Source organism: Molothrus aeneus, chromosome 6 (assembly GCF_037042795.1).
Source record: "Molothrus aeneus isolate 106 chromosome 6, BPBGC_Maene_1.0, whole genome shotgun sequence".
NCBI lineage: Eukaryota > Metazoa > Chordata > Aves > Passeriformes > Icteridae > Molothrus > Molothrus aeneus.
In genome coordinates, this window is record NC_089651.1 from 56928919 (window position 1) to 57073097 (window position 144179).

General features: G+C 44.5%; 2 protein-coding genes across 3 annotated transcripts; both read right to left on the minus strand.

Annotated features, from left to right (window-relative positions):
- Positions 1-57794: 57794 nt before the first annotated feature.
- Positions 57795-68182, minus strand: SNAPC1 (small nuclear RNA activating complex polypeptide 1). Its single transcript, XM_066551692.1, has 10 exons — positions 68020-68182; positions 67121-67280; positions 65963-66103; positions 65396-65500; positions 64314-64472; positions 63841-63915; positions 63160-63222; positions 62092-62230; positions 61329-61409; positions 57795-59874 (listed from the first exon to the last, which is right to left on the minus strand). Exons 1-10 carry the CDS (start codon positions 68145-68147, stop codon positions 59840-59842), a joined length of 1086 nt encoding a protein of 361 aa, XP_066407789.1. The 5' UTR covers positions 68148-68182; the 3' UTR covers positions 57795-59839.
- A 3695-nt stretch (positions 68183-71877) lies between these two features.
- HIF1A (hypoxia inducible factor 1 subunit alpha) lies at positions 71878-107273 on the minus strand. Of its 2 annotated transcripts, XM_066551262.1 has the most exons (15): positions 107122-107273; positions 91675-91865; positions 90581-90726; positions 90402-90486; positions 87048-87160; positions 85809-86011; positions 84067-84173; positions 83734-83881; positions 82624-82844; positions 82159-82439; positions 81514-81636; positions 80880-81292; positions 79960-80068; positions 77131-77257; positions 71878-76971 (listed from the first exon to the last, which is right to left on the minus strand). In XM_066551262.1, exons 1-15 carry the CDS (start codon positions 107154-107156, stop codon positions 76820-76822), a joined length of 2454 nt encoding a protein of 817 aa, XP_066407359.1. In that variant the 5' UTR covers positions 107157-107273; the 3' UTR covers positions 71878-76819. The 2 variants fall into 2 exon arrangements, 1 of the variants encoding a protein (XP_066407359.1); XR_010783768.1 differs by lacking the exon at positions 79960-80068 and having other exon boundaries at positions 76856-76971.
- Between the last annotated feature and the right edge of the window lie 36906 nt (positions 107274-144179).

A 144179-nucleotide genomic window follows, 5' to 3' on the forward strand; every position in this document is an offset into this window, starting at 1 on the left:
TGAATTCCAACACAGGAAAGACACCAGCTGATTTTAATAAACTTTTGAAGGAATGCAGAATTCCACCAGCTCCAAGAGAGACACTCTCCATCTGTACTGCAACAGGGATCCAGCCAAGAAAGGGTAGTTGGTCATTAAGGCCCCTACACCTCCTTTGCAATTTATGTATTTTCTTTAAAACAATCAGATTACACATAATGGTACTCACTAACTTCATTACATTGACTAAAAACCAGATTAATGTATAGCCTATGATCCTCATTCAACAGCTACTTCACCCTTGAGTAAGAAGTACATTACTGTTCCACATAATTACCATTATTTTCTGGGGGAAAAAAATAATCATCAGCCTCCAGCCCAGGTAATTCAGTTTAGCTCCTTGGGTGTCAGGTTTGGCCACAGGTGATGAGCACAGTGGTTTTGCACTAGCAGATGTCCCATCTCTGTACATCACCATCTCTATGTCAAACTGTAAAGAAACAGTCTGGATTCAATTTATCATGTTCTGCCTGTACCACTGGGTCTGCAACAAACCACAGGCGCCAGCAAAAAGCTTTTAAAGCCATTTCACCTCTCTCATACATATCAAAATGCCAAAACAAAGGACAAACACTACATACATCACTTGATGTGGATGGCAAGGGCACACATGTCAAAAACTTTCAGTGTCATTTGCAAAAAAAAAAATTGGTTTGTTATTCTGGTAATTACTTCACCAAGAAGGGGTGAAGTTCAGCTGCTCAATTCAAGTCAAAGACCCCATAAAAATGAAACATCAGCAGCATCAGTGGCACACCAGGGATGCCTGTGATTACAAAGCTGCAGCTCACAGATGAGCAGGATGAAAGGATGTAAACAGAGCACTGCCTGTGGAGCATCCAGCAGGGAATTTATAAGACTTGACTCAGCAAAAGACTTGGGCTAGAAGAGCTACACTGACCCCAGTTACAGCCTTGACAGTGCACTGTATGACTGCTATCAAGGAGATTTAAAAAACTTAAATTAATACAAGCCAGCATGTCTCAACTGGAAGCAAAACTCAGCAATGCATAGCAGCAGCCCACATGCAAAACAAACGAGTGGCTGGGAGTGAACCCAGAGAACACGTGATACACAGACTCTGGAGGTGGCTCTGACCCTCCTCATCCCAGCCTGAGGAAGGAGCAGAAATATTCACTGAATCACAGCAGCTCAAGGGACAACAAGGTGAAGTTTACACTTCCCTTGCTCTATCCTGCATGAGCACAGACAATTCACTGGATGGTTTGGGTTGGAAGGCACTTTAAAGATCTTCTAGTTCCAATCTTCCTGCTATGGACAGGGACACCTTCCTCTAGGATGCTCAGAGCCCCATCCAACCTCTCCTAGGGCCTGCCAGTATTTGGTGCCACAATTTCCCTAGATAATTTGGCCAGCACATTGTGACTGTGTTCACAGGGATCTGAGGATGAGGGAAGAGACGAGGATCTGACTCCATGTTTCAGAAGGCTTGATTTATTATTTTATGATATATATTATATTAAAACTATACTAAAAGAATAGAAGAAAGGATTTAATCAGAAGGCTGGCTAAGAATAGAAAAGGAAGGAATGATAACAAAGGCTTGTGTGTCTGACCAGAGAGTCCGAGCCAGCCGACTGTGATTGGCTATTAATTAGAAACAACCACATGAGACCAATCACAGATCCACCTGTTGCATTCCACAGTAGCAGAAAACCATTGTTTACATTTTGTTCCTGAGGCCTCTCAGCTTCTCAGGAGAAAAATCCTAAGGAAAGGATTTTTCAGAAAGTATCATGGCTACAGCACATCTCAGACCCATTTTCCCCTCACACTTCAACCCAGGGAGCAGGGCTGGGGAGGTGAGAGTGGCTGAGTGAGACATTGACTCTGGCTATTTTCAGCTGCTGAAGTCACCATTAAATGGCTGCTGGAGCCAAGGATAAATAAAAGGAGATGGGTATAAATCAAAGTAGCCATAACCCCAGAATATACATGAAAGCATGGCTGCATCCCATCACAGACTTGCCCTGTTCTTGAGCATAGAATAAGCAGGAAAAAGGATAATGCTCTACCTTATATATAAAACACATTGGATTCCCCCCCCCCCAGTACATACGAGGGCGTGTGCAGCAAGGACACCACTGTTACCATTTATTTTAGTTCATAAAAACCTCTGTGAGCCCAAGGAGACACCACAGTTTCCCCTTCTCAGACAGGGCACAAGCAAGCCACCAGTATTTTAAAATATAAATTATTCAATACATGCTCTGAAATGCTACACAAACCCCAGCTAGAGAAAATCCTCAAAGTGCCCCTTTTCCCCAACAGACCTTCAAGTACCTTGCAAAACCACAAAAGAAAAAGCAGATCTTTGACTAGACAAGCATCCTGAAGGAAAGCTTGGAGACAAATAATCACCTGCCATATATTTGCTCTGAAGTAACTCAGACTGGCACAACAGTGTTATTGCCCTTCTAATTCTTGCTTCCTGGTCAGATACAGAGGAACAAGAGAGTAGTAGCTCAGTGACACAGGACTTGGGACAACTCTTCTGGCTTCACCTACTGCTTGGGGCAAAAATATAAAAGGCACCACCTATCAGAGCTCACCAAAGGTCCAGCATCAACTTCCAGGAGGAAGTTTCCAATGTCAAGTACTAAAAACTGTCCACACAGAGGCAGAGTTTTTGGGAGCACAGGCAAGAAGGGACTGCACAGACTCTTCCTGCATGGAAAAGAGCAACAAGGCCTCAGATCCTTCACCTCCCTTCAACATGGGCCCCAAGCAGCTCTCCTATCCCTCCCAAAGTCAGTCTGTCCACATGCAAGGAGGTGACTGGGACTCCTACAGCACAAGGCAACACAGCTCATGTATCCTGTCCCACGGCTTTATGCACAAATTCCCTCTTTTCTCAGCCACAATATTCGTGCCAGATACCAGAAGTTTGTGTCACAATGTCTGTGAGGGAGGGCTGGGTTTGCACCTGAGCACTGCCTCACATACTGCAGCTGGCTCCAGCTGGAAGCTCAAATCCCTCTGGAGAGGGGGCACATGCTGGCAATTTGCTTCTCCATCATCAAGAGGAAAACACCCTGCACCTGCCTACAGTCCTGATGATACCTCCCAGCTCACCTCCCAGCCCTCAGCTGAGGGGCTTTCTCTGCAGATTTGAAATTCTCAACTAAAGCTGTTCCTGGGAAATGGCTGTAAAACTGATTTGGAGCAGAGCTTTGTTCTGGCTTGTGGTGCTGACTGGGCCTGAGTGGTGCTGACTGGGCCTGAGTGGTGCTGAGGAGGAAAAGCAGCAGAAATGCACACACATCCCTTGTGCTGCAATATTACTGGAATTTTCACAGGTAAAATGTCCATCCTCACACCAGTGCATGACAGACTGTGCCTGGAGTGACAAAATGTGACACAGTAAGGCATTCAGCTCTTGGTCCTAACCCTGGGAGGTGCTGACCACCACATGCTTTGGGACATGAACATTCAGCCAGGATCCTTCCCCATTTACCCATTTTTAAGCCAAGAAATTAATGCCATGGACACCTTCGTGCAGTGCCACAGTGGGTCCTCTCATTCTGCTGCTCTGGTTGAGAGCACAAGGCAAGAAATGGTGTTTGTGCTCCTGGCAGGTTGAGGCCACACACTCCTTGCCCACTGCTCTAGAACAAACCAGAGGTGCAGTGGGAATGGCCCCAAGGTAGAAAAGGGATCAGAAATGGAGGTGAGGTCAACAGAAGAAATCTGAGAGAGGACACAGGGAGCACAAGGCATCATAATGCTGTTCCTGCTCCAACCTTTCCTCAAAGCCACATCCACACTACAAGATGAATTCAGGGAGAGTCTGTCCAGAAGAACAAGAGAGAAGTGCTGGCCACAGCGTTACATCCTTTGAATCCAGCTGGGTTTTGGGCTTGTAGCTGGTTTCACAGCAGTCCTGCTACCAGCGCTGGCCTCTCCTGATGGACTAGGGCCAGGGGAATGAACACAAGAAGCTCTACAGTAGATTCATTTGGACCTGCAAATAGCAAGAACTTAATCCATTCTGCCATGCAAGGGTTAAATTCTGCATAAAAGACTATTCCAGACAATAGTTCTTTAATTTCATTTGATACCAAACTTCCTGAAAAAGGAATGTTTACTGCTACTTTTTAATTACAAAAAATAAAAGAAACCATAAATTGTCTGTTTTGCTGTCTGTACTAATTACATTTCATTATATATTTGGAGTAAGCTATGATTTTCCTGCTGGTTCCCATGACATTTTTCATTATCAGCCACTAATTGTCTAGCATGCACATTGCATTGTGAACCAAGTAGGCTGGTGGTGCGTGGGCAGAAGTTCCAGCAAAAGCTGCAAGGCAGTACAAGTGTACGTTATTATTATTACTATTATGATGTATGAGAGAGTTTCCACCTACTTGCATATCTACATATCCTCATCCCTATCAGCAGTGTCACAGCAAAGCCCAGGAGTCCATCCTTGTGCTTGGCAAGGCTCAGCAAATACTGAGGGGAAGTTATGTAGGATGGAGTGATGGTAGCAGCCCCACTGCAAGGACAAGTTCCCTGCTGGGTGCAATGGAAACACCAAGCAGCTTTCTCAGTCACTTCCTCTACTCTGTGCCCAAAGCACGTGGGGATCAGAATCTTGTCACTTTGCCCACCCACAAGCTGAGGTTATCAAGGAAAGCAGTGCCTTATGTGGATTCCTAAAGGAGCAGGATAACTTATGGGATCTTTCTGAGACAGCAGGGCAGAAAAAAAAAGTAAGAGGTTTTCAGAAGCCATGGCTAACACTGTGTCCATTATAGAAAAACCTCCAACAAATCCTCATATATGAAAACCCAGAAAGTGCCACAAATGGTGAAGCAACTCCTTGCATGCAGCATTTCATAAACTCGGGCTGAGGGAGGCTGTAGGTGCCAATTCTTCACACAGCAAACTGCAAGAACATGACCACTGCTTGTCCTTATCAGCCTTGGACAGGTGGCAATTCTATTCATGTGCACCACACACACAATACACAAACACTTCAGAAATAAATGTGTGCTTTCACAGGATTGCAGCTCTCTCCTGATATCTATTTCAAAGGAGACAAAGCCCGACCCTTTCCCACAGCACTGTGAGGGAACAGTTGTATAACTCCCCCTCTTCTCCTCAAGGTGATCCACAAATACATTATCAGAAATGCAATCAGACCACATTCCCTGCTGTAGCAGGAGTGAAATTCCCATCCAAGGCAGGAGGATTTGCCCTGCATAGAGGCTGGGTTTCACGCACTTTATTTTTATATGCTGATTTACAAGATAGCAAGAATGAGGAGGTTCAGCAGTCCTTTTATATAAGGAATATGAAGAACAGAAAGGCACTTGTGACCTGACTATGCCTCTCTCTACTTTCACTGCCAATTTTGTCTGCTCAAAGGGTGGAGGAATGGGCCCACTTGTAGCTGCTGCTGGTCTATTTGCAGGTCATCTTCAAAGATTTAAGCTGCCCTTATGGCTTCTGACATAGGCATGCAATTTCAGAGGTCTCAAAGACAGTAAATCAACTTCATTTCCCTCTCTTCTACCACCCCCAGAGCCATCCAAACACCTTGGACTTTTCAATGCATTTATCCCCCCAGCAGGTGTCTGAAGCAGGGAAACACCAACACAACTGCCCCACAGAACAGGAGCCATGGCACAGGCACAACCCCAAAGGGTGGAAGTCAAGGTCCAAAAGAACAATCAAGAAAAGTTACATCCATCTGTACAAGCATTTCAGTGCTTAGAATTACCTCATGTTTCACCCCAAAGCTCAGGCTTCATCTGGAGATGACACCATGGTGACAGTCACAGGACTCCAGGCATCTCTCCTCAGTCACACTGGGTCACACAAAAGCTGCAGAATTGGCTTTTTTTTCCCCCAAAACTGGGAGCTGCATCCTCTGATTCTCTAAGGGATGCAATCCAGTAGAAATGCTCAAAACCTTCAGGACAGACTGAATTGAAGGCACAGCAGGAGACACAGAGGCATTTAGCAAGTGCTCTCCCCTTAGAAATGGAAGGCCTGAGATGAATTCTGCCTTAAACTTACATTTTCCTTTTCCCAGTACCATGTCTAAGGTGCAGACTAGAGGAGCGCAGCCTCTGCCCTTCAGGCTCAGCTTAGTTCACTGTGCAGCCTGCACTGGGGCCAGAAGTAGCAGATTTGATTTTTCTCAGCCTGCTCATAAAAGCCAGGCTCAGACTTGAATCCTCAAGATGCAGTCTGGATTTCACTTAGAACCTGCTATAGATAAATGACCAAAACACAGACACTGGGAGGGCAAACCTCAAAGCACCCAGCAGCCAACCTGTGAGAGCCACAGGCCCAATTTCAAAAAGCCTTTCCCTGAGGCCAGATTTTCCACCTGACAGAGGCTGCTCTGTGTTTTGCTGTGTATGACCCTGTGGCAGCTCTCTTTTCCCAGCAGCAAAAAACCCATCCTGGCCTTGAGCGGTGCTCTTGATGACATTTGTAACTGAGCACACATGGTTCTGTGAAACATTCTGCCTTCAACAAAAGGCACTTTTCAACTAGAAAAGATGAAGTATTCGTTTTGCTGGGTGTGTTTCAAACGAGTGTGGTGCACTAGTTCAAGTCCACAGTCTCTGCAAACAATGGCACCTGAAATTCTGCATCCTGAAGAGCCCTGGCTCTCTCCTCATTCCTCCATCTGCGAGCAAACACACCACAAACACAGAGGGAACAAGGGAACAGAAATGTGTCCTGATGGACAGGGACAATTCACAGTGCCTGGTGAAGGTCCAGGGTGATCCAGAGGTTCCACCTTCAGTTTTAGTAATAACCATAAAAATGGCTCCAGTTCACCACAATAGTCAAATTCTTTGAAGTTAACAGGGCCAGGGTGAGAATTTGAGTAGCACAGAACTTGAATTGTCATTCATGAGCTGAAAGCTGGGCCCCTCCATGTTAGGGCTGGACAGATTTGATGGGAACACTGTGAGGAACTTTTGTATTTGCGGCGTTCCCCAGATGAAGGAAGGAATGATGAATCTGACTCCACATTCTTGAAGGCTAATCTATTATTTTATGATACTATATTATATTAAAGAATACTAAACTAAACTATACTAAAGAATACAGAAAGAATACTTACAGAAGGCTAAAAAGATAATAATGAAAATTTGTGACTCTTTCCAGAGCCTCGACACATCTTGGCCCTGATTGGCCAAACAATTCACATGAAACCAATGAACCAATCACTTGTGGATAAACAATCTCCAAACACATTCCAAAGCAGCAAAATACAGGAGAAGCAAATGAGATAATTATTGTTTTCCTTTTCCTCTGAGGCCTCTCAGCTTCCCAGGAGAAGAATCCTGGGCAAAGGGATTTTTCCAGTCCTTGTAGGACTGCCACAAGGAACCTCACACCCATCCAAGCCTTGGTCCTCCTGGCCCAAGTTCCCTGCCAGGATTGTTCCCCAGGGCTGGGCCCACAACTGAGGCCATCAAAGTGAAACCCGCAGCCTCACAACTGTTCATCTCAGTTCTTCTCCAGACAGGGGAAGAAAAACTAGAACCAGGTAGAAAATTACTTTCCCAGCCCCCAATCTATGGCCTCACACTCAAAAGTTTGCTCTGCCATTTCTTCTCCATCTCAATATTCACTCTGATCTCTGAGCTGTGCTAAAATTCTCAGTTTTGCACTCTGGAACTATTTTCCATTATAAGAGCAGCTATCACACAAAGCAGTGAGCTACCTTGGAGGTCAAAGCTTTCACCTAAGGCATAGAAAGGCAAGAAAATGGCTGTGGTGATAATGATAAATACAACTTGAATTAGAGCAAATGAAAGAATCTAGTCCCTAAAAGCCAAACTCCTGCTGCTCAGGGCTCTCATGTTAGAGATGAGACCTGTACTAAAATGCAAATAAATCAAACAGGACCGAGGTCTCAGCTTGCCCCTTCCAGATATCCTTTGACTTTCCAGCCCCTGGAAAAACTACACAGTAGCAGGGGACAGGCTGTTTTTTCCTCACAGGCTGCTCAGAGGAGAATTCCATCCTGAAAGAGGACACAACCTGAGTCTGAGAAAGTTTTTTCAAGATGATGCACTTCTTAGGAAAATTTATAATTTAAACAGAATTTAATTGTCCAACAGGAGCCCCTTTTCTCAGAAGGTTCTCAGCCTGCTCTTCCTGTAGGTTTGTCTTTGATGGTGTCCCAGGTTTGTTTTCAGTCACAGTGCAACACAGAGATCACAATCTGATACCTTTTGTCACAGCTGACACCAAGACTGCCTTGCTGGTAGAAAGGGAAGACTGGGGCTGTCAGTCTGCCACCTTTCTTGAACACTGAAGTCACGCCTTTTTTTTTTTTCCCCTTTTCTTAAAGACAACTTCTTTGTTGCCATGGTATCACTAATGCAGTATTTTGAGACGGGGAAAGAAGATAACTGTGCAGCATCACAGTGACACATCTATCAGCTGCCATCCTCTCAAAAAGGATAAATAAATAAGGATGCCAATGCAGACTTTTAAAGGCTCCTCCACCCTTTAAATTTTTCCCCTCTCACATACAAGTCACTGTCTATAAAGTTCATGCCTCAGTTTTACTATAGAGAAGGTCAGAACTTTTCTCACAGCAAGGAGTGTCTAGAGTTATTTTTCAATTCCTTCTCTTCTCCCTATGCTACATGACACCAGCTGAGGTCCACACTCAAGAGAGAACAGCACCTACTTGTTCAGAAAATGTCAGCCTGGCTCCCCATGTTAAACCATGCAGTGGCTCTTTGCAAATCTTGCTTGTACAATGATTTCTTCTTGAGCTAACAGTGTATCCACTGGTGAGAGCAACTCACATTCCTCTCAGCAGTGAGAGAAACAAAAAGGGGCACTCTGGTGGTTTCTCCTACACAACCACCTTTAGCTCCCTGTGATCCTGTTGTTCTTGTAGCCTTGGAGTCTTTCCTATCACTGCCAGAATTATTTCAAAACAGAAACCTTTACTAACTTAGCAAATTAAGGCCTGACACTCAGCACAATGGCACTTCCCTCCTTGGCTTGTGAGAACATTGAATCAGATCCTTTTCAAAACTTCAGAGGTGGCTGTGCCCACCACTGGCACAATTCTGCTGAGTGAGTAATTCCAGGGAACAGCCACAGGGAGAGATGCTCCTGTCCCCATGTACTCCCTGATTTGGGATCCAGATCAATTAACAGGCAACAGGAGACACAGTGACTTGATGAGATTTTCATCTCCCAGCTGATACAAAAGGAGGAGTAATGAAATGGAAACTGTCACAAGCTGAATTTACCAGGGCTTCTATAGCAGAGAAGGGAGCAGAGAGCAACAAGCAAAGCAGTGACAAAAGGTCAAACTGGAAGGACCTCTGATATGAGTCAAGAATTAAACAGTGAGCACAGAGTCCTCTAGAGAATAAAAATAAGTATTTTACATTTGGGAGAGAGAGGAAATGGGAGGAGAGGGGGGGAGAAAGGAGGATCTCTGTTGCTGTTTCACTTACTTGGGGGGATAAAAAAGAATAAGTTGTCTCCACTCAGAATTGAAGCGCTCTCACCTCTTCAAAGAGGAACCTAATTGGGACCTTTATGCTCTCATGTTCTTATTTCTCTCATCCACAAAACCTTTCTCTTAGTTTCACCAATTTGACCCAAGGCACAATGACTCATCACAGCAAAAGGCTGGACAGCAGCTTTGGGTTTTTTCCAAAGACCTAAATAAACCCTACTCCATCAATTGACCAAGGACAGCACCACAGTAAACCTCTCACTGAAGGCTGCGTGTTGCCTTGGCAACCTGTCTGATCTCCACTGCTCCAGGGACTGGAAATGTGCTGCCAACAGGAGAATTTAGCTAATCAAACCAAATCTCTTAATATTTATATGATTTCCCATCTGTGGAGAGTGGGCCAGGTGCCAATGGAAAGCAGGGCACCCTCTGGACACAGCCCTGGCTCCTCCTTGACCTGTTATTTGTTGGATCCCTGTAGGCCACAGACATCTCCTGGCAGGTACCAAAGGAGCAGAAAGATGGCAAGAGACCACAACCTCACACCTGCACTCAACACATCCAGGCAGGGTCCAGAACCCTCATTATATCCATGTCTCAACCCCTGACCTCGGGAATTAAAACAAATTTTCCAATATTGGCATCACACGCCCCCTTGGTGCTGCTTGTTTTGAGCCTTCTGAAGCTGCTCTGTCCCTTTTCCAGCTCCCATTAAATACATCCAGGCAGCAGCAGTGGCAAACTGCTGACCAAAAAGAAAAAGAGAGACAAGCATGTGCCTCTCAACCTTCCTTGATCAGGGGCTGCTGTCAAACTGCAGCACAGAACACCTACTTTTTTCTAAAACTTCTAATTGGCAGTGCTAAAGGGGCAACTTTGGTGGCTAATTTTGTCTTGAAAGCATGACCAGCCATTGTTTGGTTTTTTTTAAAGGAGTAGCCAGGTCAATCTTTATAAAGTTCCACTAAAGGTTTCTGGCCCCTGCATTTAAACCCAGCAACAAATCCAGATGATCAGTCTGGCATTTAGCAAACCAAAGGGACCCAAAAAGAGGCATGAGCAGCAGGGGGGAGAGAGGAGTGTTCCACAATCCTGCTGAGACAAGAAATTCTGTGTGGTGGTGATGGGATTCACACTCATGAACAACTAAACCAGTTTCCATCTAACAACCACCAGAGCTACATCACCAAAGATGGCCCTGACTGTGATCTTTCCATGCCATTCCCAAAAGAAATCAGGGTGTTTGAGCAGCAGATGTAGCTTTGGCATTCAGGTTCACCTTTCCTTCCTGGATCATTCTTTACAGCACCTCAGAGGACACAAATCCACAACTCTCCAAACCCAAAAGCCAAAGATTCTGTATAGCTGTGCTGAGAAACCCTGACAAAGGAGGAATGATGAGGAGGACTCCATTGATACCAGAAGGCTATTAAATATTTTATTATACTATATTATTCTATACATCTAAAACTGAACTTGCCAAGTACTCAACTCTGCACACACCCTGCTCTGAATCTCATGATTGTCAGCCAACAGTCCCAACACACACACACTCTTGGCCCTGATAGGCCAAGAAAACAAAACCCCATCACTTTGGGTAAACAATCTCCATATTGCATTCTACTTTTACACAAACACAAGCTCAGCAAATGATAAGAATTGTGTTTTCTTTCTCTGAGGTTCAGAGAATGTGAATCCCAGAAATATTATTGAGAAGAATTGTGCCTTGCTTTTCTCTGTGAAGAGAAATGTGGCTACAGTCCTGCATGGGGCTTCATTCCACACAGGTTATTTGCTGCCAAGTTAACTTCTGGTGTAGCTACAATTGGCATGAGGGATCCTCAGGTGGTATTTGAGCTGGTACAGAGGGTGTAGAGGATGTCTACACAGTAGAAGCTGCCCCACCACAGCTTCCTGGGACCTTCCTGGGATGTAGCCACCAGCCTCTGGCTCCTGAGGAGCAGGATGGAGGAATTGTTGGCATTTAACAGGGAGGCCTGAAGCAGAAGGCTGCTGCTCATAAAGCAGGGTGTGATTGCAAAGAGAGAGAGTGCTGTGGAAGACTTCTAGGCCTCTGGTATCAACCAAGTGACCCACACCCTGAGAAAATATGTTCCAACAATAACAAAAGGCATTAAACAAATGCTTGGGGGGGGGGGGGGGGGGGGGGAATGTCAGCAGTTTCTAGAGTCATGTATTTAATTGAGTGAAGAGCTGAGCAATGACACCTTCTACCATGGCCCTGGGAATATTTCTCATATTTTTCTCTCCACATGGGTATAAACCAGTTAACCAGTTACTAGGGCTGCATGGAGAAAGGGAGGAACTTAAATCATTGCTCAGCTAACCCAGGGCTCTGTGACAAAGGAGAGGCAATGAAATCCTGCAGGCATAAGGAAGAGGGAAGCAGAGCTCATTTTAAATGGCCAGGAGAACAGCTCATTCCCTATGTCTGCCTTCCCAGTTTATTCTTTCCTACATCACACCTCCTTCTAGTCCAGTCAGTTTTACTGAGCCTGAGTTCGGCCAAAAACTGGAAAGCTCAGCCAAACTGAATGGAAGATGAACCCTGGTACTTATGCCTGAAATATCTGTCCCTACAGGACATGGAAAATCAAAAGGAGAGTGGTCACTGATTAAATGGGGAGCAGGAATGACCTCAGAGAAAACAGCTGCTGTAAGTCACCCTCCATAATTCCCTTGTAAAAACATGCAGGGCAGGACCCCAGCACTTCAAAACCTGGGAAAGGGCCTTCTCCAGATGGAGGGGCCTTCTCTAGATGGAAGCAGCCACAAAGTTGTTTCAGAGGTTTCATTTACATCAACAGGTTTCAAAGCATCTACCCAGAGTTCCTTTCAAGCAAAAGTTGGGATGTCCAGCCATTCTCAGGGATAAATGGAGAGCTGTGCCTCTTCAGAGCCAGGAGAAGGGAAGAGGGGAGGCAGAGCAGCTCTTAGCCAGAAGAGATGCAATGGAGATGGACTAAAATAGATTCTGTGCGCTCCAAGGGCTTCTGCAGCACCAACACTCCAGCCTAGCCCATGTGAGCAAACATCCACACACACACTCTGCAGAACACTTGACATGAGGGACCACAAGAATAAAGTGCAGCCTGTACCTGGGATATTTTCAGCCACACTGAGCCAAGCTATGGAATCTATTTACTATTTTATTGGGATCCCTTCAGCTGTTTTCTCCCCAGCCACCATTAAGTTCCTTTTTTTTCTTTGAACCTGTCTCATTCACAAACACCTGCCAGCACCCATGGCTTCCCTTGCACAGCAATCAGGTGTGCCCTCTGCTTAACAGGAATGCAAATACTTTGCACTTTTGTTACTCATTATGGATCTAGAATTCCAGTCTACTACTGCCTTAAAATAAAGTCTGGAATGACAGCAGGAAACAGAACAATGTCAAAGTAGAAAACAGAAGAAAAGGCTTACTCCTATTCAATTCCTTGCAATTTCCAAGATCTTTGTATTTTAAGAAAACCAAAGCAGCATGAAAATCCAAAGTTAGAAGTGAGGGTAGCATAGGATTTTCTTTTCAAACTGCAATTGTCTCAAGAGTTACAAACTAGGGAAGCTATCTTCTCACCAAGAAATAGCCCCAAAGCACTCCAAACACGAGACTTACCTAATCACACTTACATAAAGCAGCAAGATGAGTCAAACCAGAAGTGGAATTTCCCAAGAAAGCTTTGAAATGTGTTGTTTATGAGAAAAGTCTTTCCTAGGGCAGTCTGCTAAATCCTTAGAATCTGTAGTACTCACATGAGCTGGGCAAAGCTGGAGAGGCACAGTCCTGAGTCTGAGAAACAGGAGTGGTGCTGGTGTTCTTGCCCTTTTCTCTGCATGTGCTTGTTGATTTAACATCCCAAGGAAGAAGGAACTCTGCTGGCTGGTAAACATGTGACAGCCACCAAAGGAATGTGAGCCAGGGAAACGAGATAAAGCAGCTTATGCCACTTCCTAAAGGGGATATTTAAGTGCTACTGCCTCACCTTTCCTACTGCTCTCACCTTATGAGTGCTAGGTCTTTATTCAAACAGTTATCTTGCTGACAAATTTGCCTAAAAGAATAAAAATTATTCATGTGTCAGGAAATCAGAAATTGTAAATTATTTTCTCTCCTGTACAGAGATATCATTTATTACTTGGCTTAAATTCACAGTCTGGTAATAAGTATTCTGGATCCACTTTGGAAATGTACCTTTCCCATCCTGGATTCCCTGGGATTTGCAGTAAAAGGGTAAAGTAAGGATCATTCATCCAAAGCAAAAGGAGCAGCCTGCCCCTGGCCCTTGCCATGCTCAGCCAGCCATTGCTTCCCTGAACCCTGCTCATCCTGGGGCCAGTCCCTGCTCCATCCATCTCTGGGGCATCCCAGGCTGGAAGGGCAAAGCTGTGCCAGCAGCTCTGTGCTTCCCAATGGGTTTTTTCACAGAGGTAAAAGCTGGTTTTGGAGCAAAAGGTGGAAGCACAGCACTGATCCCAATGCATCCCTTGGTAACCTTAATTTTGAGGAAGGCTCTGTGTAAGCCTCGTATACCATGAGGGCACATTATCTCTCTTCACTTTCCACACAACTGCTACTTTGGATGTGTATTTTGGATGTAGTTTTGAATCCCAGCATGAGAAGGGTCATTTTCCCCCAACATTCAGGGCAAATCTTCCTTCAGTCTCTGGTTGCAAAAGGTCTTTCTGTAGTGAAATTGAAGTTCTTCCCAACAATTCACTTATTGGCGTAAAAAAATTGTTTCCAGCTTCTGGAATACCTGATGTTCCTCAAAAACAGCATGGAAAAGCTATAAAATAAAACCACACATCTGAATCCAGCTGCTCACAATGCTCAAAACATGAGAAAGGGTGGGGAAGGTGGACAGAAAATGAGGGAAAGGAAGGGAGTACACAGAGGTGGCTGCTCACAGCCAAAAGGCTCCTGGCCTCACTGCCTGCAGCAATTTGTAAACTGGCTCTAATCTGCTCTCAGCAGTATCTTGCCTTTCTAAGGCAAAATGCTCCCTGAGGCAATTTTCTGCAGGTGTTCCTAATGCAGCTCTTTTTTTCCAAAAAAAAAAAAAAAAGAAAAAGGTGTTCTGATGATCTTGTGGCTAAAAGCTGCTGCCTGGCAGATCCCCCAAAAGCAGTCCAGACTGGCATCTTCAAAATAAAAGCTACTTAGAAAGAGCTCAAGAGGAGGAAGAAAAGTCCTTGTTGGGCAGACCTCAATCCCCTGGACTTACATGAGTCTGGCCATGGCAGAATCCCAATGGATCCCAGCTGGAGAGGGTGTCTGGCTCCCTGGGCTGAGCCACATGTGCCTCCATCAGGGCTGTGCCCAGAGTCTCAGGCTGTCCCCTGTCCCCGTGGTGACACTGTCAGGCCTGGCTGAGTGGCAGCGCTGATGAGCCAGAGCAGGAGGTGGTGGCCGTGGAGTTGTTATTGGTGATATAATGCCCAAGTCTGGGAAGAATAATTGGTATCTGACTCCATGATATCAGAAGGCTAATTAATTACTATATTATACTATAACTATATTACACTAACCAGAGCTATCACTAAATAACTAAAAAACTCATTACTTTCTGCCTGAGAGTCCCAACACACACACACGGATCAATTGGTCAATGAATCCAAAACACCATCACCAGAGTCCAACCAAGAAATGACCTTGGGTAAACAATCTCCAGAACACTTTCCACATGGGCTCAAACACAGGCACAGCAAACGAGATAAGAATTGTTCTGATCATTCTTTTCTCTGCTTCTCTCTGTTCAGAGGGCATGTGAATACCACAGGTTGGGGCTAAAAATATGCGGGAGACACCAAATCTGGTTATGTCAGACTCATCACTGGAGCCAGATGAGTGAGCCACTTCATCTATCCATTGCCCAGGAGGCAGCTGAGTGAGCTCCATCCATCCTTCCATTGCCTAGGAGCCTTGTCTCATCTGCTAAGCCAAGGGGAAATTTCCCTGCTGATTTAGAATGAACATGTGCAGAGCTAGGCTGCCTGCACAGCTGGGCACACAGGTCTGTGGGTGCCTCATTCTCTGTACTTCCAATGCTGCATGATTGAAAATAAGTGTCCACCTAGAAAGTCCAGAAGGGAGGCTGTGAAACGAGTTGCCAAAGAGAAAATAAGGTCTCAAGTTCAATCAGGTTTGCCCAGGTTTACTGCACCAAAGAAGTTGCTTACTCCAGACTTCTTCCCAATGATTGTTCTGTTATTCCCTTACTTTTGAACCCTTCCCTGTGCAACTTTCTATGGAGACCCTAACATGTTTTCTGTGGAAATAAGATGCTTATCCACTTCCATTCAAATATCTCCAGAATTCATCAGGAGTCATGAATACATCAGGTCACATTTATGGAAGAAAATGAGAGACCATACAAGACTCCCACTCTTGATTCCCATGTACTCAGCTGCCTTTCTCCATCTCCCACATCAAGTTCTTACTCTCCTTTATTCTTGAAACCATCCTTTACAAAGTTGCAATGGGTAAAAACCGTAATCCAGAAATAATAGCACAATGATGTTAAGAGAATAAACTCTCATCCTTGTCACCTCAACACTGCCCTTTCTGTGGTTGTTTTTTTCCAGAACTGTTGTGCTAAAAGAGCTAGAGCACAGTTGGCAGGAATTCAAATACATTTTCAGATGTAGTCAGTTTTTATTATTCTTTGTCAACCACCAGCTAAACTGTAGATATATTCCCTTTATGTCCCACTAAATGTCAAGCTGGTATTTTTAAAACCCAGGAAATGTATTTCACATAAACCTTTACACTATTATTCCAAAGATCAAGCATCCTCTCACCTGGGAGCCACTGGAATGGCTGTTCCTTCAGCAGCAGGATGTGTTTCTGGCTTGGCCAAGCAGTGAAATCCCTTTCAGGCATCTCCTGCCCTAGGCCTGGATGAGAGATCAACCCTGACATAGCCCAGTTATGCCAAGAAAAAGAGGTTTCATGCTGGTGTGGCTGATTTAATTCCCTCACAGAGCAGCAGCCATGGGATACCTGCCACCTGCCTGATATTTAGCAGGCACCACTCTCATTGTAATTCTTTGCAAAACAATTATTGCTGCAGCATTTACTGGAGGTAAACTTGGCTGAACAAAGCATGAATGTGCAGGGAAGGCAGGATGGCAATAAAACTGCACACAAGGAGCAGCAACTCACACTTCCACTTTGTTCAGTGTCGCAGATATCTTTTGTGAAAATCCATTTCTTTAGGATTTTTTCCCTTCTGAGGAGCTGAGGCCTCAGAAACAAAATGAAAACAATGGTTATCTGCTGCTGTGGAATGCAACAGGTGGATCCATGATTGGTCTCCTGTAGATGTTTGGAATTAGTGACCAGTCACAGCAGGGCTGGCTCTCACTCTCTGTCCGAGACACAGATCTTTGTTATTGATTCCATTCTATTCTTAGCTAGCCTTCTGAGGAAACCTTTCCTTCTATTTCTTTTTAGTATAGTTATAATGTAATATATATATATATATATCTCATAAAATAATAAATCAAGCCTTCTGAACATAGAGTCAACATTCCCCTGTGAACACTGTCACAATTCAGTACATTAAACCTTCCCCAACATTCTCTAGACTTGCAAAAAAATGAAATACATCTCCTACTGCTTGAACTTTATTCTCCCAGTTATTATAGTCCAGTTATTCTCCCTTCTCAGCCCCAAGTCTTATTCAAAAGAAATAAGAGTAAAGAGCAAACTGCATGCAACAGAGTCAGGTCTCTGAGTCAAGAGCCCCAAAACTACAAAAGCTTATGAAACAGAGCTCAGGGGAGTGAACTCCTCTTCCCAAGGCATGAATGTCTGAGTGAAACATCTCTGGCACACCTTGCTGAGGTCAGACAGGGTGTCCCAGTACTCCACTCCTCTGGGCCAGCTGGAAGGAATGTGCTGGATAGGTGTGGAGGCAGAAGTATTTGCACAGCACATTTCTGCCTAAAGTCACATTCACCTGCTGCCAGGTACAGGTGACAAGGCCCTGAACTCCAGAGGAGGAGGAAACTGCCTTAGCAGAAGCAGTGTTTCAATTAAACATTTGTATGGACACCACAGCATTTCCTCACTAAAATTTCCATGAAGCAGCACAGACCAAGTGCCTGAAACCACACTTGAAAATCAACTGAAATGAGGCTGTGAGCCATTAGCCAAAAATAAAAGGGCTAGCTTCACCTAGAGTTGAAAATATCCAAAAAATCCACATAGCCACTAAGCCTGTAGTAGAGAAATCTAACCTGGCTTGTGAAGTGTGCAAATAAAGAAGTTGTAGATTATCAAGCAGTGATTTGGTCAAATCATTTCCCTGTGGCTATTTCAGTAGGTGCTGCCTGATGGCCAGGCAGTCACTGTCCTGTGTTCCTGTACACTTCACAAATGGGTTTTTGGATCCAATTCTGACTTTCATGCCAGGTTTGGACCTCACAGCTCACTTATTCCAATCAAACAGCTTCCCACTAATTTAACAACCTCTGAAGTGGATCTGGGAGATCCAGTTCACAGGAACTTGGAGAAGTTTCAGGAGAACCCCAGGGTCTCTCTTGCAACCTGCATTTATTCTGCTGGTGGGAAGAAGGAAATCCTGGAGCAGCACTCAGTTTAGTGTGATGCCCAGGAATTACAAATTCCTGGCAAATCAGCCCCTAAAAACAAAGCAAACAGACAGGCCAATTCAAACTCCACATGAGGTGGATTTCCAAAAAAATGTCAGTGTACACAAGGATGGTTCAAGTCTACTTAGAGACATGAAAATCAGTGGCAAGGATTTTGACTTTCTAAGCAAAGCTGGGTGATTATTTTTTATATATATAAAATAAAAATCCAGCATTAAAAGAGATTGTTGACAGAAATGCAACCAAAACCATTACAGTTGCAAAGGAGATGAAGGAAAACTGGAATTCTCCAGGGAAATTGTAGGTTTTGATCAAAAATCAAGGAAGAAATGATCAGTGCTCTTCACCTTGCAGCTGAGCTCACAAACTGCTGTGTCAACATCAAGCTAAATAGAAACACTGTGGGTTACACCAGACCAGCTTGCAAGCAAGAGTATGGACAAGAGCAGACCTAAATGTCCAAAAATGCAAGCAAAGTCACAGGCAATGGCTGTATTTAGAGCAGGAACCCAACAGGAACACAAATACTGAGTCAGCACATGGGCTTAAGCAATGTAGCTTGAGCGATGTGACAAACAGAGCTGGAATACAGCAAAAGCCACCATGGAGAGTGATACAAGAGGGAAATACCCTCCTGACAGCTCTCTTGACAGAGATGAGGGAGACAGACCCAAATACCCCAGGAACTGAAAAACAAAAGGAGGAGCCAGCAAACAGCAACATGTGCACCGATTGGGAACATTACCAAATATGAGAAAAATGCCTCCAGAGTGACTTTAGCTAATTAGAACCCTTGCCTTGTACAAACACTGCAGCCTAATCCCAGCCACACTGATAAGCAGCAGTATCAGGCTGGAGGAAAAGGAGCAGCTGCTCCAATACACAGTGAAGCCATTTGGAGATGCAGGAGCAAGCACAGGCAGCCAAGAGGGAGCTCAAAGAACCAGGACTGTCATTGCAAAACCCTGACATGGCACAAGCACTGTCACCTGTCCATGCTCAGCATTCCTGGATGGCAGCCAGGGATCTGCCTGGGCACACCCTGGGTGCTGGAGCTCTGGATGCTGAGAATTTTACACTCTCTGTGCTGACAGACTCTGACTCCCAGGGGAGCACTGCATTTGACCTGAGGCTGTGGTGAAGGCTTCAAAAATTGAATGATAGCACTGGGATTGTGGGCGTGGAGTTGACTGGAAGTGTGTAATATCACAGGGTGGAAAACTTAGAGTTTGGGGTTTTAGAATATAGTAATATATATGGAGCAAGATGGAGGTTTTAGGGTAGTGGCTGGTCCTTCTTCTTCACGGGTTTGGGTGATTTTGTGGAATAGGACCGTGTAATAGAAAAGTCCAAATCCCAAAGTGGGACATAAGGGATTAGTTATTGGGTTAAAAGTGAAAATAATTTAGGTGTCATTTCTTAATTGGACAGTTTAGCCTTAAGAGACCTTGTAACAAGAGATAGCCATTTTGTGCCTTGTTAGTGAAAGACTGCAGAACTCACTGCTGTGAGACTGTAACATAGATAAGAAAAAATAAACATCTAAGCCTGAATGTGAACTATTGTCTCAAGTGCCTCCAATCCCAATCTCGACAGAGGCAGAAAAAAGAAGTGGAAAACTGGAACCTGGGGTGGCGGGGAAAGGAGGATGCCAACCCAGCCCAGCTCCAGCCTGCTCAGGAACAAGACAGGAAGAGAGTAGGGAAATAAATACCTTAACAATGGATTTTAGAAGAATGGTCCTTGAAAACTTTCAGGAATGCTGCAGAGAAACTCAGATGCATTGGGGAATGTTCACACCCCAGAAAAAGCAGGGAGTCCTTGTGGCATTCACATTTTCTGAAAAATCCCTTTGCCCAGGATTTTCTCCTGGGAAGCTGAGAAACCTCAGAGAAAAAGGAAAACAATTCTTATCTCATTTACTTCTCCTGTGTTTTGCTCACATGGAATGTGTTTGGAGATTTTTTACCCACAGGTGATTGTTTCATTGGTTTTCTGTGAATTGTTTTGAATCTTTGGCCAATCAGGGTCAAGCTGTGTTGGGACTCTGGAAAGAGTCACGAGTTTCCATAATTATCTTCTTAGCATTCTGTAAGTATCCTTCCTGAATTCTTTACTACAGTATAGTTCAGTATTTGTGCATATAATATAGTATCATAAAATAATAAATTAGCCTTCTGGGAACATGGAGTCAGATTCACCATTCCTTCCTTCATCTGGATGGAACCCAAATACAATAAGTCCTCACTTTAGAGAGACCAACTACTCTTCCAGAGCTGGTGCAATATTATTATCTAACAGCATTGAAAATAAAATAAAACAGTGAAAAGACAGCCACAAGACTAAGAGTGCAGGAAAGCATGCAGGGGGGATTCACCACCAGTTGAACAGGTAGTTCAGTTCAGGATTTGACTGGACAGCAAATAAAGGTTGTATTTTCAGTGCTAGCAACATGCTTTAGGTCATTGGAATGACAGAAAGGACACAAAAGTCTTTGAGAGGAAGCTAAGCAAAGCAGGCAGCTTCAACAATACAGGCAGCAAGGATCATAAACAACAAACACAGCAGACGTGAATGTGTCTGGGCTCCAAATACCCAAACAATATGGAAGCAATAGAAAAAGTCAGCAGATGATATCCAGGGTGGTGAGAAAAGGAACTAAAAGAAAGTTGGGGTACATTAAGAGACAGCCAACATTGCCCACAGCAATTTGGTTTATTTAATTGAGTGAACACTGGTAAATAAGAGGTTTGAACATTTGTTACAAGAAAGAGAACAGATGTGATGTTCTGGAGCATCAGAAAAACTCAGCATCAACCAAACAAGCAAAGTGCAGTTTGCTTACCTCCTTCCTGCAGAAAAATGAAGTCAGAATGAGGCTCAGAGGACCAGCAGAGAGCTCATAAATAGGCCTGGCTGGAGAAAAAGGAAAAAACAATCACCCCCATGTCACTCCTGACAGGATGAGAGCAGTGGCTTTGTTGCCCTTGGGACAGTGCCACAGTCTCCAGCTGCATCCCTGCACTGCCCTTTGCTTCAAAACATCCCAGCACAAAACACACTCACTTAAATGAGTTTGGCTATGCAGGAGGACTAAGTGCTTGCTGATGTTTATTCTGCTTTAATTTCATCTTATTTCACAGTGTATCTTCAATTTAAAGCTCTTAATAGATGTCAGTTTATCAACATCACTGAATGGCTGTTAACTGCTGCAGCTTGGCAAATGAGAACCTCAGCTCAAAAATCAGGTCCTACATTTCAGCAGTATCAAACTTCAGAAGTTATCTAGATCAAAATTAAGCGCTTTGAAAATAAAATACTTTTAAACACTGAAAAATAAGTTTAAACTCTCTTGTTTAGCCAATCAGTTTTCAAGGTATTTAAATCCAAGGAAAAACAGCAGATTTCAGCTAAATTTTAATACTATGGTCAAACTCCTAAGTGGAATTTGTTAAAGGAGCTACAAAACTTAGTTTTTAAATTATCATTTAATGTAGCTAAGTAAAGGAATTTTTATTATGTTTCTGAGTTTATAATAATTGAAGTTTACAGTAAATCCACAGAGTTCAATAGAATTAACTAGCTGTAAATCTCAGAGCCTAAAACTGGTTTGCAGAGTAGCATGTAAGTGATTCCCAGACTCTCTGCAAGGTGCCAGCCATGGAGAGAGCTGATTAGTCAGCCTTTGATTAATTGCCTGTTACATTAGAGCCAGGGTCAATCTACTCAATTAGGTGAATGTCTGGTGGAGATCAGAGATGCGAATCAGAACCTGCAGCAAAGGCTTCAGCACAAGAGGAGAATGTTCCAGCAGCTTTTCTTCCCTGCAAGGACCTGTATCCCCCAGGCAGCTGCTCTCCAGCCACAGCTGTGGATCATGGAATCCCAGGCTGGTTTGGGGTTGAAGGGGCATTAAAGATCATCCCATTCCAACCCCCTCCATGGGCAGGGACACCTTGACTAGACCAGGCTGCTCAAAGATCAATCCAGCCTTTAAAACTTCCAGGGGTGGGGTGTTGTCTTATACATCAAGAGTTTTATTATCATTATGGTGCAAGGGTTCCTATATCACCACAGTTTCATACCTCCTCAATGTTTCTCGTAGGCAGCTCCTCTAAGCACTGACTGTTCCTGTCCCTTGCAGCAGTCATCTGACTCCAGCTCCCACCAATCCACTCTTTTACACCACTTGTTCTTATTGGCTACAGGTGTGGCCTGTTATGATCAGGCCTGTTCCTAATCTTTAGTAATTGGTCCAGCTACAACTCATTGGGGGATAAGATTACATTCTATACTACCTTCACTTACCCATATTGTATCCCCTTACAATTCCCCCTTTTTATTTTAACCACAGAGTTGCAGCATTTCCAGAAGTACATATTAACATTATGACATATTCATATATTTTGTTTAGAACTAAGAGTTACACAAGTGTTCAAACAGCATATTATAGTACACATATATATATTTCTAAATGTTAGTTCAGTTCTATAGTTTACAAAGTGCTTATCTTCATATTTAACAAACGCTAATAGCTGTAATTGATATATTTTGCCAATAGCTTAGTATTCAAATCCTGTTTCCCCAAATCCACAGGGTTATATGGTCAAATCCTGTTTCCCTGAATCCACAGGGTTATATGGTCAAATCCTGTTTCCCTGAATCCACAGGGTTATGCAGTTTAGTCCCAAATCCACAGGGCAATATAGTTTAGTAGTCAAGTCTTTTATCCTCCCGAATCACATCGGGGGTCACCATTAGTTATCTTATATATCAAGAGTTTTATTATCATTATGGTGCAAGGGTTCCATACCACCAGAGTTTCATACCTCCTCGATGTTTCTCGCAGGCAGCTCCTCTAAGCACTGACTGTTCCTGTCCCTTGCAGCAGTCATCTGACTCCAGCTCCCACCAATCCACTCTTTTACACCACTTGTTCTTATTGGCTACAGGTGTGGCCTGCTAAGATCAGGCCTGCTCCTAATCTTTAGTAATTGGTCCAGCTGCAACTCGTTGCGGGGATAAGATTACATTCTATACTACCTTCACTTACCCATATTGTATCCCCCTACAGTGGGGCATCCACATCCTCTCTCAGCAACCTCTGCCAGGACCTCACCACCCTCACAGTCAAGAATTTCTTCCTAAACCTGCTTTCTGCCAGTTTGAAGTCATCCCCCTCCTGTCCTGTCACTACATCCAAGGCTACACCCACTGTGCTGCCACCTCCAAACAGGAGAGGCTGGAGCTGCTGTGGGATAGGAGAGAAAAAGGGGGGATGCAGCAAGAAGAGGCTAAGTGGAAGACAAAACCCAGTGGGAAGCTGTAAATCCCTGAATATGAGAAGCAATAGAATGTCAGAAATGGTGCAATGTGTTAAAAAACTCCACAGATTAAGATTAGTTTAAAACCTACCAGATTGTGACACTGTCCACAGGGTGACTGGGTATGGAGACAGAAATAAGGAATGATTTGGAACTAAAGTTATACCACAGAGACTGGGAAACTGTCTTGACAGGGTGCTGAAAACTCTGCATTTTTATACATTATAAATAACTAGTTAAAAACCTGTAATTGAAGAGCAACTCGTCCCCAGCAACACATGAGAATGGCTATTCTTCAACACCCTACGGAAAAAAAAAGAAGCCCACACAAATCTAAGTAATAAACCTGGATTTGAAAAAGGAGAACTACATAAAAATCAGTGTAGCGTTACGATGAAGTAGGTGGAAAGGCAGAAACACTTCAGGAGATCATGTACAGGTACTATAGGAAAGCATCAAGACACTTATTAATTCAAAATATTATAAAAGGACCAAAAAAATCAATTTGTTGATTGGGATTGAATGGTTACTTAAGGCAATTACTGGTAGTAATGCCAAAACCAGGGAAAAACTATCTTTCAGAATGTGAACATCATGTTCAGAGGAGGAAAAGAAAAACAGATGGTGAACTTCTGTCAAGTTCAATGTGGAATCATAGGAGGACAGACCAAAAAAACAACTGTGGTCAGCAACTTTCTAGTGGCGTAAAAAATTAATTACAGCTCCTTTTCAAGTGTAGCAGAAATTGGACTCTTTTCTGAAAGCTGGTGAGGTCACCAGTGATGTTGGACAAGGAACATTGAAGATGATAAGCCTGGAGTACCAATTTTTGCACCAGTGTTGCCTGCAGAGAAGCTGAAGGATGTAATTCAAGACTATTTTCACCCAGAAAAGGGATCTTGGTGACTGCCCAAATAGTTCCTTGAAAATAGCTCAGCGCTCAGGAACAAGGCAAATAAAGAAACATTATGAAAACTAGTAAGACCACAAAAAGCATTGCCATCACAAATTCACACTGCTCCCCTTTCTTCACTGGAGTGTAGAAGTCTTAAAAGACTTCCTAAAAGACTTAATAGTCACACCACATTATAGCACCATGCTGGTACAGGCAACTTGGGTAATGAGGGGTCTGCAACAGCTTCTGCTCAAGGAAAAAACTTATTTTTGTCAAATAAAGAGGTAATCATGGGATCAGAGCAGATGGAGGGGTAATAAAACAGGGGAAATAAGTGTTATGGAGGTGGCAAATAAGGAATGAATTGTAGCTACACCTTTCTAGAAAACAGCTAGAGGGCACACAAAATGAACAGGTATCAGGTACAAATCTCAATGCACAGAAATAATGTTTCATGCAACACAGGACTATGGAGCTCACTGCTGCAGGTGCTGCACAGCCTGGAAACAAAAGTATTTCAAAAACCAAACAGATAAATGGGTTCAACATAGGCCATCAAACATGACCTCTGGGTTAGAAAGTCCCAAGCTGCTGATTGGCAGAAACTGGGAGCACAAAGCCAGACTCTGCTCTTAAATATTCTCCCCAGGTACTTGCTACCAGCCAGCTCAGGGATCTCTGCTTGGACACAGCACAACCACTCTTCTGGCACTGCACCACAGATTGCTTTCTTGTTTCACTTTAAAAATTATTTTTAAATTTAAAAATAATCTCAACCCATAGGATTGCGAGCTGTTAACAAACTGTAAAAAATTAACTGCTTGGTTTGAAGCTTTCACTCAATAAATCAAAGAAAATAACTTTCTTCAGTAGCTTTACTTGGCCAATAAGCCTTTCTGATCATTTGCTTTAGGTTCAGGGGCAGTAGTCCCAGCAGGAATGGTATCTGAAAGTTAATTTCCACTGCTAATCACCCAGCAATAAACAGAGGACCACACCACCCAACTTCTGTGCAGTCAGTACCAGTCCCCTGGTCCTGCAACTCACTTTTACAAGTTTATCACGGATATTCCATTGTCACTGTTATATTTTATGAAAAATCCCTTCACCAGGATTTCTTCTCCTGGGAAGCTTCAACTTCTCCATGTTTTGCTCCTCTGGAATGTGATTTGGAGAATTGTTTACCCAACATGTGAATTGTTTTTAGTTAACGGCCAATCACAGCCAGCTGTGTCAGACTCTCTCACGTCAGAGTCTGTCACGAGTTTTTATTATTCATTCTTTCCTAACCTTCTGATGTCTCCTTTCTCTGTCTTTAGTATAGTTTTAGTATTTAATTTTCTTTTAATACAATAAAGTAAATCAGCCTTCAGAGAACTTGGAGTCAATTCTCCTCTCTCACCTCATCCTGGGACCCACAACAACACCACAACAATTGGCAACCACATTCCATAATTCCAGATCACCCCTAAACCAGGGTGAGGCATTAATCTGGGGCATTATCTTTATTCATGCTGGTTTTCCTGAGGTGCTCTCAGTTTCTGCCAGGCAGCACAGGGACAGGTCACCACCCTGGTCATGGATCCTCTGCCAGGAGGGCAGAGCCAGCTCTGGGCTCTTCAGCACAGGAGAGACAAGGAGCTGCTGGGGTGGTTACGGCTCCCAGGGAGCTCCTGGGGCTACAAGGATGATTAAGGGACTGGAGCTTCTCCCTTCTGAGGAAAGGCTGAGGGAGCTGGGCCTGCTCAGCCTCAAGAAGAGATGACTGAGAGGAGACCTCACCACTGTACTCAAATATCTTCAGGGTGGGTGCCAAGAGCATGGGCCAGGCTCTTCTCAGAGCTGAGCAACAGGACAGAGGCAACAGGCAGGAACTGATGCACTGGAGTTCCACCTGAACATGAGGAAGAACTTCTCTCCTGTGCAGTGACTGAGCACTGGAACAGGTTGCCCAGAGAGGGTGTGGAGATATTCCAGAACCATCTGGACACAATTCCATGCCCTGTGCTCTGGGATGGCCCTGCTGGAGCAGGAAAGTGGGACAAAATGACCCCCTGAGGTCCCTCCAACCTGACCCATCCTGTGCTCCCATCTACCAGGACACCAGAATCCTCTCCTCCAGTCTGGGTTTCCTCCATCCCAAGGATAAACACTTAATTTGGTTTTTCTTCTGGCCACGTAATTTCACTCCAGCTCTGGCAAAAAAACCTTCCTTCTTTCAGCCCTTCCATGTGCCTGTGAGCACTGGGACACTCAGGAGACACAGAGAGTTTCCTGGATGGGCTTTGCTGCCTGATGGAGAGGTCTGGGAACCAGTTCATGGAGCACCAGCCTGTCAGAACCCAGGACATTCCTCTGGCTGCCCTGGGGGACTCGAGACCCTGGCAAGGGGCTCAGAGACCTTGGCATGGAGTCAAAATCACCTGTGCCTTGGATTTTAGCCCATGGAAACAATTACCAACTTTGTGTGAAGATTTACAAGCCACAAGAGTTTGAGTAGAATGATAGTTAATTTGTCACAAGGTGAAAAAGTATAATTTTGGGGTTTTTAGAATGGGTTTCAGGAGGCAAGATGGAGGAATCTGGGGGAGTCCAGTCTTTCTCCTTCTTCTTCTTGTCCTCCATCTTCTGCTGTGATGGTGACACTTTTGGATTTGTTTAGAGTAGAGACAAACTGACTAACATAGGTGGCAGGTATTGGAAAATTATGGTAAATAAAGTACACTTAGTTCTTAGTATAAAAAGCCAACACCACCCCAAGGGCAGTCACTGTGCCACAACCCAACCTGCTGGGCAGATCTCAGCAGGTCAGAGAAAGAATGAAACAGATAAGAGAAAATAAACAACCCTGAAAAGCAGAACCGACAAATCTTGACTTCTTCTTCGGTCATGGGGCTGGGAAAAAGAGACTTTCTGACACCTTTGGGGTCATCTCGACACCAGAGACCTCATCACCAGCCCAGCCCTGCCCCACTGGCTGGTACTTGCCCTGATGGGCATGGAAACCACAGAAGCCTTGGTCCATCTTCACTGGTCCTTTGTGGGTCTCATCCATCTCGTGTCATTCTATGATTCTGAGGCAGAAACCAGCCCAAGAATAACCATTGGATTTGGGGGGAAGGGAAGCTGGAAAACCACTGATTATTTTTTGAATGAAAAACACTCAACTTGGAGAGAAAGACTTCGTGTCAGCCTAGATTCCTTTGACCTTTCTGGCACAAGTAGGGAAACGCAGCCAAGTAGGGGAAAAAGAGATGGGGAGGGGAATAAGGATGGAAGGAAAAAGGGTGAGAAGGTAAACTAGAAAAGGAAAAGCAATTGGCAATGTATTCCCCCTCAACTGGGTGACAACAGTTCAGCTTCCAGCTTTTAAAAGAGAATTTCTCCCAGAAAAAATGACAGTATATTTTATTTATCCTTTTCTTTGATGCTGCCAAGCTTGGCTGCCAGCAAAATAAGTTTTGAATAAAAATGTTTTGACCAGCTTTGCCTGAAACACTCAATTAGTGGTGAAGGGCAGAGCAGGAATTGGTGGGGGAAAGAAAAGAGGCCAGCAGCTGTGCAGCAAACAAAGCCAGGCTGACAGAGAGGCTGGCAGCACTCAGGCCACCAGGCACCTGACAAACCTGTGTTCAAGCTAAAAAATCACCCTTTATCTCAAGCAAGGTTTATCCTTTCAAGGATGTCCTGTACCATCTTCTCCAGGGTGCCAAGGTCCCTCAGACCCTGCTGGGTGCCCTGGTGAGGTCTGCAGGGCCTGGGTTTAGCAACAGGGATGGACAGCACTGAAAATAAATCAGGAGGCTCCTTAGGAACCAGTCATCACAATGACAGTCACCAGGCTGGCTTAATATGACTCCAGCCACGCTGCATGCACTCAAATAACGGCTCAGATACAGCAGTAGGTCAGTCTCTTTTCAGTCCTCAGATTCACCCTCTTTCTAATTCTCTCTTTTATTACATAGCACATCTTTCAGGCATCTCTAGCTCGATGCTCCGTTTGCTGGCTGCCTGACAGGTCTCAAAAAAGCACATCGTTCCACTTCCAGAGCAGTTCTGTTTAATCTTGGATGAAGAAGGTGTATCACTTAAGTAACTTTTCCCACCCCTCCTTTTCTGCAGGAAAAAGGGAAGAAGTTGGAAAGAAGAATGACAGAAATGTTTCAACCTAAACGGGAGCAATTTGCATGCAAATGAGGTTTTTCAGGTGCCACAAAAGATGTGGGTGCCCTGACAATCTGAAGGGAAGGAATAAAAGGAAGGGTGAATTTGACACAAACACTGTCAAGTGATGAACCTGAAACTTTTAGCTTCCTCACTGGGGCAAAGTGTCCTGGAGAGAGAGAGTTTCTTCTATTCCACCCACGTGTTTATTTTCATTCTCATTGGCACTACCGTTGTAAGAAGAAAAACCTATTTCTTCTCGTGTTTATGCACCTTCTCAAAGCTCCTTGCACGCAAGAGCTACAAACACAGTCAACATCAGAGCAGGGACAACTGGAGGTAAACCCAAGTGGGAAGTGGTTTAGTTGCAGAACTTGATGAGAAAATGAGTTATACAATCCATAAACGAGCACCAGGCTGTAGAGGAAGAGAGAATCTTGTGATGTACCAAACAGCAGCCAGGCATTATCAGCAATAAATCCCAAAACTGTGGGGGTTAGCAGGGGCACAACAGGGGTGCTGAAGATGCTGAACACAGAGGAGCTGCAGGACGGACAGCCACGAGCCCTTTAGCTCTGCCAGCTCCTCCCAAGGGGGTTTCTCCCCCAACAGGTAGCATTTGTTATCCATAAGGAAAAATCTTCATGCCCCAGAGCTGGCACTCCCTGCTCTAAGTGTGGTTATTTGTACTGCTCAGAGAGAAGCCCTTCAGAGACTGACTCCCATGGACATTTATATTCTCCTGGCAGCACTGAAGTAATCTTTTGGGGAACCTGAAGGCACAAACCCTGTGGCAAGGGATGCCATAGCACCCCACATTTGGGACCCCACATTTGCTGCTCAGCAGCAATGCAGTTATGCCATCAGAGATTGGGTTAGCTTGGAAGGGAACTTAGAGATCATCTTGTTCAACCCCCCCTTCCATGGGCAAGGAATCTTTCACTAGACCATCTCACTCAGAGCCCCACACAGCCTGGTCTTGAACATTTCCAGGGATGAGGAGTCCACCACTGCTCTGGGAAACCTGTGTCAGTGCCTCACCACACAGAGAGTAAAACTTTCCTAATTACATTTACTCTAAACCTACCCTCCTTCTCTTAAAATCCATTCCTCCTTGTCATGTCACCCATGCCTTTACGAAAATTCCCTCTCCAGCTCTCTTGGAGCCCCTTTAGGTACTGGAAGGGCCCCAAAGGTCTCCCTGGAGCCTTTTCTGCTCCAAACTGAACAGCCCCAACTCTCTCAGCCTGTCTTGATGTGCTCCAGCCCTGTGATCAACTTTGTGGCTTCCTCTGAGCTTATTCCAACAGGTCAGCACATTTCTTGTGCTGGGATCACTCAAACCAGGTCTGTAGCAGTGCCATACACAGGCAGACAACATTTTCACTGCAGCCTCAACATCACATTTAATAGTTTTAACTATACCTGAAAACACAGAGAGAGAGCAACAGAAGAAAACTCCCTGGCTTTGCCTTCCCATGGATTCTGCACAACAGACCTGCTGCACCAGGAGACCAGCAATCAGGTTAGCAAACATGCCACAGCTGCCCTTCGCTAAAAGAGACACACATCTGGTCTTGGAAAACTTTTACTGAGCACATGTTTTCACAAGCGTTCATTTTTCCAGGCTCTACTTCCACGTTCCCGGTATTCTAACGCAATTTACCATCACTGCTCTCACAAAAGAATTACACCCTTTCTAAAATAATACCAGGGCTGTGTGACAGATCAAAAACCAGCAAAATGCATCAGAGCAATTAGTGGTTCTGCTGCCTTTATGGCTCTGATTGGAATTCTGATCTCCGGTGAGGAAATAGGGTGGCTCTGCATGCGGGCTCCATCTGCCGGCACGCCGCTCTCCCGGCCCTGCTCGAACATAGTAAACTGAAACAAAAACCTACACAGCCATCAATTACATCTTCTTCCCTCAGCCTATGAATTTCAATAAATACACCATCTGTTCATCTTCTGTGTGGGAGTTCAGTCATCTTCTTGGCAGCAATATTATTCTAGAGCAATTACCTGTGTCTTTATCACCTATCATTGTGCTTCATCATCTTTTCATCATGTGTAAAAACCAACCACTTTATTACTACAATTTCTGTAGGCAGCCCGGTCCTGTTAGTTACCATGGAGATGATCTGTCAAAAGAAGTCTACATTTAAAAAAGTAAAAGCTGTGAAAAGGAGGAGGAGAGAAGCACAAAGAGCCTGAAATGAACTTGTTTCTCTAAGTCAGAGTTTAAACACAAAAGGCACATCTCAGGCAGCAAGGCTGAGATGCCACTAACAACCTAGTTAGGGATCCATCAACCTGCCAATAAAGAGGATGAGTCAATGGCTCACAAGCATTACAATATGCCCAGAGGTCGGAGACTTGGCTTTAATCCCTCAGCCCAGCCCCATGACCCGCTCTTAGCAAAACTGATTTCTTATTAAGATAAATCAAAAGATAAAGCCGGGGGAGGGAGGACAGGCTGGGACAGGCAGGCGGCAGTGGCAATTCCCCCCTCCCCACTGGCAGCCGCAGCACCACAGTGACTCTTACATCAGCTGCACTACACTTTATGCCCATTCCTGAAATCTCATGGAATTAATATCTTCCTTCCCCAACTTCACTCTGGTTTTGCCCCATTTCTCTCTTCCCTTCCACAGATTCCTGCTTAGCTCTGCTCTTTTGCTCCTTCCCTCACAGGCTGCACATTGCTCTCTTCTTTCCATAAACCATACACACACTTGCAGCTGTTCCACCTCTCTCTTTCCAGATTCCCACATATTTTTTAAAAGCAGCTGTCAGTGCCAACTATTTACAGATGCTTGCTCCCTCGCCCACCCACATACACTCCCTGCCTTCACTTCATGAAATCCTGCTCTTCCCTTTGAATTTTTTCATCTCCTCCAGCCTTCCAACTCCCCATCCTTCCAAGCTGTAATTGCTCTCGTGTTACTGCAGGAAAAATATTAGCAAAGTACAAAGGACTTGCTGATGCTCTGTGTTTCCAGGATGCGTCATTAGCAGCCTTGAGCTGAGACACGCCGGGCTGCAAAACTGCTTTGGCTCAATTCATCCTCCTAGCCCTGGAAGAAATAAGCAATCTCAGAGCTATCCAATTTGTTTAATATCAAGTACACATGCACTGAGTTTTAATGGTGGGGATTGTCATTCTGAATTGCAAGGGAACAAAAAGTGACCACCTCTATTCGCTGTGCCCACAGCTACCTCCTGTAATTGAATTTCCACAGTCTTGCAAATCACAGAGAGACAGCTAGGGAGGGAGATAACATTTTCTAGAAGTTTTCCAGATTTAAAAGCACTTTAATTTCTGTCTGCCCACCTTGAGATTCAAGTTTCTTAAGTTCTAAGTGCCCATACCTCCCATGGATTTCTACCTGCAGAAAGCTTTCTATGTTAGGTAGCTGAGTCTAAAGAGCCTCAAATTAGGGTGCTGCAAAATAAGAGGGGGGATTACAATAAAACATTAATCAGGAAAAGAGAGAGAGTCATGAAAATAAAAAAATGAATAAAAAAACCAAACCAAAATAAACCTCACCTAAGGCTGTATAAGGAATGTGTTCCCGGAGTTCAAAGCAGAAATCTCATGGACAAAACCAAAAATATCAAATCTGAAAAAAATCAGCATGTGGTGACGAAATAGGAACTAAACATTAAAAAAACACATTCTGATCTCATATCTCATCTCCCTTGAAAATTTATTACGGAGCAAAAAGTTCTTCCCAGCTGCCCCTTTAGCAGAAATGCTGCTGAACAGAGACTGAAACTACAGACAGATCAGACACTGCAACAGCTTCAGTTGCTGAGGAAATGGCACCCACACACACTCGTCTTTATCTCTAAAGATGTGGGCCTTGTGCTTCCTCTCTCTCTTCAGATACCTTTTGCAGGCAGGTTGAGCCATCAGCTCCCATATGGTGCTTTACCTTCTGCAAGACAGGTCCAGGGAAAGTCACATTCCTGCTCTTTAGCTGTGCTGCTGCACAGATTGGATGGAGATGGAGAAGTGCCCAGGCTAAAAAGTGGTTTCCAGCATCCTGGGCCAACTTGGGCCGTTGCTTGGTATGCAAGCTGTAGAAACTTCTGCTTCTGCTAACCTCATTTCCTCCAGCCAAGCCTTCCAGACAGGCTCAGTGGATGCTGCACAGGATCTCTGTGCCCTTCCAGAGCAGATGCCCTCCACCAGCAGCATCTGTGCTGCCTCTGCCCTTGGCAGGTGCTGGCAGGAAACCGGGACAGGCGCTGGCTGCGCTTTTCCTTCTGCTTCCCCCACAGGTCTGCAGGGACAGGCAGGGAATGCTGCCTGCCCTGCTGCTGCTGGGGCTGCTCTGCCTGGGGCAGTGGCACCCCAGAGCACCCCACACAGCCACCATGGGCCACTGAGAGCAAGGTCCTCATCTGCCTCTCCCATTCTCCCGAACCCTCGGCAGCTTTGCAAAAATTGCTGTTTCTGCTTTGCTTGAGCAGAAAAAAACTGCTCATTGACTGTCCCCAGTCAGGGCTGTGTGCTTGCACAGTGATTCTGCCTCTCTGGGGCTCATGCAAGGGCATGCAGGAGGAGACAAAGGAAAGTAATGTGGGGATTGTGGTCCCAGCCTGGCCACCCACGGTTTGTGAAAGACACATGGAGTGAGCAGCAGAGGATGACAGGCAAGAATGAAAACAGAGTATTGGATAAAGAAGAATTTCTTCTACTCTTTCCATTAAATCAAATGCACATGAGCCAACCCATTGCACACCTGACTTATTAAAATGGCCAAGACACCCACCAGCAATGGGCCTTGCAGCTCCCTTGGCAGGGCAGAAAAGGAGGAGCCAGTATGAGCCCTCTCCCTCCCCTGCAGAGAGCCAAAAGCACATTTCCCCAGTGACACCAGGAGCTGCTGCAGACACAGGCCAGGTCACTGCTCAGACCAGGCAGGAATTGCTCTGCTGGCCAGGGTGGCACAACTCAGGGTGGGGATCTTGCCAAGGGGATCACTGGGACCTACAGCAACCTCAATAACACCAGCAGCCCCTGCACCTTCCCCAGAGCAGCCTGCTAGAGCCTGGAGCACTGCAGAGCCCTCACCACTGCTACTGGCCAGGGTCTGTGGGCAGAAGTTATCAGTTCACCCCTCAGCAGCAGCACACATCTACACCCCCCCTGAGAGCCAGTGTGACCCTCCAGCTGCATGCACTGCCATCACCTCCCAGGCTGGCATGGCAGCAGACAGAACGTGGGCTTTGGCTGCCTTCAGGTGACACCTGCACCCCAAACCACTGCCATGTCCTGTAGGATCAGCCCTGGGCATGGGACCTGACACATGGGCTCAGCAAACATTCATGGTCTGGCCTTGGCAATCCCAGGGTAAAACAAGCAGTGGCTGCACAAAGGGATGGGATGTGGCATGCCAGGTGCTCATCCAGAACAAGGTCAATATTGCTTGATTTTTCTTCACCAGGACCACCTAAGCTGTGCTTTTGAACTGTCATAAATTTATTCCATCCAGTGACCCAGCATCACTCACTTCCAAACCAAAAGGTAGCAGGAGCACAGGAAGAGGCTACACACCAATGCTGATGGCAGGGACAGAAACCAGGACCTAATTTGCCAGTCTGGAGGATTAGGTTAATGAAGAGATGCCATTAACACCTTTCACTTTTTCCTTTAACTTTGTACAAAGCCAAAGACAAAGCAGTGCCTACTTGTGTGATCAAAGCTGTGTTAATTATTTCAGTTCACAGCATGTTTCTACCCTCAGTTCAGCAACAGCCTTGACTTGTTCCTTAAAATCTTTAACAATTCCTGGCCTCACCCTCGGGCAGCAATTTCCTGGCAGTGCTGGGCAGAGTGTACAGTCAGCACTACCCACAGCAGCCTGCCTGGCAGAGCAGCAGAGCTGGGCTGGACTCGATTCAAAGGCTGAGGAGATGGTGAGACAGAAACCATCAATTCTGCCAACAGCCAGGTGGAGAAACAGGAGTTCCCACAGAGATTTGGGGGTGAAAAGGTCAGAAGATTTCAGGTTATCACATCCCCTGTTGTTCTCATGTCACTTTGGGAGTGCACACGCTTTTTAAATGTTCCATACACATTGCTGATTTATTGGCTGTTCCACAGGGTTTTACAGCTTTTTCATTAAACAGCAATTAGAGCAGGCAGCCAAAGTCAAGTCAGACCTGTGCACTGAAGAGGCAGAAAGTCCTGAGCAAACAGTTTTTCCTTCCTCATTTTAGGCTTGGGGAAGAAAGTGACACTGGATCTAGCTGATGCTTCACCTTGTGTCTGCAGGTAGCTGCATGCAATCTTAGTGAAAATTCTTGAAAATATCATTGGCAATTCCCTTCATGTGGCTTCCTGCCCTTGTTACATACAGATATTTCAAGAACAGAGTGAAGCTCTGTGCTGACTTTTGCTGATATTGATGCACAGGGCCAGCAGAGCACCTCAGGGACACCTTGCTTTGTACCCCTCACAGAAATGCAAGCACACAGCACCTGAATTTCAGCCAAACACCCCAGCAATCCATTTGCACACTTCATCACATGGCCTCCTGCACCAGGCAGATCTGGAATCCTTCAGCCTTAATTTGTCATTTTTTTTTCCTTCTACTTTAAAGCCCAAACTCAAGTTGAGATTCCCAGACAAGAGGCTGCAAGTCCTTAGGAAGCTCAGAGGAATTATCCTCTCCAGGGAACAGCTCATCACACAAGTTGCTGCCAGCATTGAAAAGACAGTTAGGATTCTCCTGACTAATACAAAAGTACCAAAGTAGCACATAAATGCTTCCATCAAAAACCACTGTGTCTTATTTTCTAGACTGGGAGGAATCAAAGTATTGTGACTACATCTCATGTCTGGTAACTTAGTGGGGGTAAAAAAAGGGGCAATTTAAAGGCCTAGTAAAAAAAAAAAAAAGAAACAAAAACCAAAAAAATCACCAAAAAACCCCCCAAAAAACACCAAACCAAAAAAAAAAAAAAAGCCTGTAGAAAACATGTGACACAAAGAGATACAAAGAAAGGGGAAATAAAAAATCACTATGGATAGAATGGAGATTATCTGATCTCTGCGCTTAAATTGCAGCAAGAAAATCTGTCAGCAGTGAGCTCGATACAATTCATCTGGATGTGGGGCAAAGGGATGGATCTGTGGTCCTGCCCAGCTTTATTTTCTGTGATTATCTGTGCTCCCCAGCACTCATAATTCAGGACACACTCCTGGTGCTTAGTGTACAAAACCAGGCAAAACAGGACTTGTTTCCCATTTTGCTCAAGCTGTAGAGCTTCCTCATGAAAAAACCATGTCTCCATTTAGCCTGGGGTCCTAAACATCCAAACAAATAAGAGTAAAAAATAACCACAACTAAACAACAAAAAAAGAGAGCAATTCTACAAAAAGAAAGTCAGTATTAAAACCCATTAGGCAGAGGAACACAGCATCTATCAAATTTATTGCTTGATTTCAGGAGTTGGGAAGAGTCTCTTCATTTCCTGTACCTCTGGAGTATTTACTATGTCCCCTATGAGCTAAGTCTTCCAGAGTCATTTTAATGTCATGTTCTAAGCACTTCAGTGTTGTAAATCATCGATTTTTATCTTCTCCTCCCAATCAATGCAAAGATATTTATGCTGAACACATAAAAGCACTTGACACTATAGCGAAACCAATTACACCCTGCGAGACGTTTGCTTCTGGTCGTTGACATCATGGAATTATCCATTACACTTTGCACATGCCTGCCATTTACAGGAAAGCAGTGTGACCTTGCCTGCCTGCAGTTTGCATCCCTGCATCCTGGTGGAGCAGCAGGAGCTGGAAGCAGAGGTGTGTTGCCTTGATTTTTTTAAGTTTTTCTAAGCCTTCTGATGTTGACATTCTTGCAGCAAACTTTCTCGCACACTTTCCCTAAATAACTTATTGTTTTGCATTCTTTTATGGAGGAGGAGAAATTTGATGGACTGCTGGTTTGTCCAGTGTCATTGGAGAGGTGGCACTGTCACCCTCCAATCCACTGTCACTTTTGGAAAACTATAAATGTTGGAGTCAGAAAATAAACTTCCCTTTTTTCTTCACCTTGAGAGCAGCGGTGTGTGCGCTCGTGTTCTTTCGTGTCCTAGGGTGACAGAGGTGCTCATCCCTGCACTGCAGGCTGTGAAAGTTGGGTGAAATCAGGAAATTCCAGCAGTTCTCATGCCAGCCCTGCTCCTGTGCTCCTACCAGGCACTGCTTGCTGTCAGGGATGAGGTGCTGACCAGACTGTCACCATCATATTTTCTGAAAAATCCCTTTGCCAGGATTCCTTCTCCTGGGAAGCCTCAGAGAAAAATGAAAACAATAATTATCTCATTTGGTCCTCCTGTTTTTTGCTGCTTTGGAATGTGGTTTGGAGATTGTTTATCCAACAGGTGGTTGGTTGATTGGTTCCATGTGAGTTGTTTTGACTTAATGACCAATCACCATCAGCTGTGTTGGACTCTGGAGAGAGAGTCACAAGATTCATTAGTATCTTGTTAAGCCTTCTGTAAGTATCCTTTCTCTATTCTTTAGTATAGCATAATATAATATAATATAATATAATATAATATAATATAATATAATATAATATAATATAATATAATATAATATAATATAATATAATATAATATAATATAATATAATATAATATAATATAATATGCCTTCTAAGAACATGGAGTCAGATTCATTCCTTCTTGCCACCATGGACCCCAGAAAATACCACACCAGAGAGATTTACTTCTGGCTGCAGTCACCCTTCCCTCCACAGCCCCAGGGACAGTTTGGAAAACTTCATTATGGCTCTGTGTTTGCCAGTGCTTCAAGGATGGCTCCCGCATCCCCCTTCTGCTGAGTGCCAGGCAGGTCCTTCTGTCTGTCCCCACTCCCACACACCAGGCTGGCAATGACTGCATCAAACTGCAGGGCAGGCAGGCACTGAAGCACCTGCGAATTGTCTAGAGCACCCCAGGATCCCCTGTGGCTCCCCTACTCCCTGGCACTGGCAGACAGGTTCAGGGATGAGCCAGCAGCCAGCCCTTCTCTCTTGGCAAAGCTGCAAGAGACTTGTCAAGTCTCAGAGAGATTTGCATTCCTGACGCCCACCAGTGCCTGTCTTGCACTCTCCAAGGTAGCAGCAGCAATTCACACCATCCCAGCAGAGCACTGACAGGTCTGTGCTCCCTGGAAAAGGACCCAGCCCCAAGGGGTCTCCCAGCAGGTGCTGCTGTCCCATCCTCAGCATCAGATTCTCCCCCATGTCCCCTGCTCAGCAATGGGAAGGAGCTTTCCTGCCACGCTGTGACTGGCAGGGATGTGCCCTGCTGCCACACAGCTCACTGCTTGCTTTCTCACAAGCTGGACAGAAAAAAGTGTTTCCCTCAGCACTGACACAGCCAGCATTAGCTGAGGAATAAGTGTGCTGAGCGGGACCATGCAGGAGTGCTGTGCTTCCCCTAGCACTGATAACTTTGCTGTGCTTTCCCCAGGTACTGCTGCCAACTTTGCCTTTCCACCTCAGGTGCTTGCTCAGATTTTCTCTGAAGTTGGTACATGCCTGTAGCTCTAGCAGGTGAGGAGCAAGCCCTCACAACTTGCTCAAGTGAGCTGAAATTGGTTTTAAAACCTTGCTAAGATCTTCCAGTGTCAAAAGTAACGCCAGTAAAGTTGGGGAGCTGTGATGGTTACATCAGATCCAGACTGAAAGCCATGAGCACAGCTTTAATGAGAGCACATAAAGAAAGGGAGTATTAAACTCCAGATCGTTCTCTCTCCTTGCAAGTGCAAGAATTACAAAAGTAGCGACACCAGCAGAAGCTTTAGGGCCCAGAGTCATCATGTTTGCTTTTCTATACTCCCAACTGACCCAGCTGAGTGAGGCAGAATTATCTCTCATTAGTAGAACAATTAACTTTCTGTGTGCCCAGACACTGCTTACACTGAATCTATTTTAAGTTTCTGGACTTTTCCTTAGAGAGTGTTGAGGGCTTTACCTCTTGTTGTTAAAACAGGCAGAATTCAGCCAAGTTCTCTGCAGATCACCCCCATTAACAGGAGGCCAAATCACTGAGGGGGAAAAAGGGCAATAAAAAGCACCACTGTATTTAAAAGCCAACAACCATATTTTGACTCTCAGATTTTAGGAAGAACAAAATCCCTCCCCCCTATTATTTATCCACTTCTGAACACCTGGAGCATCAGGCAGGCAAAGGGATTGTGTGAGAACACCAAGCAGAAAAGATGTCCCTTATCTTAAAGGAGCTGCACACAAAAGAAATGCTAATGACAACAACTTGCAGCACATCCATTCAATGGCATTAAGCCCTTTGGCTATCTCCCTTCTCCAAAAAATCAAAGCAGTCTTAAATAATAACAGTATGAAATTAAGCTGATTTCTTGCTCTTTAATCTAAATGAAGACAGCACACATGGCTCAGTTTTAAACCATAGAGGAAATAACAAGCTTCATTCAGAAGGAGGCTGTGTAGACAGGAATTTGGCATCGTTCTGTTAATCTGCTTTACAGTCATACCTTATTTAATTAGGAAACACATAGGGAAATTAATTGGTACAAACAAAAATTAGCAGTAATCTCTACTACAGTAATAGCTATGCAGCATTCATCAGACAGTCTGATTCACAAAGTGTTACCAACAGGTCTCCTACTTGAAAATTCTACATTTTGGTGTCTGTAAACCAGGGTGGTCTGACAGGCAGCTTGCTCAATTCACCTGGACAAACAGCACCAGCAGCAGCTCTTCCAAAAACCATAGAGAAGGTGGATAGGTACTGCTGAAAAAGAGAATTAAGTCACAGTAGAACTGTGGCATTTGTAGGTCTCATGTACCTTCTCTTTAAAGGCAGAACTGGAGAAAATGAAGGAAGCAGAGAGAAAGGAGAGAGGAAACACTGCTTTCTTTGTTTGAAAAAGGATTCTTCTGGAAGTATGTATAAGCAATTTTCCTTCCCTCTGGTCCAAATGAGAGCATCTTATTTTTCACCTCAGTTATGTAAAGTTCTCTCTGTTACCCACAGCCCCTCCCTTCCTCTCATCATCTCTCATTTGCACAGATGAACAAGATGTTCTCTACTTAGAAAACAAACAAATAGGTATTTCAGAAGCATCAGTTACCTAATGCTGAGCCCACATACAAATCCTTTGCATTCACCCAGAGGAACTGCTTGGGGTAATCTTTTCTGTCACTGTGATATTTTCTGAAAAATGCCTTTGCCAGGATTTCTTCTCCTGGGAAGCTTCAGCTTCTCCCTGTTTTGCTGCTTTGGAATGTGGTTTGGAGACTGTTCATCCAGCATGTGAATTGTTTTCATTTAATGACCAATCGTGGTCCAGCTGTGTCGAGGCTCTGAGGCATCACAGGTTTTTATTATTCATTCCTGTTAAACCTTCTGGTGTATCCTTTCTCTTTCTTTAGTATAATTGTAGTACAGCATAATATAATATAATATAATATAATATAATATAATATAATATAATATAATATAATATAATATAATATAATATAATATAATATAATATAATATAATATAATATAATATAATATAATATAAGCCTTCTGAGAACATGGAGTCAAACTCTCATCTCTCACCTCATCCTGGGGACCCTCACAAACACCACACTCCTCTTTCCTGCTGTGAAAGGCAGTCGAGTTTAATTTGGAAGAAGTGTTGCTACCTTGAAAGTTGATAGAAATCCCTCCTGTGCTGCCTTACAGGGGGGTGCTGGTGGCACAGTCCTGGCTCAAACACCTCTCTGCAGGATTTCAGCCCTGATTCCTCCATGCCCAGCCCTGAAAGACCTCATCCACATGAGCAGTCCACACAGTCTGGAGACATGAACTCTCTCACAGAGCAAAAATCCCTGCCAAGTGCTCATTAAATAATCAGCCAGCCATATATGAGCTGTTTATGGGGTAGCAAGGAGCTCCTGAGCCCTTCTGACAGCAGGAGCAGGCTCCAGGCTGTGGTTCCACACCCTGAGGACCAGGCTGACACCCTCAGTCACCCCCCTGCCATCCTGGATGCTGCCCTGCAATATCATCAGCAGGCAGGTGTGTGTGTGTGTGTGTGTGTGTGTGTGTGTGTGTGGCACATCTGAGCTCCCACCTGAAGGGAATTCAAAACATTCCAGCACAAGGAAATGTTGCTTCAAGCTGTGCTCTGCTGGCACAATGATTTATTGATTTATCTCTCTACGAGGGAAACAGGAGCACATCCAGTCAAAGGATGTGTTGCATTATAAGGCTGTGCTGGAGAAGGGGAAAGACAATGTGAAAACAAATAGTTCTTATGTGGACTCTGCTAGGTGCACAGGAGGGGTGAGCTTTGGTGTGCTTGTTTCCTTAAATTGTACAAAAATATCATACTTTTTTTTTTAAAGAGAGTAAAACCTTTTCAAAATTAGTACAGCCTGTCTAATGTTCAAAGCTCCTCTAAAAAGAGGGCTGAGTCTTCTGGGTGCAAAAAAATTTTCATCAATCAAAACTCCCTGTGAAATAACAAAAACTAATGCTTAATTCTACCTTCTTTTTATCTGTTTTAAGCACCCATCCTGCAGAGTAGGATTCCTGTGAACGAATCCGGGAGGCTCTCCCTTCACAGGGATGCTGCACTGCCCTCTAGAGCCCCCTCTCACTTTCTCATTCCAGCATCGAGGCAAAAATTCTTACAAAATCGGCTCTAAAGACACCACAGAGGGGAGTGCTGTCTACCAGATATGAGGCACGGACAATAATTAAGACAAGAATTTAGGTTCAAACTCTTCAGGTGGCTGTCAGTGTATTTTGGACAATATTTCACCTGCTCCTGCCTCTATTTAGGAAGGCAACATCTATGAAATAAGGTATGGCCTTTTAGGAAGGACTTTCAATATCAAATAAAAATTTGATAATAAAATTTTTAAAAGAAATAGAAATAAATATTCTAACAAAGAAAAAATAAATATTGTATTTTTAATTACTTGCTCCTTTCCCCAAAGCCACAACTCTTCCTGTATCTTAGATCACAGGATGAAGAATCTACCTGGTCCTTTCAGGATGGAAAATTGCTGTGCTCAGACCTGCTGCATGCAGATTCTGTGTAGTGCTAGAGAAAAATGGATCTTGCTCCTACGAGTGCTTTGCTTTGATTTAAAATTAATTTTAGTTCCTTTCTCTCAGATTCATAATGAAAGATCCTCCAACACAGCTCACTACCATACCTACATACCTTCAAGCAGCTGAATGTAATAATTTTTTTCCATTCATAATCCAGCAAGGAGAGGATAAAACACACCTTAACCCTGACATATCAAACTACATCAAATGTCTCTGTCAATATCACATCCTAACAGCCACATGGACACATTTGCATCACCCTTGTAGCAGGAGGTGGGCTGGTACCTCATCCTTCTCCTCTGGCATTGGCAGAGCATCTTCTACACATCATTCCAGACCTCCTGCTTCACACCCACACGCTGTCCCCACAGGTGATGTCTGCCTTGATGTCCTGAAAGACACAATTTTGCCCACAAAAAGGTGTTGGTTTCTCTGGGCCTGGATTGAAGGCACTCCAGACGTAGTTCCTGTTCGGACTCAGGTGTTTATTATTTCTTATCAGCCTCACAACCATGAGTTCTGCAGCTTTTCATTACCAAGGCACAAAATAGCTAACTATCTCTTTGTTACAAAGTATTCTAAGACTAAACTATCCAATTAAGAAAGGACACACAGATTATTTTCCCTTTTAACCCAATAACTGATCCCTGGAAGCCTGCAATGTGGACTTTTCTGTCCAATTACAAAACATCACCCAAACCCATGGAGAAGCATGAAGAAAAAGGTAAAGAACAACCTGCCTGCACCCTGAAACTTCCATCTTGCTTCATATTTATTTCTATATTCTAAAATCCCAAACTCTAAATTTTCCACCATGTGATATTACACACTTCTAACCAACTACATACCCATAATCCCAGTACTATCAATCAATTTTGGAAGCCTGTTCCACGACCTCAGGTCAAATGCAGTGTTCTCTTGTGGGTCTGAGCCTTTAAGCAGAGAAAGTTTAAAATTCTCAGCAGCCAGGAGTCCAACAAAAAGGGGATGAAGTAAGGACAGGACCTTTTTGGTTTGGTTTGTCACTGCTCACATCAAACTGCACGAATGCTGTGGGAGAGGATTCATTTCAAGCACATGACAGGACGTGTCTGAAGGGACACAGGCACACAAAGTGCCCTTCAAAGGGCACAGAGATGTGGCTGAGCCACCCTCCTGCTGTCCTCTGCAGCACCTCAGCAACACCACTGAGATCGGGTCTGGAGAAGGAGGGCTCTGCTTCGTGAGCCACGCAGGGAAACGGGAGCGGGAATAAGGAGCACTGAGGAAAAGGCAAAAAAGAGAGAAGAATGGCTGCCCAGTTGCTAAAAGACATGCTGGGAATTACAAAGCCAGGGCTGCTGGGATGCTCTCAAAGAGGTTTGAGCTTATATTCAGACTTACAGAGCCACAGGAAATGCAGAGTCTCTAGAAGATGGTCCTGAATCCAGATCAAGTGCTGGATTACAGTGGGTGCATCAAGGACTGCATTTTGTGCATGCCATTTCTAGTCACAGAGGAAGGGAGCAGCACAGGACACATCTCTTAAGAGTTTTTCTGGCTACATGCCAGTGTCTGGAAGAGGACTGAGGTCTCAGGGAGGCATCACAATCCCCTAGTCTCTAGCAAACATCATAAAATATTCAGTAAGTCAGAGATTTAGGGTTATTCTCTGAAGTTTAGCTGTTTTGCTGAGCTCCACATCATCTCTGCTGCACCCTGTCCCACCAACCTTGAGCTTGCACAGAAACTACAGCACATTAAACTCACTCCATGGCCTAACCAAAGCACCTTGAGTGGCACTGAGCCTGCTCAGGAGATCCTCCATCTCCTTTTCTATTAAAGTCAGAAAAGATCACCTGTCTGCTAGAACACGCTCTCTCCTGGATGTCACAAACATGGCTCTGAAATCTTTAACTTATCAAGGCTCAGTGTAACCACATCCCTGCTCCCTCTCATGACACAGGGACTTCCCAAAGGCAAACTTACTCTGCAGCTCCTCTCCCTGCCCCTCTCCTGCAGGCTGGGTCCCCAGGAGCACCCTTGGTTCTCTCAGTTTGGGTCTGAGCTTGGCTCCTCTCAGGTGGAAACTGGAAGGAATTTGCTCTTGGCAAAGACCTCACTCTGAGGGACAAGATGTGAATGGACAACTGTGTCCTCATGTTTTAAATGCTTCCCAGTCCTCCCCAAAGTGTTACATCCCTTTGGCATATCCATCTTCACCTGCACTCCCTTCCCTGCTGCTCTGTCCTCAGAGCTATGCTGCAGTCTCTATCCAAGACAAAGTTGGAAAGATTTTAAGTTGGCCAAATGTACATCACACTGAGTCACACTCAATTAACCTAATCAAGAATTTCTCTAATCAAAACATACGTTTCTGGGCTGGCAGTTTCTGACTCAACCACAATTCATTCAATCTTAAGGAAAAATCATTAGAAAAACCATCTGTTCTCCTGAAATAGAGGAGCTATTTTTGTGTTCATAATGAGCCCAAGTAATTATAAAACAAGTGGAGTGGGTTTCAAAAAGAAAAATAAAAAGAGCGGGTAAGATAGCTGCTACTTTGTGATTATCATGGTGCTAACACATTTCCAGCCATGTGGAGTTCAGGCCTTACACTCCTCACCTTATTATGCAACATGTGACCCATTGTCATCCCATTAGCACAGTAAATGCTACAGGGAGGCACTGGGGGCAGAGTGCAGAAGAGTGAGATTTGGTGAATGAATATTTACATACTAGAACTGAACAGCAGCAGAATCCCAAAGTTAAAGTTCTCAGAGGAAATGGTGACAAGGTCCCACGCAACTGCTATTTTTATGTGCCAAATTCAAGACTTCATTCCTCAAAATCATCAGTCAGTTGACACCTAATCCTAGGGGATCTGACATTTTTTGCATTAAAATTCCCTGGGCACCCACCTGCTCACAGAAACCATGACAGCATGAACCAAAACAGCAGAACCCTTTCATACCTAATCCTCCCCATAACCCATAGCACAGAAACTTCTGCCTACGTTTCCTGCTGAGATCATCCATTACTGAAGAGATGAAGCACCATGTGAGATCATGTGGGCAGCACTTTTCCTTTCCAGCATGGCTACAAGGTGGGCCAGTGCAGCATTCATATTCTCTGAAAAAATCCCTTCACCTTGGATTTTTCTCCTGGGAAGCTGAGAAGCCTCAGGGAAAAGGAGAACAATTCTTATCTCATTTGCTTCTCCTCTGTTTTGCTCACATGTTTGTAGATTGTTTCCCCACAGGTGATTGTTTCAGTGGATTCTGGTGTGAGTTGTTTTGATTATTTGGCCAATCAGGGCCAAGTTGTGTTGAGGCTCTGAAAAGAGTCAGGAGTTTTCGTTATTAGCTTTTTAGCATTCTGGAAGTATCCTTTCTGTATTCTTTAGTATAGTTAGTATAATATTCTTTAATATATTATAGTATTATAAAGTAATAAATTAGCCTTCTGAGAACATGGATTCATATTCATCATCCCTGCCTTTATTGGGACATTTCCCTGCAAATACAACAGGCCAGCCCTGAGGGGAAGTCCTGGCTTTGCCTAGAAGGATCTGAACCCCACCATCCTCACTGCCCCGGCCTGCGGGACCCTCCTGAAGAATTCTCTCTCAGTAGACCCTGCTGGAGCTGCTCCTTTCAGAGGTTCAGTGGACCAAAGAGAAAGGCCAGAGGAGCAGAAGCCCATTGTGAGGGAGCCTCCTGACCCAAGGCAATCTTGACTTTTTGCTCATGCTGCAGTGGTTGCTGCTGCCAGGCACAGAGAACGTGGGCAGCAGCTCAGGAGTCTGAAGCTCCTTTTTCCAGCCCAAGAAAGGGGCACATTCTCCCTCTGTGCTGCTCTGCCTCTCACATTGATTGACTTAGAGCAGTCCACACAGGCTGCAGGGCTTCCCAATGTGGTGGTGTTCACAAGGGTCCCAGGATGAGGGAAGAGATGAGAATCTTGACTCCATGTTTCAGAAGGCTGATTTATTATTTTATTATATATATTATATTAAAAGAAAATGATATATTAAAACTACACTAAAAGAATAGAAGAAATGATTTCATCAGAAGGCTAGCAAGGAAAGGAGGGAATGAATAACAAAAGCTTGTGATGCTGAGAGTCTGAGCCAGCTGACTGTGATTGGCCATTAATTAAAAACAACCAACCTGGACCAATCAAAGATGCACCTGTTGCATTCCACAGCAGCAGATAATTATTGTTTTTCTTTTCCTCTGAGGCTTCTCAGCTTTCCAGGAGAAAAATCCTGGCAAAGGGATTTTTCAGAAAACATCATGGCAACATCCCATGGAGACACCTGGCAGCTCACTGGGTCTGTGGGACTGCTCTATTTCAGGTCTGACAGAAGTTCCTCGTGGACCTCACTGCAGTGTCTGGGAAGGAAACCTTCCCTCAGGGTCCCCAGCTCTTGAGTGAGTAAGCCAACACAACTCCCAATTTTCCATCCTCCTGGAGGGAGGTAGGGGAAGTGAAGAGGGTAAAGAACTAAACCAAAAAAGCAAGGAAGCAATGGGAAGGTAAATGGGGAGGAGAGCAGCTCTGGAGATCTGTCCTTGTGCCTTCAGCAGGCAAATAAATGACTGCACAGCCATTGCTGTGGAAGCACTGAAAACAAATGTGCCCACTACAATCACTCCTTCCCCACTTTGAGATTTCCTGTTGGGAATCCTTAAATCCATTCCTTTCCTCTAAAAGGGGGACCTGCAGCTCTGTTCCCAGTGTTGCTAGCCCATTAAAGTTATTTGCTGTTTTTCTTGACTCTGTAGCACTTGGACCCAAGTTAGCACAAAAGAGAAGGTCAGCTTTGTTTTACATTTCTGTTTCTAGCTCCTGGTTTTGCAGGAGAAATATCTGGAAACCAGAGGTGAGCAGAGTAAAGGTCAGTCATGGTGTGTATGCTTTTTGAGACTTAAAACTAGTGATTTTTCAACATTAGCTTGCAGAGTTGGGAGCAAGTGGCAACAATGTCACCTTGACATCTTCACAGAGCCTGAAGGATGTAATTCTTGATAGGACAAGGAGTAGTGGCTTCAAACTGAAAGAGAGAAGGTTTAGATTAGATATTAAGAAGAAATTCTTGTCTCTGAGGGTGTTGAGGCCCTGGCACAGGTTGTTCAGAGAAGCTGTGGCTGCCTCACCCATGGAAATGTTCCAGGCCAGGTTGGATGGGGCTTGGAACAGCCTGGCCTAGTGCAAGGGGATGGCAGGGGAGTTGGAACAAGATCATCTTTAAGGTCCCTTCCAACAGAAACCATTCTGTGACTCAGACATACCTAAACCAATTTTCAGAGTGGCAAGGAACAGCACATCCCCTCTGCCCCACCTGACCTCCACAGCACACAGCCCAGTGATAAAGAGAAAATCATGAGCAGCACCAGAGCAGGACACATTGAGTTCTGCCAGCATAGACAGGACAGTTTGAGGGCTCCTCCTGCAGGGACAACTTTCCATTTGTCTTTGCTAAATTATAGTAAACTTACTAAATATGTCTTTACAAAATTTTGTCGTTTTGGACAGATCAGGTCCTGTGGCCTGGGTTGCTGGGTAATGAGAAAGGTGAGGTTGCCAGAATTTGGGCTAAATTGAGAACATCATCAGATACAGTCAAGACTCTGTAACTGGGTGTGGGATGTCATGGACGTATTTTATGAAAAATTCTTTTGCTGGGATTTTTTCTCCTGAGAAGCTGAGAGGCCTCAGAAATGAAATGTAAACAATAATTATCTACTGCTGTGGAATGCAACAGGTGCATCTGTGATTGGTCTCATGTGGTTGTTTTTAATTAATGGCCAATCACAGCCCAGCTGTCTCGGACTGTCTGGTCAGACACAAGATTTTATTATCATTCCATTCCTTCCTTTCCTTGCTAGCCTTCTGATGAAATCCTTTCTTCTATTCTTTTAAGATAGTTTTAATATATAATTTTCTTTTAATATAATATATATAATAAAATAATAAATCAGCCTTCTGAAGCATGGAGTCAAGATTCTCATCTCTTCCCTCATCCTGGGACCCCTGCAAACACCACCACATTGGGATCACTGTTTTCCACCCCTGAAGTGTCCCTTACATATGAATAAATGTGTAATTAATGCACATCACATGGTTCAGCCCATGACAACAAACATTGGCTTGTGGCTCCTGGAGCCAGGCAGGACAACCACTCTGATACACAGCAGGAGCAGCACAGACAGAAAAACCTGCAGGTTCTCAGATCCCTCACTCTGAACTGCCCCAAAAAACACAGCAGAGCTTCCCAATAGCAAATCATGGCACCAGAAACACACTCCCATTTGTTTACAGGCTGTCTTCCAACTTCAGTACAAAATACATTCTGCTTCCACTGAAAAGTCTGTGGTACAACAATCATATAAAATCCAAGTAAAACTGGGTAAACAATTATTAATGTTATACTGAAATGCAGGGAGCAAACCAAGCAATTCAAACTGCAGAACAGAACCCAAAGCACTGCTGCAAAATGCTGTGAGCATTTGTACATCTCACCTCTTACAGCTTCAGTAAAAACTCAACAAGCTTTTACTCTGAAGTACAGCAACAGAACCTCCTGGGTTAATTTTTCAGCAGGGCTCCCAGCACAGTTGTGTCCCCCACATGATGACCAATGAATATAACTGCAGTGTTGATGCTATAGAAATTATTGAGTCATTTTTGCACCCAGAAAATTAAATAATTTGTAACTCTACCATGTTTCATGGAGCATACACATCTTTTTAAGACTTTAAAGGCAAGTATCACAACTTTACCAACTAAAATCTACACCTCCATCAAACAACAATAGGTATTTTACCTAAATGTGTAGGTCTGAAGTAAATAATGAGGCAAAAATATCAGCTGCTATAACAAATCTAGTCCTTGTGGCAATGAATAAAAAATGCCTTCTTTCCTTCTATCTGCTCCTCTGGAGAGAAACTCTGAAGATTTCAAGTGCTGCAAAACAAGAAAGAGGACAAAACCCACCCACACATGAAGCATTTTGTGTGATTTCTATGGTGATTGTGTTGTTCTTCAGGGTTGACTCAAAGGTTTTAAGCACAAAGCATAACCAAGGCATGTTATGCAAAATGGCTTTCAGACAACAAACCTTCTGAAGTATTTTCAACAAAAGTTATTGATGGAAAATGTTGGTTCCAAAGAGCCACTGGGAAACAAGAGAGAAGAAATACCCACTCTAGAACAGTGCTTCATGCCCCCCTGCCATTGTCTGAAAAATACATAACAAATTCTTTTCTGCAGACAACAACCTCAAGATGCCAATAACTGCCTTTTAAAAGTGGCCCAAATATTTACCTTGAGATCAAATTCACATTACCAGCAGGAATCAGCATTGTGTAGATGCCTTCTCTTTGCAGAATCCCTCTCCCCACACTGGTAGAAATAATGCCTGGGAAAGGAGAAAGTGCCACACCCAAGAGCAATAAATTCTTTTAGAAAGCTCTCTTCTTTCAATTGCAGTGAGACACCAAAAGGACCTGAGTAGAATTTGTTACAATTACTGGGTTTTTGTTCAGCCACCAAACACTTTTGTTCCAGCAGAGCAAGCCTTGGTTGTCAGGATAATGTGGTGGGAAACGTTTGGGGGAATTTTTTTTAAATTTATGTACATTATCTGAATATGCTCCCTAAACACTTCTGAGATGTAAACCACATTTTGATTTTCCACATTTTTATAAGAAGTGTTAAGTGTTTGAAAACTCTTGTTTTAACCCAAAATAAGTAGTTCTGGCTTCTGAAAACCTGTTGTTTTTGGTTTTTTTTCCTAGAGTAACAACAATCTTAAAAACACACCTGCCAGCTGTAGGAGTAAGCACTATCTGCTACTCAGGGTCCCTGCACTGCTCATTTCACCAGGGAGCACCACAGAGGTGATTCCAAGCCAGAAATGGGGACAGGGTTAATGAAGAGATGCCACCCAGCTGCCCCACACAGGCGTGCAGTGCAGTGCAGCTGTGACCCCACAAGCAGAGGGATCACCAGTGTCATTTTGTGGGTTTGTGTGCAGGGTGGGCTCTGGGATACCCTCCCAGTGCCCCTTCTTTGGCCAACACTGTGTCTGTCCTCCTCAGCCTGTCAGCTGATGCAATCAGAGACTTTGTTTGGGGTCTTGTCTCCTCTTGGCACTGCTCTTCTCAGGACTTCACAAATGGCATCTTGTCCCCTTCATTCCCACTGAGAAGGCTGCCACAAGGTCACTTTTCCTTGTTTTAACCAAGTCCTGCATGTGCTGATGTATAATTATATTCATTTGTGTAAAATAATTAGTGTTAATATAATTGGTAAAATTTTTATGAAAATTTAGTAAGGTATGTATACACATTTACTTATATATGTAGTGTAATTTATAAAAAAAATTCATGTATCTTTTCTAATCTGTTCCTGTACTAACAGCCTTGTCTTCTTCCTTGCTATAAATACACTCAAAAATAATCAATTATTATTTTTTCTATCAACTCAGCTTTACTTACAAACCAACTATCACACCCCTCAATTTTAACTGACTGTTTACCCACCCATTGTTCAACCCTCCAACACAAAGCCAATCTCTCTGAAACATAAAAAGAAAGTATCCAAGGAGTTCATTCCAGACAGCACAGATAACTTAGCACCCCTGATTGATTAAAGCATGCCTAATTGGATTTGATTACAGCCACTGTCACAGGCTGGGTGTATCTGGTTGATAACCATATTCTCCTCTGCTTGGGAATTCATCTCCCAAGACTGCACAAAGAACACTCTGAGCCAAGTCAGAGTGCCCAAATAAGAACCAGCCACACCAGTCTGTAGAGGCAGTGGCTTGCCAGCTCTGAGGCAGCTTAGACTCAGCCCTTGCTGAATAATTGATCAAACTTTCTGTGAGCCATCAACAGCAGATCACACAAAGGGGACACGAACACAAAATCTCCTTAGTGACTACTCAACCCCATCAGTCATGAGATCAACCTACCTAAGGCACATCTGAGGCTGCTTTTTCAAAACAAAGCTGCCTGGTGTTTTTAGAAATGTGCCCTGATAATTATGACTGCTCCTCTTTGTTTAAGAGATGTCTCTACAGCTGAGCAGCTCCGTGGAAGGATGTACCCAGATGGGACTCACTTGTTCCCCGCGTGCCCAGGAAGATAAAGAACACCCCAAGAAGGCAAATAAACATCCAGGCTCCTGCAGATGGCTCCCTGAGGAGGGGTGGCATCATTACCTGGAGCAAAGGCAAGGCTCAGTGCTGCACTTCCCAAAACCTGACACAGCTGGAAGAGCTCTGGCTGCTTCCAGCACACCCTCAGCCACCCCACAGCCACAGCACTTCCTCCATAATCACCCCTCTGCACTCAACAGGACCCATTTCATGGTGACAGGAGCAAATTAAACCAGGGCTACAGCCCTCAGTAATGAGGCTACAGGGATGCATTCAGCTTAAGGTGCCTTGCAACCTCAAAAGTATTTGGTTTAGCATGGAGGTGTTTGATAGTTGGTTTGTAAGTAAAGTTGAGTTGATAGAAGAAATAATAATTGATGATTTTTGAGTGTATTTATAGTAAGGAAGAAGACAAGGCTGTTAGTAGAGGAACAGATTAGAAAAGATACATGAAAATTTTTGTGAATTAGACTATGTATATAAGTAAATGTGTATATGTACCTAATTAAATGTCTATACAACTTTTACCAATTGTATTAACACTAATTACTTTAAACCAATGAATATAATAAGAACTCACTTTTGCCTTCAAACCTCTAAAAATGTTATTCTAAGCCTGGCTGTAGGATTCACAAGACCAGCAGCTCTTTGGCTTCTGAATGCTCTCTGCACCTTTGTAACTGCAGCCCAGTTCTTCAGTGAAGCCCTCTCCATCCTCTCCTCCAGGACATAGAAAGGTGCCTATCTTTGTGAAAAACAAACTCTTCTCAGAGAATATAGCATCTCAGCATCCCTGGAGAATATCCCCCCCACCCCTTGAATCAAAACAGGAAGGAAACAGATTTTGAATATTCTCCAATTTACTTTGAGGTCTGACTATGTGCCTAAATGTTCTCTCACAGGGACAGGTGCATGGGCACAAATGCAGGCTCTTTGTGGAAGCACCTGTGTTTCACATGTTTAGGAAAGAAGATGCAAGTGCAATCAATATTTTCCACAAAGCAGACATTTCTTAAGATTTGCTTTCAACACAGCCAGATGTGATGCAGGTCTATTATTAGCAACAATTTAGGCAATGTTGCATCAAAATGAAACAATAATCAAAACCAAAACCAAGATACAGTGATGTGAACTTTCAAATGGAAGTCAATATACTTCCAGTATTTAGAAACTACTTTGAAGAGTCACATGTATGTTTCCTCTTTTAAATATATTCTCTTGGGAGATCTTTGACTTTAAAATATACAGAATGGTCTTACTATTATGAGGAGACCGTCAAACAATGAAATCATTTAGGCTGGAAAAGACCTCTAAGATCACCAAGCCCAACCAGCACAGCCAAACCCATCACTAATCCGTGTCCCCTAGTGCCACATCCACACTTCCTTTAAATCCCTCCAGGGATGGTAACTCCACCACTGCCCTGGGCAGCCTGTTCTGATGCTTGACAACCTTTTCCACTATTTTTTTTCCCTAATATCTAATCTAAACCTCTTCTAGCACAGCTTGAGGCCATTTCCTCTTGTCCTATTGCTTGTTTCCCACACAGCCTGACCCCCACCTGGCTCAGGGAGTTGTAGAGAGTGAGAAGGTCCCCCTGAGCCTCCTTTTCTCCAGGCTGAGCCCCCCCCCCCCAGCTGCTTCTCATCAGATTTGTTCTCCAGACCCTTTCCCAGCTCTGCTCCCTTCTCTGCACATGCTCCAGCCCCTCAATGTCTCTCTTGACATGAGAGGCCCAAACCTGAGCTCAGGATTCGAGGTGCAGCCTCACCAGTGAGAGCACAGAGGGACAATCACTGCTCTGGTCTGGCTGGGCACACTGTTCCTGGCACAGCCCAGGTGCCTTTGGCCTTCTTGCCCACCTGGGCACACCTGGCTCGTGTTCACTGCTGCCAACACCCCCAGGGCCTCTTTCTCCAGGCAGCTTTCCAGCCACTCTGCCCCAGCCTGTGGTGGTACCTGGGTTCTTGTGATCCAGCTGTAGGACCTGGCACTTCACCTTGTGTCTCATAAAACTGGGCTTGATCCATCAATCCAGCCTTCCCCATCCCTCTGCAGAGCCTTCCTTCCCTCCCAGCAGATCAGCACTCCCACCCAACCTGATGCTGTCACCAACACACTCAATCCCTTCATGCTGATCATCAATAAAGGGCTGAACAGCACTGGCTCCCACAGCTTTAATTAAAACTGCATTAGAAATGGAGTCAAATGATCCACAGCTCCATTTGGCCCTGACCTGAACTGTGTCCAAGCTAAACTCATTTCCAGTTGAGCTGAAGCCATAGTGACTGGAAACCAAACTTCCCTCACTTCTGATCCTTGAGCCAGCAGGAACAATGAATTATTCAGCAATTAAACCAGAGCAGACAGCTGTAAAATGGATCTCTGATCACCTCAAGTCATCACTGCCACCTCTTCTGGCAGCCCAGAATCACAGAGGGAGAGAGAATTTCTGGCTCTTTCTGCCTTTCTCAGAGGAACAACTCTGACACAAGGACAGAAGTGGGCACTACCTGAGCCCTCAGGATGCCCTTGCTCTCCTCCCAGAGCTCCCCAGACAAGACAATCCCTGGTCCTGCTGATGGTGCCACTGCTCCATACAGGTACAGGAGAGGCTGGCATCTGCTGAGGTTGGATATAAAGCCAAACAGAACAATACAGATTTTCCCACTTCAATAAAAATCATAGTTTAAATCTAAGTGGAATTTAATACAAGTAAACCAAGTCCAAGGAATGCCAATTTATTCATTTTAACATCAGGCTTCCCTCCAGTCTTTTTCATTTCAGGTTATTATTTCTCAATCAAAACATTTAGCAATTTTCAAACAGGTGAGGAGTCAACTGTCAGACATGGATCCCTGCTGTAAAATCTAAATCATGGAAGGACAGATTCTGCAAAAGTGTACTAATACTACTCTAAACAAACCAGGTTAGTTCCTAATTCTGCTAAGGCCACGCTGAAGCACCAAATGGCTCCATGCTGTGGAAAATCCACAACTCCACCCGTCAGCCTGGGCCTTGCCTGGGATGACCCTTCCTGAGGGACACAGCCTTGAAAGAAAATGAGGAACAGCAAACACAAAGGAACATCACCAAATGGCAAAAGGGGGAGAGAAATTAGACTCCTGAATAAGTCCAATTATTTTAATAAAAAGCTCAAGCCTAGGATTTTTTTTCCTGAGAGCTTGCACACTGCTGTATGGCATCCTTAAAGGCTCATGTGATTATTTTCCCCAAAGCTGGCAAAAGATGTAGCAAAATCAACCCAGCAATCCTCAGGAAGCATTGGAGTTGTCATTTTTATAGTAAATCAGGAGGAGACTGCCAGGGCTGTGTCTAACAGCAGCAGTTCAGGTTCAGCAACTCACCAGGGATGTGATCTGAAATATTAAGGGAAATACCTGGCAGCAGCACCACTGTCACAACCATGAGCTGAGCCAGGGTGGGTCAACAACACCATCAATCAAAACAACACCCTCATCACTCAAAAATCCTCCCTCAAATCATTTCTATTATGCTGTGGTAAGAAAACCCAACAACTCCCAGGCTCCCAGACATAGACAAGTCCCCCGTGATTACAAGAACACCTGTTCTTCGTCATTAGCTCAAAAGCCAGCTTTCCTGTTCCTTTATTCTCCCTGGAATTGGTGTCTGTGCACAGGAACCCTTTCGGTAGGAAACACACGGGCGGCACAGCCCGGCCCCGCTCGCTGTGAGACCCGCACCGGGCAGCGGCCGAGGGGCACCGCCCGCAGCCGGCCCGGGGAGGGGACAGCGACCCCCGAACCTCCTCTGCCACCCCGCCGGGCCCCACGGCGGAGGCTCCTCACCGTCCCAGGGGCAGGGCCACTGGAGCTGGGCCCGGCTTCCCCCTCCCGGGTCCGTCAGCATCCCTCAGTGCCCCGCTTCCATCAGCATCCTGCATCCCGCAGCATCCCTCTCCCGTCAGCATCCCGCTCCCGTCAGCATCCCGCTTCCATCAGCATCCCGCATCCCGCAGGATCCCGCTTCCATCAGCATCCTCCTCCCCGCAGCATCCCCCTCCCCGCAGCATCCCACTCCCACTCCCGCAGCATCCCGCATCCCGCAGCGTCCTGCTCCCATCACCATCCCGCTCCCTCTCCCATCAGCATCGCGCTCCCCGCATCCCGGGCCAGCACCGGGCACCGCCCGCCCGCACTCACCGTCCGTGGCCATGGCCGGGCCCGGCTGGGCGCGGAGCGGAGCCCGCGGGAGGCAGCGCGGAGGGTGCGCGCCGGTTCGGCCCCGCTCGGTTCATCCCCGCCCGGCGCGGGCAGCGGGGGGAGCCGGGCGCGGCCGCGGGTCCCGCGGGGCTGCGGGAGGGAGCGGCGCTGCCTCTGCCGGGGCGGCACCGGGAAACGGGGCTCTGCCACATTTCACCCCGAAATGCGGCCGGGGGGCTTGGCTGCGCCTCCCAAAATGCCGTGCCATGGCTATTCATGGTGCTCAGGACTGGGCTGAGCGGCTGGCAGCACGTGTGGATACCAGCGGGATGGACAGTGACAACTCCAGCCCCGTGTCAGAATCACCTGCTCAGCAGGGTGCACCGAGCCTGTCTCTCGGGTTTAATTGCTACCTCACTTTTCAAAACCCATTTTTCTAATAACAAAATAGCAAGTTACTCCCCATCTCCAAGAAGCCTTAGCAGCTGAGGGTTATGTCCTCTTCTGTCCTGCCTCATTTCCCATATTTCCCAGATTTACATTGCTGTGACTAAAGAGGAAGCAGGTTGGTGTCTGTTGGCTGAAAGGTAATGTTCCTTTGATGGTTTCTCTTACAGCCAAACTGTGTCACAGCATAGAGATTGACCCGGGGCTATGATGATGGTGAAAGGCCCAGAGGTGAAACCACACAAGAGCAGCTGAAGTCACTTGGTCTGTTCAGCTTGGAGGAGACTGAGGGGAGAGTTTATCACAGTCTACAACTTCCCCTTGAGGGCAAGAGAGGGGCAGGCACTGATTCTTCTCTGGTGCCCAGTGACAGGACCTGAGGGAATGACCTGAGGCTGTGTCAGGGGAGGTTTAGGTTGGATATCAGGAAAAGGTTTTTCCTCCAAAGGGTGCTCAGGCACTGAACAGGCTCCCCAGGGCTCTGGTCACCAAGGCTGACAGAGTTCAGCATTTGGACGAGGCTTTCAGGCACAGGGTGTGACTCCTGGGATGGCCCAGGCTGGGCCAGGAGTTGGACTTCTATTTTTGTTGTAGATCTCATTCATCTCAAGGTCTCCTACAACTCTAAGTGCTAGGAGAAACACAGAGCTCAGCACATTTTAAAATTCCTTGTAGCTGATAAATTCCAGGAGTTCTATTTTCAAACGTTGGGCTGCACATGGAGGAGGGAAATATTCCATTATCTGGCTTAATCATGTGCCCAGATTTGAGGACCAAGATGAAAATGGGCTGAGGAAGCCACTTAGCAAGCTTTGTAAAATCTGAACAGGCAACTCCAGATGCAGAATGAGCTTCAAAATGAAACATTCCAGACAAGAAGGGATAAAATACCAGTGTCATTTGAAGAAACCTGCTCTGCAGGGCTCATGTGATGAGAGAATACAAACACTCTGCATAGAGTCCAGTTACATAAGATATTTAAGTAAAACATCAGAATAAACCTTGAAGTATCTTTTAGTCCTTTAGGATCAGGTCTACCTTTAGAATCCTAAAAAAAAAAAGAAAACAAAACCAACAACAAAAAGAAAACAGACTGCTTTTGATTTTAGTCTGAAAAAGAAAGGGTTTAGAATGAGTGGAACAGTCTCTCCAGCTTTGTAACTTGTCTTTATGCAGATGGTGATGAATTAATTTTTCTCTGTGCTCACTACAGTAGAGATGTGCATTTGGTAGCAACACAAATTCACTTAATAAGAGAATTTCACAGTAAACAATCTGGCCTTACAACAAACAGCAAAATCCCTTTTACTGTAGGATTCTCCAGTTATTCTGGAGGTGATACCATTGACACTAAGCTGTACCCACAGAGATCTCCACTGTCACCCATGGCATTTGGAATTTTTTCACATCACTCCCATATTGCTATTTCAACTTCAGTTTGAAGGCTGCAAAAACCTCCAGGTTGAGCACAGCTGCTTACAGGAGCATTCCTGAGCTGGTATTTGAGCTTCATTTGTCCAGTATTTTGCACTTACTTTGATTTAATTAGATCTTGTTGGTTGCTTTAATAATAAGAATAAAAAATATATTGTACACTTTCACTTAAACAGTTTCCAGGTATTCAATAAAAGACTGGACATTGTACTCAGGGCTATGCTCTGATCAGTCAAAAGTTGGACTCGGTGATGCCAGAGATTTTCTCCAAGAGAATTGATTCTGTGATTCTGTAAACTGATGTCACCTCCAGGTGTTTTAGTTGTGTTTTGTTTTTCATCACCCACATTATCCTTGCAATCACTGAGCACTGGCTCCAGCCTCCACTAAGAGGATCTTTCACCTTTGCCAAAGAAATTGTGATTTTTGGATGAACAGTTGGGCATCTACCGCAGAGAAGCTGCAGCCAAAACACATTTATTCAATTTATTTCTGAAAACTGTAACAACATCCAGATACACACTGTCATATGGCCTCACTCCTATCCACCAGCACAGCTGGAAGTTAGGCTGGCATCACAGAGATTGAATTTCCTTGCAGACTTTAACCACTGCATAGCTGAGACTACAACCAGGAGAGAATTTAGATCTCAGAAAGTCTACTACTACTATTACTATTTGGATTTCCAGAATTATCGTTGAAGGGTTTTTTTTTAATGACAGCTGCTTGCTTCAATGAAGCATTTTAGGAAGTCCCTGTCCTGTTTTTCAAAGCCTGTAATTGCCCATCAGACTGCAGCAAGGGATTTTTTCTTTTAAAGATTACACCACCATTGTGAATCTCTGCTTACAGCTGCCTCTAAATTCTCAGGATTACTGTTTTGAAACATCACCATGCATATAGTCAGCAGTTTATTCTAAGTTTATTCTTAATCATGACTTCCATTTTCCATCTATGTAATTTTATAAACAAATTACAGAACATTTGTTTTCATGATTACAATACGAAAACAATTTCTTGATAGTTGAATGCACCCATCCTTGTGCCTAGCCAAGCCTTTGCATGCTTTGTACATCATTTGCAGAGGAGTGCAGAGAGGACTCATATCACTGAGTATCAAAAATTGTGACAAATTCCACCCCTTACTCAGCTCTTGGGAGGGCTCAAAGGTATAAGGAGAGGCAAATTAGATGGTCATGTTATGAAAAAGTGCCACTGCAGGGAACAGTATTAAATATGTTCCTTAAACATGTTACTGAGCAAAGCTAGGCTGATTAAGCTTCCCTTTGAGGCCTCATCTGGTTTTTTTTTGTACCTGCTCATCAAAAAGTAGAAGTGCACAGAGGCAGGGTTTGTGCAGGTAACAGAAAAGCACAGGCATTGTCCCTGCCAGAAAACCCAAATAAAACCAAAGTGTGCAAACTTTACAGAAATGATAGCTCCAAAACTTTCATAGCCATAGATGAGTCCTTTTAAGACCACATTTGAGCCATCCACAGCCTTAGCCCAACCTCAGGCCAAAGAGGAAGAGTGAATGATAAACCAGAAAAAAAGAGTAGAAACTAAATGTATGTATGATTACTTTAACTGTGTTGTTACTGCTATAGGGGTTTATACTCTGTGTAGAAGTATTCTTTTTCTATAATAATTAGATCTGGGCTAATAATGACTTTTGGATTAGATTGTCAAGACTTTGGTTATTTAACTGAGTACTTCACTGTTCAGTTTACAGTACAGTAAGGTTTAGCTTTATTACAAAGTGTTTCCTCTTTTCTCATTAACAAGGTTGAGGGCACCTCTGGCACTTCATCATCAGCTTTTCCAGTGTCCAACCTCATTTTGGCCCATTCCTCCTTGCCAACCAACACATTTAATATGGAAACCTTTGATAGTAAAACCATTTGTATCTCCATTTAAATGTTTTTTCTTCTAGGTAAGAGCACTTCAATTCATCTGGCCTTTTGACAGTCATACTACCAAATGAATTAATTCAAATTAGGTTCTTTTTGTATTCAAAATCTTTCAAAATTCTAATTTATATTTCTTCTTGTAGAAAAGGACACTTAACTCCTTTGCCTTTCTTGAAAGAACAGCTGTGATCAACTGGAGAAATTCCAAGGAGAGTAACTCCACATTCCTCTTTAAACTGTTGTGGTCAGATGGGGATATTTAAGGCTACAGCCTTCCAAGGTTGAGTGACACAAATTCTACTGGTTTTAGTGTTTACAGAAACATTCCAGCTGATGATTCTCAGTCCATTTGCTTCATCTGCTGCACTGTTGCCAAGCAAATATTTCCCCATGCTGTGCTTGTTCTCGGTGCTCAGATCCATGTTTATTTCTGCACTCACTTCTTTCACTCCCCTCCAATTTATAAAGATCATTTTGAATTCCAGTCCTGCTCTTGTACAGTTTAGGGTTATCTGCAGAATTAATGAACACCCTTTACCTCCTTCCATTTTAATACACAGTAACTCCAGATCTACTGGAGACAGGGCACAACAAAAAGCTTATCAGCAAGTTCATTTCCACATGTGTGGCATCAAACCATGACAAGCAGTGAAGTTTACACACCATAAAATGAAGCAAGTCAAGCATGAAAAATAATTTATTGCACTAATTTTCAACAGTCAATAACCCTTATGTTCAGAGATAAAGGATTATAGACATGTCTTACATGGGTAAATATTCTCTGAGCCTTCTCTTTCCAGCTCAGTCAGGACACAGCAACTTCAGTCTCCCACAAAAAGCGTTCACCAGGTGAATAAAGGCTCCACAAGACAGCTGAAGTATCCCAGTCACTACCAGCATCCCTTCCAGCATCATCTGTGCTTCTGGTCCCAGACACTTCTTTTATGTTCAAAGGTACCCACACAAGCACTTGGTATTACCTCTGACATTTTCATTTTGCTATTAAAATTAAAATTAGTGCTTCTCCAGCTGGATCCTCTAACGTCGTTTTCTCCTCTTGGGGAGAGATACTTCTGAAAGAAAATAAAGAGAAAGGGTTTTTTAAAAGCTTTTAAATCCATCTTCCCACATGGGAGTTGTTCAAGTAGAATGAATTCTATCCAGCACAGGAGATTAACTAGATAAGCTCTTAAGATCCCCTCCCAGTCCCTCTCCACATGATTTTCAAATATGAAAAAAAATCTTTCTGGATTCTAGAGCACACTGTCATTCAAAGTATCAACTGAAATTCCATTGATGAATATTGTACTTCAAAACTTACTTCATCTTAAAAGCTTTCTGCTCCTCACCAACACCTTTCAGATTTTGTTGTGAATTTGACAAATGGAATACTCACAAAATATCTGAAGAGAATGCTTATGAGTATTTTTTATGCTTCAGAATTTACTGGAAAATTCTGAGAAATGGGAGAATATTCCTAATTTAGAAAGAAACTTTTTATCCACCACAAGTGGACAAGTGAAGGGAAAGTAAACAAAGTACAATATTAAATGCTCCATGGCACCTTCAATCTGACCATTTAAAACTGAATGAATTCCCACTGTCTACAAATAAAAGTGACCAGAGAATGTAATCTCATTTCAGTACTGTGGGATGCTCCTTTGCTTCTAAAAACAGCAAATATAAATATACAATGTCACTAAAAATATATTTTAATATATTTAAATGTATTAAAATATATTAAATATCCCTTGTATTACATATCCTTCCATTACATACAATTTTGGATAGTAATTTACTACAGAAGGTTTTTTATACTGTGCCATGTTCTCAAGCAGCTGAGAGCAGACCCTGAAGCTTCTGAGTTGCAGAGCAGCTCAGTATCATCCAACATTGATGCTTCTGCAGAGCAACTCCACTGTCAGCTTTGAGCATTCTGCTTTACTATTGCTTCCCAATTCAAATCACATTATTTCCAGAAACCTGAGTGACAGCAAAGCCATTCACTCCCCTGCTGCAGTTCCCAGAGTCCTCCCCTGACAATGTCAGATAGCTTCCAGCACAGCAGAGGATGCTACTGCTGTGCTGGAGCTCAGTCCATGAAACACTGCCCAGCTCAAAGTAAGGCTAGAGAGGAACCTTCTCTCCCCTCAGCAAAGGTGAGGGCAGCAAGGGCTCTTCTCTCCAAAGTTCACAGAGTTACCAGAACACTTCTGTAAGTGGGTGACTGACCAAAAAAATCACCTTTTCCCTACACCATGGAACTCCTCAAGACAAACTTGTATTACAGAAGAATGACACTCTTTTAAACTGGACCAGTTTTAACTTTGAATACATTATGATGAAATCTATGCAGAAAAAATTTACTCTGGGGACTTTGTGGTGGCACTTCAAGGTTTCAATTTTCATGCAACAATTTGCAGGCTAAAACCAAACCTGGCTTTTGCAAGGCAGCAAGACATGATCCAAATATTAAAGGGATATTCAAAAACAAGTTACTAGTTTGCTGGAATTGCAATCATTGTACCTCCTTCCTCTGAGTCCTCTTCTATGATTATTGGCATCCCGATATGCCGAGTTACAGTTTCCTCTGCCACTTGCATTTCACCTGCACACAGATTTTAAGGAAAAACTGTCAGCTTTTTTTTGCTTCTGCATCCCTCATCCAGCAGTTAAAACACTGTTCACTGCTGCTCTCCTAAGATGCTGTCAAATGCTGCAGACAAACCTACTTTTCACAGTACCTTCCATATGGCTCACTAAGAAACCTTCAATAACAAGTAATTAACACTATCAATTTAAAGCAAATTAATCACCAACTCAGTTCAATAACTCACAATGCCCTTACTGGTCCAAAACACTTCATTTACTTTTTTAAAGTCAAGCAAAGGCAACACTGCCTAATGCTCATCTCTGAAGAGGGATTCATTTCCTCAGTAACTTTTTTTCCCTAGCAGAGGCTAAGCAAGTCTGAAAACTGAGTTTGGAACTTTGAAATTAAATTCCCATCTTCAAAATAAAAACAATTCAAAGAGTCAGGAAAACTCGAAGAGTCGGGAAAACTCAAAACCATTTTGCTGTTTAGTTTCATTTAACCTGTAACAAATAAGGAGTGAAGAAAAGATTTAGACAGCAGAGCAACTTCTATCCACTGAAGAGTTGGATATCAGAAAGAGAATTTCCTCAGGAAAAGTAATTTCTCAGTGATAACAGCAAAATTTAACCCAGCTAGCAAAGCAATGAATAAATTTTGCAAGCTCCCCAGGTTCATGGATTCAATAGAGAAGTACCTCTAACTTCTGAAGAACTTCTCCTTGCTGGCTGTGGTGTCCTGCTGGCTTTTTTACTTCGACCTGGAGATTTCCCACAACTGGGCCCTGATTCAGAGGATTCCAACTGCACTTGCCGATGTCTCCTGGATCTGGAAACCTGAATGACACAAAGAAAGCTGAACTTGTACAGCCAGATCTTGCTGTGGGTCACTTGACAAACCAGCAGGGACCAAAGCATCAACTTGATGTCAGGGTGGAAAAGAGATAGAAGGGGAAAGAGGGAGGGAGGACCCTCACTAGTTGCTGTTCTTCAGTTTTAACAGGACAATGCCCTTCTATGATTTAACGGGTGCATAAATTAAAATGCAAATAATGAAACATTCATTAATTCCCAATCCATTCTCTGTTACTACCACGCCATGCCATGCTGCATCCCCCTACACAAAAGAAACACTTCCAAAATCTGCTGCTCTGTAAAGCCTCCTGACCATCATACTTTGCTTAAGTGCCTAGAAAACATCACTGCACATTCACAAGTCTGGACTGTTTGAAAATCCAGAGCTGTGTTTCATTCAATGACACATTTTTCGACATGAGATTTTAATAAATAGAGAAAGGTGAGAAGTTTCTCATAGGACTGCTAAGAAAAAGACAAATCAACAATACTCTTTTAAGGGAGAAGCTACTGAAATGATGTTTTCAAGAACTTGCAAGTGACTTTAAACTCCCAAGTCCCATTTTCACAGGCATGTTCCAAGATTCCAGTATCTAAGATATAAAGAATCTGACCAATTAAACTCTCATGTATTTTTATTCTTAAAATTCCAAACAGAGAGTAGATATTAAAAGATACCCTGTGAAGGAAAATCCCCCAAGCACAGGCCTTATCTGCATTGCTCCATAAATCTAACAAGAGTAAGAGCTTTGGGTTTCCCTATTGTGTTAGGAAAACTAAATCATTCAAAAACTGAATTACAGAGTGCAGTTTTAACTCATTCCTTTTTGACCCAACATTTACATTAAACTGGTACTTGAAACTGTTCTGGAAAAATAAAGACATTTCCCATTATCAATTTTCATACTCACCTCAACAACTGCAGAATAAGATTTGTATTTGATTCTTGCCAGGGCATTTGCTCTTTCAGAACCCTGTAAAGAAACAAGAGTCCAGTCAGAAAATATTCTTATTCTATTCTAGAAATACTGAAATATTGCATCAGGCAACCACGTGAGCAATAGCTCACTACAGCTGTAACTCTATCATTAGTTCTACAGAATTTCCATGCCACCAAAATGGTACTTCAAGGAAAAAAAAAAATCATTAAAAAGACAGAGCATAATTTTGGTTGCTTTCACTGTAACAAAGCCCAGGAGGAGAAAATTCAAATTTGAAACTTAACATCTTACCCAAATTCAAAGCAGATAAGTACAGCATAAGACAATTTTGTAGCATAAAAAAATGAATATTGCCTTGAGCTGAAACTCCAGGAGGAAGTGTAAAGGAGTTTGGCCAAGAAAACACAGTTCTTTTCCCTCCTCACCTGAGAGAGACTTTTTATGGTGATCATCTAAGCAGTCACAGCAGTGAATGCTCACAGCTCAACAGAAAACAATGAGAGTTAAAAACAAAACCAAGCAACCAGCACCACCAGCTGTCCTTGGACTTTATTCTGACACTATCAAACTTTGATGTGCACTGCTTAGCCTGAGATCTGAAGTCAAAAAATGAACAGATCTGGCCTGTGCAACGCAGCAAAGTTTCTTTACCTCTGATTTTAGCAAAGTCTCCTCTTTCTTTTTGTCTTCTGTTTCAGGAGCTACTTTAGCATTTTGGAGTAATTTCTGTGGGGAAGAAGAGTGTTTTTCTTTAAACATCTGTGATAAACAAGACAGCTAAAATCCAAGAACTGTAAAAAACAAGACAAGTATTTACACACGTGCCCACATCTCCCTTACACTGTGGCCTTTCTTTGATCCAGGAATGTGTTACAGAGGTATTTAATGAGGTCAGACCTTCAGGGCTTCCCTCTCAGCAGTCAGTTGTGGTATCCCAGAGGCAAGACCAGCCACAAGTCCTTTCTTCCATACCACATCCCTGCCTCAGGTTTCACACACTGAAAGCCTTCAGTGTCACAGTTCCTTCTCCTTCAGTCTGAGATGTAATCACACCAAGAAATGCAGCTCTTCTATGTTCACCCAACCTGCTAAGGCCCCACAGCACAGTGGTTGGTAGTACCTACCATTCTGTTCTGCTGCCATTCCTGATGTTCCAAGGTTATGTCTTTGAGATTAACCACAAAGTCATCTTTTATCAAGCTCAGGGCCTTGTCTGGCTGGGATTTGTCAGCTGAAATGACACACTTCATTTTCTGGTAGTGGTCGTGAATATTCATCAGTTCCTGAAATTAATTTTAAAAAAAGTGTCTTTCAGGAAAAAAAAAAAAAAGATTCCCGCAGGAAAGCAATATTGGTCCTCAATGTATAAACCCAGGGTTATAGAAACCATTTTAAGGAGACCATTGGACCAGGAGGAATGTTAGAAACTGTTTGTGGTTAGATTATTTGAGTTTTAGAGCCAAGGAATCATGCTAACCAGAACTGACCCATCAAATAAGCTAAAGAAGAAGAGTATCTTATACTATTTTAACTAAGAAGGTGATTCGGGACCACTGTGATTCTGATACTGTGGTGCATTTTCATCTCTTTGGAGGAAATATTTTACTTCACAGATTTCTGTACCACTGCAGTCAACCTTACTGATACACATTTGAATGAAAAAGCTGTAAAAAAAGTTCTACCACTGAGTGATATAAGAACCTTTACCTGCTTTATATAAGAACTTTTACCTCATTGAATTACTCAGGTTTTTATCAAATGCATCATATAATAAAAATCAAAAACATTTCCATATAATAAAAAACCCAATGTATGAAAGGAGAAATAAAGGTGGGAGAAGAAGTATTGCAGATAAGTAAATTCATATTATCACAAGTATCAATCCTCCAGCTGCAACCTGCAGATATATCAAAACAAACATCCTTCCCCCCTTTTCCATTTTTCTCTAAGTGACAATTAACCATTTACACCCTTTTACATCCTACTGAGGCAAAACCACAGAACATTAAAGCATATTTCAGTATTGAAAAAGGTACCACAATTCTTCCAAACTAAATGCCACAATTCTGAGTGTCTGGTAAAATTACCTGAGCCTGCATTCCACAAAAGGACAAGACTGCTGATTAAAGTTACAGCTCTTGGACAGCAGAGAAATTAAAACAAAGCAAACCCCATTGATTAATCTGTATTTTAGAGGTTACTGTACCTCCAATACATCATTAGTGATGAGGCTGTTTACTCGATTGCTTGGGTCCTTAAATTCTTCTTTAAAATAATTTTTCTCAATCTTCTTCTTAGTTCTGTAGGTCAGCTAAAACAAGAGGAAATGTTTGTAACATAAAAGAAAATTTTAAAAGGCACCTCCTCTTAAGAATTCCTACTGCATATCCATCAATCAGGAGATGGAAGATACTGAAAGGCATAAAACCACATAAAACAACAGCTTTGCTATCACATGCTCAGAGGCAGCACTTTTCACAAATTATTGTCTAGTTAAGAATTTAATCCAGCATTGACTAGTTGACTAATTTCCCCAACTGGTAAGACATCTCAAATCCATTAGGAACATCAGAGACTGAAAAACTAAACTATTTTCAGGTGAGAGGCATTCAAACATCCTCTAAGCTCTTCATCACCTACCTCTGTAAAGCCACAAATATTGCATTTTAACTGGCCTCAAGGCTGAGCTGACCATGAGAGCTGTTGAACTGTCAGGCACTGAAAGATGAGGGTATTTTGTTTAAAAATGTAAGTCATCAATGTAATAACTCACTAGCTTTGGCATTGCTGTGAAATGGAAGGCTCTGGCAAGTCGCAGTCTCCTGAAGATATAGACTGCATCATAGTGCTGGGCATCAAGCAGATCCAGCTGAAATTTCTGGATTTCAGGCCAATGCTTGAGTGCAATTCTGATCTGCAACACAAGAGTTACATACTGTTAAACCAAGATTTCAACCATAAAATTAACTGAGCTGACTACTGTGATCTACAGTCTACTGTGATCTCACTGCAGACAACACCTGCATGTCCAGAGCTGCAGAAAGGATCCCACTATAACATCTGTTACTGCTATCTTAATTTTATGCTCCTAAGATCATTATTATGTCACTTTCTTTGACAGTGACATGGAACACAAGTCCTTTCTGACATTTGAAAACATTCATTCTTCACATTCTGAAGTGTGTTTAAAATAGTCTGCACCTGGGACATTCCCCTTCACTAGTGATTAGGAAACAACACTCATACCAGGTTGTGCTGCCACTGAAATGCTCATAAATGTTCTCTTTCCCTTATTTCTTCCTTTCTCCACTCTGCCCACTTCACTTGCTCTCTGCTTAACTTTCTGGATAAGTCCTGTCCCCTCTTACAGCTGTATCCAGCAGTGGCTTTAAAATTGCCTAAATTCATCGTCATAAAAAGTTACTGATTCCTCTGAGGTCAAAATATGAGCCATTATGGCATCACTGCAGACTACTCCAAATTCAGTTATTTGAAGAATTTGGACTCAATTTTGCATTTGCACTCAACATATATCACAAAGTTCCTAAGCAAGCCACTTCTCCTTGCACTGAGTTCGTAATTCCTTCAGATATTGGTCTCCTACCCTAAAAGCAGCAAGGAGGGTGTCATTCACCCTCTCAACCTATTTATGAATTCCTTTTCTGGTTAACAGGAAGTGGAAATAATCCAGTCTCCATTCTCTTGGAATTCTGAAGAGTAACTCAGGCTGTAATGGGGTTCGCCCTGCAGCTGATGAACACATTCTCTGTCCCTGCATTTTCCAGTAGCTTCCAATCTGACTTTAAGTATATTTTTATTTTGAGAAAGCGAGAGGAAATGCCCTAACCACTTATGATGACAAAGCAGACAGCAGTGTACCACATATCTTATGCTTAGTATCTCCTCAGAATAAAACCTCAGGAACAATTACCTTTTGTTTTGGCTGACAAAGCTGGGCATTATAGAGCCCATACAGAAGGTACAGAGCACCAACTCGGATCTGGAAGGAGTAGGGGGGAAAGAAGTACTGCTGAGCCACATCTAGAGTCTTCTTTGTGATCTTATTCCTCTCCAAAGCTCTCATTCTACCACTGAAGCAAATAAACAAACAAACAAAAAAAAAGCAGCATGTTAAAACAGGTAAATATAAAACTACACGCTTTAGGAAAATTCATAATGCAGAAACAAGCTTTAGATGTTTTAAAAATAGAGAATCATTGAATGTCCTCAGCTACAAGGGACCCACAAGGATCACTGAGTCCAGCTACTGGCCCTGCAGACGACCCCAAGAATCACAACTGGCAGAGTTCAAGAAGAGTCTGGACAAGATTCTCAGCACAGGCTACGACCCTTGGGGTGACTTGTGCAGGGCACGGATCCATGATCCGTGTGGGCTCCTTCCAACTCAGGATATTCTATGGTTCAGTCAAACATGCACGCCCAGCGATCACACTTTTACATCTCCCGAGGATTGCACCAAGCTCCCTGTGGAGCCAGCGCTCAAACCACACACATTCCTAATGCACGAAATACCCTGAATTTAAAACTCTCTTCCATCATTACAGAGTGACCGATGCTCCACTTTCTTTAGAGGCCAGCCAGGCAACCCTCTCCCCGAGCCAGGCCTGAGGGGGCACACGGCTCACCCATACCTCCTTTAAGACTGGACTACCCCGGGGGGAAACAGCACTGGGGGCTGCAAGGCTGGTGAGGGGCAGGAGGGGAGAGGAGAAGGAGAGGAGCAGGAGAGGAGAAGGCGAGGGGCAGGCGCGGCTCGGCCTGAGGGGCGGCCGGGAGCCATCTCCGCCATCCCCTCCCTCCCTCACTCACTAGAAGATGGTGTGGAAGCGGCGCTCCCTCCACAGCTCGGCGAAGCGCTCGAAGCGGACGGTGTCTGCCTGCTGGAAGGCTCCGAGCAGCTCCTCGCAATCCTCCTTCAGCCCCGGCACGGCGCTCATCGCGCCGGCTCCGCGCTCACCCCGCGGCCGCTCCGCGCATGCGCTCCCGCACCACAGCAGCCGCGCGGCGCCTGCGCACGGCCCGTGCCGGGCGAGGCCGGGAGGAGCTGCCCGGGCTGTCCCTGAGGGAGTGGGGTTGTCCCATCCCCGGTACCGGGAGGAGCCGCCCCGGCTGCCCGTGTGGGAGTGGGGCTGTCCCGACCCTCTGCGCTCCCGCCGCGGTGCGGCCCCGGTAGCGAGAGGAGCTGCCTGTGCTGCCCGTGAGGGACCGGGGCTGTCCCATCCCCGGTACCGGGAGGAGCCGCCCGGGCTGCCCGTGAGGGAGCAGAGCTGTCCCGACCCGCTGCGCTCCCGCCGCGGTGCGGCCCCGGTGCCGCTGTGTGTGGCGAGACCCCGTCAGTGACGAGCGCTCGCTCTGCCCGCCCTGGGCGCTGTCCCGCTCTCCCTCGCCGTGGAAGGCGAACCCGGTCCACGGGCAAAATGCCTCTCCGAGCAGCACATCCCTGGGTGATCCCGGGGCGCAGCCCGCGGGGATGAGCGGCTTCGGGCGGGATGAGCAGCGGCGGGGCCGGCGCCGCTCTACCACAGCCCAGAGATCCCGGGGACGCTCTCGAGGCGCGGGGCTTCACATCCCCGCCCCAGTCCCCACAGGCGCGAACAGAGATGTGTCGTCCCTACGGCCGCGCGGCGCGGGCGCCCTTCCCGCGGGGGAACCGCTGCTCCCGAGCCCTCCGGGTCACGGCCCCCGAGCGTGCTGCCGTGGGGACGTGACACACCGCCACGCTCCGGTGAAGTGGCCGCTGCCGGCCCCCTGCGCCGGTCCCCGCTGCTCCCCCGACTGTCCGAAAACCCCGACGGCTGCGGGAGCCCCGTTGCCGCCTGGGCGAGCGCGGCACGCAGGGCTAAGCCGGCTGCCGCCCCCCCCGAGCGGCGGGATGCCCTGCCCTTCCCTGCCCTGCCGTGTCACATCGTGCCGTGCCGTGCCGCCCGCTCCCCGCATGCACGGCCACACGTAGGCGGCCGGGGCAGCGGGGCGGGCGGGGAGGGGGCCGCGGCTGCCGAGCCGCACGTAGGGTGGGTGGGTGCGGCCTCGCCGGCGGCGCGGAGCGGGCGGCGGGGGCTCCCCTGCCGCACGTACAGAGAGGGGCCAGCGGCCACCGAGGCGGCTGCCGGGACCAGCGCCGGCGTCGGAGAACCCCGCACCGCGGTGAGTACGGACCCGCGGCACCGGGCACCGCTCGGGGCAGGGCGGGCAGTGTCCTGGGGAAGCCGGTTCTGATGCCCGGGAGGCTCCGCAGCCCCCCGGGCGGGTCACCAGGGGGTTTGAGGACGGGGCTCAGGTTTCAAGGCGGTGTTGCGGTGATCGCCGCTGCGGTCGGGGCTTGGCTGCGGATTGTGGGAGCGCGGCTGGACAGCGGCACCTGCGCCGGGAGCGCTCCCGGGCCGGGCGGGAGAGCGGCCGGGTGCCTGCGCTCCCACGGGATGCGGCGCTCGGCAGGTGCGGGATCCCCCCTGCGCAGGGGAAGCCACGCTACCCCTACAGCGTGTAGGGGAAGTATGGGTTTGGGATGAAGCCTTGTGTGGTGTCTTTGGGATGTTTAAATCTGCAGGAGTTTTCCCAGCGACCGGGTAAAGAATTCACATTTTGCTTTCTCAAATAATCATGCACTGTGAAATGAGTGTTGAATTCTGCTGGCTACGGTATCGTGATGTTCTCCAGTTCACCAATAGCATCAACTAATTGATCCAAAGGTCGCTCCTTACAGCGAGGCGCATCAAGCTGTCAGCTCCTACAATGTCAGGAGCTCCCAAAGTGCTCCAGGCATGCAAGCATCTTTCTATATTTATTGTATTTCCCAAAAGGTTATTTCCCAACCTTTAGCAGCCTTCATTAGGAGGTGATTTACCATCGGCTGAACAGCAGTTGCCTTTGAGCACCACTGGTTGCCAATGTCATTGACTATAGGAACAGATGTTTGCAGAGCTGTTGCATATGAACTGTACAGGGTTTAGCAGGAGAGCTGCACCTGCCAGAGTTTGGTTTGCATTTTTTCTCTTTTTTTTTGAAAAGACACTTTCATCTATCATTTAGATTAATTTTTAGAGATGTAGAGCAGTGACCCTGTTCATCCAGTAGATGACCCTGACTTCAACAGATTGTACTGATTTTGGAACAGAATGCCAACTCTGTTAGGAAAACAGATATAATGTACTACCCCCCTGCAATGGATTTAAGGATTCAAAGCACAAGTAAGTCAAGAGTGACACATCATGGAGCAAGTTCACCGTTACATACAGCTCAAACCAAGCCCTGTTTAGTTACAGGAGTCATCCCTTAATTTAATAGGAGCAGAGGAGCCTGGCTCTGGAGTGATTCGTGAAGCTCAGAGTGTGTTTTCTGATTTTTGTTTTTTAAACATGCAGTGAGTGGGGTGATTTCTCAGGGATGATGTTTCAAGGAACACTATATGGATTTTTTTTTCCCCTAAGGCAGATGGGGCTGCATGATGCAAGATGTAGTGAGGATGAGGCTGTTGTGCCCATGTGAATGTGCCCTAAGTCCTCCCTTGCAGGAAGTTTGGGTACAATGTAAAGAATGAAAATGCAGAAGAATAAAACCAAGTAACAGGGCCTCTTCATACAATTTATCTGGTGTGGTATATAAAATTAAAAGCAGTATCAATTTTTAGACTAATTAATACTCTTCTTCATCACCTGTGTTTTCAATGCTCCTTCAAATTATTCATTAATACATTTTAGAACAATTAACGCCTTCAAACTAAAAAAAAATAATAAATAATTAGATGATGTAAGGAAGAGTGTGCTGGTTACTGCATCTTCTTTATATTCAACTGCTAAACAAAAGGATAAAATCCTATTTGCTCTATTAATTCCTAGTTTATAAGTTGCAATTTAAAAGCCATCCTGCACTGATATAAATAATGGGGTTTTCCAGATGCATGTGGCACAAAACAATTTTTTTACTACTTGATATGGTTGCATTAGAACACATGTTCAGGTTGAAAATATGAAAATAAATCATGAATATGTTTTATTAAATAGCTTATTCCACCTTCAGTATCTACAAACCTATTGCTAGTAACAGGATCATGTTCTACTGGTGCTTTCAGACTTCCCAGCAAGCACAGATTTTGCAAAAGCTTTTTAATCTGTGCAGAAGTGGCATTGATTTAAGGGGACAGCAGGAGTCACAGGTTCTTGAGCTATTTGTGTGTACTGACAGCAACTGAAATCACCTGGGGACATGGCCATGGATTCAAACGAGTTTGTGTTTTGTTACTAAGGACATTCCTGGTGTGATTAATCAAAGAGGCTCCATAAATGTCCTCTGTCCCTCTGGCTCTGTAGCTGTTGCTCTCTCTTTGGCTTCCTCCAGGAAAAGCTACTCCATCCCCGTATTTGACTTGTTAAATTGTATGTTTGACCTCTTTTGTTCACACTCTGCTTAACTCAGGTGGGATAACCACATGTGAATGGGATTCAGCTTATATATAAATATTATCTATTTATATTATATTTAGTAGAAAATGTATGTTTTTGGGGACTGTGACCATGTCTGCTTGATGCCCTAGTTACTGACAGCGGGCAGTAAAGTCTCAAACCTGCAAGGAGTTTGTAACTCTGCACAGTGGTTTAGTTCACTTTAAAGTCACCTCTGCCTATTACAAAGGGGAAAAGGGATGGACAGAAAGATCACAGATGTCACAAATTAGAAACAAACCCTCTCTTTTATTGAATTTTATACTGGTACACAATCAAAAAGAAATACAGTCACAAGTACGTCAAAATGTTTCAAGAGAAATATCAATTGCAATACGTTGTACTTGGTTCCAAAAAAGAATTCCATTAAAATATACCACTTCTTCATGAGAGAATACTGCTATTATTCACAAAATCTACTGTACTGTATAAATCCAGCAGCAAACTCTTGAACTTTTTGGTAACTTGCTCAAGGTAAACAGGGAAGCAGAAGGAAAATGATAATTCAATTCTAGAATTTGGATCAAAAATCACAGTCCTCCAGAATGGAGCTTTTCAGGGAGTTAAGTCATAATGGTATTTTTAATGAAGGCTGGATACCCAACTCATGTGGAATTCCTATGAAAATGGACTTCCTACAAAGTCCTGGTGGCCTGTTTCTTTTCATGCTGGACAGTTACAGTTTGAGCAACGTGCCTTAGTGCAGTGACATTGGAGTGAGATGTGTGCTCAGGTCAGGAGCAGGGCAGCAGGGGGAAGGGGACAGATGGCTGACCTGGGGCCTGGCCAGCCCGGCTGACAGGGGCAGGATGCTCCCAGATCCCACCACACTGCCAGGAAAGGTTCACTCAGCAGGGAACAGGGGAGAACACTTGCCAACAGACACTGCCTTTAGCTGCCAGTGCTTAGCTGTTTCATTAAACAGCTCTTTAAGTAATGAAACATTACTATTAAATATGCAGTAGTTTAACCTGTAATCATCAGAATTACCTGACCCAACAGTTGTATTTCATTGGAAGCAGAGCTGATCATTCCATCCAAACTAAGCTTTGAAGTCCTTAAAACCCTCATCAGTGTTAAGTGGAAATGGTTCTTTTGTGCCCTAATCTGTGATTCTTTAATTCAGTAATTTGGGAGAGTTGAATGTGTGAACACAGATACTATTAAGTGTTGTTTCTCAGGTAAGTTGTTTCCATTTCACCCAAAGGTTTTTAAAGGTCACCAAAGTCCAAGCCAGTCTCACTAGGTGGGAGGAAGGTATGTTAGCAAGAGGTACTTTGGACTTGAGGCTACTTTCATTTACTCATATCTTACACCCAAGATAAGTTACTGCACACCCTATTTAAGTGATTTCTGTGGAGTTACAGCTGTAGTTTATTTTAACTACTTTCAGGTAAAGGAAGGAATTATGTCATCATAAATACTACTTTAAAAATTCCTTTACCTTTTAACAAACCATCACTGTTGATGATTAAAACATCAATAAAATCTGTATGTAAGAACAGTAATTGTACTATGCCCTGAAGAAAGCCTGGCTTGACTACTGCTCTAGTCAGGAAAACTTGGAAAGTAGAAAGTAACTCTGTTCTTCTCCTCAGTTTACCATTTTCACATAATTAGCATGTTCTATATACAGGAGAAAATATTGTATTTACCCACAGTTTCTTCTTTACAACAAAGAATAAATCACAGAATTATTTGCGTGGGAAGGGACCTTAAAACCTGCCTAGTTCCAAACTCCTGCCATGGGCAGGGACACCTTTCACTATCCCAGGTTGCTCCAAGCCCCATCCAACCTGGCCTTGGACACTTCCATGGCTGGGTTCTCCACAGCTGCTCTGGGAAACCTGTGCCAGTGTCTCACCACCCTCACAGACATTAATTTCCTCATCATTTCTAATATGGTGTCTCAACGTTTTAAAAAGGCAGCAAGCTGTAAAAAAAGCGTGCAAGAAGAACACTAAGAAAACACTTAGAAAGCTATTTATTCTAGAAGCTTTTACTCCAAATTAGCTCCAGCATCAGACTCTGTGTTCCTGGAGTCTAGAGAGACCAAAAGCAAAAACTTTACCGGGGTGGGGGGGGGTGGGGGGAACCTTAGTAAAACAAATTTTTAAAAAAAGCAACTGAAAGGTGAACTAGGTTTTGCAAACTGTCATCTGCACTTAGCAAAGCTCTTACAAGGCCAGAGCAATTACTGCTCTTTTTCTGTGCCTTGTTCAGTGTCTTTAGGAGGCTTGGGGGGATTTTGTTAGGTTATTTTTCCCCTCCAGTAAACCAATACAGCTACAGCAGTTCATCATAGTAATCAAAATATTATTATTATGCATACTAAATGTTGTTATTATGCATAGTAAAAATGTTAGAATTGAGATTTTTAGATGAAACATGGCTCAGTTAAATCCACAGATGCTGTCACTAAGATCAGAGATGATCAAGGACAGGGTGGATGGGGCTCTGAGCAATCTGATCTCATGGAATGCCCATGACAGGGGTGTGGGAACAAGATGATCTTTAAAGTCCCTTCCAACCCAAGCCATTCTCTGACTCCAGTGGGCTCATGACCATAAATCATATGGGGCACTTCAGTCTTCCTTCTCTTTTTAACAGAGATTTTATTTTGAAAACTTTCTGCCCTCTTAGTGCACCGAAGAGGACCTGACAGATCCAAACAGGTCAGGCTCCTCCAAAACACAGCCAAGAGATCAGCATAACACCTCTGACCTGTCTCTTGGAAGTGCAAAGGGATAACCCACCCCAAGCCAGCTCAAAGTTTGGTGGGGCAGTTCAAAAGCAGAACCCAGCTGCACTTTTCACCTGCCTGCAAGACTCTCACAGAGGCACCACATCAATCCATGCAGGGCTAAAGCAGGAGGGATGCCCTGAACAGCAGGGGCTTAACCCAACTTCACTATTTAAACCTCCTAACTGCTGACAGAGGAAGAAAAGCCATAGAAAGAATGCCAGCCCAGACACAGCAGGCAGGGAGGAGCTCTGCTGCTTTTAGCCATTAAAAATGCATTTAAAATGTTCACTAGTGAAAATGTTCTCTGCATGAAGCTTCAGCTGCAGCTGACTGCCCCTACCTTCTCCTCTCTGTGCAGCCTCTACTCAAAACTTTATCAAGTGTGCAACTATCTTCTGCTGCCAGTGCCTTATCATCTTTTGTTAGTAGTGTCCTTTTAGTTTCATAGACTTGTGGCAGTTTGGAAAGTGCTCCTTTCAGTGGAACAGTAAGTTTAGAGAACAGGTTATGCTTATGTACGATGACATTGATTTCAAAACAGTGCAATGAAACCAAAAAGTTTACAATATAAAACCAAAATAACTCCTGTGACACTCCACAACTGATTACTTATATTGAGATAAGTTTTGTACAAATAGTTTGGAGAATGCACAGAATATCTTGACCAACACAGGGTTACCGGTAGCACTGTGCTTTATGATAGCAAAATGAGGAAAGTCACTGGGTCAACAGCACAAAAATGTGGAACAAGTTTCATCAAGTATCAGCTTAATTTTTTAATCATGGAATTTTGTGATAGAAATCCATCTCAGATCAATCACTGCTGTGAATTTTACCTTTTCCTGCTTTCCTGTGTTACCTTGATAAAGCTTCCAGAGACAAGCCTTTAAGCTGTTCATAAAGGTGAATTCTTTCTGCTCTAAAGTAAAACAAAGATGCTGCCTCCTTGCTGCCAGGTTTGCTCACTGCTGTGATTACAGGTTGAGAAGTGTAACGTCTTTGGCGAGTGGTACAACACTGTCTGGGAGACTTCAGGACTGAACAGGCTCAAAGAATTAATGCAGAGATGTTACAATCAAAATAAGGAAGCAGTAGTTTCCAATCAACTCTAAGTTAAAAAGGGAACACGGATGAACAATAACCACTAACAAAAATATAAATTATCTCATTTCTCTCAGATAACACACTCCCCAAGGGGGCCTGGTCCACAAATAGTTTATTGATGTAAGAAAACAATACAGTTAGTGTTAGATCCAACCACAAAGAGCAAAAAGAATGAGTGAATGAAGGTTTTGTACAGTACATATAGGAAAATAAGATGTTTGTGACAACTATATATTTCTAAATAAAAAGGCTTCTAAATATATTCAAGTTATTGAAATCTACATGAAAACATATGGATGTTAATAGCAACAAGGTGCATAAAACCAAAACATCAAAATATTGAGCAACTCAATGATGTACTAGATAAAAGTTTGCTAACAATGCAAGATGTTTTACAATCTGCTTGAAATATCACCTATACCACACAGGGTAAGCTGAACATTTAGATTTAAGATCATACACAATATTAGCATTAACTTCAACAACTACAGGCAGGGATTTTTTTTTTAAGCTGGCAAAGTGACTACTTTAAGAACATCAAACTTTCTCTAAATTGAGAACGTATCCAAAGAAAATGCTGCTAGCCCTTTCCAGATAAAGCCTTTCCTTTGACTAACCACACCCACTGAAGTCAAAAGCATAAGACAGCATTTGAGAACAATTTATATTACAACGTGACTAAAATAATGACATAATCCAGGTTTAAACATGTTTTCATAGGCAAACAAAAGATTCTTCTTAAAAACTAGTTTTTATAAATGCAGAATATATTGCATGAGGAACTGCTGGTATTTTTTAAGAAAATATATTGTGCGATTGTGGCTACAATGCACCGCTGCAAAGCATTGTTGTTTCTTATAAAAACTATTAACATAAAAAACTTACTTGAACATAAAGAGTAAGAGAGCACAAGTCTTCCAACTACCTATGAAAAGCAGGATGGAAGTATTGCCAGTTTTTCCTGTGTTGACATTTTACTAATGATAAGTTTTGGTGACCAACTCCCCAGCCAAAAAATAAATATTTTTTTTTTAATCAGGTGCATATTTCAAAGCTGCTATTGCAAGTGTGTTTTAAATGTAATGGACTTAAAAGTGTATGTACCAAAGAATTATAAAAATGCACTAGAGTTTGAGTTATTGTTACATAAAGAACATATTAAAAAGACTGTCAAAATAAGTAGAAAGGGGATCAAAACTGAACTAACTGAATTAGTGCAGTACTGTAGCCAGGCTTCTAAAATCAGATATAGAAAATATAAATAGACTGCTTTAGGTGATGATTCACCAGTGTCCAAAAAAGGAGCAAGTTTTGTGAAAGCTCAGTTAACTTGATCCAGAGCTCTGAGCAGTTCTTCCCCCTGTAGCAGGTTTCTGTTGCCCTGTATGGGAGCGTTTACTTCGCAGTCGTAACTCGTGAGTTGGGGGAGTCCACTCTCATCCATCGACTGCCCTAGAAGTTTACTTGCTATGTCTAAAGAGGGAGGGGAAGGAGAAAAAGTGCACTTTATTCACCATGCTTAACCTCTCCTAGAGCTGTTCACAAGGAGCTATGTCTGGATAGTTTTGGAGTCTCTGTTCTCTTTCACACAGCCCCCTCCACCCCCTCTGCCTAGGAAAGGAAGATACCAACCAGTTGATAGTAGAATGATTGTCTTTTGCTCCACTCCACTGTGACCATTTGTTTTGCATCCCTTTACACGTTTCCAAGCAAGTGATGCATTTCCTCCACGGTCACCTGTCTGCTGGAATAAAGACCCCTAGAAAGAAATAAAAATAATCTTCTTTAGTGAATACTGTAGCTTTATAACCCTTCATGTCCCTCTTCCAAATTAGCAATTCATGTCACTAAGTACTAATATGGTATTGTTACAATTTAAAGTGGATTTGGTTCAGAATTTGGGGAGAAATATATTTCCAAGTACACTAAATTGAAAATTATTTAACAGAAAACTGAATCAGGTTTCAAGACCTGACTTCCCTTAGAGAGAAAACAATTACAAAATCCTGGTTATCATCAGGTACCAGGCTCAAGATTAGCGTGTACAAGTACACAAACACACCCATTTAATTACCACTGCTCTGGGGTGAGTAAGCATCAGGTTTTCACTGCAGTCTCTAATGGCTTTCTGCAATGGAATTAACAGTGTAGGCAGGAGAGTCAGGAGCCTCAGTAGGTCGATTCTATCTACACATTTAGGATGTAAATTCTGCTTGCACTCCAGTTATTGCCACCAAGCCACCTGACCCAAGCCTTGTGAAAAATGCAGTCCTACACCAGTCTAGTGCAGATATGGCTCCTTAGCATATTGTTTTGACAGCAGAACAGAAGATATGGAGATTAGGAAGCTGTAAGGGCTTTGTATAATTGGGATAAGGAAGAAGAAGCTGCCACTGAAACAGATGGGATGGAAAGAAAAAGCACCATCTTAGTATCAAGTCTGCTGGCAAAAGTACTTGAATCTGCAAAGTTTGGTCTTGTTAGTGACACTGACTGCTGCAAAAAGAGGAGAAGGTGTTTCACAACACTGCCATTATCCTCAAAATAGTGAGGAACATATGTTTTCAGGTTATAAAGCACCTGTGTAAGTCAAGGGAGCAGCTGTATAGTAGAAGTTATAGTTAACTCAGAGCTGCAGTTCATAGTGAGATTAGTCACCTACAGTGCTGCTGCTTATTTTTTACCAAGAATGCATTCCAGCCCTACATGTTAAGAAAGATATGGCTTGTAACTGTTCCAGTGTAATGATTTATATCATTATTCTATAACTTCACTATAACACAATATTTTATAATCTTACTATATCTTGTCCTTGTCTAATTCTCCTGTTTTCTTAGGAAGCTAAAAGTAGTATTTTACTTTGGTCTTCATTTATTTTCACTCTTGCAAAATACATCCCACTTCCCTAGAGCTAAAAAGTTGTGGCAAGTGTTTGTACAGCCCTAGAACAGCATGTATTCTAGGCTTGGATTTAACATTATTTTTCTTCTGCTTGTGTGAAAGGCCTGTATATCCTCCCAGAAATCCACTGTGGAGAGAGAAGCCAAACAACAAAAGCACTTCTTAAAATAACTCCACTAAGACCCAGCTTCATGGAAATTCAACTTCTGGCTCTGAGAAACCATCACAATATTTGTAACACTTTTGTCAGATACAGACAAAAGAAAAAGTTTAGCAAAAGATGAAGTCTGAACCTGTAAGGATTAAACTGGCACTAAGCACAGAAGCCTGAACTCTATTCCAGCAGATAACACAAACTGCTTGTGTTCCGTGCATTTAATAACATTCCATGCTGTTTTGAATATTTTATCAACAACATTATGAGCTGTAGCACCTCTGCATGAGAAAAGGGCAGTGGAAAGCAATAACATTTCTTGTAGAGCTGTGAATTCTTGCTGAGCTTCTGGAAGCAGCAGAACAACGTGCATGGAAGTGCAAAGCATTTAACAAATGAAAACAACCACATAGAAAGGCATAGAAAAACTGATTTGTCTTATGCTCAGACTAGAATGCTAGAACAGGAATAAGGAGAGTTCAGAGGAAAAATAATCCTGCACTGTAAGATATGGTAGATGACTACAACTAGGAGGTGGCCCAGTAGAGAAACAAAGAAGCCCACAAAGAAGCTCAAAGGCTACATTGCAGTAGAGGAATTAAAACTAAGAGTTTTTAAAACTTGACAAGTGGGAATTTGCAATGAAGATGAGAGAGAAAAAACAGTGTGCAAAGGCAAAGCTCAAGGTTTCAAAATACTGAGAATTGACAATGAGACACAAAGATTATGAAGACAAGGTACCCTTGCAGAAAATAACAAGCTGGACAACCCCCAATCAAGTGACACAAATCTAGGACTATCTACAAAGTTTCTTTTGAACAGCTGGGACAGATGAGGATGAGCTACTCCCAAGTGCCCACACTAATACTAGAGAGAGCATGCATGAAAGGGAGTGGCAGTAATAGACATCAGCTAGGTTATTATAGGAGCTCTCTTCCCTCACAGTTCAGATGGTCTTATCTGATTAAGTAAAGGAATCTCAGACCCAATGGAAAAATAGAAGCATAGGAAGAAGCATAAGAACACTAATCTTCAGTGTTGACAAATATGAAAACTGAGTTTGAATTCAAAAGTTAAATCAATAGAGCAATTACACATTTAAATGTGATGTCTTACATTTGTGCATATTTTACTAAAGAAACACATATGTTCACAGAAGAGTATCTTCTACCTAATCAAGAAATGCACACGGGTGTAGAGGGCACTTTTGAAAAGGTGACAGTAAAAGAGAACTAAAAGTGGAGTATCTGCATATAAATATATAATTAAAATTTCACTATCAATTATCTCTCATCCCAAGATTCCACTGCTTACCAACAGCTTAACTCAGGAGTCTGCACTGATGCCTCATTTTAGAAATTGCAAGGTTAAAAGTGAACATTTTAAAATGGTAAAACAAAACTCACAATTCCAACTGCCTGAAAAAGTGAACCATCATGTTCCATTTTTCGTTTTCTCTGAGCATTATGCAAAGCTAGCATCTTTGGATTTAGTTCTTCATCCAGTGCAGTAGATCTAAGAAAAATTGATTCAGGCTGTTAAGACGTTTCTACTTTCCTCGAACCATTCTTCTTTCGTGGACACTTTTATAAACAACATCACAGAACTGAATTTATGAACTCCACTACTTTTCGTTCATAAATTTACTTATTTCAACAATCATTTTCTATGAGCACAGCAAATGTTAGCCTTTAATCTTGCTGTGAAGCTCAGAATGAGTTTTAACAAAAAATTTAAATCTGCAGAAAAAAAAGCATAAAAGTTCAGCAGCTCACTATCAACAGAAAAAAGGGAAGAAGGGTGAGGAAAAGTCTATTCGGAATATTTCAATGTACAGATAAATCTTTTACATATCACAAATCTCATGTTTGACTTAATATAGTTTTCTATTGTGATAAATATGTACTACAGGCACCACAGACCATCACAAAACACATTTAGTTTGAAAAGCAGTATCTATTGCTTGTAGATATCGGTACATCTGATATCTGCAGCACAGACTGTAGTTGCCTCTTACCTCTAACACAGTGGACAAGGATGAAAGCACCAGAAACATTGTGTGGGTGTAACTACCTGAATTGCCTGCATTTTTATAAAGGCTGCACATCAGGTACAAGAGCAGAACAGAATTTTTACATGAGGGGCTTAGGTAAAGGCCACCATGAAATTACCTTTAGGGGGGTTTACTATTAAAAAAGGACTCATTTGACATGTCCAAATTTAAATGTCTGTGAAGAACGCTGAGGATGAACACAGAACAGCTGGCAGAATTTATATCTAATTCCTCGAGCAGAACCAGAGCTTAAGCTGCATTTTTTTAAAATACCTTTCATTGAGAGTGACTGTCAGCAAGCTGGGTGCTCCTGGAGAAGGCTTTTCCACCTGCTCCACCGTTCCTTTCCCTGCCCTGATGGGTGAGGCAGTTCGACTCCTGCTCCCCCCGTAGGGCGAGGCGGGGGCGCTGCTGGGCTCGGGGCCCCCGCGCGGGGGCGAGGAAGGGACCACGATCGGCTTCACCTCGTCCCCGCGCTCCTGTGCCTTCAGCTTCACCTCCTCGGGGCTGCCCGTGCCTGCCTGGCCCTGCTGCTGCTGCTGCTGGAACAGGGGGACGCTGCCTGCACTCTGCGAGCTGGACGAGCTGCTGCTCTCCAGCGGGGACAGCTGATCGAAGGAGCGCAGCTGGAAGTCGTCATCCATCGGGATGTAAGGAGCCAACATCTCTAAATCTAAATCGGTTTCCTGGAATGGACAAGAGGGGGAACTTAGCAGTGTGGAAGAAAGCTCAGCTAGGACTTCATCAAGGTTTTTCCTGTTACCAAATCCTTACAAATTTTTTTAAATTTTATGTTTTAATCAAAATATTACATAAAAAGGGAAGGAGGTGCCTGAAAACATTCTAAAAAGGAAAAGAAGTACATTCAAAATTCTCTATCATCTTTTTCTAAGTTACTGTACATTACCTGAGTAGAGAATGGATTTTTTGCTTCTGTATCTATGGCAAAGAGTTTCTCCACTAATTCCAGTTTGAATTCACTGGCCATATCATTATCCACATCAAAGCAGTAGTCGTTGGGACTACTGGGCTGTGAAAACATTTTGAACACAGTTTTAGGTTTCTGTCACTGCATCACTTGCCATTGTTACCTACAGGTTCCCTGCAAAATGTTCTAATGTAGAAATTAATCCCAAATTGTAGCTGCACAAAATTAAAATGGGAAAGGAAAACTCTTACATTTACCTGTATACACTCAAATTTACCCCACCAGGGAAGCACTTGCTTAACTGAAACCTGGAAGTAGCCTCTACAGTAATTCACTGCAAATACTTTGCTGTTTAGGGAAGCTGTATCTGAACCAACTGAATGAAAAAGATCAATCCCAAGCTCTCTTTGTTTCTGTCAGATAGTATCGCAGACATTTGCAAGACTCACTTTAATGAAAAGATATGACAATTTATCAGTTTTCTCAGATCATAGTGTGAGCTTAAGTCATAAGGTAGAAATAATTTCCCATTCCTGTCCTGGCTGCATCCTTAACCAGATCTGCCCCACAAGACCCAACAGCACATCCATTTTAATGACAGCATATCCAAATGATGAAACTCACCTCAGGGGAACTTTGGCTGGTACTTGCATCAGAAGGGCTGGTTGGTTGTTCTTGCACCTGAGGCATGGTAAAAGAAAGTTCAAGTGGCTCTGTGTTTGGCTCCAGCTTTGATACAACTTCTCTATTGAGTGCAGGATCAGCATTGCTACGAAGTGGCTTTGTAGTTTCAGAGGCAGGTAGTGGGGACATTGCCATATTTATATTCTGCAATTTCTCACTGGATGAGGGGAGCATTACATCGTTATACAAAGGAACTTCATCACATTGTTGTTCATCAGACTCTATAAAAATTAAAAGAAACCATCAACCTAAGTAACAGTACCGTGTGTGTCTATGGACCTCATTAAATTGAAACAGCAGCTGAAATACCACTGGACAAGTGGTACTGGGAGGTTATTTTATGAAATCTACTATAAAAAGTAACTTTGCTAATTAACATGCTCTCCAATTTAAACACACACCCACCATTACTGCTGAAATCTAGAGAGATAATTGTGTCTCCAGCAGCTGGGGCTAGCACGGTTAAAGCATCTGGTTCCTGTTTAAGTTTTTCAAATAGGCTGTTGGTATCATCCAGGTCATCTTTACTGAATATTTTGGTCATTTTCATCTCAGGAGACTCCACTGGTTTCAGCATACACTCAGTTTGTCCAAGGGAAAAAATTAAGTCCTTCTGAACAATTCCACTGTCAGACAGAGAAGAAGATGACTGTTAAAGAACAGCTAAAAGGAATAAGTTCTGGCCTAATAGCTTTCTAGGTTGAAACTCACCCAGTCTCCCCCACCAAAAAACCCCAAACCAGAACAAACAAAAAACACCCCACCACACATTTCCCACAAAATTACCAGGATAAGAGCTTTAAGATTTTTTTTTGTTACTCATTCTTTCCTCAAAAGTAACAGACAAAGCAAGCACTAATTGTGGTGCAATCATAAAAAAGCAACAAACATAAACATGCTTTTCTGAAAGCATTGAAAAAGGAAAAGATGCTTAAAAAAGAGAAAAAAGTTACATATTTCCTAAACTGTTTTTCTTTGTTTTAAATGAATGGGAAATATCTTGATAGACATATTGGGACATTCACTGAAGTTTTGAAAAACTAATTTAGGACTATTAGACATTTGCAGAAGAATAGTCAACCAGTCTGCCCTCAACTGAAGCTTTCAACTAAAAAAGGAGTTCTAAGGAATAAAAAAGATAGATGGGATTGAGAATGACACCACTACTGCTGCTCTGACTCCATGACAAAGTTATTGGTGGAATTAACTGCTCCAGACTTGGGACAAAGATTAGAGAGTTGTTTAGAATGCAAATGCTCAAGTGCTTCCAATCATACAGAAGAGGCTGGTTCTACACTCACTTGCCCGCAGAGATCATCTACTGACATCACTAGACCAAAAAAGCATTTTGTTCTCAAATACAATTTCTAATCCTAGGACTGGCAGTATTCTAAGAAAAATTTCACTGGTAGGAAACAGCAGCATCATAACACACTCAGCAGGGGACCAGCGCCATCAGAATCTGACTTGGTCTTCACTAAAAATGATGACAACACTGAAGTCCACTCAACTTACCTCAACACATAGTTCACACACACTATGCACTGTGGCTGAGAATTCTTAGTGTTGTATATAACAGTTGCTTGAGTTTCAACCCAGACATAGCCACCTTGTTTGGCCAGCATTCTGTACTGTCCTGTTGTCACCTGCCCTTTTGTGAACACTAAAAGCAGAAAGAACACCAGCTTCAATTACAGGCAGAAAAACCCCAGCAGAACTGTTTGAGGTCAGTATTCATTGCAGATTCCTATCTGCAACTAAAAGAAAGCCCTTGTTCTTCTGCTGCTTTCCCCCAGGGCTGTTTCCATCTCCTGTAGTTTGAGGGCTTTAAATTCAGTTTTCACTTACTGTCATGGTGTGTTTTGGTCAGATGATCAGAATCCAGTGCGTGATAATACTCATAGATTGAGCGACCCAAGAGCTCCTCTGGCTCATACCCCATCAACTCTGTAATTCTTTAAAACAAGAGAAAAAATTGCTATGTGAAAGCAGACACTGGCCAGCACAAATACCAGAGCATTTGGATGCTTGCACATCTAGAAAAACCTTAAGAATCACTTCCACACATATCAGCAGCAAATTTGGTTTACTGGAACTTTTCATTTTGAAATAAATTGCTATTTTGATGTTTCTTTAAAAGAGAGATTTCAGCAGGCATAGGATTTTAAGTCTCACTGAGTATTTATAAATCACATAGTGGGGATAGGATTTAACAAATCCCCACTTTTTAGACATTTTTGTCTTTTTGCTTCAAGGTAGACCAGCTACTTACAGACCAGCTTAGGCAAACATGAGAATTTAACAAAATACTAAAGGTACACTTCAACAGTTTTAATCCTGCAACTAAGAGAAATTAGGAATCAGATTTACTCTTCCCACTCAAGCACTGCCTGCTTTTAAGGCAAGTGGGATTTCTTTAGTCTCTAGAGGGCAGTGCTAACCAGGGAAGTGCTTCTATTTTGCCCCATTCTAGATGTGGAAAGTGACCAAATAAGTACCTTCTGTGTGTACCATCAGTCCTAGAAAGGTTGTTACTGCAGAGGTCAGAAATTACCATGTATCAACCTCTTCCTGCATCTAACTGCAACAACTAACTAGAAATTCACTTTTGTTATAAAATAAACGGGTAGTAACAAATGACACCAAATTAAAAACAAACAAAAAAATTAAACAAACCAAACCCAAACAAAAAAAAACTTGAGCTATTTCCTTCATTTGCATTTATCAAATTTATCAAGCTAAGTTCCCAGAAGATAGGAAAATCAGTCTGATGTGTCTGACTACACCCCTGATTTGCACCAGAACACAGAATCTCATTTTTCAACAGCAGATGTATTACATTAAAAGTACAGCTGAACATCTGGGTATTTTTTGACAGAAGAAAGCAGACACTGATCCCCTGAGGAAGGGAGAGGAGAGGAAGCAGTAGCAATAAAATACATCTGACAAGTATTACACACATACTCTTTTCAGTCACCAGAATGCCCCATCTTTGACAAACCTAAAATTCTGCTTTTTCAGTGTCTGGAAGAATCCTCTCATTTCAATTTAAATCACTGCCACTATAGTAAAGACCAGTTTGAAGAGGGAGTTAACTGAAGGCAAAGGATTTATCCATAGAATCACAGAATGGCTTGGGTTGGAAAGCACCTTCAAGACCATCCTGTTCCAAACCTCTGCCATGGGCAGGGACAGCTCTCACTAGAGCAGGCTGCTCAGAGCTCCATCCAGCCTGGCCTGGAACACCTTCAGGGATGGGGTAGCCACAGCTCCTCATCAAGAATTTCTTCCTATTATCTAATCTAAACATGCCCTCTGTCAGTTTACAGCCATGGTCCTGTTACTGTCTGCCTGTATAAAAAGTCCTTTTCCCTTCTGTTATTCTAAAGTGATAAACCTGCATCCTCCTTAGATCTAGAAATCTGGCTTTTGAGTCATCCTGATCAGCTAGGAAAAGGCCAAACATGCCATCAATGATTGCATTGTCAAGATAAATCAAATTACTGAGAAGACAAACATTAGCCAACATGTACCAGCCCTGCAAATCTTTCAAATGAATGATTTTTTACAGTATAAATCGTATACATTACCTTTCATCACAGTAGGAAAATTTCATGTCAAGACTGTGACGACTGAGGAACGTTTTACTGTCCAGGGGGACCTCAATGTTTGATGGGTGAGGAATAGGTTCACAGATCAACACCAGGCAGGTCATGGGAGGCTTTTTGTAGCCACAGTGAGTCTGGTTCCCACACGTGTCATACACACGGATGTGGCCAGTGCAGTGCAGCACCTGCAGGGGAGGTGGGGTTTAGAAAGAGAAGATTTGGTCTGTCAGAAAACACAATCCTATTTCCATCAGCACACCCAGAGCCAAGTCCTTCCCCTCCCCACCCCTCAGGGATGGCTGGAGGAGAGCAGTGTCCTCCCTCCTCCTCCTCACCCCGCACATGCTGGGATGGGTTCACAGCCCAACTCCTTCCTCAGCAACAGCAGCCATTGCTGCATTTCTGTCAACTCTTCTCTCTAGTCACTGTAATGACACCTCTGATGAGCAGCTGCCTCAGCAAAAGGCATCCACAATTTAAATCTGAAAGTTATGGTAATAGTAGAAACCCCCATTTTAGATATTCTGCAGAACTGATGACAGAGATCAAATACATTCTTCAACAGATAGGAATTACTGCATTTTGTGGGGCTTTCTTTTAACCATTCTGAAGTAGAAATAGTTCACAGAAACCAGCAAAGAAGTTGTTTGATCCAGAATAATCAAATTCAAATCATAAAAGAGAACTGTGAGCCATAATCCACTGGATACAGTAAAAGGTTACTTTGTCCAGAGGAGAAAATGCATTCACTGCAGAAAGTTATCGGGCTGGCCTCTTTTTGTTCCAACTGTTACAAAAGGGAGAGCCAGCAGCTTCAAAAGAATGGCATTGAAGTCCTTCAGAGAGACCTCAACTACCACATTTTCAGTGACAAATCAAAAGAAATCAGGGATCAGCATAAGTGATGTCAAGTACTTTTTTCCCAGAGAAGGCTTTATACAATCATATTTGGTAATTATAATTGTTTGTAAGTAAATGACCTCTAATTTAAAAGGAAAATTCATTAAAAGAGTTTTGAAAAACTAATTTTAAAGCATTGTTTCAGTTACCTCTGTGATGTAGTCAGCATTAAAATTCAGCATAATGCAGCAGAATTAATTAATTATAAAGTACTTAGTGAAATTCAAGCTTGTTACATGAAGCAAAAATGTTGAAATACAGTGTTATGACATCTGAAGAGGAAGCTGCCAAACTATGCAAATATTTCTTTGCATTAGTTACCTTCCATGTAGCAGACTTTATATTCACTGTTCTTCCCCTGCTAGTCAGTGTACACTTCATTCTGAGAAAAAAGCTGCGCTCCGTGTTCTGCTCTTTGCCCTTTTTCACAGGACCTAGCAGAAGCAAAAGCAAACCAATTTTTAAAACACTTGGATCATCTTCCAAAGGCATTAAAAAACCTCCACAAACACCTTATAGAACTCTAAGACTAAGGGAAGACTCAAAAAATAAACTAAGAAGATTCATACACCTAATAGCACTTCTAATAATGGTATTTTTCAGAGCAAGTTTTACTATAAAGTAGATTAAAAAAACCTGAAGTTTCATAGAGTTTTAGAATGATTTGTGTTGGAAGTGACCTTAAAGAAACCATCTCATTCCAACCCTCCTGCCATGGCCAGGGACACCTTCCACTATCCCAGGTTGCTGCAAGCCCCATCCAGTCTGGCCTGGAACACTGCCAGGGATGGGGCACCCACAGCTCCTCTGGGCACCCTGTGCCAGGGCCTGAGCACCCTCAGTGGGAAGAATTCCTTCCCAAAAACCACCTAACCCTGCCCTCTGGCAGTGGGAAGCCATTCCCCCTGTCCTATCACTCCAGGCCCTTATCCAAAGTCTCTCTCCAGTTCTCCTTTTAGCCCTTTTAGGTACAGAAAGGGACTTAAAGGTCTCCACAGAGCCATTTCTTTTCCAGAGAGAACAAACCCAGCCCTCTCAGTCTGTCCTCACAGGAAAGGCTTTTGATGCAGCCCAGTTTCAATAATTTAAGATCAGGATTGTATTTGTAGCCAACTCCACACTCCCAGATTTCAGGAAAAAGGAGCGGGAAGAGAGAGAGACCAACTGGAAATTTAATAATTTTAAAATTGTGACAGAGGACAAGAAAAACATATGTAGAATAAGAAGCCTTGATGAGGTGGTTTCCACTGAAATGCATCAGTAATTCACTAAGAGGAGGTTCAAACCAAGCACCTTTTGGGCTCGTTGCTCTTCAGGACTGCAAGTTTTTCAATTCAAAACTAACAACTCAGCTGTTTATATGCATCCAAGTATTTCCACGGTGATTTACACTCCTGGAGTAAACAGGGACCAAGTTTTTAAACACATTATTAACATTCTTGGGAGGAAAAAAGTTGAGAAGCACTAATACAAATCAACATTGGCAGCACTTATTTTTTCCTTGCTACCAGCAGGCTTTAAGTTAAGCTTCTGCCTGTACAGAGGAGAACCTTGCAGAGTCAATTACTAGTTATGCTCTTGTGGGCAAAGAAAATGTAACTGATGCTATCAGGAGAGCTGCAAGCAGCTCACAATGTGTGCAAGGAGGAAATGCAGCAGCCAGGAGAAGGAGCAGTGGAAGAGCCAGTTTGCTGAGGCTTGCTGAAGAGCAAGGATCAAACCATGGCAGAGGGGGAAGTTTAGAACACATGAGCTCACTTCTGATACAAGTTTATACAATAATTTGTTCTCATCCTCAACAGACAAAAATAGCTATGAAATTCTTCATGGTGGCTTGCATTGCAGTTACTGGCTTGAAAAAATTAATTAGAAAAATGTTAAAGCCCCTATGCAAACTTGTTTATTGCTTCTAGCAGAGGCAAAGACTAAAGGGCTCAAGCATATTTTATGCTACTTTAAAACAATCTTTATAATGGAGGAAGTGGAGGAGAAACTAAAACAGAATTCACAGAAGCAGCAAAAACTTATTTAATTCAGTAAGTTTTAAGAGTTAAACCAATCTAGAAATTGATAGCTGAAGATGACATAACATTACTGTTACCAAGTCCTGATGCATGAGGTTCTGCTTCTAGAAGCAGCTGTAAAAGATGGAGCAACTTTCAAGTCTGATTCAGCACCAGACATTATTTTTTAAAATGGCCAGCTTTGAAAGTTTAAAAAGCAGCTTCATAAAATGAGAATGCAGTTCTGTTTCTGCCAATTGCATTTATATTCACTTGCACTTGTACAGTCCCAAAGGGGAATATTTAATACTCAATTCAAAACCAAAATAATTCCACTGATGTAAGAGCTGCTGTAGAAGGCAACCTGGGAATACCAATAAATATAAAAATGTACTATTACTACTGTAATTTAGACTTCTGTCTGCCAACATCATTTGCAAAACAGCTTTTGTAATAATGGTTTCCAGACATCTGATTCCAGGCTGGCCAATTTAGACATGCTTGAGATGGTTTGCATGAAACTCAGTGCTAGGACATTTTTAAGAATAAGCTTTTGCAACAAAAGCAGGTTTTTTACACTGCTTTAGGGAAATTGTTCCCCCACCCCCAAGATGTATTACTGTGTTCCAAAGGGGGAGGCAGGGGAGAAGTCTAATCTAGCCTTAGAAATATACTTCAATTCTAAGGGCAGACAAATTTACAAAATCCTTACAAAATCAAAGTCAGGCCCTTAATGCTATGGCATCTTATCAGGTCCTTTCCACTGAATTAAATAGGATGACAACATAAGACTTACACAAAATTTACAGTGCCACAAGAAAGCAGAGGTCAGGTTTATTAATTTATCACTATCTGAATTCAGAGTCCATATAAAACTCATTTCATGAAAGGGAAAGTAGAGGTCAGATTTTAGGCTTCTAACTACTGAGTAAAGCAGATTTGTTTGGAGACATGCAGGCTGCCAAGTCTTTATAGCCTTTATCAAATCTTTAGAAGACATAAAAGCTGTAATTCATGGGCGATTGTTAAATTTCAAAGCACACAGCACGTGTAAACACGGTGTTCTGCTCCCTCAGATGGAGAAAAGAAGAGCCAGAAATCTGTGAAAAGATACCAATTTCATGCACCAATTAAAAGGTGCAGAGAAGCGTCAACCCCAAAGCCCTTTTTTGGGCTGTTCAAGTATTCCCAGATCAGCATTTAAATACAGTATTTTTTTTTGTCTTGGGTATACCATCACAGATTGCTGGAAGAAAGCATTTGTTCTCAGCTGTCCTGTAAAGACAAGGCCAGACCAAGACAAATGCACCAACTGAGCTTCTCCATGTCCCTCTACAGCAATAGCTTAAAATCCTTCTCATTCAATCTACCTCTAATTTTATTCCTGTAGGCACTTATTCTTTCAACCCTCAAAAACTCCATTTTAGTAATTAATTTTGTTAGATTAAAGAATCCCAATGAAATCTCATTTCTTCTATAATTAGGATATAGCCAAAACATTTTGGTGATTCCTGTTGTTAGTGTCTCTCAACAAGGTTTCATTTGAGATTTAAGAAATAAAAATATATTAGCTTTTGAACTCAACACCATTTTCTGGCAGATATCCAACTGTATTAATGCCAACAGAAACTATCAATAAGTAAACTAAATTGATTTTTTTCTTTTTTCTCACCATTTCTGTGTGTAAGCATTTCTCTCAGCTCCTCGTGGTCACATGGATGAGTGAAATCAAATACACTGTGCCCCGTCAACTCAAACTGCAAAAATGAAGAGGTACATGGGTGTTTAACTTCACACACACAAAAATGGAACAGCTTTTTGAAACAGTCTTAGGAAGCGTCAGTATTTCACCTGAGTGAGTCCCATACACTTGTTCACGTTTTCAGACATGTAAATCATGTCCCCATCTTCAGACAGAACCATGACAAAGCCATCAAGAGCTTTCAAGTAGAAACAGTTCAGTTCCTTCTCCATTTTGGCTTCTGTCTCCAGCTCACCTGCAAGCAGCCACACATTTTTGTTTAAGCAAACACCAGCCATTCTTCACTTACCAGCAGGAATGACTTCTGGCACCAGTCTGCAAGGAGTCAATCTTGCAGGACCATTCAAAGCCAGTATAATTCATTTAGAGAAATGATCAGTTCAATTCTTCAAGCTCTAGTAAAGGTATCAGAAATCACAGAAAATCAGAGTGAGTTAACCCTCTGTGCTGTTATGTATTAACCAATAAACCTTCCACCTTAAGGAAAAGGTCTATGTGGCTAAAAATGTATTACCCATCTAAAAAAGGCATTCTAAACCTCTCAGGGGTTTTCTGGGAGAGCTTTCCAAGTCTGGCTACAAAGTTACTCCTCCACACAGTAGAGGCAGACAGACATGCATGAGCACAAATAACCAGTATACTGCCCATGGCAGGCTATCAGCTACAGGCTACAACCTGACTCAGATATTCCTGCAGTTGGAGCTGCAGACACAACACATCCTCAGCTGACTTCACCTCCAGAGGAGCACATCACACAAACACAATTTATAAAACTATTCCTTGCAGTTTATTTTAAGGGGACACAACTATAGTTAGCTCAGTCAACCTTGAACCAAGTACCTACAGCCAAGAAAGCACAGCTGGAACAAACAAGTTTAGAGGTAAAAGAGGTTTAAATAAAGGAATATAACTTTGGGAGAAGGGTCAATAAGACTGAAAAGGGCACTATAGCTGTGACGAGACAGCCAGGATTCACCAGAATAGAAAGGGAAAAAATGAAATCCATTGAAGAGTGGATTTTACTTGTGTCATTGCTAACAGCTGATTTCTCCTGTAAGGCCTCCCACCTTCCCAGAACAAGAACACATCTACTAACACATTCATTTATTTTACTGCTGACAGGCCTTACAAACACATTCCTCCTCAATTTCCCTCCCAGAGGGTGCCACATGCTGTCCCTTACCGGCATCCAGCAGCTTCCTCATGCGCAGGTAGCTGATGGTGAGCCTCATGATGGAGGCCTTGTCCAGGTGTGCACTGACAGTGTGGGGCAGGGGCAGCTGGTGGGCCAGCTCATAGAACACCTCCGACTCCTTGCTCCTCCTGCACCGCGCCGCATCCCGCGACTTCTCTTTCCTGCGTTCTGAGCTAATCCTAGAGAAACAAAGTTTTGAGTTAATACAGGGAACCGAGCTCTGCAGGATGGGTGTCTTTGAAACTAAGTTGCCCAGCAGCCAACTGGAACTTGAATAACGTTAAGATTCAGTTTAAAAGTGCAAGTGTAATTCTTTGTATCAACTTCTGCCCCGGTTGGGCGCTGCCAGACCTAAATTCAAACCCACAGTCTTCAACGAGATCAGTTCTTCAAAGAGACACTTCCATACCCAGAACTTGTGGATCTGTGCAAAAGTCCTTTTCAGTTAGCACACATCTTGTGAGAGGCACCACAAATTACAGAGCAAAACAATTCACAAGCTAATGATCCCTGGGACATAATGAACCAGATTCAAAGAACCAGAGAATGCTTTGGGTTGCAAGTGACCTTCAAGATCAACCAGTTTCAGCCCTCCTGCCATGAGCAGGGACAGCTTCCACCATCCCAGGTTGCTCAGAGCCCCATCCAACCCGCCTGGAACACTGGAATGGGGCAGCCACAGCTGCTCTGGGCAAGCTGTACCAGGGCCTCACCACCCTCAGAGTAAAGAGCTCCTTCCCTATACCTGACCTGTATCTCACCTCTTCAGTGTTACCAAATACATACCCAAAAAACACATTTTCAGTCCTTTACCTGCTGTGCTACTACCCACAGTGGCCAAAGCCTTGCTTAGTTTGTGCAGAAACACAGGTGTGACAATACTGTGTTGGATGTTGGATGTGTTAGAGAATCTCTTCTCCCAGCCCGGCAACCAAAGGAGTCAGGATTCTCCTGTTCTGGTTTTCAAGGCTGTTTGTTTTCTGTTATCTATCACATTCTTTCCCTGACCTGCTGAGGTCTGTTCAGCAGGCCAGTCAAGAGGCACACCGCCCACTTTCAGGGCAGTGCTGTCTTTTTGTACTAAAAACTACGTGTACTTTCTTTACAATTATTTTCCAATACCTATGTTAGACAGTCTGTCTCTACCTTAAACCAACCCAAAAGTGCCACCATCACCCAGAAGATGGAGGCTAGGAAGGAGGAGAAAGAAGAACAAAGCATGCCCAGATTCCTCCATCTTGGGACCCTGAGCGCCCATTCTAAAAACCCCAAAATTCTACTTTTCACCCTGTGACAAACTAACTATCACTCTACTTAAACTTTCATGGCTTGTAAATCCTCATATAAAGTTGGCAATTTTTTCCATGGGTCAAAATCAAAGGCACAGGGGTCTTGGGCTCTGTGCCAAGGTCTCTGAGCCCCCTGGCAAGGGCTTGAGCCATCCAGGACAGCCAGAGGGATGTCCTGGGTTCTGACAAGAACCCTTCCAGCTTGTCTCATACCTTGAGTGCTGCCTCTTCAGCCTCCAAATCCTGACCCTTCAAGCCCATTCAACAAATTACACCGTAGGTAATTTCCCTCTCCATGCTCCAGCATGATGGATCATGTACATTCTCCAAGTTCTTTCTTTTTTACCATCCTTACAAAGCCCACCTAACAGGTCAGACAAGCAAGGGTGCTCATTTTACATGAGATATGCTGCTTTTCAAGCAATCCAAAAAGTCCCTTCCCCAAAACTATTCTATGATGATTCCATGATTCACTCTTTCTCCAGAAAAGCCCCTTCCAGAGTCTCCCCTTCACTGGAAAACAATACCTCATTCTCCTTCCAAGCCTCTGTAGACCTGCCTCATCCAGAACATGAGGTAAAGAGCAGCTCACTGGGGGAAAGCACTGAAACAGTTAAGACTGAGTAACAGGGAGAATTCCCCCTTTTCCCAACACCCACACCAGGTCACTTCTGCCTCATGCATTCGGTCAGATGAGTTTTGAACTAAACATTTTCACATAGGAGCTCCAAATTTTTCACACATGTAAAGAACTCAGAGGTGCTGTGATCCCTGAGGAAATAAATGTGCTTTTATTTTTAAATTAACAATACAAAACCACACACTATTATTGTATTAAAGTTTTCTTTTTATGCATTTAAATCTTCTGAAGGCACCCTGTCTTCATTTTGTATTCACCTGAGATATAAAAGGCAGTTCCAGTTTGGGAATTACCTTTTTTAAGATTTCACAAGACTTAAAAGCCATCTACTACCGCTGCCAAATTCACATTGCTAAGTCTGTGGATCTGTGCAAAAGTCCTTTTCAGTTAGCACACATCTTGTGAGAGGCACCACAAATTACAGAGCAAAACAATTCACAAGCTAATGATCCCTGGGACATAATGAACCAGATTCAAAGAACCAGAGAATGCTTTGGGTTGCAAGTGACCTTCAAGATCAACCAGTTTCAGCCCTCCTGCCATGAGCAGGGACAGCTTCCACCATCCCAGGTTGCTCAGAGCCCCATCCAACCCGCCTGGAACACTGGAATGGGGCAGCCACAGCTGCTCTGGGCAAGCTGTACCAGGGCCTCACCACCCTCAGAGTAAAGAGCTCCTTCCCTATATCTGACCTGTATCTCACCTCTTCAGTGTTACCAAATACATACCCAAAAAACACATTTTCAGTCCTTTACCTGCTGTGCTACCCACAGTGGCCAAAACCTTGCTTAGTTTGTGCAGAAACACAGGTGTGACAATACTGTGTTGGATGTTGGAAGCACAAATGCCTTGACACATGGAAGAAGTTTCATAATCCATGAAAAAGACAGAATAAGCTATCAGAATCTCTTTTACAATTACCTTCCTTTCTATCAACTTGATAAAACTGTATGCCATGCCCACCATCCTCTCCTCCTCCTCCTGCCACTGCCAGCAGAGAAAAACTATTTCTGTGGAATGAGAAACATTAATGGATTGACATAACAGTAATAAAGACCTGTGGAAAACAAACTTGTGGGACTTATAGTTGTAAAAAACTGTGGACATACAATAGTCCTATTGATTCCTATGAATATAAGCCCACGTCCCTCAGAATGGCAGCCTAAAATATCTGGTAATATTTCCCTATATTGCAACATTGAATTTCCCTGTGACAACAAATGTTCCTGTTGTAGTGATGGATATCTTAGTCTGAGAAGCTTGATGCTCCTGACATACAGGTATATCTGGAAACAACCATTACGAAAAGTCTGACCTTTAACAATACTGCAAAAATATTTTAGCTATGTAACCTGACTGATTAAATATTTATTACTGAAGACAGGCCTCAAGTACCTTTTCTCTTGGTGGAAAACCAAGGGTGGAGGGGAAAAAAGCATCAGGATTCTCTTTGTCCTCTTCCTTGGACCACAGATTTCACTGGAACTCTATTTTGTCAAAGGTATTTCAAGGTAACTGTCGTGGTTTAACCCCAGCCCACAACTAAGCACCACAAAGCTGTTTGCTCACTACCTGTCCCACCCTCGTGGGATGGGGAGGAAAACTGCAATGAAGGTAAAACCCATGGGTCAACTTAAAAACCGTTTAAAAATTGAAACAAAATAATAATCGCAACGACAAGGGAGACAATAAAGAAAGAAACAAGACTCAAGACAGACAAGTGATGCTCGATGCAATTGCTTACCCACCCTCTGACTGATGTCCAGCCTGTCCCAGAACAAGGACCAGCACTCCCAGCCAGCTCCCCCAGTTTACCCTGTGCTTTGGAATGTCTCTGTGGTCAGTCCAGGTCAGCTGTCCTGGCTGTGTCCCCTCCTGCCTTCCTGTGCACCTCCTCACTGGCACAGCAAGGGGAATGAGGAGTCCTTAACTCAGGGGAAGCACTGTGCAACTACAACTAAAACCTCAGCGTGCTGTCAGCATTATTCTCCAAAACACAGCCCTGCACCAACTACTAGGAAGAAAATTAACTCTGTCCCAGCTGAAACTGTAACAGCAGCACAAGAAATTCTGTTGCCTTAGACAGATTCACCTTTATAATTCTGATTTTTGTTAGCCACTCATTCAAGATCCCTTCAAAGGCAAAATGTTCATCCTACAATAAAAACTGAAGAGAGAATTACTGGGAGTAAATGGCTGCTACCCACCCAGATTGCTGCAGTTTTGTCACTGCTTCCTTTTCAACTGCAGACACTTTTAACTTAAAAACTCCCCTGCTTTGGCAATCAAGCTGAGCACTTCAAGTCCACAGGTTTGTCAGGCTTGTGTGAATCACACAGGGCACTCAAGAGATGAAAATAGACAATAACCTCACAAGCTGGGATTTCAGCCCTTGTATTTTCTTTCTGACAGCCTAATGTTCTTGAAAATATTTTGGGTAGTTTCCAGATTTTTGCCAGGTTTTAGCACCCTTGGCAGCAGCCTTCAGCAGGAACAGTCAAAACTTCTCCCAGCCATTGAATTATTAATTATCAACTGAAATGCTGCTCAAACCCAGCCCATAGTGCTTTCTGTTAAAAATTAATCCCAGAGTAAGATCATCAAGTGCTGCCAGCTGGAGCTGATGGGCAAAACCCAAGGAAAAGGGGATGTTGGAATCAACCAGTGCTGCCTGAGTGGCAGCATCTCCTCTCCCTTTTACTACATGTTTCCTTTCTAGAAAGGCTGCTACTATAGATAAATGTTTAAACTGTACAGCACAACAGTTGGCTATTTTTAGCTGCTATTTAAACCTAAGCTGTAACCAATCTGAGTAAAACCCAGCCATTTAAATAGGAAGATTAACTACCAGCTTCAAAGAGCGTTTCTTTAATGGATCAAATTAATAGGGAAAAGGTCTTTCACAAATGAGGTTTAATTACCAAGTGAAGTCATTGTTGCCTCAACATTGAAATGCCACCAAACTAAAAAAAAAAAAATTCTTTGCTATTGCAACTACTCTAAGCTTTGTTACAATTGCATAAAGTAAAATAAAAAACACACATCAGCATGTATAGCTGCTCACAATTTTCTGTGTAGTCAATTAAATGAGACTGAATTCCTGTAAAGAAAACCTATTTCCAAAGTGAGCATTCTCCTCACCAGAGGGAAAGGGAAGGGGGTTTTAAACAGTGAGATGTGAAGTGCCACAAAACCAGTTTAAACATATCATATCACTTCTCTTATCTGTTCTATTGGAGCTGCCCCTGTGTAAAGCTCATGATCTTCTCAACAGAAAGAGCATTCTGCAGAACAGGAGACAGAAAAAGCTCCATTTAACACAAACACCAAACTTCAGAGCTGTATTGCAGCCTTCTGCTCTCAGTCTGGCAGGAAACAAAAACACCTCAAGAGCCTGAAGAAAACCTCAGCTGCTGAGGGGATTAAACATGCAATGAAAATATCAGAAACGCCGGTGCTGGACAGGAAATTGCATGCATTCGCAGGTCTGATTTTTCCTGCACAATTTCAGTGCCAGACATTCATTTCCATTTTGTATTTCTACCAGAGAATACAGAAGCAGAGAATCACAAGCACGTTATCCATGAGAGCTCACTGAAAGCAGTTTCACTGACCCCCTTAAACCCAATAGCACTTTTATATAAAAGAGATGTTTACATGCAATAGCTGAATAAAATCTGAGCTCCAGAAAATATCTGAGTTACAGACCCAGAGCAAAAGGGTATTTCACAACCAGGACTCGCTGCAGCTGAACCAAGAGCTCAGCTGAAGGATATAACCCAGACTCCCACTCCCTGCCTCAAATCACGGTGAATAGAAACAAAGTTGTACAGCAACAATTTGCCCAAGAGCCTTGAGAGCAAAGCACCCCAGCAGCAACCCCATGCCACCAGTTACAGATGTTAATACTGGCCTCTCTACTTGGAGTGTGCAGCTCCTGTCCTCATGGTCATACAAACCACGTGGGCCACAGCATCTCCCAAATAACACATCATTCATTCCCCATACCATCCCAAAGACCCCTCCACAGCAGATTCCTACAAGTGAGCCCCTAATTCTCTAAATGCAGCCCCAATTTTTCATCTCCTTGAGTGAAAAACTAATCAATCTCCACATATAATTTGGCTTGTTCCTCCTTATTTACCAATGGCAAATAGACCAAAAAAAAAAAAAAAGCCATGGAAAATACCACCAGTAACTGGTAAATTTTGGTTTAAAATAACTAGATAAAAAATGGTCAGTGATAGAACTCAAAATGTGTAGCAGTCAACTTCGTCTCCTTCTAGCTTTTAAAATCACCACCCAGCATTAAGAAAATTTTTATACTGTGTACATATTATTTGATTTTAAAAAAAAATCAAGGTTTCCTTTATGTCACTTTGCTATGGTTACAGATTTTCTCCCATTCAAACTTACTATTTCTCTAATCAGATACATTTCACTCTAGAGGTGTTTTCAGTTCCCATATAAAATAACTTGTGCATGATTAATTAACTCAGGCTCATCTTTCTTGATACAGGTTGTGAGACATTCCAAAATATAAACATTTTCCAATAGCAATTCACATTTTTCTCTTTAGATTTGCTTTCTTCAAGTGGCTTTGTATTTATCACATTATTTGTTCCTAAAGTTTCATAGAAATATCCATTGTAGGAAACAAGAAATCCTAATTTGTAATGTGCCTCAAATCTGGTAACATCTTCTTGAGCTTTAACTAGTTTTCAGTTCTGCCATTAATTGCCATCATTTGCCAGTAAAAGATTAAGATAATATTTCCATGTTAGTAACAATCTCTCAGACTGTAAAATTACTCTAGGAAACACCTGGCTTAGAAATGGAGTCACAAAAACTATATCCACTATAACATAGCTGCATTTTTTTCTTCATTACACCAAAAAAAGATGTAAATATTACAATATAGCAATATACTAAAAGTATATGGCATCAGGATGGTGCTGGAACTTTAGAAAGTAGACCTGCAAAGTGGTCTCACATTTAACTTTTAAGGCTGAACTCATTCCTGAGGTTGGTATAAAACTTGGTCACCTTTCCAGGCCCAGCCTAAGCAAGGTATCTCTGGCAGCACAGCTGAACAGGACAGAGGGGCAGCTCCTGGTTTGCAGCCATACCCTGCAGAGCACCCAGAATAACCAGTTGTGTCTATGTGGAGAGCACATGGCTTGGCCACCAACCACTCTCACCTACAGCCAAAGAGTGTTAGGACAAAGTTTACTCTCCTGACTGTGCTGAATCCACAATCACTTGGGTTTTTTCACTGGTTGTAAGATCTGTGTTTTGTCCAGAGCTGCTAGCCAGGATACCTGCTACATTATTCCTCCATGGAAAGGAGACACTAAAACAGTGGAACTGCTCTATCGATGACTTCATATAAAAAACTGGTTTATAGTTTTTACCACTCAAATCCAGTTATTTAGGTATAGGGGAGTTAAGGAGCTGATCAACTTCAACAAGGAGGGACAGAGCTGCAGTGTTAGCACCACCAATCAAGACTTGAGACAGACCCACACCAACATGGCCCCGAGAGCCCCATTCCCTCTCCCTCCCAGCCCTGCATGACACACTTGTCTGTCCTGACCAGCAGCCCAGGCTGTTCATCCCTCAGCAGGCAAACTTTTTCCAAATTGCTTGGGAGGGGTGCTCCTTCCTCCCATTGCAGCCCTACAGAATTACTGCAGTCTCTCAGCTGCCAGTTCTCTATGGGTTGGAGTTATTGCTTTGACCCACCTTGCTTTGACGTGATTTCCTGTTAAAGTATTATTGCTTTATGGCTAATTTCATTTACTAGTTCTTCTTATGATCTAGTCTGTGTAGAGAGGTCTTGTGAGAAAAAAAACCCACACCCGAACCTCGTGTGTAATCAGAAGCATGTGATTATACAGAAGAAAGTCTTGCCTTCATGAATTAATGAACATCACAGCCCACTAATCCAGCTCAGGAAAAGAACTCAGAAATTCCTTACATACAGCATGAATGATTCAAAAGAGATTTAACTGCAGAAATTATTGTAATATCCAAGCAGGAACAACACCACTGTACGTAAACTATTAAAAGTCATTCCTTTGTATATTTCTTTCTAACACAGCAATTCAAACCATTTTCTTTACATGAGGATAGTTACAGGCACTTCCCATAGCCTGACTACCACCAAAAAAAAACCCCCAACTGATAAAACTCTAACAAATCAGGAGAGCAAGCAGGCAGGTCAGCCTGGATTAGCTACAGCAGCACAAATGCTCTGAAAGCCACCAGGGTTTGCAAAATGAGTGGGAGAGGCAGTGAGAGGAGACTCACTCAGCTCACCTAGAGAAGCCTTACCCCACAAAGTCCAGATAAACACCCATCCTACAGACAAATCCCAGCACACAGGAGCCAGCAGCAGAGCCTTAATGGCCTGAACCCACTCTAGCACCACACTGACAAGGTTATCCATCATCTGGATTTGGCCTTGAATTGACCTGAAACCCCAACTGCCTCCCCACATAGAAATGTGAGTAAGAAGGGAAAAGCTTAAATATTGTCATTTCTAATTTAGATCATGGTGAAGTAATTCCATCATGTCTTACTATACAAAGTAACCCAGCCACAGTTTACCTTTGCATTGTAATATACTCTTTTGAAATAACCACATGGGATACCATGGTGGCAGGCAAGAAAATTTTTTTTTTCAGCTACGTTATTTGGCTTTTTCTTGAATATTTTTTTTCCTTAATTAGTTGTGCTTTACCCTTCAGGATTAAAGGTACATGGTAGTAAAATTGTGTTTATTATTACAGAAAAATCAGAGCTATTCAAAAGAGGTATCTGAACACGGGCTTGACAGAACTAGACACTAAGTGCTCTCCTCCCTTCAGCCCTTCTGCTTTTGCTTCTACCAAGCTCACAAAAAATAATGCAAAACATATCCCCAAGATATCTGTCAGGCTCTCAGTTAACAATGTTTTAGCTAAGAACTGGTCTACCTTCAGACAGATGCAGACTCTTGATAAAGTAACTAATTTTAGTCTAAATCATGGCAATAAAATATATCTTCTGTTTTGTTCACTGTATTTTGTTTTCAAGACTGGAGGCTGGACATTTTCCCTCATTGCTTCCATCCAAGTTTCTTCTCCTCACCTCAAGTTCCTCAACTGCTTTCAGTTAACAGGGTATTTTGTAATCAAAGGTTTTAAGAACAGGGTAAAAAAAAAAAAAAGAAGAGAAGTAAGAGATATCAAGTTTTATTTTTCTGTATGAATAAAGAACAGACCCATAAAGCAGTCAAGAGAAACATTTACAACAATAGCTAGGACAAAAAGCCTGCAGCAATGTCAGCTCAGCATCCAACAGACTCAATAGGGTGCAAGGAAAAACTCCTTTCTGAAGGACTGAGCACCAAAATTCCCATCCCCAGCTAAACCATTCCTTTCTTTAGTGTAGCTAGTGGAGGCTGCAGCCTTTATATTTGATGTGGATTACTTTATGTCTTCCAAAGGAGGTGAACAAGAAGCAAACATGAAGAGGTAAGCCTTTAGTAACTCCCATTCTATCATAACAGTCCATTTACTATTCTCATTTGTGAGCAAAAACACGAGGCTTGGCCTCAAATCCTTTTGCTTCTTGAAATGCACAAATTTTCATAAAGTGACATCAGTCTAGTTTTGGTTCAGGATTGACCATGAAAGAACTCATTCTGGTAAACAAAACAGATCATCTTTTCCAGGTAACATTTCCAGGATTACTGCAAATCGAGTCAAAATGTTTATTAAATAAGTTGCTTGGTAAAACCTTCCACTGTTGTAATTATGATCAGTGCTGCTGATTCAGTATCCTCAATTCTTCACTTGAAGTTCAGGCTCTATTTTAATGCAGTGAGTTAAAAGATTTGTTGTAACATTTCTCAAAATGCTTAAGGAGCATTCATTCACACCAAATTAAACAGAAGCTGCACAGTATCTCTGCTAACACACACAGTTATGCTTTGGTGTCTTTAAGGAACAACTAGTGGACCATCTTGAAGCACCAGTTCTTCTTCAGTGCCAGCAAAGCCATTTTGAATTTCTTGGTACTAAAACATCTCAAGCTTTTAAAGGGCTACATTTCTCTCCAAGTCCCAGTGTTATCAGACTTCAACAGGAAGAAAGGACAGATTATGCACTTGATGAAACTGCTCTTTATCAATGCACTTTCTCTGAGTTCTCAAACCCAACCCCCAGGCTGGTATGAACAGGCGTAGCTTCAACCCAGGCTGCGGCTCCACATCAAAGAACCCTGAAGTGTTCATCACCTACATAAACTGCATTCAAAAATACATATGCTGGCATGCATTCACTTGATTCCATGCTCCTAATGATTTCAGAATGTAATTCTGTAGAGATTTTTATTCCAAGCTAAATAGCAGAGATCTCAGTAGAGAAAAATCTCAACAGGCTTCATATCCAATGGTAATTTGGAAACCTGTATCTTCCTTGAATTTTCAGTCACTAAAGTGTAAGGGCTCATCTTCTCTCCTGTAGTCCCCAGCATCACAAAACCTCCCTGTGTCTCCCATTTCAGAGCAGCCCTCAGTGGAAAACTCAGATTCTCTTGCATTCTCTTCCATCCCCTCTAATACAAAGGAAATTTCTCAGGAGAGGCTCAAAATGCTCAGATGCTCTTGAATTCAAAAGGGAAAGGGCTGTTATAACATGAAAAGATGATCAAGGTCCAAGTTTTTTCCATGCATTACCTAGGTGGTTTTTCTGAGGCATGTAAACACCTGCCCTTATAACTGTGTGTGTGAAGATGAAAGGTGCAGTAATCTGGAACATTCCTTCCTTTTGGACACCAGCTTGCTAGGAACAGGTATGGGTTACTGTGCCTTCTTGTAAAGCTCTTGCAAAATTTGTTTTTGTTTTGAATCTGCTTGTTTTTTAAAGAACACATCTTGTAATTGAATTGGTATTTGCATCTCCTTGGAAGTATCATCAGGAAAAGCTTGATGCTCTTGTACACCACCACTAAACCATGTGGGACTTCCCTCATGGGTTGACTTAGCCATGCACACTCCACAAACAGGTAAAAATTATTTTGTTGGCATATCCTAACACCAAAGCTCTTTAGGAATAAATTAATACTACCAAATTCTCTTTGGCAGTACAAAAAAAAAGTATTTTTAAAAATCAACAGCTTCTGTCATTCAACATCCCCTTTAATATCAAAAATCTCATGCGAGCCTACTTGAAATCCAGCATATTACTATTGAGCAACATGAACACATCCAAGAATTCAATCCACTGTGTTACACAGGCTCAGCAAGAGTCCTCCAGGCTTCCAGGCTGGAAGCACACCAACAGGAACATGCACAATCTTAGGAGTTTTGGGTTTACACTGCAATGCCACTGACATTTAACAGTGTTATTAATATTTATTGACTAATTTTTAAATTCCACTTCACCATCAGCAATCAGTCTTGGAACCAGACACATAAACTCGAGGCATTATAGTTCAAGGACAGGGAGGAATAAAGTCTATGGCTGCTTGCACAAGGTGCAGGGGAGGAAGCAATCACCTGCAGGTGAATTCACGCATCGCGCACATGACAGCAGCGTGGTCTCCTCTGGTGGCAGCAGGAGGACAGCGTGGCACAGCTTCTCAGCTCCTCAAGGCTTACAAAGGGCATGCCACCTTAGCCTAACCTAAGTAAACCCTTGATGGGCACTTCTGATAAGAGAGAAACCAACCAGCAGATGGGGATGGCAATTAAATGAGAGAATAAAATCGATTATCCACTTCACACCTCCACCTTTAAACCAACAGTTCACTTAAGTGCCACACTTAGGATGCTGATAAGAGTGTGCAGCTACCTTTGTTCCCCCCCACACCTTCCAAAAATGGTCCAGCAGGTACTCCAGGAAAGGAAAAGCATTTCAACAGAAGGTTGAATTGCTAGAAAAGCTTGAAAGGGCTTCAAAGGAAAACCTCTTACTATCACATCACCCTGTTACAGACCCCTGACAACTTGGACCATCTGATCACAGCTGCACCAGCCCTCCTAGCTAAGTGTGGACTCGTTGTTGGTATTTCAGGCACCCCAACCAAGAGACCCAAGACTGCAGACACTGTGTTTTAAAGGGCAAAGCAAACATGACTGTAAACAAAAACCAGAAAACCCTCCTGCTGCTTCCATCAGCTCACTGGTAAATTATCAGACGTTCACTGATAAATGGAACCAAAGCACCAGCAGAGCAACATTATGGAAAATTTCTGCAGCAGGCAAATCCTCCACAGCTATTCTTCCCTGATTTTCAGTGCCTTGATGCTGATGAGGACGGGCAGTAGCACTATGCTGTCCCCTTCATCTTTAGTGGGCACTGGAAAACCATTTCTGATCTTTTTTATTAAAGGAATTCACAAAACTTTTCACGTTTGAGGCAGTGCAAAGAGCAGACAACACAGGTAAGTTGTATGGCAAGGCAAACAATCCAGAAAACTCCAGAAAGCAGAAAAACCACTGTTCTGTGAGCCAGAAACCACTCAGCCTTCCCCATACCTGTGGGGAGACTCTACAGGAGATTTACTGAAAGATTCCTCCTCTTCTTACAGCCCAGATTATACAAAAGGGTTTTGTATTCACTTTCAACTCCAGCAACGGTGGCTCAGTTCCCCCAGCGCTGAGAGAAATTAACAGACAAAAGCGGTGGCACTTACAATCCTAAAGACCTCACACAAGTTTAAGAAAAAACAGGGGCAGCCACTGCCCCTCAGAGCCATCAGCACAGGGCACAGGCTTCTCAAACAGATTCTGGAGCTGGACTTGGGTGGCAAAAGTCCAGCAGAAAATCCCTGATCTTCCAAATTATCCCCTTTAGACACTAAAAAATAAGTTTCAAGGCCCAACTCTGAGAAATTGAAAAGCTGAAGTTCTTCTGTGAGGCACTCAAGTCAGGATATTAAATTTCACTGGCTTATACCATCTTAAAACCCAGAATGAATACTCCAGAAATCACTTATTTTTATTTCGCACCTATGGCATTAAAAATATGCATTTTATGCTATAAAGACTTACAGCACACCTGAAAAATGAATCTGGATTACCTACCAGCTGCAAGCCACTACCAAAGTAACGACTAACCCATAACCCTAAATGGCTCATTGACTTAAAAAGGCACCAGAATTCCTCTGCTAATAGTGAAGTATCACAGCACAGACCCGAGGAAAAGCTTTTCATTGCATCAGCCATCTGCACGCTGGAGTTTGTTAAAAGAATATTGAGAAAAATCTCACACTTCTCACCAAAACCTTCAATTTGGCTCAAATGAGAGACGATGAGCAAACAAAGCTCCCAACAACTCTTTCACCCTCTCCATGCACTGAAACGCTGTCCTTGCAGCACCTGGGGGAAAACCCAGGAGCACATCGAAGTGGTACAACTACAGAAGAATGGCTAAAACCCAAATAATTCTGTATCTAATCATGGTGCTGATACTTGATTTCTTAGGGAATCTTGACCCCTCTGCATATATGAGAAGCTTGGAACCACATCAAAAAATGGACTCAACAGGCCAGTAGAAAAATCCACACCTCCAGATACTGCTATGACCAAATTTCACTTTAAAGACTAAGACATAAACTTGGGCAAATTCCATATTTTCTGAATCTCACAGCATATAATTAAGTAAACAACAAGCTTTACATTAACTATCAAGAGATAAACACTATCCACATACAAGCAGAGGGAGAGGCAAGGAATAAAAGAATCTTAACCCATGCCAAAATTGAGGTGCACTGTATATACAATTAGCCAAAGTTTTATCATCAAAGATGATAAAGAACAGGACGTAAAGGACTTCTCCCTTCAAGGTATTCTGAACATGGACACTATCAAACCTAAACCCTTCAAAAACAACCCAGGTTTTTGAGAAATGCTTGATATTTCCATGAAGTTCTCTGCTGAGCTCATATCCTTCCTTTTTTTGCTTAGCCATCTTCGCTCAAGTGTACATCCACAGCCCCCAGGATGAATGTACCACAGACACAGCTTTATGTTTTCCATTAAAACCTTAGAACAGGAGTAAGGGGAATATTCCTTTATAAGAAACATCCCGACTTTGAACTTTGTCTGCAGGAAACAGAAAACAACAAATTCTCTTTCTTAAGCCCTGCCTTTAGGAAGGAAGGATAAGCTTTGCATACTCATTCTTGCATTCTGAAGAAAGCAGATTACATCCAGAATAAGGGAATTCCAAAAAAAAAAAAAAAAAAAGAAGAAAAAGTCCTCCAGTGGGGCAAAACGGTAAGTAAAAAATAACAAATACTCAAGGGAAAAAAAAAAAAAAAGAAAAAGAAAAAAAAAAGAAGAAACAACAACAAGGAAACAACTAAACAACTCAAGTCTCAAAGCCCCTTCCTAGACCTACCACCTTCCTAGACCTGCCACTAAATTAGGGCATCAGAGCAAAGCGCAGATTAATCATTTTGGTTGCAACATTTTCTCACAGGCTTTCCAAGAGCCATCCGGCAGGAGTAGAGAAACTGGAGGCTGAGTGCCACCCCAGGGTGCCCCCCTGTCGGGATTTCACTGAACCCAGAGGCGCTGGGTTCTCCCCCATCCCAGCGCGGCAGCGGCTCCCAGGGCGCTCCAAGGGAGCCGGTGCTGTCCGGGCTCTCCGGGTGCTCCCGGTGCCGGTGTTCCCGGTGCTCCCCGCTCAGCACAAAGCTCACCATCCATTTTACAAGCCGGCCAGGGCTCCTTCCCGACACAACTTACACGCCGTAACACTTACAGCGCTTAACCTGCTCAGATGACCCCTGGATACAAGGGCAGGCAAAACCCATCTCGAAGAATTAAAAGCCGAGAAAAGGTATCGATAGCCATATAAACAAACCTTCTGCAGATGGCGAAGACGGCAAGTAATCCCCCCACAAAGCCCCACCGCCGGGACTGGCTCACCCGAGCCCCCCGGCTCCTTAAACTTCACCGCCTAACAAAGGCTTTTAAGGCTTTTATTCCCCCCCTCTTTCCTCTAATTTGCGCTTACAATCCTCGGTGAATTATTCATACTCCTCAACTCACATTGTCCATCCGCCCCCCCTTCCCTACCTCCCTTACACCTCCCCAACGCGACTTTTGGGGATTTATTTTTTAAAGCTTAATATCTCCAGATAGCGAACCGGCCCTTTTCCGCACAAAGCCGGGGCACGGCGGGCTCGGAGCGCGCCGGGCACGGGGCACGATCACTGCCTGCCCGCTCATTTCCCGGAGCGGAGCAGCCCCGGGCTCGCTCCCCGGCACCGCGGCCGACACCGGGCTCTTCACCCCCGGCCCCGCCGCCAGCCCCGAGCCCCGGCCCGCTCCCCCCGCCGACAAAATGGCGACGTGGACGAGAGGAGAAGGAGGAATGGAAGAGCGGAGCGCTCCGAGCGGGGAAGAGGCCGAGGAGGGGGCGGCGGTAACAAAGCAAGGGGGCGGCGGGGGCCGGCAGCGGCGAGCGGGGGGGAGGCGGGGGGCGGGCAGCGCGGCATCGGTACCTCTTCTTGTCGGTGACGCCGCCGGGGCTGTCCATGGCGGCGGGATGGCTTCTCCTCCCGCCGGCTCCCTGGATGCGAGGCGGCCGCGGCTCCGATGGCCGCCAAGGGGCGCGGGGAGATGGCGGCGCTGGCCGGGTCTGGGGCCGCGCGGGCTCAGAGCATCGGGGCACAGGCTGCGGGGAGGTGCGGGCGCGGCGGCGGCGGGCGCGGCGCGGGGCCCGCGCTGCGCCAGTGAGGAGCGGCGGCGCGGCCCGGCCCCTGCGCGCGGGGTCAGCTGAGCGCTCAGCTGGGCGGGGGCCGCCGCCTCACGTGCGGCGCTGCGTGCGGGGCGGGCCCGGGCTCGGCCGACCCCACAGCGCCCGCCCCACAGCACTGGCCCCACAGCGCCCGCCCCATAGCGCTGGCCCCACAGCGCCCGCCCCACACCACCGGCCCCACAGCGCCCGCCGGCGGGGGTTCGTCCCGACCCAGTCCAGCCCGGTTCGACTCGGCCCGGCCCGGCCGGCCCCACACCAGCCCCAAAGCGCCCGCCCCACAGCGCCTGCCGGGGGAGCTCGTCCCGGCCCAGCCCAGCCCAGCCCAGCCCAGTTCGGCTCGGCTCGACTTGGCCCCGACCGGCCCTGCCCGCTCCGAGAGCAGCCCGCGCGGATTCTGCCACAGATCGCACCCCCGTGGGCACAGCGCGAGGAGTTAGTCCTTTCTTTATCTCCTTCTTTTTTCCTTTCTCACGTAACTTTGTTCAGTGCTTGACTCTGCGGCTTCTCCCAAAGATGTCGTAGCACAATAAAACCCCAGGATGTTTAGAGTCATGGAATCATCGAGGTTGGAAGAGACCTTTAAGATCATCCAGTCCAAGGATCCACCTGGCACTGTCCCTGTAGCCCCTAAACGCATCCCCCAGTGCCTCTTAAACACCTCCAGGGATGGTGATTCCACCACCAGCCTATTCCAATGCCTGACCATCCTAACAGAGGCATTTTTATGTTCTAATACCTAATATGAATCTCCCGTGTCTTGCATTAAGAGCATGTACTCCTGTCCTCCCACTGCAGCCACAGCAGCAGAGACCTCCCTACGACCTCCTCTCAGTCCGTTTTAGACAGTGATGAAGCTCCCCCTGAGACTCCTCTTCTCCAGACGAAGCAAACCCGGCTCCCACAGCCACTCCTCAGAAGACATTTTCTAGTCCATTTCCAGTTAAAGGGTTCAGAACCTCACATTAATTAAAGGGAGCAGTCAGCTCCACAGCCAGGCAGCCCAGAAGGAGAACTGACAGGTAATTAAGCACATTTCGAGCAAGTTTTACAACTTCCCAAACCCGAACGAAACCCAACAGCAGAGCCAGGAGGCTGGACCAGGGCTGTGTTGAGGCACTGTGACCCCTCTGCCTTCCCTTCCTGCTACCCACCCAGGCTGGCCCAGATCCAGTGCCACCATCCCAGTGCCTGTGTCCAGTTTTCCTCTCCCTGCTCCCCCCATGGCAATCCTGGCCTCAGGCACTGATCACCTGAGAGCCCCAGGAGCTCCTGCTAACCTCTGTCCAGGAGGGGCTGGACAGTGTTCACCTGGCACTGACATGGCCACACAGGCGAGTGGCCTCCTGGATTAGGAGCCAGGATACAGCCATGAGAGAGCAAGGAGAGGAAACTGGGGGCAGAGCCCATACATTTAAAGTTAAAAGCCTTAGTTCTGTCAGGGTCATGTATGGGTGAGCACTCTGGGGAGACAGGAAAGGTACGGTTCCAGGTGGAGTGACCCCACAGAGCTCAGAAGTTCCTTTACATCTTGTGGGCTCCCTCTAGCAAGGACTTCAAGTGACCATCTGGAGCTGAACCTTACGAGACTACTCAGTTTGCAGCTCGGAAGTAATGATACCTTTAAAAAAAAGCAGCTTTGACAGGCATAAGTGACATTCTTTAGCTGCTGTGTGCACGTGTGGTGACATAAGAAACACCTGCAGGGCAAAGTAGATGATGCTTCAGTACTGCACCTTCTTAACACTTGTGCTGTGGATTCCCAGCTCCCAGGAAACAAGCAGTTGGTTTAGGCATACAGTCATGGATGTTCTGTGTTTGGGGGAGTTATTAATTTTTTTATTATTATTTAGAAGAAGAAAACGCAGTGACTGTGACATTTGTTACAATCTCAAGGAGTTCCTGTTTGAAAAGGATTGCTTCTGCCCACAGCAGTCAGATACATGGAAGAGGCACAGGTGCTTCTGACTATTTTTATTCCTTCAAGGTTTTTCTATCCAAACACAGACAAAGCCCAGCTCTGCTTTGCTTATGAGCTGTGACAACACAATAGCCTGTGGCAGTGTGGCTATGAACTACTGATATTTCTGTTGTTCTGTGCTCACTGGAGCCTCGAGAAGAAAAACAATCTAAGCAAGACTCAACCTCAAGTGTCTTGCATAAGTACCAAGAAGCCCTCCCCAAGGGCTCACAGACAACTTTATCTTTCAAAATGACGTTTAGGCAGCTCAAACATAGGAAGAAATTCAGTTGTGCACTGCAGCTGAGCAGGGTTTTTTAGTCTGTTCACAGAGTCACCATAACAGCCCCTAGAGAATTTTCTGGTTAAATGGGAAGGAATCTCCTGGTGGATGCAGAAATGACAAGGCCAGCTCAGTGCCACCTTCCCCACCAGAGCCCCTGGAACGCATCTGGGGAGTTTTGGTAGTGAAGTGATGATAACAGAGGTACTTCCCATGCCTTAGAGGAGAGACTGGTGCAACTCAGAGCAGCCCTTGCAGCTTCTCTAATCTCTCAGACTGAGATTGAAGTGGTTCCTGGTGAGCCTGGCACACTTGAAAGTGAAAGCCTCTTCTTTACTTTGACTGCAATCTCAGTGCCCTTCAAAGACCAAGAAGCACTTGATGCAGTCTGGACCAGGGGCTGCTGAGTTGTAACCTACAGAACCCACCTTACCCTACCCAATAAGGTTTTATTTCCACTCTTGTCACTCTTTGAATGACAATTTTAGTGCCTAAAAGTATGGATGTCTTAGGATTCACTTGTGCACCTTCATTACTACTATCCAAATTCACATAATGTGCAATACATCAAAAGGGTTTCTCACTGAGTATTCTTAAATAAGGTTCTGCTCATTTTAAATCACTTAGACACAGCAGCTTGAGATGTGATGGTGACCCCTGAATAAAAATCACTGGAGAAAAATCCCAGTCCACACTTTGCTAATGCTTCTCAAATGATTATTCAAAGAAATCAGAGTTCCCAGCATGAACTGTCTGGGGAGCTGTGAGTAAGTGTTGTGGTCTCCTTATGAGACACATTTCTTTCATGCCAAACATGCTTACCCCGAGCTCACCGTAAAGAATAATGCTTCAAAACCCAGCTGTGTTTCAGAAGGGTGTTAGTGGAAACTTGTTCTGCAATTAAGCATTTCATACTGTAGCAGCTCTTGAGAGATGTTAAGCAAATGCTCTCCCTCACACACATCCTTCCCTTTATTAAACTTTTGCGTCACTCCTCTAACAGCCTGCATTTACACTTTCTTTCCCGCTTTCCCAGTGGCTGATAACAGAACCTTATTCCAGTACATGATGCCTTAGTCACTTTTCTTGACCTTTATTGCTGCTCTAAGTTCACACTCACGCTTACGTTAGAGAACTTCCTGAACACAATGGTGTTTGCATATGACTAATTAGGGCAAATGCACAAGCTGATGAGTCAGCAAACGGCTCGGGAGGACAGCGGCAGCGGCTCGGCTGCAGACCGAGTCGGGGTGAAGATGTCAGAAGTGCTCCTGACTCTGCTCTCGGATCTGTTTGCTGATGGAAACACATCTGTCACCGTGATGGGCTCTGTAGGCATTTACCAAATGCATCCCCATCAATAACGACTGGCAGAGCTTCTGATTTCGGTGGGAAGAAGTCGGGGATTTAATTAAGGCATTTTACCTCCCAAGAGCTCTCACCGTTTCTGAGCAGGGACTCACCGGACGGGCAGGGGGTGTTAAAGAGAAGCTCCACGTATCTCTCTGGAGCTGGCAGCTCACATCACAGGTCATGTCACAAACAACCTGCCCTCAGCACTGCCTTTCCTGGGCTTTTGCTTCATTGCCCAGCCCACTGTGATGCCTTGAGAGGCTACCTAGAACCTAGAGGCTATACAGTGTTAAAGGAATAAAATATTTATAAATATTTATTAAAAAGGTCTTCAAAGGATACACTTTGGGCAGTACAAGAGCTCAGCCAAGACTACACCCAAGATGGATGACGGGTCACAAGTTTTCACACTTTTTTAAGTTTTGGTCCATTTACATATTGGGGTTAATTGTCCAATTAGCGCTTCAGGTTATGAAGTCCCATCCTCCCAGACTGCTCTCCTCAATTCACTGTTGTTTACACTTTTTGGGGCTGAAGCTGCAATGGTGTCCTTGGTTCTGGGGCTGGAAAAGGATTGTTTTGTCTAACTAAACTGTGAAGAGACCTTGCTAACAATTTTTATCAAGTTCAGAGCTATATACTAATGCAGTACAGAATCTGAAAAATATGAAGGCTAAAACTTAAGGCATCACCTACATGTAGGGAATTAACACTCACTGGTTCAGTAATTGAGCTATAATGAAGGGTACATTCTAGTCCATCAATATTTTGACCAAAATTTTGACCAAAAAACCTGTCTTGCACATAGCACCACTGTGGAGTGTTGAGTTGACAGAGGAATGCCACAAGGTCTCAAATGCTGTGCAGACCCAGGGCTCTGTAACACAGGCTAATAGTTGTTACTACAACTTACTGTGCTTAACAGTGCAAGAACCCGAGAGCTCTGGTGGTCAACTCATTTCACAATAGAAAAATGAACTGAAATTTGAATCTAATTCAAACCAAACCATTGGCATTGGAAGCCTAATGCTGCTGTTTCTCAAATCTGAAATACTTTCTGAAATGAGAGTACGTGATGGGAGACACAATCTCCCTTTGGCAACTGCTGTTTCCTCTTCTCTTTTCTAACCTCAGTGCTTCTTTTTTCCTTCTTGTGCCAAGATCTTGTTTATTTTTCCTTTTGCATCTACACAATCCGCATTTTTTAAACTATGACCACCTCTTAAAGCCTGCTTGGGACAGTGTACACTTAGGCATTTGGAAATACTCTCTGGACTACTTTTTCTACACAGGTACCCCAATATGGTAACAAATTCTGCAGTGTAATAAAAGCACTATGTCCTATTCAGTGCAATTAGATTTGGGGAAGGATTTTCTACCCATGAAAGGAGTTTAACAGACAGAACTGTAAGGCAAGCAGACACTCAGCAGCCTACACTGTACAATTTCACCAGCTGGCTGCATCCTGCCTATCCCAGGTCCTTCCTGAGTAGATACTACCAGTTGTACAGTGTTTTTCCTGATGTGGACAAAAACCAGCATGGAATTTAAAAATTGTCCTTACAGAAAAGATGGGTTTGTGGTCAAAGCCCTGAACAAAGGCTCTGGGGGCCGAGGTTTGGTTCCAGGCTTCCTGTAGGACTCTACACAATTCAATTAGAGAAAGACTTTCTATTTTCAGTGCTGCAATATTTTGCCACAGTGCTGAGGGGAGGAATCCACTGCGTGCCCTGCATGAAGTCCAGCTCCCCATACAGCAAACTGGCAGTTCTGGAGCCCTCAGGAACCAACTGAGGAGGGAGCAAGGGACAACCACAATGTAAATATGGGAAAAAAAGGACCTTGTCAAAGCCAGGTCCAGGTTGTGGCTTTCAAGATATGTCTGTGCTCAGGATCCTCATCTGGTAATTCCACCCTGCAGCAAAGCACAGCAATGGGACTTGGGAAGAGCAGCCCAAGTCTGGGGCATAAAGTGCTCTCATGGAGGTCAGAGATGCTTCTTCAGCCTCTATCCTGTCCAGCTCAGAGCAAGGTTTGGCAACAGCTTGGTCAAAGCTTCCCGTTGTCTCTCCTCTGGGAGCTGTTTCAGTTTAGCCCCTTAACTGCAGTTTCCAGAGGAACACTGGGGACAGGAAGGAACTGGGTTAAAATCCCCTCACCAAACCAGGCAAAAGAGATTTGGGCAGAGTTTTCCCCACTTAGAGTGCCTGAATAGTGTGTTTGGTGTTCCTTGGCATGATCCTGAGTACTCCTGAGCTCACCAAGTGCTGTTTTCATGGCCACTGGTCTCACTGTGTTGAGCTGGAGACACAAACACCTCCTTTTCCTCCTCTGCTCTGCTCACACACTCCAAGCACAGCTTTCTTGTGAGGCTGCGGTAGCCAGGGCAGCACAGCCTGTCATCACACTGGGAAGCAGGACACAGGCTGGCTCTCCTTGTGACCAACTCAGTGGTTTTAACCCACATCTCTGGAACCAGCAGGACACTCCCCACATGCCAATCAGCTCGTAACACCTCAGACCTACCAGGCAAGTTTTACTTTCTTCTCTGCACTTCTTCCCTTTTGAAGGCACTATAAACACAAGTGAAGCTCTTTGAGGACAGGGAAGGGAAGGCAGATGAGCAGCCAGCAGCAGCAGTGTGAATGGGGTGACAGTCTTTGCATAAGTTATAACCCAGAGCAGAGGGAATATGCCTTTCTCAGAAGGAGTGGTTTCAATTTCATGCAGATTTCTGACTCCTACAGCTAGTTATGATCCACAGGAACATTCAGAAAGAGGCTTCTTTTTCCTTCTTTTGATCCTTTTCATCCCTCCTACGAAGCCCTTTGTTATTTTACACCCTGGACCACAAGTTTCTCACACAGAGCAAGAAAGAGTCCAAAATAAATTGAAAGATGAAATTAAATGGGCTGCACTTGTAATGAAAATGTAAAGGTGACCAAACTCTTTTACCTGATCCAACATAGAAAAGTTTCAAATTCTGATTGGGTTTTTTTCCTGTTTTGACATTAAAACACACTTTCTTTCCAATTATACAGTTTCTTAAGTGTTTTTGCCTAACGTTTCCCCAACTTGGATCTAGCTAAAAGACAAAGGGCTTGAGGTTTTATTTGTTTGTTTGTTTGTTTTCCCAGCAACACATTAGAAAATGCAGTGCAAGCTTTAATGACTATGTCTGTTTTAACATGCCTTTTGGAGGACTGTAGGCATTTATGGGGGAATGAAGTAATTAACATATTATTTGGGCATGCAAAGACAAGTTCCAAGCAGCTGCCTTTATTCTCTTGATATGGCAACACAATTGTTAAAACAATGCCTTCTTAAATCTTTTTTTTCCTCTCTGTGTTCACAGACCACTCAAGTTGCTTGTTTAAGCCAAAGCTTTAAGAGGTTGCCAGATTTTCAGGACCAGTAATTTTTCTCTCAAACACACTGTTCCCTCTTACTTATTTGAAGCAGCAAAATAAAAATCAATACCTCAGTCCCTTTAAGGAGATGTTGAACTCAAGAGCTCCCATGTTCTCATTTCAGCCTCTAAATAAATGACTTTTATAGTACATCCATTTTTCTCCCAGACTTTCCAGATTTTCCACCTATTAATATCAAACCTTCATGGTTCTTCACATTGATCTCACCTTCACGTAGGTGGTGAGAGGTGGGTTTAAGTGATCCAGGCCACTGTGAGAGGTGTCAAGTACCCCTGAAGCATCTGGGAAGCACAAGAAGATAGAGGAAGGATCAAGCTGTGTTTCTTCCTGCCTTGCAGAAATGCAGGTGGGTAGGTGAGGGGGGATGCCTAAACAGGTGTTTCTAAATCACAGGGTCAAGGAACCGATCGTTGCTCTAGGCAGAAAGAAGCACTTTGCCAGCTTGATAACAACAGAGCTGAGACACAGATTACAGTTCCTTTAATTTTCTTCCAGTTAATTAAATGATCAATTGCAGCGCTGGCTTTCAGCCACATCAGTGCCAGCTGAAATGAGCTCTCCAGCTTCTGAGAGGATAATCAATAGGCATCATCTGCTGCAGCAATGTGGGGTTTTATTTTAAAGGCAAATATTAAAATGCAGAGGCAACATAATGCTGTTATTCCCAGCAGACAGAGATCTTCTCCAGCTCCCAAAGGATTCCCAGTGTAGGGAAGAGTGGCACAAGCAGTTACAGCTTTAGCTTGCATTGTGTTTTCACTTCTCTGCTTACCATAGACTTCCTGCATGACCACAGACAAAACACTCAAGTCCAGATATGCAAAGGTACCCAGGCAGCTGAGATAAAAATCAGTTGGACCTAGATACATAAATAGTCTGTGGATGTGGTCCTTTGGAAGAAAGACTGAGTTCTCCACTTAGGAAAGGTGTAATAGGTACTTTCCAGCAGAACAACTCCTGTCACAGAAAGCCAGGGCCAGGTAAGAGCTGAGGATGGATATGAGCAGCCCCAGGTATTTGCCCACAAAGCAGCATCTGAGCATTCTGCCTGGTGTCTTCTCCTTGGTGCCACCCACCTCAGCCAGCAGCAAGAGACCAGCATCCCCTTTGATGGCTTTCCAGCCATTTCTTTGTTGAAACTCCACATTCCTTTAGCTGGAGATGCTGTGGAGTGCAGGAAGGGTGAAGTGTAGGGCAGTGAAACAAGGATCTGGGTTCTTAGAGCACTTTGGCAGGTGGGAAAATCAGGAAAAGCAATAAAATGGAGGCATGGAATGGGCTGGGGACATTTCTATATTGTTAATGAAGACTTTGGCATGGTTCTGGTAGGAACTGACAAGCCCAGCATTTCAGAGCCCAGGAAACCCCTGGGTTTATGAGATGTCAACAGAGGATAGAAGGAGTTTGCCAAATAACTGAGTAAGCAAAATTCAGAACCATAATGACAAAGCTGGTGCATCAAACCTCACTTTGCTATCTGAGATGATGTGCTAAATAATGAAATGTTCATCAATAAGAGGCAACTCATGAGCGTGGGAAATGAAGATCTTGTAGGATAAGATAAGAATGACCACAGACCTCATCATTTTCAGAACCAAATGAAAATTTATTTATGCTGACTGCCTTTTCTCAGGGCAAACCTTTAGTACATATAGGTATTTGTGCATACAACAGAGAGAGACACACAAGCTGATCAATTTTTGGTTTTCCTGTTGTCTTGGAAAAGAAAAAAAAAGTTTGTTCATGAATGTAATTTTCATTTTTAGTTGGGAAGCTCTTGGTTCATCATGAACAAAGCACGTCATCAAAAAACTGAATGGCGAGGTCAAAACCCAGTGAAATTTCATCACCATTTCAGGATTTTCTTTTTAAAAATGCAAGAGGATTGTAGCAATAGCATCTCTACTACTCATTTATTTTACTGGAACTGTTACGCAAAAGTGAGAGCAGGCAGCACTGCTGCAATCTCCCCCAGGTAAAAGCAAGCATAGGCCTGAGCACAGCAGCTCCTGGATTATTGATAGGACCAGCAGCTGAACAACTTCTCCCAAAGCAGCAGAAAAGAAATCTAATTGCAGGAGTAGAGCGTGGGTTTCCGAGAGGGAAGGATCCATTCTGGTGTAACAGGAACACTTCTGAAAGGTTTTTAATTGATATAAGCTTGAAAATGAGCAAACAAAAATCAGTCCCTGAGGGAATCACCTCAGAGAGCTCTGAGGCTCCTCTCCAGCCAGCCTGGCTGGCTGAGCAGTGCCCCTGAGGTGGCATCTTGGTGTGACCTTCCTTCCCCACAGGTATGTGCAGAGGAGGGGGCAGAGCCCATGTGAGGTGTCCCCAGTGCACTGGGCTGCAGGAAAGGCAGGGACAGGCAGCCTGCTTGGGTTCTGTGGCTTCTCAGTGGAAAATCAGAGATGAGAGAAAACAGCCACAAGCATAAAACCAACAAACCCACCCTTTTTCCCCTCAAAGTAGGCTTGGCTCAACCCAAAGGTTATTTATTGTCAGCCCACTGACTTCTTCTAGATCACGTAGACAACCAGTCAGCTTCTCAGGGATTCACAGTTTCCAAATTCACAGATCTCTGAGGTAACCACAATCATCCTAACACAGATTTTTTACAAATAAAAAGTCCCTCATATGTTTTTTACCCCATCAAGAAAAAACAAGTAGCTTGCATCATACAACTTTTATTATTTTTCCCCGCTAAGCAAACTCATGGTAAAACATGGCTGAAAGTGACCTAAATGAACAAAAACTATCCAGGAGCAGTGTTTATTTTGCAGAACAGAATTCTGTTCAGGAGCCCTCATTAATGTGAAAAGTTTCCACATGACCTCAGAGTTTCTGTAGCCTGTGAGTGTCCTGCAGCCTCTGCTGAATGTCATGGCAAAGAAATTGCTGCTGCAGCCCCGTGGAGAGAGTAATAAGTTCTGCCAGTCATGTCTGAGACAGCACCACTGGTTTATTTTTTAAAATAAATTATAAAGCCGCACATCTCAGTGCAAGAAGGTTAATGGTGCAGATGGATAATCACCTGAAAAGTGCTGCTAAGAGAGGCAGCTGCTGGTCCCAGGGCTGTGGCCAGTGTCAGACACATCCTCAGGTTGGATGTGGCCACCTTCAAAGTGCTGAATATCAATGAAATCAGGCCAAGCTCTTGCTGGCTTATAGGAAGGGTATGAGGAAAAAAATAATTTCCTGGAATTAGCCAATATATCAGACCAGAGAAAGTCCATCATCTCATTGATTAGCATCTCTTCTTCTGTTGGGCCTCTCTAATCTCTCCTGTCTGGGCAACTCCTCCCAAACACCTCATTGCTAAATAGTAATTAAAGCTAAGAACATTAGCAAGTCCATCTTGTAAACTGGCTTGCCAGCCACACAGTGCTGCCAGCCCTCTCCGTGGCAATGGGACTCTGCCTCATCTCTGGCCACTTTCCCATGTCAGGAGTATTGATCCATCCCTCTGAAACAACACCAGGGTTCATGTCCTGCTCTAACACCACTTTGACCTTTAGGAAATGACTGCAGCTTCTGCAGGGCAGCAGGAGTTAAATGGTCCAGGTCATTGGCTCTGTTCCCTTCTCCTGCTCTCTTCTCCACTTGGCTAAGCCAGAAGTTGTCCTTTCTCTTTTCAGATGATGGGAAATGTTCATAGTCAGTCATAGATGCAATGGCATTTTGCAACTCTTCAGTCACTCTCTCTGTAGCATCAACAGTTTCCCCCAGAGCCACAGGACAGGGAAACTCAGGGCTTTCCCCTTCAATATTCAGCTTATCTCCAGGAATATGGGGACCAGCCCTGGAAATCCATGTCTCCATTTCCCCTGCTGGAAGTGCAGGGGAGCTGGGATGGGGTTTTGTGAAGCTGAGGCAGAGGGGTTTTGATGGGAAACCATTGTCTGGGGAGGGAAGCAGGTGTGATAGCCCCTGGAGATGGGAACTGTCTCAGTGCCAGTCTGGGGGGATGTGCAGGGAAGAGGGGAGGGCAGGCAGCAGGAAGGCATTGACTCTGTATTTCCCCCATACACAAAATAATCTCAGTTTTCCTGAGTCATCTCTGTGATGTTTTGCTGTGGTAGGTCATAAGCAGCAGTTTCCCAGGAATTAAATGGGACAGTGCTCCAAAGCTCTTGGAGCTTGACTCAGTTTGCTGATGCTGCTGAGCACAGGATCTTCCAGGCAAGCTGTACCCCCTTTGCTGCTCTGCTCCTTCTGCATATCAGCATGGGCAAGTTCACTTCCCCTGTGGTGAAACAAGGAGATAAAGAGTTATTTTAGAGTCCTGGGGACTTGAGTGAGAGCAGCATGAGGGCCTCCTCATTTTTTCCATGCCATTTTGGTGGAGAAGCAAATAGCCAAGCCTAGGAAGAGGGAGGATTTCCCAGGACATCCTTGGAAGTCCCTGAGCTCCTGAAGCACATAGGGGATGAGTAAAAGAATGGAAGTGGCCCTAGAGCACAGGGATTGTGAACACATGACTCAGGCATGAAGTGGTTTCAGCAGAGGGTTGGTAATGCACGAGCAGCAAGATGGGAACCACCAGCACAACATTTCCTGTTAACCACACACCAGACTCGCTTGGCTGTCCAAGGAAAAGGCACCAGGAAGGGGAAACAGGGGTCTGCTGAGTAGCCATGGCTTGGTCCATGCTAAAACCTTAAACATAAAAGATAAGAGGGGCCTTGGTGCACATAAGAGCTGCAGCAGCAAATGAAAAATAGACAGGGGCAGAAGCAGAGTGAGCCCTGGAGAGAGCCCACAGCCCGGCAGAGGTTGTTCCCTGCTGGGGAACAACCCCCCAGCCCTGAGCTGGGGCTCAGCACACACCTCCAGCCTGAGCTGGGGCTCAGCACACACCCCCAGCCTGAGCTGGGGCTTCCCCAAGTGGGCTCTGCTTTTTTTTTCCTCCAGCAAAGGGAATTTTGGCTGGGGCAGTGACACTGTGCAGTGCTGGCTGTGGGGCAGTGCTGCCATGGCTGTGAGTTTCTTTAATAAACACTCTGTGCCAGCAGCTTTTTAATGGGAGCTTTGCCTCGGGAGGATGTGACGTGTGCTAACAGTCTGTCTGCAGAAACACTTGCCTGTCTGTATGCAGAAAGAGGCCAAAGCAGGAGTTTTCTCCCTATTCACACACACCAAAATGGTGTGTTTTTAACCTAAAATTCACATGCTTTCATGGAGCATGAGCACAGCACTGTCAGATACTGGGAGAGAGCTTTTCTCTCCATCACACACAGCAGGATCTGCTGCCAGGCTGCCCCAGCATAGCTGCTCTCAGTGCCTCTCTTTATCCTGGTGGAATATATTTTTTGCTTCCCAGCACTTGGATTTACTGAAGTCCAGCACTTGCAGAAAGCCACCAGATATTAAAAAAAAAAAAAAGGCCCTTGGATTAAAGCTGTGAAAATGTACAATGTTAATAGCAGCACTGATTTTTTTAAGGAGTTAACATGTGGAAAATAGAGCTGACCACATTTAGTTAATGTTTAAAGGATGAATGGTATTTTGTGGCAAAATGTTTTTTTCTGACAGGTGGGGAGGGAGCATCTGAGGCAGAGGGACTAAATGACATAAATTTGTCTTCCTGTGTATTTTGGAACATGATTTATTTGTGTCCATTGACATGACAGCTTTTTTGGTAATTTATTCCTTTCCCAGCAAAGAAGCCTTAATCTCCTTACTGGAAATTGTACTATTTATGCAGAAAATCCTGCCCCTGAGATTGCTTGAGATCATGAGTTATGTAACATAAACAGATGGAGCTGGAACTTTTTTTTGAATGTCAATTCATGTTATAATCCCAAAAGGCTGGAATCATTTATCAGTTCATTTGTAGCATAGAAAAAAAAAATAGATTGAGGATTTTACATGGGCATTTAATATATGCTTACATGGGAACACCTATGCCAGTGACAAGACTGTCACTAAATACCAACAGTAATAAAGCTTATTAAGGATTTTCCTCATTCTTATGAACACAAGGACTCAGTGTGACTCACAGAATTGTATGGACAGGACATTATGACCCTCACCCTGCCACAACATGTCCATGGGTGTATTTACCCATTGGATAGATGAGTTTATCTGCAGTGATGCTCTGAAGCCAGATCTGGGAGATCAAACTGGTGAATAAGTGGGAAGGGAGAGGCAGAGGAGAGCTGGGTTGGAGCAGTCCAGGGCAGGGCAGTCAGTGTGGAGAACCTGATTAATCCTGCCTTGTCCAACTCTTGAGCACTACTAAGCCTTGTAATGATGAATCACCCATCCAGCTGATCACATGGGTGCACTGTAGAAGCCAATATATCATACACAATACCTAGTTTTAAATTTCACATTTGCTTAATAGTCCTTTTGCTAACATGGTCAGGCAGATAAAATCCTAAAAGGCTCAATTACCCTTGCAGAAACCTTATCCTTTTATTGTTACTAATGTGGCTGCTCTCATTTCATGGGACTTTAAACCACAGTGAATCTAGACCACAGGAAAAAGAGGATGAAAAGGGATGGGAAGGAAAAGGTAATAAGATTATTGCAAAGGGTAATTAATATAAATGGATTAGCTTAGTGTTCTTAAAACTGACAAGGGTTTGATCAGATGAATTTGGGAGGAAGAAGAGGAAAAAACAAAATATTAATTTGAACCCAAATATAATTTTATATCAAGGTGAAGCTTACAAGGGCTTAGGGGAAAAAAACAAAAACTACTGCATTTGAATATGAACTTAGTCCAACTACATTACTTTTACTCTATTCTGTGGGAATTCCCAATGTGACACACTTGCATATTTGGGCCCAAACTGTAATCCAAGGCTCAAACCATGACAAGAAGTTTGTTAGAGGAGAGATTTCAGTGCAACCACAGAAAGCTGAAGAAGAGCTCCTGGAATGATGCAGAACTTTCTGCTAAAGCAAAACCAGCATGGAGGGATGCTGCTGCTGCTGCCAAGGCTGGGTTCAGGGGTCTGTGCACTGAACTTGGCCCCTGTGTGATGTGTTCTGGTGTCACTGCACAACAACTTCCATCTAGCAAGGGGTGTAAGGCAGATGGAATGGGCTCTGGGCCAGGAAATGTAACAGAGACCCCAAAATCTGGTCTGCCTCCAACACCCTCTGCTCCCTTTTCCCACATCTGTGGGGGCATTTAACTCCATTTAACTCTTCTTGAGACTCTTGTGGTGCTTGCCCTGTGGGCTGTAATTCCCAAGGATGTGGCCCAGGATGATGGCAACAGCTCAGGCTCAGACCAACCCTTCCTTACTTTGGATCCCATCCTTCATTTTGCTGAAGCTCAAGCACTTCCTCTGGGGAAAGCTGAGCCAGAAAGCTGCTGGCAGCCAGGCACATCAGCATCAGCCCTTTTCAGGCCTCACCACTGACAATAGATCTTGCACTGAAAATATTTCTGAACAGGACAGTAAAAAACAAGTCAGCAGGGGTTAAATGTTTAAATCCAGATGTGCTTACAGTCTCTAAATTCCCTGTCCACCTTAATTTCATTTTTTCCCCTTCTCATATTGCATTTAAGACTGCAGAGAGAACAAAATATTTTAGTGCAGCATCAAGTGAATGAGATTGTTAAAATATGGTCTGACAGTAGAAGGAATTACAGCATTTCAAAGATAGACCCAAGATAGCCAGGGAAGTGCCATTGCTTATACACAATGCTAAGCAACACCTTGATCTCCTTTCTCCTGGATTGGGGACTTTACCTACTTAGTACTACTAATGTGAGAAAAATTGTGATGGTTTTTAAATCATTCTGGATCTTGGCCAGTTAATTAATTTAGTTAGATGTTTTTCTATTAGCCAAAAAACTTCAAAGATCCTATTTTTATTTTTCTTTCTTTTATTTTTTTTTTCACAAAGAAAGCAATGAGCTTCTGCTTGTAAATATATGTAAATGTTTACCTGAGCAGGATTTTGCTCAGGCTTATGCAGCGTGAGCTTTCTTTAGAATAGCTTTTCCCTGGATGATGTAATTTACTTGACTGGATATTTTCTACCCTTGCACAACTGTGTTAGTCGATCTAAGCAGATTAACCTAAGCACCAACCTGGCACTCACTTTGCCAAACGGTGCCCTGCAGAGAAGGATTGTTATTTTGGGGAGGCAAAAGGATCTTTGTGCCTGAGATGACTTTCAGATGGGTGTTAGTCTGTTTGTGTGTAAATAGGTCTGAAAGCCCCAAGGAGGATGGGCAAGAGGAGCCAGACACTGTATTAGCAGTTATGTAACAGCAGCAGCTCCAAGAGGAGGGAAAAAAAGTTTTTTCACCATTGTTACAATGACAGTTGAGAATCAGATGATTTAAAGGGCATAGAGATGACTTTAAAGGGAGTATCCACTTCTCTGGCTATGCTTCCTAAATCCTCAGCCCCACAGAACTCCGGGTATCAGAGTCTGGGTTTGTGGAGGACAAGGGGAAAATAGAGAGAGGGGAAAAAGAGGGAGGTTTATTTTTAGCAGAAATGATTCTCATACAAGGGAAAGGTGACAGACTGATGGCTTTCAAGAAATGTTTTGTTTAAACTGAAAGCACAGAATGCAGGAAGCAGATTCAAGCCATCTCCATAGCTCCAAAATGCTGCAGCATCACCCGGTCAGTCGGCCCTTAAGGGCAAGATAATTACAGCTGTGCTGTCTGAATGAGGGAACTTTTGGTTCACTGATCAAATATTTTCTTTGAATCAACCTGAGATGAAAATCTGATTTCCTGTTTTTGTTAGGGTTTTGGGGAGCTCAGCATTTCCTTTCTTTCTTTTCACTTAAAATTATTAATGTAATTCAGGCAGTGTTCAAGAAAACACAATTTTTCATTAGTACTAGGGAGATTTTAAGACAAAAGTGCATCATGGACAATTTTGTTATTGTAAAAGTACTTCCAAAATTCAGCTCAGATACTTGGTCACCCCAAAACTGCAGGCTCCTGTGGTGAATATTTTTCCTGGATTTCTACTAAACTCTGAGCTAATACTCAATTTCTCAAGATTCCTGCCTATTAAAGACATACATTTGGCACATCCAATCACATCTCCCTCTTGTGGCTATTTCCCAGGACTAAAATGACCTGCTATTTACTAGGCATTATGTAGGATTTATATAGGTTATACTTCATTTTCCAGCCCTGAGCCCTGCTGATCACAGCATGTGGGTGTTTGAGGGGTTGCACCACCATTTCCAACCTTGTGCTTCCCAAACAAATTGTCTCCAACCCCTCTTCTGAGCTTGGGGACATCAATACCAGCCTGGAGGGTCCCACCAGCCCTGTGACAACCAGCTCATCTTTTAGACAAGCCAAGAGAGATGTTAGGAAAGAAAATGCTTCTGTATCTGAGTGATGGGCAGCTGAACAATTCTCTGTTTCATCACACAATCCTGATGAATCTTGGGCTTTATAAGGAGTTTTGCCCTCCAGAGCCCTTGTGGAGATTTTCTCCTAAATTACAGCATTTTGCTGCTCCCCACTTGGGTTTTACAAATAGCTGCTTTTATAACTACATTTATCCTCCTGCTAACGGTTTCACAGCAAATGATATTTCATTTTGATGAGAAAGCTTTTGAGCTGAAGCCAAATCGCTCCAGGCAAAGCAGATTTTGTTTTCCTACAGTTTAATCAGTAGGAAATTAAGAGGCCAATATTGTTCTGCCACAGACATGGAGGAAAGCAGCTGCCTTTTACTTGGGTGAGTTTTTCCTCTCTTGCACTCCCCAGGAGTCAAAAGCCACAATGTCTAACATAAATCCAGTGGTCTCAATCCTCAGCCCATGTAAATCAGTGTTGCTCCATCAGGAGCAGGTTTACAGCCTCCATCAGTCAGCAGGTACAGAGCATCCATCACAGAATAGCCAACCTCTCTCACTTGTTTAAAATTCAATTCTACATTTTAAGAGAAAACTGAAGCCATAGCACAGATTCCTGTTTGTGTCCTTGCCTCCAGGGAAGGCAGCTCCTAAGCAGCTGCTGGCAGCTGGTCAGACAGTATGAAAATCTACTGGAACTATATATATATATATATATATGTATATATAGATATTTTCATGCTGTCTGGAAGGGTCAAGGCTTGGCTGCTCCAAGGGAAGGTGTTTCAAGGAAAGCATTCTTGCCACACTCTGTTTACAAGGGGGTGACTCAGCCACAGAAATATGTGACTTTTATCACACATTTCAATTCTGTAAAAAAAAACCAAACAAATTTAGGGGACTTCGGCCTGCTTATTCCACAGCTCAAATTCTCAGTATGAAAGATGTTTATCTCAGAGGTTTTAGCAAAATGGACTAAATGTTTTCCAAGCATATACATTTTCTGTGTGAAATACAATGCCTGTGTGGCTGTAAAACAGACCCTGCAGTGTGATTTAGGTTTCCCAGCACATGCGTGAAAAACAATGAGGGGTTTGTAAATTCTGCAAAGATGCCCATGTAAATTCTACAGAGATTTATCCCCACGATGTCTCACTCCTCAGCAAAGGGCTTGCCGTGCATCCCTGGCCCGTGGTCGGCAGGGAAAGCTGCTCCGAGGAGTTTCCAAAGGGCTTGCCGTGCATCCCTGGCCCATGGTCGGCAGGGAAAGCTGCTCCGAGGAGTTTTCTGCGGTCGCACAGGGAGCGCTGCCAGCGCTCGGACTCTCCCCGGGGTCATCCGAGGCTGAGAGCAGCGCTGGCTCCGGCTCCTCCTGCCCTCTCTTAATCAGGATCAAACCAAACCTCATCCCCCCTCCACCCCTGCTCCAGCCCCGGGCCGGGGATTTCCACCCGCTTTGCCGGGTTTTTAAGGGGTTTTTAAGGAGAGACATCTGCGAGCTGCAGCTCTGCCCGGCTCCCTTGGGTTCGTGTTGGAGCAGGCTCAGCCTGGGATACCCGGCAGCCTGGAGCCGAGGAGATAGATGGAGATGGATGGATGTGAAAAAACCCTCTAGGGAGGATGGCACTGGGATGTGGCACTGTCCTGGTTTAGGGCAAATTTGGGAGAGAATCTCCAAAGGGGGCCCCTCCAGAAAGCAAACCCACACTGCCCCTCTCTCCAACCGGTTCGGGAAGGATTCCTCAGAGAGAAGTGGAAAGAACCTGTTTATTTAACAGGCACAGCACCCCCCAGCACACAGAATGAACAATACTGGGTGACACCACTGTGTCACTGCTCTGAAAAAGATGACAAATTCAGAAAGTCTCTCTGGGGGTGCTCGCTCTGTTCTCAGTCCCTCCGGCGCTGGGGCAGCTGCTGCCCAGAGTAGGCCCCGCTCGGCCACAAGGGGCAAACTCTCGGTGTTTGCCAGGCCCCAGCCCGGAGCAGGCTCGAGTGGGTCCAAAAAGGGAAAGGAGAAACAGTCCAGGAAGAAATTTGGACTGCTTAGCTGAACTAACTAATGAGCAGAAGTAAGAGCAAGCAGAAGCAAAGCAGAAGCAAGAGTGAGAGCAAAGTAAAAGCCAAGCAAAAAGCAAAAGCAGCACCATGTACTGCCCTGTCTGTGTGTCCCACCAGATGTGGAGGAGCAGCTGATTAGAAACCCAAACAAAACTTTCACTCTTCAGAGCCAGTCTTGAAGGCACAGAACATAATATCCAGCATAAACAGAGCACACGAATGGGGATACAAGCATCATCACATCACCCTAGGACAGGCACCAAGCAAAGCCAGCTGAGCTGCCTCCCACCCCAAACAGGTCCCCCCAGCCACCAAACATCCCCTGCCCAGCATCCAGAGCCCGTGGTGGGGATGATCCATGTGTTCCACAGGGAAGGAGCATCTCCCATCCCTGCCCCTGCATCCCGGGGAAGGCAGCTGCAGGTAGCTCCTTGTAGGACAGGAGGGGTGGCATGGAAAGCCCTGTCACCTTTCTCAAGGCTTCCTCACCTTGGAAGGAGAATCAGCACTTTATCACATCACTTTAAAGCTCCTTAATTAGCCTGTGGTATCAGGCAGTTCCTGTGCCAGAGGCTGGCTGGGTCTGGGTGACACCATAGCCTTGGTTTTGTCACATGGAAGGAGTTTTCATGTAAACCACAGCAAAACCGAGTGTTTGCCTGACTACGCAGCAGGATGGGGGCAGAGGGGATGTGGAGAGGGGCACTCATGGCACACAGGATTTGTTTGTGGAATGTCCTGACAGGCTCTGGACGAGCTGGATTTCTGCAGGTCTCACCTCCAAAGCATTCTGTGCTCCCAGCTCCCTGTGCCACAGCTGGTGGGAGGAGCAGGATGGGAATTCTTCTCAGAGAAAAGCTCCTCAGCATCTGAAACAACCATTCCATGTTTTGCCCACCACGTCATGCTGCACAGCTCACAGCTAGTGAAGATGGAGTTTTCCTCTTTTTTCTCTACCTGAAGTCTCACAAAAGCCTTTTTCTGTAAGACTTTCTCTTCTGCTGTGGGCTGTGTCTCAGGCATCACCACCACAGCAGATCCTCCTCATCCTCCTGCCTGTACCAGGGCTCCCAGCCACATCTCTGGGGCACTGAGGGTCAGATAAGGACCTCTGATCCATTTCATGCCAAAAGTAGAGGCTGAGTTAAAGTTTTTAGGCACTAAAATTGTTGTTTAATTAGGTAGCTAACTCAGCTGTTTACTCAGCTGAGAAACCTGCTTTCCATCTGTGAAATGAACCTGCTTCCCCCTAAGCCAAGCTATGGCTCCCCAGTTAGGAGAGGCACCAAAACCAGAGGCTCAGGACTTCTCCTCACTGCTCCCCTCCTCAGGGCTGTGCCCCCCATTCCTTGTTCAACCCCACCTGCTGCTCATCCCTCCCAGAGCTGCTGATCCTGCCTGAGGCACAGCTTCCCCCTCCTCTCTCTCAGCCCCCAGCACATCTCCCCTCCCAGCCCCCAAAATCCTGCCCCTGGCATGAATATGCATTATGCAGCTTGGGGCTTTTCCTTAAACACAGGGGTGCCCCTGAGTGCACCCACAGCTGCTTTTTTTATGGATTTAAAAGCAGTTGTACAGATATATGTGCACTCATGTGAATATGGTCATGTGTTATTGCAGGGAATTGTTTCTCACAAAAGTGTCCAGAAAAGGGCAATCTGGGACTGCCTGTTGCTGATTTTTGTCATCTTTACCCCCACACATGCAGAGGAGACTTCCACAATAAAAACTGAAAATAGATTCCTGATGAAGTCTAAATTAAGAATATTTTCCTCTGCTTAGGCAGGCATTTGACAGTGTAATTCTTAAATAGACTTTATTGCTATTAAATTTAATACCCATGAAGGATTACATATCTGCTTCTTTGCAAGTCTGACAGGATTAGGAGAGTGGTGTCTGCTTAGTGTTCTTAAAACATCAAACACTGACTAAGCCCTGAGCAAGAAACCTTTTCTGAGGGCTGTAAAATGCCAAGGGTCCAGGGAATTGCATGGTGCCAGGAAATCAGATGGCGTGCCCTTTGAGGAGCTCCACATTCCAGCTGCCAAGGCACGTGGTGACAAAAACACAGCCACTGTGTCTGCACCCAAATATTCCAAATTCTGCTCTCTGGCACTGTAAAAACACTGGCTTCAAGCCAGGCAGCTGGCTGGAGGAGCAGGAGCTCACACCCCTTCTCCACAGGCTGAGGAACTCTGGGATTTGGGGACAGGGTGAAAACACTTTGTAATACTTACATTGCAAGCAATTAATTGTTCAGAGCTGCACCGTTTGTAATGATCTCACTCTCTCTCAGAGATATATATGGAAAGAGGGTCAGCTCCTCTCTGGATTTGTAGTGGGGATGTTAAATCCTTGTTAGAGCAGGCCAGGATGGGATGAGCCAGGTTGGCTCCAACCTTCCTGGAATGGTGAGGGATTGGCACAAGGCCCTTTTAGGGATCTGTCTCTTTAAAATGATCCTCAGTTTCTCAAAAGAGGCTGAAAGTCAATATTGTTTGCTCTAATTAATGGCCTCACCAGCTCAGGCACCAGCCCTAGGCAAATCCACCCCAAAAATCCCCTGGAATAAACACTAGCACTTTGATGATAGCTAGGAGGTGACTTGCCTTGCATTACAGTAAATTGGCATGTGGGAAGAACAAACCAGCCTTGCCACTTCCCAGCTCCCTCTGGAAAACTCCTGAGCAGGCTGGGATCCTCCACCCTCCATCTCCAAGGAACTGGGACCGTGTCCTGCAAGTCAGAGCCATCTCTGCCAGGCTCTGAAGCACAGGATATAAAGGTGCAGGGGCAGGGAAGCCTATTTTTGGTTCAGCTGCTGTTCAGGTGACTCCAGCATTTACAAAGATGGATTAACTCTGGATATTTACAGGCATAAGAGTTTGGCACTGGAAACCCTAGGAAAAAAAGCACTTGAATTAAAGCAATTGTGGGGATTCTTATATTATTTTTTGTGTTTTCCCTGTTACAGCTCCAGGGAAGACAGCATGCATGGCAGGAAGGCTGGAGGCACCTCCACAGGCAGAGCTGATCTGCAGAAGGTGAATGACAGCAAAGCAGCAGCTCCTGGTGGGCACAGAGAAGATTTACCCACCTCCAGCACGATGTGATAGCCAGGAATCCCTGGAAAGCTCATTTTCTGCTACAAAGGGGGAAAAAAGAAGAGATTAGAAAAGAAAAATTACTCTAAGAGTTGCCTTCAAAACTCCAGCAGCAGATTGAAATGCAATCTCCAACTACGTCTTCACCTCCACAGCTCAGCTCAAATTCCTCCTAACTGTTTCCTTTACATCAAAGACACAGAAACTTGAAAAAAAAAATCAAAGCAGCAAACAAATCATGAAGGAAAAAGGGCTTCTTAAGCAGTGAGTGAGCCAGGCCTCCATTTGCCTAAGGAGAGCCCACAGACAGAGCCTTGCAGTTGCTTATTAAAAGATGGGGTCACATGGGAAGGCTCTTGGCTAAATGCTCTGCCCCAAAACCCACATCTAGGCTCAGGTAAGCCTGGTTTAAAGCCTCACTTCCAAACCAGGCTGCTTGCACTGAAAAACAGCTGGGGGCACAGGAGAAAATCTGGAGTCATTGCCAGGGGCTGGGAAAGGGGTCAGGCACCTTGCCAGGGCTTCCCAGGGGCTGAACCTCAGCCACAGTTACCCAGCCCCAGTTAGAACCCCAATTTCTGGGGGGGAAATAAGAGTTTTCATGAATAGACTCCAAGTTGGGAGGATGTCACTGTGTCACAGGTTGGAATCATCTGCTCAATACGAGATAACAGCATCAGTCAAGAATAAATATTTCCATCCTCATCTCAGATTTATTGTCACTGGAGGCTGATGTGGGTGCATGAGGAACCAGGCATGAGCCACCTAACACAGGATCACAGAATCACAGAATGGTTTGGTTTGGGAGGGACCTTAAAGATCATCTGGTTCCAGCCCCCTGCCACAGGCAGGGACACATTCCACTATCCCAGGTTGCTCCAAGCCCCATCCAGCCTGGCCTGGAACACTTCTAGAGATGAGGCATCCACAACCTGTTTGGGCACCCTATGCCTCACCACCCTCACAGTGCGTGAATTAGAATTAGGTTAGAATTTCCTCCTAATATCTAATCTCACCCTGCCCTCCTCCAGTCTTAGAGCCATTCCCCTTTGTCCTGTCACTCCATGCCCTTGTCCAAAGTCCCTCTCCAGCTCTCTTGCCAGCCCCCTTTACACACCAGAAGATGAAATAAGGTCTCCCCAAAACCTTCTGTTTCCCAGGCTGAGAAACCCCAACCCTCTCAGCCTGTCAATATGGGACCCAGGAGGTTTTTCCCCATATGGCTGAGTGGGAAGCAGCCCTCAGAATGAGAGGGTAATTCACTGCCCAGCCCTCAGTAACAAACACTGAACACACTCCTGATGCAGGGCTGAGGGATCTGGCAGGGAGCAGAGCACTCCTGGGGAGTTTCCTTTGCATTAAGTGCTTTTGACACTAATGTTGGTGCCTAAGCAAACACATTAGGATGACTAAAACCACCTGGGCTGCTAGGAATCACAGAGCACACACCGGGAATGCATTGGCTGAGAGCAAAGCAACGTGCTTTTGTTTTCAAGGCATCGGTGTCTTGGGTTCTGTGAGGTGCCTGTGGGTGAGACAACTGCACTTCCTCACAGCACCCCTCTGCTATTTATGAAGCAGACCTAAATAGTCTGCATTAAAAAGTCACATCTGTGGATTATGCTCATGTGAAGTGTAATTGGATTTTACTGTGCTCTTTGCGGATACAGGAACTAAACCCACAGCCTGCACTCGGTAGAATTAGTGTTGCAAGAATGGCTAAAAGGGGAAGAAATTCAGCTTCACTGCCTGTATTTCCCAGTGCTGCCACACAGCACTAAAGGTTTTGTTGCTCAGATCTGCAGCCCAGATATTCCTGTTTGGAAGAACCTGAGATTCCAGGGATTATAAAGGATGCGTGGGAGTACTAGGCAGATCTCCATGCTGAAGATGAAAAAGACTCTCATAGAAATACTTAATGGCCTTTGAAGCAAGAATAAAGCAGGCAGGATATTTTTAGCAGCCTGCCTGCACTTGCCAACACCTGCATCTGCTGATGGCAGAGGCTCCCCAGGGTTGGCGCTCAGCACCTCTCTGCCACTCCACTCTGGAGAGCAATGCAAGAAAAGCGGGAAACACACGTGCTGGGCTGAAAGAGGCAGTGTCCCCTACTAAAGGACCCCTGAAGAATCACCTCTGAAATACGTCAGGGATGATGATTCCCCTTCTGCCAACCTGTTTGGGCTTCAAAGATGCCACCCTGGAGCACTGAAGGTTGCATGGTTGGAATATCCCTTAGGACATGAGAAGGACCAAGGTGGGACTTATCCATCAAGACTTCACAAGCTCCTTCCTTTGCCCACCTCTTTTCTTGGTTAAGGACATGGTATCTCCAACTGGACCCTCTGTTTTGGGCTTCTTTCTGGAAATCCAGATGGTGGCTGTTGCTCCAAGACACCAGCACTACCCAGCTATGGAAATGCTGAAGTGATGCGAGTTGAAATTTCTTTGGAACTCACACTTCAAAGCATCATAAAAATACAGAGTGGTTCAGTGTTTTGCATGTTTGCTTACCACTCCAAAGAGCACTTAGGAGCAGGTTGATAAGTGGGGCTTTGTAATTATCCTGTGTGTTTTTCCTCTCACCCCATCTGCCATGAGTTTCCTTGGGAACAGGCACACACAGTGGAGTGAAGCATTTTCCCATGTAAAACTACCAACACCAGATTGTGTATGTTCTTAGGAAATTACTTGTTTTCACTTGTTTGGTTTTTTGACATTAAAAATTTGTAGTGTCAGAATTTTCCAGTAAGAGAAACTTAATCTTATTGTACAAGGAATTCTCCCAAGCCAGTAATAACATTTCTGAAGGAACCAGTCACGGAAAACATGTTTCTCAGCACTGTTCTCAGGACAAGAAATTTCCTAGGCAAATCTAAAACTCAAAAATAAAAAAAAAGGAGAAAAAAAAAAAGGAGAAATTAAAGCCAAGGGTTTTGGATAGAGGGATGACTGGAACCACTATTTAAGAGTGATAAATGGGAATTCAATAACTTTCTGCTCCTAATAAGAGGATTTTCCTGCTTCACCAGGATAGCCAACCATTGTGGTTTAGATTACAAAGGGTCATCTCACACTGGAATAAAACTATCAGTTTATAGGGGCTGGGCCATGCAAATCCACACACCAATATTCATCAGCTTTCCAGCTTGATGAGAAAGTCCAGGATGAGTTTCCTGGTTGCCCAGAGAAGCTGTGGTGCAGAGTCCCTGGAATTGTTCAAGGTCAGGCTGGGTGGGGCTTGGAGCAACCTGGGATAGTGGAAGATGTCCCTGCCCATGGCAGGGGTTGGAACTGGGTGATCTCTCCCTCCCTTCCAACCCAACCCACCCCACTCACATGAGAAATACATTTTGCTGACAGTCCCATCTCTCCATTCTCCTGTTAGAAGGGGAGACATGAGTTTTGTCTCTGCTGAGGCTTGTGTGTGCAGCAAAAGCCCTTCTGTCAACAGGCACCAAGGAAACCAGCTGGCTACATCCCAACTAAACCATGCAAGATCCAATCCACCAGCTCACAGCCTGTGGGATTATTGCCTGCTTGAGCTGAGGCATTCAGCTGGAGCAGGGTCTGTGACCAGGGCTTGAGGAAGAGAGGAGTCACATCACCCTTGAGCCCTCCTTTGGGCTTGCCTTTGCTTCTGCCACTGTGCTTTGTACTTACTGTGCTCCTTTCCATGGAGTGAGAACATCCCTCCTCTTCATCAGGGCATCCTCACTCTGCACTCTGATGAGCCACAGAAAGTTTGGCTACACAAGGAGAAGAAAAATTTTTTAAAAAATTAAAAATATTTCATACTTACCAAGGACTGTAAAGAGCATCAACTTGATGAATACTGTTCACTACTAACAGTAATGATTTATTGATTTTTTTCAGGAAACAAATTAGTTTAGAGCCAGTCTGATGTAGATCTTTCTTTTCCCCTGTATTTATTGCTGCTGCTCAAAGTCTTTCCCTGTGATCTGTGGGCATGTTGCAGGGCTGAGCACTGCAATGAGCATGGTTGTGCTGGATTATTCACTTACCAGGGAGGATCTTTGTAACAGGAGGCCAAGGGCAATTGCAATCCCATTCTGAAAAGCTGTATTTCATTTTTTATTCAGGCATCCTTTGAGGAGCCTTGAGAGTTTCTCCATCATCTGAATCTATTGTCTTAATCTAAATTGTTGATTCCATTGCTTTCCATGAATTTAGCACTTAAAGGGATTAGGGCAGAAAAAACTTCAATTTTCTTCTGACCTTTTAACATTACCAAATGAAAATTGGGACATCAGTGAAAGGATTTTAAGTCAGTAACTGTTTTGTAGTAACTGTGTTTGTGAGCCAAACACTATCCCTGCCCTAATCCTTGCTCCCTGTATGGAGCAGAGTCATCTTCTGGGTTTGGCTTCACAGCAGCCTTGCCAACAGGACAGAACTTGCAAACAAGGCAAGAGAGCAGTGATCCAAATAAAAATTGCAGAGACGAGGCTGCTCTGCTGGAGCCCCAGCAAGTTCTCTAAATGGGCTGCTGCTGAAATCCTGACCTTGTTTGCTCTTGGGCTGCCTGAGCTGCTGCCTACCCTGTAGCCAAGATTAATTAATTCTCATATTGATGTGTCAAGCCGCTGCCATGAAACCATAAAACAGGCAGAAAGCTGTCAGCATCCTGTAAAACTCGAGGAGGAGACAGGGAATCAACACGTAGGGATTTACAGAGTGACATGCCAAGCTTGCACAGCTTTCATCTCAGGTTGTGCTGCCTGAAAAGAGGCAGATCAGGTACCTCATTCTGGGCTGTTACCTTGGGCAAGAGTTAATGGATTTGCACAGGCACAAGTGAAGGGACAGTAGCTGAGGAAACCAGATCCTCGTGCCTTTGATGTCTCTTCTCTTGCACCAGGTAAGAAGCTGAGCTGAGGAGGCTGCCTTTGGCAGACAGGTTTAGTTACAGTGATGGGCTGTGGGTTTAGATTTCCTTTTGGCCCCCAGCCTCCTCCCTGGCCCTGTTTTGGTTTCCAGTTCTGTCACTTCATACAGTTGCAGTGGCATTGCTGGAGCTAGAACAACAATTTTAGAGCAGGGTGGTTCATGCTTATGGAGGAGATGATAGAGGGGAAAGCAAAGCAGCTGTGCAAGAAGCAGCAAGGCTGGAAGGAGAGCAGGAAGGAGCTCCTGGGGCAGGAGCATTCCATCCCCATCCCCTCAGAGAAGAAGGCCCAGGGGTTTGTGCAGCCCTTGGCTGTGCTGGGGTCAGGCAGGTGGCTCAGCCACAGTGGGGCTGTGACAAGGACCCACAGGCTGCCCACCAGGCCAGCTCCACTGCCTTCCTTCTGTTCTCTGCCTCCCTGGGAGAGAACCGGCTCTTGCAACATCCCTGCACTCTCCAGCACAATGAGCCCCTGTCAGGAGCCTTCACTTGCTCCTCTACCAAAGCACAGGGAAGCCACAGACAAGAACTGTGGTGTTGCAACATCATTGTGCTGTCACAAGTCATCCCAGCTAAAAATAAACTGCTGCTAAACAACCTTCAGACTCACTTTCACCAAATGCTGCAAGGATGACACCCATCAAGAGCACTAACTCAGGGCACAAATAGCTTCAGAAACTCTGAGGAGATTTTGTTTTTTTTTGTCTCTCTTCTGACGGTAAATCCCCCCAAGCTTTCTCCTGATCCTCTATCTGATCAAGTACCCTGGAGCACCTGTGGCTTCTCCACAAGCTTTATTTCAATGTGAAGGCTTTTTTCTCCCTGCTCTCCTCACTTCAGGGCTCTCACAGAGGCCCAGGAGGGCAAATCCCTACGTGGGGCCAGGAACAACCCTCACCTTTGCTTTGAGCTGAGTAGAAGTGCCCTGTGAGCTCTGGCTCTTAGCTCACCCTGCCATGTTTTGTGGTGATGTGCAGGTTTAGCTCACCCTGCCATGTTTTGTGGTGACATCCAGGTTTTTCTCACCCTGCCATGTTTTGTGGTGACATCCAGGTTTTTCTCACCCTGCCATGTTTTGTGGTCCATGCAGGTTTTGCACAGCTCTGCAGGGAGTGGGATCCAGCCTTGCGGAAAGCCGCCCGCAGACAAAAGCTGGCAACAAATCCCACTGAGTTTTTTGTTTTGTCTGAGCCTGGACTGCTCCATCTCTGGCTTCTGCTGGTGCTGGCAGCAGTGCAAAGCCAGGGCCAGCTGATCTTGCCTCAGTCTTAGCAGGTTATCTGAAGTTCAGCTCTCCCCTGCTGCCCCTGTGTGAGAATGTGGTGTGAGAGCTGCCCTGAGTCGCAGCCACACATTGTCCTGCTGCTGGAAAAGCTGTGCTAGGCAGGCTCCTCTCAGCCCCTCACCTTCTAAAACCAGCTGGAGAGAGTGAATCTGCCCCACGGTGCTCCTGAGGACACTTTTGCCAAGTGGCTCTGTGCACATCAAACCCAGTCCCATCTGCTTCCCCTGTGATGGAGACAGCTCTCAGCTCAGAGTCTGTCTGAAGCTCTCAGCTTCAGAGTCTGTCTCATTCACACAAGATCTTCCTTCCCTGTCCCACACACTTTCTTTCCATTATTTTCCAGCTCTGTGAGAAAGACAAAGAGCCTGGAAACAAAAAGTTGGATCTTTTTCCCCTCCTTGTCTCCCAATTGCAGAGGTGAGCTGCAGCCCCACAAGAGCCACCAGCCTCTCCCACTGGGCTCAGTGGAAGCCTTTGGTACCTCCTCAGTCCTGCCATCCTACAGACCTGCATGAGACACCAGGATCTGGTCTGGAAAGTTTTGGGATTTTGCCAATCTAAAATTGATGAGGGGGAGAGCACAGCCCATGCCCCAAATCCAGCTCCAGCTCATGAACCCCACTGCTGGCAGCAGAGACCCCATCACCTCTCACCCTGCCTGCTTGGTTTCAAAATAGCCACATGCTTAACCCACGGGGTCACAGAGCCATGCCCAGGAGGAAATTCCCCACCTTTATCCTCCTGCTTTGCCTTTTGGCCTTTTAAGAAGACTTGGACTAAGTAAGGGACAGGACATGGAGCTGGAGGGCAGCTCAGGCAGCCAGGAAGACTTAAACAATGTGCCCAGGTGTGGGGCCAAGCCATGGAAAGGTTTTGGTTCAGAGATACAAAACTACTTCTCAGTTAGAGTAAATTTATCTTTGATGCTCCTTCATCCAAGGGTTAAATTTTTAGACTGGCTCAGCTTGACACCTCCCTGGGACAGTGCTGAGTGAGGGCAGAGCATTTTCCAGTGCACAGATCCCTGGGGCAGGGCTGTGGGGCTGCCACTGGGATCATTTGCAGCTTTGCCAGAAGGGTTCATCACAGAGCCCCTCTCAGGACTCCTTAGCAGGGAGCAGCACCATGCTGAGGAGTTTGGGGTGCCAGAACAGGGCCAGAACTCCTCCAAACACTGCTCCAAGCCAAATCCCAATTGGAGCAGGCACAGGCATGAGCTGAGCCCCTGTTAACCAAATCTAAAGGAGTTTTGACTGGGGTCTAGTGAGTGGCAAGCACAGGATGCACTCCAGCTCCTTGTAACAAACCTTATCAGCTTCAGCCCTGTGGAGAGGTTTGTGCTCACAGCAAGTGCTGAAAAGCCCCAGGCACAGAAATCTCTGGGCAGATCAGTGTGACCAGTATGGAATCATAGAATGGGTTGGGTTGGAAAAGACTTTAAAGATCATCTTGTTCCATCCCCTGCCATGGGCAGGGACACCTTCCTCTATCCCAGGTTGCTCCAAGCCCCATCCAGCCTGGTCTGGAACACTGCCAGGGATGGGACAGCCACAGCTTCTCTGGGCAATCTGTGCCATGGCCTCACAACCCTCATAGTAAAGAATTTCTTCTTAATATCCCATCTAAACCTACTCTTCTTCAGCTAAAGTCTTGGGTTTATGTATTTTTTCCATCAGCCTGATTTTCTCTGTTTCTGCATAAATGCTTAACATTCTTCTGAAATGGCCTTTTAAAATTTTCCATTTTGAATAAAATCTGGTGGGTAAAAGAATAAAAACGAATTAAAAAAAAAAAAAAAGCTGCATGTGGCCAAAACAGACTAAATTGCCAGTATATAGGATTTGTGCTGAATCATTGTTACATTTGGCTCTTCCTTATGTCAATACCCCCTGTGCTTTTAAGGCTGCATTAAACACATAAAAAAGAACCCAGACAAGGACAAGGACAGTTCAGGCCAAACTTTGGTACCAATGAATTGGTCAAATATACAAAGCAGCTGCTTCAAAGTCCAGAATCAATATTTTCACATCAGATCGCTGCACAAAACACAAACCAGAGAAACTGGGGAGGTTTTGACAGGATTTTCTTTGGAAAGTCCTGGCTGGGCTGAGGTGGCCTTGGAGGCTGAGCTGGCAAGGAGTCAAGGCTGCAGGAAGCCTTTATGGGACCTTTGTGCAGGGAGAGATCCAAAGCTTTTATGGCTTTGCAGCTGTATGGGGTGAACTGGAATTTGCTGAACTACAACTATTTTCCACTGGATCTACTGGGAGCTGTAGCTGCCATTCTGCAGGATAAATTTGGTTATGTGGTGATGGGAATTTCCTCACATGAAAAAAAAATCATTTCCCTGCATGGTTTATGTGTCCTGAAATATACCAAGAAGGGGAAAGCCATGCCAGATGGGGCAGAGCAGACAGGAACCCCATGGTTTGCACCACACCTTCTCCTCCTGGCTGACTGCACTGCTGAATAAATGGTGCTGCAGGGATCATAAGTTGGGATGCTGCTGCTGCTTGGAGAGTAAATTACTGCTTTGTGAATGAAAGCAGCAAGGTCTGTTCATCAGATATAACTTGTTCCTGTTAGGATGGAAAAGCTCAAGCCAAGGAGCTTCTCTCCACAAAAGCAAAATTTGTGAAGCAATTCATGCCAGGCAGTCATTACTTTTCTGATCAAAGAGTGCTTGAGATTAATAGAGGATCTCTCCATATACAACATGTAGATGCACATGAACACCATGTCTCAACTGCTGGGGAGAGGAGAAGGAAGGGAGGAAGGAAGGGAGGAAGGAAGGGAGGGAGGAAGGAAGGGAGGAAGGAAGGAAGGGAGGAAGGAAGGAAGGAAGGAAGGAAGGAAGGAAGGAAGGAAGGAAGGAAGGAAGGAAGGAAGGAAGGAAGGAAGGAAGGAAGGAAGGAAGGAAGGAAGGAAGGAAGGAAGGAAGGAAGGAAGGAAGGAAGGAAGGAAGGAAGGAAGGAAGGAAGGAAGGAAGGAAGGAAGGAAGGAAGGAAGGAAGGAAGGAAGGAAGGAAGGAAGGAAGGAAGGAAGGAAGGAAGGAAGAAGAAAATGCTTGAGGTGCTGAGGCACTGGCCCAGGTTCCCCACAGAAGCTGTGGATGCCTCATCCTTGGAAGTGCTCAAGGTCAGGCTGGATGGGGTTCTGAGCACCATGAGGTGTCCCTGTCCATGGCAGAGCAATGAAACAAGATGGTCTTCAAGGTCCCTTCCAACCTAAACCATTCTATGAAAATTCTAAATAAAACCAATATCAAAAAAAGAAAGCCCTGAGATGTGAAGAGGATGCTCAGTGATGCAGTGCTGGGCTGGATTCGTCTTTTGTTTTTAGAGAGCCTCTCTTATTAGTTCAAATCACAAATTGAGAGAAGACCTTGAAAATAAAACTGGAGTGACCTCTAAGCACAAACTCACTTGACCGTGGCTCTCCAGGGTTTGCTTTTGCCTGGACATGTAGGGCCAGGCCCTCCAGCTGCTTCAGTCATCCCTGCCAGTGAGGGGAGACACCAGGAACAAGTCAGGGACAGAACCAACCCCCCAGGCCACTGCTGACCACCACAAACCTCTGCTGGGAATCACCATGAAGGTGATCCAGTGGCTCAGGCAGTGCAGGGAAGGCAGGAATGAGCCACAAATGCACCCCCAGATGGTCTCCAAGAGGAGAGAGGAGCTCATCTCCCCAGCACCTCCTATTTATGCACCCTGTGTCCCAAAATTGCCTGGCTCAGAGCTTTAATCAGCAAACAAACACAGGGGTGCAGTGAATGATGGCACAGGGAGGGAGCCTCACCCTGCTCAGGCTCCCTGATGGCTGTGTAGGGCAGCCAACACTTTTGTGTGAGGCAGGGGGAAGAGTGGGGACCCCTTCTCAGACCCAGGCCCCCCTGGCAGTTTTTGGGTGCTGCAGGGGTGTGAAACAGCCCTGGAAACATTTGCTCCACACCCCAACCTTGGCATCCCAGGTTGCACCCACCCAGCTGGAAGCTCCCTGTGTGGTATCACCTGGTTTAGAGCCACATCCAGAATTTGGGCATGCTCCAGCTGGGATAGCCTGGAAAGCTGAGGAGGACAGCCATGAATTGTGCTCCTGGAGACCCCATCCCTCCTGATCTGCAGGGAGGAGGGAAATGAGGCACTGGGCATGCCCAAGTTGATGGTGTTAAGGATCATTTCAGGATGGAATGAGCCTCTGGGACACTCTCACCTCACTCCCCAGGCCCCAGAGTGTGACCGTGGTCACAGGGGTCTGAGGATGAGGGAAGAGGTGAGGATCTGACTCCATGTTTCAGAAGGCTTGATTTATTATTTTATGATATATATTACATTAAAACTATACTAAAAGAATAGAAGAAAGGATTTCATCAGAAGGCTGGCCAAGAATAGCAAAAGAAAGAATGAATAACAAAGGCTTGTGTGTCGGACTCTCTGTCCGAGCCAGCTGGACTGTGATTGGCCATTAATTAGAAACAACCACATGAGACCAATCCCAGATGCACCTGTTGCATCCACAGCAGCAGATAACCATTGGTTACATTTTGTTCCTGAGGCCTCTCAGCTTCTCAGGAGGAAAAATCCTAAGGAAAGGATTTTTCATAAAAGATGTCAGTGACACCAGAGCACATTGGGGAGCATCCAGGATGCTGTGGGGGGCCAGAATATGCCAGGACACATTTAACCCAGATCCTGGTGTGATTTAACCCAGAAATGTGCTGGGTGCTGCAGCTCCATCCCCTGGGACAGTGAAACAGAGCCCTTAGTCAGCCCTGAGGAATGCCTGGGGAGGCAGTGGGGATGCTGAGCCTGCCTCTCTCACGGGTCAGGATGGAAACCCCAGACTGGAAACAGAGCTTGGAAATGCCCAGTGGATCAGGAGATGAACCCTGGTGTGCCAGGAAGTGGAAGGGTGAAGTAGAAAAAGGTCTGATAAGAAGGGCCATGTAACCAGAGCAAATATTGGGTGATTCAGCAGCAGCAAGTGACCCAGGAGGGAGTGAAGGGCACTCCTTGCCATGTTTGATTTGTCAGCTGGGATGGTGCCAGCCCCAGACAGGAGAAGCAGCACAGGGAGCGAGCGGGCAGCTCCTGCTCAGGGCAGCACCTGCTTGGCTTCTGTAGCCCCAAAAGAACCATCTCTGGGCTTCTCTCAGCTGAAAAGATTCCCCTTGCTGTGGTAGGCTTGGGTCTCCATCCCACAGGGAAGGCATCAGTCCTTGGTACCAGCTGCCAGGCAGGACTCACAGCTGAGTTTGCTGTGTGTGCTGGTGGACAAACCCTGCCACAGCCCATGCGCCTGCACCTGCAAGAAACACAGTCCCCTCCCAGGCAATGCCCTGCCAAGAGGCAATTAAATGTCCCTACAGCCTGTGGTACTTGTGGCTGGAGAGCAGGTCTGCCTTGAGCCCTCCTTTCAGAGCCAGGATCCACCCCCACAATGTTCACACCACCTCAGCCCTGGGCTTGGCTGCTGGGTCAGTGCCCAGCATGGCTCTTACCCTTTTTTATCCCCTAAATCTCTGCAGCAGGCAGTCAGGAGAAGGCTCACTCACTCTCTTCCCATGGGATGCACTGGGAGGGGTCACACAATGTGCTCAGGTTTTGGAAAGCTGATGATGTTTCAGATCACAGGCAGGATTTCCATTCCATCACCAGGAATACAGGCCTGGAGTCCAGGCTGAGCACCCACCTTCAGAAACTCAGCAATGTAAGATAACAAACAGGAAAATGTCAACCCAGCCCCAGCACCTCCCAAAAACATGATCCAAAGTTTACTTCTGAAAATCCAGGCTCTCACCCTGTATCTAAACCACAGGTGTGCTTCCTGCTGGCTCCACCTCTCACCCTGGGCATGGCTGCTCTTCCACAATACCCAGCTGGGAGACAGATCTTCACCTCCCAAGCAGAGCCAGGTGCCAGCTGGGGGTCTCTGACATGCAGGATCCCCATGGTTTCAGCCCTTGGCTCTCACAGATGGGCCATGGCTCAGAGGAAGGCTGGCAGGACACCTCTGGTACCTGTGGAAAACTGGCAAAGTTCACAGGAAAAACAGGCAACAAAAATGGTGGTGGATCCCATGGGGAAGAGGAGGAACAAGTCCCTGTGCTCAGAGTCTCTTTCCTGTCCCTTTCCATGGAAAAGGAGAGAGTGCCTGGCCCCATGTGCTGAGCAAGGGGAAGCACTGCCCTCCCTTCCCAGCAGTGATGGGGAGGTGGCCATGCACCCCCAAAACTGACATTCAAACCAATGGCAACACTGCCCACACCACAGCAAAGACACCCCTGCCCTGCTGGGCAGAGCTGTGCTTACTTATGTGCTTGTTATTTACACCACCTCCAAGTGCTGACTGAGCACTGGAGCAGCTCAGCAAACCAGGTGAATGAACAACAAAGAACCCCCCCAAAACAAAACACAGGCTCAGAGAGTGATAAAATCAACTTTTCAGAGGTCACATTGATGATTTTTCCTTGGTACAATGCTGCTCCTCCCCAAATGGGGAGCAGTGGAACATCACAGATGGGTAAAAAGACAAAGGGAGGAGGATGAATAAGACAATGCACAGCTCCTGCAGGTACAGAGAGAGGTGTGTCTGTGGGCTGGCTGGGCTGAACATGGATTTGCAAAGACTTGTCCAGTGATTGGCCAACCTGCAAGTGCCAAGGTGCAGCTGAACATGACCTGCTCACAAGGCCAGATGGAAAGTCCCTCGAAGACCTGCATTACTGGCTGAGAATTAGGGGGCCAAAAACAAACAGAAGATTTTAGTGCTGCTGGAGAGCACATGCATGGGGCAAAAATGCTTCTCCATCAGCATAAGGGAAATATCCTGGGGGTTGGATGGGGGTTGGAGCAACCTGGTCCAGCAGAAGGTGTCCTTGCCCATGGCAGGGGATTTGGAACAAATGATCCTCAAGGTCCCTTCCAACCCAAACCATTCTGCGATTCCATGAAAACATGAAGTGTTTGTCACAGGCTTCTTGCCACGGGCACTTGCTGCTAATTTAACTCCACATCAAGGTTCTGTGCTCCACCTGCAGTGTCCCTGGCCCTTGGGAACACAGGAAACAAAACACCAGGGACCTGCCAAGGAATCCAGCAGCTTTGGCTGCCCCTGCAGAGGCTGGTGAAGAGCAGCTGCCATGTCCCAGCACCCTGACCACCCAGCACTGGCTCTGGACACCACGGACACTTTCCCTGCCCACACCCAGCTCTGGCAGTGCAAGAGCTGTGGCTCATTGCATCATCCCCCCTCCACCTCCCTGGGCCAGCTCTCCATCAGCCCCAAACCTGCCAGCTTTCCCTGGGGGATCTTCACCAGCTGGCTCCAGCCAGTGCTTGCCCCATGTCCTAGAAAATACCCAATATTTCAAATCATTTCCTGGTCACAGGGAATGCCAAAATTAAGATCTTTTCCAGTACCTGGTGAGCAGACCCAGTTCCTGGTGTTCTCTTGAGACAGAATACCAGAATCCCTGCTTCAAGCCCTCTGTGCCAGCTCCTGCCAGCTTGCAAGGACTTGCCCCAGAGGGATGGGGTTGCAGGGTTTGGAGGTGCATGGAAAGGGCTGCCATGGGCAGGGATTCAGCTTTACCCACCACAAGCAGGATGATCTTACTTGGAGACCAGAAATGAAGGCAGAAATGGAGCAATTAACCTCTGAGGAAAGGATGGAGAGGGGAAGGTTTGAGGCAGGGTGGTTGTTTCTCAGCCCCAAGCTTGACAGAGCTCAAGAAACATTTGGACAAGGCTCTCAGGCACGTGGTGGGATTGTCCTGTGCAGGGCCAGGAGCTGGACTTGGATGATCCTTGTGGGTCCCTCCCAGCTCAGGATTTTCTATGCTTCTATGAAAGTGGAGCCTGAGTGCTCCCAGGAATGTTTCAGTAACACTGTCAGAGAAAAGCTGCTCCAGAACAGCTGCTCCCCTTGGGCTGGAGAGCAACCAGAGCCATTGCATCCCATTTCCACAGCCACCCCTGCCTTCCTCCTGGGCTGGGAAGCACTGGAAATCTCCCTGTTCTCCTGCCCTCTGCTGCAGGGTGGCTCTGCCACCATCCTGACACTGCAAAGCCCTGAAAGCAGATGCAACTGCACATTAACATAAAGTCATCAAGAGCTCTTGGCCTGAGGGACCCATGAAATCTGAAGAGAAGGGGCTAGTGCCAGAGCCAGCTGAGGACCTTGGACACCCACCTGTGTCTCAGGGCATGGGGGGAAGGGAGGGCATCACTGGGCATCACTGGGCATCCCTCCCACAATTTTTTCAACCCTTCCTTTGTGGCTGTTTTTGACCTTCTGCCTAATCACATAAGCTGCTTTGCGGAGCAACTACAGCCTTTGCAGCCTTTACTGACTCCCTCTGAAAGCATGACTGAGGATTGCCAGGAGGGAGGTGCCAGAGCCACGCTCACTTTGATGTGGTTTATTCACCTGGATACTTCATGGGCTTCAAATCATGCCAGGCAGGCAGCTGGGCAAGGGGAGGGCTGGCAGTGCCCAGCTGGCATCTTGAGACTCGGACCTAAAATTCATGATTAAAGCACGAGCTGTGTGCTTACAGCTCTTTCCACACAGCAGAGACAGAACCAGAAAGCCAAATCACCCCCACTTCACCATAAACACTGGGTATTGGGTTTTAAGGAGCATCTCACAGTGACCTCAATGGCCCATTTCATGTGTGGTGGCATGGAAGGGAGCCCAAAGGTGAAAAGGCTTAATTAGTAACACTTCAAGCTGATTACCATGGCCCATATATAGGGTGACCTGCATCTACTATCACTTAGCATGGTAATGACTAAGTACAGTATGTGGTTTAAATATCTCCCTAATGCTAAAGCTAAATGCATCTATAACCCCAACCCTCTAATTGACTGATTCTAAATATGATAGATTAGCTTTCCATCTCATTATATGCATCTAATCAGGGGATGAGGGCTCCTATACCCTTGGATACTTGGTTTTCAACTCTACTCTCCTACAACAGCAATTAAAAGAAAATCACTTCTCTACTTGTGTTGTACCCTGTCTCAGGAAGACGCTGGATTTAGTTTATGATGGTCATAAAAACAAGCTGCAGAACACTGCTTTCTGTCTTGGTGGACACCAAGATTGA

What these genes read in the sequence shown, in the direction of transcription:
- SNAPC1 (XM_066551692.1), bottom strand. Translation starts at nt 68,147, where the DNA reads ATGAGCGCCGTGCCGGGGCTGAAGGAGGATTGCGAGGAGCTGCTCGGA. An exon ending in CTTATTCTGCAGTTGTTGAG is followed by an intron (nt 62,231 to 63,159) that starts GTGAGTATGAAA and finishes TGTGTCATTCAG; the next exon opens with GTTTCCAGATCCAGGAGACA. An exon ending in AAGTTCTTCAGAAGTTAGAG is followed by an intron (nt 61,410 to 62,091) that starts GTACTTCTCTAT and finishes ATCTGTGTGCAG; the next exon opens with GTGAAATGCAAGTGGCAGAG.
- HIF1A (XM_066551262.1), bottom strand. Translation starts at nt 107,156, where the DNA reads ATGGACAGCCCCGGCGGCGTCACCGACAAGAAGAG. An exon ending in TTTTCCTACTGTGATGAAAG is followed by an intron (nt 84,174 to 85,808) that starts GTAATGTATACG and finishes CTTGTTTTAAAG; the next exon opens with AATTACAGAGTTGATGGGGT. An exon ending in AATCATTCTACTATCAACTG is followed by an intron (nt 76,972 to 77,130) that starts GTTGGTATCTTC and finishes CTCCCTCTTTAG; the next exon opens with ACATAGCAAGTAAACTTCTA.